This window comes from Leucopleurus acutus (genome assembly GCF_964270905.1).
Source record: "Leucopleurus acutus genome assembly, chromosome: 15".
In the NCBI taxonomy this organism is placed as follows: domain Eukaryota; kingdom Metazoa; phylum Chordata; class Mammalia; order Artiodactyla; family Delphinidae; genus Leucopleurus; species Leucopleurus acutus.
Genome location: NC_139157.1, coordinates 50,838,850 through 50,978,774, shown reverse-complemented (window position 1 = coordinate 50,978,774; position 139,925 = coordinate 50,838,850). Strand labels below are relative to the sequence as shown.

At 40.3% G+C, this 139,925-nt stretch overlaps 3 protein-coding genes across 3 annotated transcripts; 1 reads left to right on the top strand and 2 right to left on the bottom strand.

Moving 5' to 3' along the window:
- Window positions 1-31,264: 31,264 nt before the first annotated feature.
- On the bottom strand, window positions 31,265-33,029 carry LOC309971947 (nuclear transcription factor Y subunit alpha-like). The gene has a single exon (XM_082855384.1). It carries the CDS (start codon window positions 32,891-32,893, stop codon window positions 32,048-32,050), a length of 846 nt encoding a protein of 281 aa, XP_082711510.1. The 5' UTR covers window positions 32,894-33,029; the 3' UTR covers window positions 31,265-32,047.
- A 5,046-nt stretch (window positions 33,030-38,075) lies between these two features.
- OSTM1 (osteoclastogenesis associated transmembrane protein 1) lies at window positions 38,076-75,545 on the bottom strand. The gene is made up of 6 exons (XM_082855244.1): window positions 75,111-75,545; window positions 60,987-61,101; window positions 49,798-49,895; window positions 44,767-44,934; window positions 42,543-42,708; window positions 38,076-38,801 (listed from the first exon to the last, which is right to left on the bottom strand). Exons 1-6 carry the CDS (start codon window positions 75,513-75,515, stop codon window positions 38,746-38,748), a joined length of 1,008 nt encoding a protein of 335 aa, XP_082711370.1. The 5' UTR covers window positions 75,516-75,545; the 3' UTR covers window positions 38,076-38,745.
- Window positions 47,140-47,928, top strand: LOC309971883 (small ribosomal subunit protein eS25-like). The gene has a single exon (XM_082855298.1). It carries the CDS (start codon window positions 47,505-47,507, stop codon window positions 47,907-47,909), a length of 405 nt encoding a protein of 134 aa, XP_082711424.1. The 5' UTR covers window positions 47,140-47,504; the 3' UTR covers window positions 47,910-47,928.
- Window positions 75,546-139,925: the final 64,380 nt, after the last annotated feature.

Sequence of the window (139,925 nt, the reverse complement as noted above, 5' to 3'; positions counted from 1 at the left end):
CTATAAGCTTGGACTGGTAACAATCCCACAGCAATCTGTAAGGGTTACAATTTCCTCACATCTTCATGAACACTTGTTATAGTCTTTTTTTAAATTTTAGTCATCCCAGTGGGCATGAAATGATAACTAATTGCAGGTGGTTTTTTTGTTTTTGTTTTTTTTTTGCTGTGTTGGGTCTTCATTGCTGCACATGGGCTTTCTCTAGTTGTGGTGAGCAGGGGCTACTCTTCATTGTGGTGCACAGGCTTCCCACTGCAGTGGCTTCTCTTGCTGCAGAGCATGGGCTCTAGGTGCGTGGGCTTCAGTAGTTGCGGCACTGTGGGCTCAGTAGTCGTGGCTCATGGGCTCTAGAGCGCAGGCTCAGTAGTTGTGGCGCATGGGCTTAGTTGCTCCGCGGCATGTGGGATCTTCCCGGACCAGGGATCGAACACGTGTCCCCTGCATTGGCAGGCGGATTCTTAACCACTGCACCACCAGGGAAGCCCCCTACTAATTGCGGTTTTGATTTGCATGTTCCCGATGACTAATGATGTCGATCATCTTGTCATATGCTTATAGGCCATATGTATGCCCTCTTTAGAGACAAGTTGATCCAGATCTTTTGCCCTTTTTAAAATGGAGTTATTTGTCTTATTATTGTTAAGTTGTAAAATGTCTTTACTCTGGTACAAGTCCCATATTAGATATAGGATTTACAAATATTTTCTCCCTTTCTGTGGGTTGTCTTTTCACTTTTTTGATGGTGTCCTTTGAAACACAAAGGTTTATAGCTTTGATGAAGTCTGGTTTATCTATTTTGAATTCACTTTTGAAATTTCTTCTCTTTAAGACCAAAGATGATTGATCTTTGTCCTATTGCCCCAAGAGCTGGCATGTCATTCTTGTCAGGAGTTGCTGTGATATAGGCAGTATGACTATATATTCAGCCTATTTCTCGTGTTCTGTGCCATGACATGTGCTGCTTCCTTACTTGAAATTCCATCTCTGCCTCCATCTTCTCTGCCTAGCCAGGTCTTTATTGCCCTTGAAGACTTAGCTCAGACATTTTCTCCTCCTGTTTGGGGATCCCCGGTCCCCCCACTTCAGCAGAGGGAGCCACGTCCCATTCCTCACCGCAGATGGTGTGCAGCTCTGTCTTCCCTCATAGAAGTCATCAAAGGCAGGAATTTGGGTTTATTGTCTTTGTTATTTGGGAGTGGAGTCTAAACGGGTCTGCATTTGAATTTCAGCCCCATAATTAGCTGTATAAATCTGGGCAATGCAATATTTCTGATCCTTGGTCATTTTTATAAAATGAAAATAATTTCTAAAATAGGATAATTGTAAGATTATAGATATAGTAATAAAGTTAAACTAGTTTGCTGGATTCTTAATAAGTCCCAGCTACTGTTTTTAGCATTATTATTATTATTTCTTTTTAATGTGGGAGCTAACAGTATCAGGCACATGGTAAGTTCTCAAGAAATGTTAGTTTTCTTATTTTCTAATTCCAGCTCCAATAATGGATGTCTGGTGGCAAAGAGAACCACTATAGGCCTGTCATATCTCCTGTGTGGGCACCTCAGCTACACTCCTTTCAAAGTTTCCAGGGAGCTGTTTCCTGATGCATCTTGGAGCATGTGATGAAAACAATGAACCATACCCCCATAAAACGCACGTTACCCAATTGTTTGTGTATTATTTTGGTGGGATTTCTGAATGCCTGAAGCCCATCATGGGTCCAGGGACTAAAGGTTAAGTAGATTTTAACAGATTTTACAGCCAGTACTGCTCACTTAGTCCTCTTAAAAATGAGCAACCTTTACCATACCATCCAACAATGGCACTCCTTGGTATTTACACAAATAAGTTGAAAACTTATATCTACACAAAAACCTGAACACGAATGTTTAGAGCAGCTTTATTCATAATTGTCAAAACTTGGAAGCAACCAAGAATTACTAGATGAATGGATAAATAAACTGTGCTACATCCGCACAATGGAATATTATCCAATGTTAAAAAGAAATGAGCTATCAAGACATGAAAAGACAAAGAGGAAACTCAGATGCATACTACTAAGTGAAAGAAGCTAACCTGGAAAGGTTACATACTGTGTGATTCCAACTATATGACATTCTGGAAAAGGCAAAACTATGGAGACGGTAAAACAATCAGTGGTTGCCAGGGGTTAGGGAGGGATGAACAGATGGAGCACAGGGGATTTTTAGGGCAGTGAAACTATTCTGTATGATACTACAGTGGTGGATACATGTCATTATACATTTGCCAGAATCCATAGATCTTACAACACAAAGAGTGAACCCGAATGTAAACTATTTATCTCTTTGGGTGACAAAGATGCGTCAATATAAGTTCATTGATTGTAACAAACATACTACTCTGGTGCCAGATGTTGGCAGCGGGGGAAGCTGTGCGCGTGTGAGGGCAGGAAGCACATAGGAACTCTCTGTAAACTCCACTCGATCACTCAATTTTGCTGTGAACCTAAAATTACTCTAAACAATAAAGTCTTTTTTGTTTTTTAAACAAGCACCTGGCCCTGTAGAGTGATGCCCGGTAGCTGTGCAACCATCTTCCCAGGAAACAACAACACAACGTAGAAATATATTTTTTTGAGAGACACGTTCTCTGAAAATTCGGCATGACTCTCTGGTATCACCGTGGGCATGAAAAATACCGTTCTCTTTGGGGTTTCGAGAACTACTTAAACCAAGCAATAACCAGATTGTTGCAATCTTCCTGGGAATTTTTATTTTCTAGTACAGAGGATTACCAGCAGATGGCAATCAAAGAATATGAAACCTGAGTTTATCCTATTCAAGATATTTGACAAGTGGTTGAAGAATGATAATATGATAGATTGAAGGTGGGCAGACCACTGCATTCGACCGGTTTTTTTGTTTGTTTGTTTTTTTGCGGTACATGGGCCTCTCACTGTCGTGGCCTCTCCCGTCGCGGAGCACAGGCTCCGGACGCGCAGGCTCAGCGGCCATGGCTCACGGGCCCAGCCGCTCCGCAGCATGTGGGATCTTCCCGGACCGGGGCACGAACCCGTGTCCCCTGCATCGGCCGGCGGACTCTCAACCACTGCGCCACCAGGGCAGCCCTGCATTCGACCTCTTGAATACCAGTTCTCCATAGAGCCACAGTTTCTTATGCTCCAAACAAACAAGTCTTCTTCCACCAGGAATTGAAATAAATGTCTAGCCACAGAAGAGACACCAGGGACAAACTCCTAGATTTTTTTAGTTAATCAAATGGGGACTCTATGTGAAAATGAATTAGAAGAGCTTGTTGTTTTTATTTAGACATTGCATTTCCTTTAGATTTTCTGCTTACATTGTGAGCCAGGGTAAATGTTCTTTGGTATAAAACTGAACATTTGTGTAAATGAGTTCCTAATGATAGAAAATAGACAGCTGTAGTAGAATAGAGCTGCAAAATCACCAGAGGGAAGGAATTTGCTCAAAACCGTCCGGTGTGTGTGCGTGGGAATGGGAGTGAGAAGGGTTCGTGAGGGTGTTCTTACCAAACTTAGGATTTTACAACCGATTTTACAAAAATAGGAATTTCTTCTTTCCTCCTTTTGCTTCTGGAGATGTACTAGTAAGTAGATTCTCAATTAAATCAAGCATTCTCAATAATGTGTCTATTAAGCATGGAAGACTTTGTCCCTGTTGGGTAAATTCTGGTATTTATGCTTTCCATTTGCTAAACTCACCATGAGTCCACAGAGAGAGCTGCAGTATAGCAGAGCCTACAGAATATGAATATTGCTAATTTGTCTATTGAGACAAAGAAAATTTTGGTTTATAGTTTACAGTTCGGGCATATTTGATGGCATAAGAGAACCCCCATTATACATGGCATGTGGATCATCACAGAAAATGATTAATCTGTTTTGTTTTGTTTATTGACAATATCTTTATGAAAAAAGCCTCATAAAGCACTTGAAAAAAATAGACCTGGAGAGTTTGGGGAATATTCAATGTTTAAGAGAAGCAATGAACAGTAAATAATATTTTTTGGACTCCTACTATGTATTAGGCAATATTATCTCAAGACAGATAAATTATTTAGTCACATATTTACAGATACGAAACTAAGGTTCAAAGAGATTCATAATTTGCCAAAGTTACATAGCTAGTAAGTAGCTGAGCTGGCATTTGAACCCAGGCCTGTTTAGGTAAATGTAAGTACTTCTCTACATTGTAATTTTTTATCTTATTCAGACAGGTGATGTTAAGCATTTGAAACCTAGCTAATTCAGAAATTTAACCAAATCAGGTGGGTAACTGTGAAAGAATCAGAGTCCCAGGTCATTCCCACAGAGGTTCTAATTCAGAAGATTCAGATGGGGCCCAGGAATCTGAGTTTTTAACACGCTTCCCCTGCCCTCCCAGTGGTTCTGCAGCAGGTAATCTTCTGACCTCAAACAATTGAAGAAAACACAGGCCCAACTCAGTGGACCAACTTTTCATGATCTAAGAATCCTCTGAGGACCTGATGAAAGCCCTGGACGATTTTTTCAGAAAAATGCACATTTTACACCCAAAACTTTGCATACAACTTTAGGGAGTTCACAGATACTCTCAAGCCATGGACACTTGGTCTCCTACATGTCCCAATTAAAAGTGGCCTAATAAGAAGCCCCTTCCATCTCCCCACCGAAAGATGTCACTCTTCAGCCTCAAACAGCCTCAAAAAGCCGCCTCAAACAGTCTCAAAAAGCCACCCCAAAAGTTGCCAGTGTTTTTATTTTTTTCCTTTCTCCTCAACTACAAAGGGAAGAGTTTCCAGGAAAATGACTTTACTGTTTGTAAAGGAGCTTCCCCTGTAAATAGAGCAGACTCTGGTTCGGTGCTTCAAAAAATTAGGTTGAAACAAATGATAATATTTTCTACAATCACGATGAAAGCTGATCTGGAAATTAAGGTGTTGCAATTAAAACCAACAGTAGGGACCACAGATTAATATGGGCACAACCAGAATGAAGGATCATGAAGTTTACTTTCCCAAAAGCCCCTTCTCTAACTTCTTTTCAATCTCTAGGTTTTCTCTTAGGTCTCCACCTTAAAGCTAGCTTTTGCATCATTAAGTAACTAAAGGCTTATGCAGCATATCTTTTGAAACATGTACATAAAAGACAGAGTCCTCAAAAATTTTTACCATTAATAGGTTCTGGAGTCTGTAAAATAGGAAAAGCATAAAGAAAACATGTAGTTCTCTGTGTAGGACTGGCATCTTGATAAACCTATGGCTAGAAGTAAGAGGGGAAGTGTCTGCAAACACCCCGATTTGTACATAAATGTCATATGTTTACTATCTTTTCTGGGGAAAGAGTCCATGGTTCTCATCAAATTCTTAAAGGAATCTTGAACTAAAATTTAAAATGTAATCATTTGTAGGAGGAGTCTTGTCTCACAAGACCAAGACAAGCAAACAGGGTGACACAGCCACGTGGTATGGGCTTGGTGAGCATCTTCTTCAAACATAAAGCAATAGTCAACATTGTATATGAAGTATGGACACAGCATTGTCAGAGCACGTGTCCTGATTTTGGTGCCCTTCTTCACCACTCTACCGGAAGGTCCACTTTTCCAGAAACATGTTTTCCTTGGTATGAGAACAGAAGCATGTATTTTGGATCAGGAAGACTTTTATCAGTGACAACGCAGATTATACGTACCTCTCTGACACCGAATGTACTTGTAAATCAAGAATAATCATTCCTAATTCATCAGGTTACTGGGAGGCAGAAATGAAATAGCATATGTAAAGCTCCCGGCACAGTGTCTGCACAGAGGAGGCACTCAGAAATGTTTGTTTTTGTCCCTCTTGCCCACCACCACACTAAGATTTCCCCCATGACAGGAACGCTGAGCTCACACTATCTACTGCTCAGCTAGGGCTGCACCTAACAGCCTGAAGGAAATCAGGTTTCCTTAGGAATTCCCACTTTCCAGTCTCCCCTCTGTCACTATTGTAAAGGTAAGCGAGGACCTCAGGCACAGAACATGCCTGAGGCTAACAGGAAGTCACAAGGGATGAAAAGACATCATCCCTCTCCTTGGAGTTGCCAGACCCTAATAGGGCAGACAGTACCAAAAATTAGTTAGCAGAAGCCACAGGGCATGGAATGCTAACAACACATATATAAGCACCAATATTCTACACACATGAAAACAAGTTGTGATAGAAAGGACAAAGCCATGTGGAGTTGATTTAGGAAACTGTCACAAAGAAAATAATTATTGAGCAATATTTTTTAAAGTAGGGGAAGGGATATAATTTGAGACAAAGAAAGAGGAGGGGAAAAAGCTAAGAAAGGAGGCTAGAGTGCCATAGGGGCGGGCTTAGGAAGGAGGTGGGCATGGAGCAGATTTGTGGGGCAGCAGGAGAAGCCAGACTTGAGGGCCTGTGAAAAGCTGACAGCAGTTCTGTGTGGGGGAAGGCAGGCAGCTAATTGGTAGAGACCCTTGAAACCCATGATTAGGAGTTTTAATTTAATTCAAGAGGCAATTGGAGCTATTGTAGGCTTCTAAGAAGGGGAGTGATATGATCAAAACGATGCTTGAGGACAATGGTTCTTGCCGCTGTGAGCAGGGTGGATTAGATGAAGGAGACTCTCAGGCCGGGGGGGCTGATCTGAGGTTATTCCAGGAATGCAGGGTTACAGGCACATGGCCTAGAGCAGGGCTCTGGGCATGGGATGGAAGGAGCAGAACCGAAATATATTACGGAGGGTAAACATTCATTCTTTCTTTTTAGAACCAGACACTGGGTTAGGTGCTGTGATGATATGGGGAACAGGCACAGAGGCTGGGATGGGGAGAGACAATTAGGCAATTATAATATGGCGAGAAAAGTGCTGTGACCATTGAACCAGAGACATATAAGAGTGCATAGCAGGAGCAGCACTTAACAGTCACGGGGAGGGATACAGGTGGTCAGGGAAGCCTTCCCTGAGGAAGTAGAGTTTACCCTGGCAATTTAATGAAGGATCAGAAATTAACTGACTGAAAAATCACTGGGGGAAATGTTCTAGGCAGGAAGCCTCAAGATGAAAGGGTAGGAGTGGAGCCATGAAGGAAAGGAAAGAATGCTTTCTAGAAAGGCTCAAAGGAGCAAGAAGGGTGGGACCAGAGCAGGAAGGGCCTTGGGTCTGCAATATGAACTGTGGACTTTATCCTTAGGGCAGTGAAAGGCCAGGAGAGAGACGTGGTTCATTTTTCATCTTAGAAAAATCTCTCCGGCAATTGTGGGAGAAAAGGATTGGTGATGATTAGGATAGGAGACTTGCATAGTCTAGGCAGAGATGATTGGGAAATAGAGACGGAGACGGAGATATTTAGGATAGAGAATTTATGGGATGAGAAAGAGATTGAGAGGGAGAGAGTATTAGCAGGATGTCATTAGCCCAGTAAGGGAAGGTCATTCACTAGGGTCATACAGCCAACCTGTGGAAGCATCAATGTTAGAATCCAAGTCTCCCATTCTTTTTGGCTTTTTGTTTGTTTGTTTTTTGGCCGCACCGCAAGGCTTGTGGGATCTTAGTTCCCCCACCAGGGATCAAACCCTGGGCCCCCTGCAGTGGAAGCATGGATTCCTAACCACTGGACTGCCAGGGAATTCCCACCTGATTCTTTTTAAAATAAGTATCTTTCATACCTCTCCTCATCATGCTCATGTTTTCCTTTACATTGTCCAATATACCTGTATGATTTGTAATGGATGTTTTAAGCTCTTTGTCTGCTAATTCCATTACCTCTGTCATTTCTGGATCTGTCTCTACTGGTTGATTTTTCTCCTTGGTGTGGGTCATATTTTCCTGCTTCTTTGTATGGCTGGTAATTTTTATCAGATGCCAGACATTGTGCATTTTACATTGTTGGACACTAGATTTTGTTGTATTCTTAAAGAGTCTGGGACTTCGTTCTGACGTGCAGCTAAGTTATTTGAGTTTGATCCTGTCAATGCTTTCCTTTAAGCTTCTTTAGGGCAAATTTAGAGGAGACTTTAGGACTTCTGCTTTCAGCCATGATGGAGTAAACAGGGACTGGATCTACTCTCCCACCTGAAACAATAATAATGAACCAGGTTAAATGTATGAAACATTGGTCATCAGGCAATGAAGGACAGTGATCCCTGAGAGATAGGAAACGAATGAGGTGAGTCCTATGACTGCCCCAGCCTTCTGCCTTGAAACGTTCCCAGGCCATAGCACAGAAAAGTCGAACTCGTGTGGATCCTGCTGGACTCGTGAATCGAGGAGATGGAGCTGAGAGTCTGGGGAGATAAAGGCAGCTAAAGTTCACAGGACAGAGTGCCAGAGAAGAGAGAGCTGAACAAAGAAAGAACTCCAGAGATTTTCAGAAAATCACCTTAAAATATTCAAGAGTATTTATCAGCACAAGCATGTGGAAAAATGATCCAAGGCTGAAGAAAGAACGATCTAACAGGATCAGAGAGAATACTACCTGGCACTTGCTCAGGGCTAAGAATAATGTCTGTTCCCACCAGCCAGCATAGAAAACCTCATAATTCATGAAGCATTGGTAGAGTCCTCAGAAGGTCTTGCCTCAATAATGGGGAATGATTATTAGTCCTGGACTAAACACTGCTCTAGTTTACTCTAAAATATCATAAATGCGAGGGCCCAAAAGAGCAAATGATTTCTAAGTAACTTAACTGCATTTCAGAACAATGTTGAAGGATATTTATAAAAATTCAAAAATACCCATCATCAACAAGGTAAAATTTCTAATGCCGGTCATCCAATCAAAGATTACCAGGTATGTAAAGAAACAAGAAAATATGCTCTATTTTGACGAGAAAAAAATCAATTAATTGAAACCAATCCAGAACTAGAGGAAATGTTAGAATTAACAGAAAATATTAAAACTGTATTTTCCGTATGTTCAAAAAGTTACGTAGAGACATGGAAGGTATTTTAAAAGACCCAAATCTAGAGATTAAACCTGAGATAAATTATACACTGCATGAGATTAGTAGCAGATTAGACATCACAAATTAGTGAGATCGAAGAAAATATTCAAAATGAAATATAGAGAGGAAAAAGAAATTTAAAAAATGAACAGAGCATCAGTGATCTGTGGCACAACTTCAAGCAGACTATATGCACATAATTAAAGTCTCCAAAGAAAGGGAATGGGTACAGAAAAATATTTGGAGAAATAATTTCCAAACTTTGATGAAAACTACAAGCTCACAGATCCAAGGAGCTCTAAAAACAAAACAAAACAAAACAAAAAACCCAAGCATGAGAAACATAAAGAAAACTACTCCAAGGCATACCATAATCAAATTGCTGAAAATCAGTGATAAAGAGAAAATCATAGAAGCAGGAGAGGAGAAAAAATATACATTATATACAAAGGAACAATTAAAATGACAGCAGATTTTTCATTGGCAGTTAAACAATGGAACAACACTTTAAAGTACCGAGAAAAAAAAAAAACCCAACAAACTGTCAGCCTAGAATTCTACATGCAGCAAAAATATCTTTGAGCAAACCACAAAAAAAATGTTTTCAGACAGACAAAAGCTGGAAAAATTCATTACCAGCAGAACTGCGCTACATAGGACTCATTATTGTAGAGTTAATTTTGCCCCTCTACAAGAGCAAGCACGCTATCTAAGGTCTCTATTCTGACTGGGTCTCTATTCTACAGCTACTCCTAACCCTGTGTGGGCTTTGAGCATTGATCATCCTTACCGTTTTTCACAAGGCCGTTATTCCCAGGCCTTGCGGGGTTTCCTCTTAATACATGTTCAGATCAGTACTCAGCCAGACACTCAAAGGGGGCTCCCCTGGAGCTCTCTTTTTGTTTACCTCCCTCCACTCTGGTACTGTATGCCACAAATTCCCCAGACTCTGATCTCTGTCTTTCAACTTGGCAAGACTATCAGGTTGTTTAGATTCCTTCTTCTGGCATCCAGACAATGAGCTAGAGTGCTGATAAGGCATGCCTTGTTTCGTTCCCTTTTCTCAGGGATTACAGTTCATAACCCGTTGTCCAATGTCAGGAAACTGTTTCAAATATCTTGTCTGGTTTTCCAGTTGTTTATGGTAAAAGGAAATTCGTGTAGTATTTAATCCTTCATAGACTGCAACAAAAATCTTTCAGGTTAATTTTAACTCTTTCAATTGTCACTGTGCTCACTGTCTTTGGGATTCAAACTCTGCCAAGTAAAAGGCAGCTCCAGTCCAGATTATAGGGGAAATTTGGGGTGGGTGGGGGGAATGTTTACCTGGAGGGGGACCTGAATGAATGAGGGGCAGAAAGAAAGCAGAGAAAGAAGTCAGGATGATGTCCAGGTCTCTGACTTGGGTGTTGAGGGGGTGGTGGTGCTATTAAAATAGCATGAGTAGAATCTGGGCATGTTGACATTGAAGTTTTGATAGACGATAACTGAAATCTTGGGAAAAGAGATCTGGGCTGGGCTGGAAAAACAGATTCCAGTGTTATCATTGTACAGGTGACCATTCAAGCTTGGGAATAAATGTAATTAGGAAGAGAGATATAAAGGAAAAGAAAAGTAAGTCAAGGGCAGAATCTTGAGTAATGACATTTTGGAGGATAACAGATAAAGAGAGAGGTGTACAAAAAAGAGACTGAGAAAGAGCTTTGGGAGAATTGGAAGAAAACCTGGAAGAGAAAAGGATGATCAGCTCTATGAATGAAACAAAGATAGTACTGAAAATTGACCATTTGCCTTGGCAGTTATGAGTTCAGTGGGTTCAGGGGGTTACAATCAGGTGAGTCATGGGCACAAGAGAGGTTTGGTGCAAATGCTGGGAGAGTGGAAGAGGGAAATATTTGATTTTCATGAGTGGGGGAAGTTAGAGAAGATGTTGTGCAAGAGGAAGTCTTCAAGTTGGGTCTCAAAAAATGGGTAGAATTTTGAAGGCAAAGACTGGAAAGGGCAGTGAGATGATAGCTTTTCAATTTCACCATCTCTACCATCACTTACACAACTTTTGATGGAGTTGCTAATGAGTTGAGAAATAGTTCTTTCTATACCGAAAAATAAAATTTTTAAAAAGAGAGTGTGGGACACAGAAAAGCAGAAAGGAAGAGTCAGGATAATTCACTATCTGGATAATTTGGAGAACAAGTGAATCACGCCAATAAGATTTTAAGAAAACAGGGACAAAATCACGTCCTTGATCAGATGTGTCACAAAGGGAACAAAAACAAAAATCATCCAGGCGAGTAACTCTGCTGACTCCTGGACTTCGACCTGGGATTTCAAGATCCTGGATAAGCAGGATTCCTACATAAAGGCTGGCAGTCATGCTGGCTTGCAGAGCTTGCCTACATTTTAAATAAAACTGTCAGATTAAGCAATGCCTGGCTGAAGTATATTATTAATACAAATTCTTGACTGTCAATTAGCTAACTCGCTAGTAAAAAGAACCTGGTTTATAAGATTGCTGCTAATGAATATAATGCTTTGTTCTCAGGCAAAACATCTGCTTTGGATATGTAATTAGAGGAAAGGCCCCCTCCCACACTCCCCATAGGGAGAACATGTGCAGCTTTATTCAAAGGAGCTTATTATACCTGTGAGGGGTCAAAGTCTGTGGATTTGTGGCTTATGGTATTATGACAGATTACAAAATCACTCCATTATGCTAGTCAATCTGTTTCCAAGCACCTAGCGGGGAGCTAGCCGGCGGCACTGGATGCTCTGAAACAAGATTCCCATTGGTTTACTTCCTAAGGTCTTATGATAGGTCAGCTGTTGTTGACATCACCCGACAGCTCACATGTCAGAGTCTTTCTGTCTGACTTCTGCCTCTGTTACTGCCAAGCTCTCCTCTGAGAGCCGGCCTGTGCCTCAGGCCACAACCAGGCCCTAAGAAGAGCTTAAGTGGATTTGAAATCCACGGGTAGCCCCATCATTTGCGCTAATGACAAGGAAAAGGAAGCAGAACACTTAAACCCTATGTGTCCTTTGTTTCTGACTCTTCCTCTCTCCTACCCTTCCCCCATCCCCCCTCCTTTTATTTTCTATTATTTCCCTAGTTCCGCATCCCACTCCTCCCATAGGCATATGCCTTCTTATGAAACATATTTAGAGAGGAGAGCAGCTAGTTCCAAAAGCCTTTGTTTCGAAGTCAATCGTCACATGTACCTACAAAACCATTTCAAACTCAAGAGGCTGAAAGATATTTCATATTTGCCTGATACTCCAAAGAAGTGGTTTGAAGGAAAGTCAATGTTATTTCCTCAGCAGAGTAATAATTACTTTTAAAGGGTTTTCTCCCTCATAGTCTACTTTTCCAGCAGTGCCTTGCTATGGGCTGGATAGTGTGTGCAGGAAGAGAGGGGGTGACTGTCTTCATTCCTGCCAACTATGCCCTCCCTGTCTAATTTCTGCAATTGTCCAAAGAACCCAGAGTTTACGAAGGTGAAATTGACTGGGGGATGTGACATGCCAAATCATAATATTTATAAGACTTAATGAGCTGGAATAAAACCACAATTTTCAAGTAGTAACATCTGAAAGAAAAAAATAAAAACCATACCCACAGGGGCTAGGAGGAATGGAACTGCTTCCCTGAGATGGAGGAAGAGTTTGGCTCCAGTGGGAAACCAGCACTCACTGTTGCCAGTTGTTGGGGAAGTCACACCCCTTGGAAGACACAGCTGCTTTTCATCAATGAATACTATTTAGGTGACCATTAGGAATTGAAAATACCTATGCTAAGACAAGACATGAGAGAAACCTGAATGGACCTAGGGGATAAATGGTGTCACCCAGAAGGGCTCTGCAGTTACCAAAGTGGGAACAGAAGCTGAGCCGATTAGGGGTCTTGTATCAGTCACATCTGTAATTGATAGTTTAGTGTTATTTTTGCCCCGTGTCTTCTACGTATCCTTAGAGCTCCTGCAGCCTTATTCAATGGTTCCATTAGTACAGTGTGCCATTGGACTGCACCCTCTTTATAAGTAAGACTGCCTGGATCTACAGGGCTTTTACCTGGTGTGTATAAGATGTTCTCTAGCACGTATAGAGAAGGGACGTTAGGAAGAGATCCACTGTAGGTGAAAAATGGAGGAACTGGGTCCTGGAATATTTGAAACAAGAGCCTGTGGTATAGTGCAAGGAACATGGGCTCTGGCACTAGAAACACTGGGATCTGATTCATGGCTTTCACTTACTAGTTGTGTAACCTCGAACCAGCTACTGAATTTTCCTGAGTCTCGGTCTCATCGTATGTAAAAATGAGTTTAATATAATTGGAACTACCTTGGGAGAAAAACAATGTAAAAAATGCCCAGGGGGGGGCTTCCCTGGTGGCGCAGTGGTTGAGAGTCCGCCTGCCGATGCAGGGGACACGGGTTCGTGCCCCGGTCCGGGAAGATCCCACATGCTGCGGAGCGGCTGGGCCCGTGAGCCATGGCCGCTAAGCCTGCGCGTCCGGAGCCTGTGCTCCGCAACGGGAGAGGCCACAACAGTGAGAGGCCCGCGTACCGCAAAAAAAAAAAAAAAAAAAAAGCCCAGGGTAGGGTCTAGCACATAACAGGAGCTCAGTAATGGGCAGCATTTTTTTTTCAAAAAATCATTATTTGTTTTGAAACACTGGGCACTTTTGTGGAGTCCAAAGGATCCTAGGCTTTGAAAGGTGAAGGATTCAGGAACCATTTCAAAATCTCATATTGTAGAACAACACTCCTGAGACTGCTTCATGTACTAATGAAAATTCTGTGGTCTGGGCAATTTACAAAAGACAAAGCCCCTTATGTCTTTACTCCCTTAGAGTACAAGATCTCTCAGGAAAGGGATGGAGGCTTTCTCATCTCTGTGTCTCTAGAACCTCCCAATACTGCTTGGATATTCTCTTATTGAGGAATTCAGACTGATATGTCTTGGGAAACATTACAAGGGACTGTTAGAATGCAGCCTAGTTTTAGGAAAATTCCAATTAGAAGAAATTGCCTTGGGGGTGGGGGGCAGGATGAATTGGCAGACTGGGATTGACATAAACATACTACTATGTATAAATAGATAACTAATGAGAACCTGCTGTATAGCCCAGGGAACTCTACTCAGTGATCTGTGGTGACCTAAATGGGAAGGAAATCCAAAAAAGAGGAGATATATGTATACATATAGCTGATTCACTTTGCTGTACGGCAGAAACTAACACAACATTGTAAAGCAACTATACTCCAATAAAAATTAATAAAATAAATAAATGAAGTTGGATAGAAGAATGCCAAAAAAAAAGAAAAGAAAGAAATTGCCTTGGGCCAATGAGTCTGTGTTTTCCTGTCCACATCGATATTCTTGGAGACTTCATTCCTGGCAGGCAATTCTGAATCCAGTTGACATCATAATTGCACAGCTCATTGCTATTTGAACAATAATCTACTATCCTCCAGCTTGTTTTATTTGTTACTTCATATATTCAACAAATACTTATCAAGCATCTACACTGTGCCAGGTAGAGATGCTGGGGCTATGCACGGTGAACAAGACAAGAAAATTCTTACAGAACTTACCTTCTGGGGCGAGGGGAGAGGGCAGACAAACAGTAAAAAATTAACTCAATTTCAGATTACAGCAGGTCTATGAAGGAAACAAATAGGATCATGGCCTGGAGACTGAGTGGATAGAGGTGGTGCCTGCTTCAGGTAAAGTGCCTCAGAAAGGCTTCCCTTGGGATGAGCAGCCAGTCCTCGGAAGGAAAAGCGTTCTAGGTCAAGGTATCAGGTGAGGACAGGGGCAGGGCCTGGAAGTGTGGAACAGCAGCTGGAATTTGAGGAACACAATAGAAAACAGCTGGGCTGGAGCATGGTGAACAAGGGGAGAGCGGTCAGCAATGAGCCTGGGCGAAGCAGGTGGGGTCAGTTCACGAGGACAATGCAGGCTAAACAAAGTGAGGGGTTTGGGTTGACTGCGTGATTCTCATAGACTGTTTGGAGGATGCTCTCCATTTGTGTACACTGGCTCCTCTGCAGGCTACCAAGAGGGCAGTCTGGATCTCTATAAACCCCAGTATACTGTAAGCATTATTAAGTCAGTCTTTGTCTACCCCATGAGCCACAGATCCTAATGAATTGGGAGCAGCCCTCCCCAGGAATATTTTTATTAAGGATAATCTATTTGATATTTTATTTTTGTTTCAACTTTAATTTTTAATGGTGCACCTGAATAAAGAGACATTGAATAGGTACCTTTCAAACATTTGGGAAGTAGTCGACAAAATCCATGAAAAGAAAGTAAAGAAACAAGTAAGGCATGTGAGAGAGTTCTAAGCCTCTTGCATTAGTCTAGGGCTAAGCATCCCCGTGGCTCAACAGAGTATGATTAGAAGGACATTATCAGAGTTTTGAACTTAAGAACTACTGGGCAGCTAACTAGTGAACTGGAGAAACAAATCAGAGCTCTAATGATAATCTTCTACTCAAAGTATTTTTATTTTCTCATTTAATCAGGATTTCTCTTTTGTTTTGTGACCTGAGTTTAAATCTTTAACTCAGGAAATTAATATTTTGAAAGCACAAATTCATGTTATATTATTTTTTTTCAAATAAAAGAAAAATAAACTTTTTTTTTCCTGCCAGTACTGGAGACTTCTTTCTTCTTACTATTCTGTTAGAGAAAGAAGCAAGGCAGCAGTACATAGTGGGACAAATTAGCCGTCATCAATGAAAAACTGGTCTCCAACTTCTGTGGGCAAATCATTTCAAGTCTCTGAGCCTAGGTTTTCGCCTCAGGGGATGTTAAGCCAGATACTAGAGAGTCTATTGAGTCCGTTCCAGCTCTAAGAGCTGTGATTTTAGAAAGCAAGGAGATGTTTCTGAGGAAGGATGAAGAAAATATAATGAAAGATGAGGGAGGCAAGAAGAGACAGAATATGAGAAAAATAAAGTGAAGGTAGCTTTCCCTCCTTACCCGACAAATTGACCCTGAAGTCCAAAAGATTAAAAGGGATCTCTACTCTGCCTGGGCTTCTCCCAACAACCTTAATTCAAAAGTATCCTGGTTGCTTAAATTATCCAGAATCGCCTCTTAAGCCCTTTGCAGTGCACTTCATCAAGGATTTCGACATGACAAAAAAGCCCTGAAGATTCTTTGATAGGTGAAGCTTAGAAAAGTTTCTTGGTTCTAAATCAAGTCTTATATTTTACTGTCTAAACTGATTAGGATTCATTTCAGGTCAAGTTATCCTTCGAAATATATCTGTGGGGGTTTTTTCTGTTTGTTTTTAGTGTCCAGAGGCCAGCCCTAGGGAAAGAATATTCTCGTTGAGTACACTAAGTAGAATTCCCAACTTCCTGTCTCCAGCAGTGACTTAGAAAATAGTGTCACTCAGATTCACTCATCTATTCGATACACCAGGCCCTGAGCTTGTGTGAGAGGAGGGAGGTGAGTAAACAGCAATTACAGCTCATGGCCAGGGGATGGTACAGGTGCTGAGGGGCTCATAGGAGGGCACTGCCAATGAGCTATGAGGGAGGCTTGAGCTAGGATGGTGCAGGCGAAAGGGAGAGAAGTAGATAGACTTGAGATACGTTGCAGGAAAAACTGACAAGAAGTGGCGATGGACTGCATGAGGAATACAGGGAAAGGGTGTGATTTTAATTTAAGCAACCGTGTGGGCATTGGTACTTGTTTACCAAGATGGGAAATCATCTCAGTTTTTGACATGTTATCTGATAAACTATAACTCCTAAATTAAGCTATAACTCCTCCAAGGAGTATACGATTTTACAAAAGAAAGCTCTCAGGAATCAAAAAAGGTGGGGACTTCCCAGGTGGCACAGTGTTTAAGAATCCGCCTGCCAATGTGGGGGACATGGGTTCGAGCCCTGGTCCGGGAAAATCCCACATGCCGCGGAACAGCTAGTTGCACCACAACTACTCAGTCTGCACTCTAGAGCCAGTGGGCCACAACTACTGAAGCCTATGCACCTAGAGCCCGTGCCCCGAAACAAAGAGAAGCCATCACAATGAGAAGCCTGTGCACCGCAACGAAGAGTAGCCCCGGCTCTCTGTAACTAGAGAAAGCCTGCGTGCAGCAACAAAGACCCAATGCAGCCAAAATAAATAAATAAATTTATAAAAAACAAACAATCAAAAAGGGTGAATCTAGAGTGGTAGATGGGTGGGCAGTTGCATTGACTGTTGTTTGTTTGGGGGATGTTTTTGTTTTTTAATTTAGATATAATTGACATATTACATTAGTTTTTTAGGTGTATGACATAATATTCCAATATTTATATATATTACAAAATGATCCCCACAATAAGTCTAGTTAACATCACCATCACCATACATAGTTAAAATGTTTTTCCTTGTGATGAGCACTTTTTTTTTTTTTTTCGCGGTATGCGGGCCTCTCACTGTTGTGGCCTCTCTCGTTGCGGAGCACAGGCTCTGGACGTGCAGGTTCAGCGGCCATGGCTCACGGGCCTAACCGCTCCGCGGCATGTGGGATCTTCCCAGACCAGGGCACGAACCCGTGTCCCCTGCATCGGCAGGTGGACTCTCAACCACTGCACCACCAGGGAAGCCCTGATGAGTACTTTTGAGATCTACTTTCTTAGCAAGTGTCAAATATGCAATACAGTACTATTATCTATAGTCACTGTGCTGTACATTACATCCCAGGACTTATTCATGGGCTGTCATTTTTTAATCAAGGCCCTATGGGTAAGGGTACTTGGGGCATAATGACCATATTTTATGGAGGTGAGCACTTCCTCCTCTAAGTCCTCTAGTCTAGACACACACGCTCCTTTAAAAAAAAAAAAAAAAAAAAAGGGCTTCCCTGGTGGTGCAGTGGTTGAGAGTCCGCCTGCCGATGCAGGGGACACGGGTTTGTGCCCTGGTCTGGGAAGATCCCACATGCCGTGGAGCGGCTGGGCCCATGAGCCATGGCCACTGAGCCTGCGCATCCGGAGCCTGTGCTCTGCAACGGGAGAGGCCACAACAGCTAGAGGCCCGCGTACCGCAAAAAAAAAAAAAAAAAAGATTTTGTTCTGGTGCTAGGAACCTGAGGTTTGGTGGAGAATTTTCCCTGAGTTGCTCCTGACTATATCTTGACCTAAAAGCCTGTATAAAATCTGTCTCACACAAAATGGCTTGTGGAAATGACCACCATTCCCCCCTCAAAAGCAGCACCTCACCTCCAGCCCCTAAGCCCACCACCTTGAGGGAGGGAACAGCTGAAGCTTCCAAAAAGCTGCCAGTCTGTGTGTCTGGAAAAGGAGAAGTTGGGATAGATAGAATTTCATATTCACAGAGAGCAAGGAAGAGAAAGAGACCATTGTCTGCCTGAAGCCAGATTTTCTGATCCGATTCCCAGAAACCTCACTCTTCTCCAAATACCCAAGCCCAGCAGTTCCTTCCAAACCCATCCTAAGGAGCACCTTTAAAAAATTCACAATCATCAGTTCAAAAGAATTTGTACCTAAAAATGTTCTTCATAAAAAATTTTTGTCTTGGGCTTCCCTTGTGGCACAGTGGTTAAGAATCCGCCTGCCAATGCAAGGGACACGGGTTCGAGCCCTGGTCCGGGAAGATCCCACATGCCGCGGAGCAACTAAGCCCGTGCGTCACAACTACTGAGACTGCGCTCTAGAGCCCGCAAGCCACAACTACTGAGCCCGCATGCCACAACTACTGAAGCCCGCGCACCTAGAGCCCGTGCTCCACAACAAGAGAAGCACCACAATGAGAAGCCCACACACCACAACGAAGAGTAGCCCCTGCTCGCCGCAACTAGAGAAAGCCTGCGTGCAGCAACGAAGACCCAAGGCAGCCAAAAATAAATACATAAATAAAAAAGAAAGATTCTTAAAAAAAAAAAAAAAATTTTTGTCTCTACTTATGTGAACACCTACCATTCACTTAGCACTTAAAAGTTTTGAGTTATAACACCAGTCCTGAAGAAGATTTTAACTGGTCTCTACTTATTTTACTGAAATTAGAATATGCAGCCACCAAGTAAACTTGTTTACCCTTATATTATCCATAAGATCGGTTAATCTAGAGGGAAATCATCATGAGTTTATAGCCAACTTTGCTTTTCATATAAAATTAAAACACCCAAAGAAACAAAAACCACTTTATTGAAAAGGATATACAATTTTAAATTTTAAATAAAATATAATTGCCTATTATGACTAAATTACAGTCTCCCTGCTCTTTATTAGTTAGTAATCCCTGGTTTTCTTACCTAGGACCTGCCTGGTTCCTGACATTGGCATTCTCATTAGATCAAGAACTCTGTGAGCTCAGGCTCATGTCTGTCTGGGTCACTGCAGGAGCCCCAGGGCCTGGCACACTGCCTGCCTCACCTTAGGGGGCCAGAAATATCCCTTCAAAGACTGAGTGAGTGGACACAATCCAGCACCAGGGCTTTAGAATAAGCTGAATATGGTTGGATTATGTCTGGAGTGTCTGGAAGGAGACAGATAGAATTTAAGGGATAAATGTGAATCAGAGCAGAGGAAGGGAGCTAAGACCAAAGGATTATCAAATGTGTTTTGGTTTTTATCTCCCCAAGCCCTCCCTAGGGGATTTTTATGAGGCCAAAAATAAGAGATAAGGGGAAAGTTCAGGCAGAGGACGTCAGGAACTTCTCAGGAACTCAGGTGTGAATAGGGCAAAGAACAAAGCAAGGGTCTTGGATGTCATTCTTGCTGGTGCCTGGGGATGTGACATAAAGACCAGTACTCCTACTTAAAGATTCGATTTGGTTCATTGAAATCAGACTCTTCCTGGGATGGCTTAAAAATTTCAAAACAATTTGACAACAAAAATCTTTACAGTGAGTTATACTGTAGTTAGGGGAACTTCAAGGCCACATTCCTCAAAGTATATGTTTTGTTTTTTTTTAATAATTTCAATGGGGAATTATAGGGTTTTGTGGAAGGAAAAATAATGGTAAAACAAATGTTAAGCAGATTACTTTCTTGCAGTAATTCTCAGAGCCTTTAATATGTTAATGTACATTATGAGTCAGAGAGAGAGAGAGAGAGAGAGAGTAGCATCTCTTTGGGGGGGAAAATATTGACTTAGTAATTCCACCTTCCTCTTAAGCACTCTTCGCTAAAAGAAATTCCCCATCTATGTCAACACTTTTCAGAGGGCTTCATTTTCTTTTTTTGTGGCATGGCAAAAGCCCAAATGAAAATGTAAAGACCAGAAGTATATATTTTTTCAGTAAGAAAGAAATATTCTTTTCTCCTAAATTTTGCCTATTGAAGCCAGAACTGGTATTATTACTTTATATAAATATAATAGCTGTTCAGTGATCATGACAAACAGAAAAATATGACAAAACTGCTTTGTGAAAGAACATAAAGTTAGAAAAATGATTTACCAAAATATAACTTTAAAAAATACTTTAAAAATAAAACTTGGGCTTCCCTGGTGGTGCAGTGGTTGAGAGTCCGCCTTCCGATGCAGGGGACACGGGTTCGTGCCACGGTCTGGGAGGACCCTACATGCCGCGGAGCGGCTGGGCCCGTGAGCCACGGCCGCTGAGCCTGCGCGTCCGGAGCCTGTGCTCCGCAGCGGGAGAGGCCACAACAGTGAGAGGCCCGCGTACCGGAAAAAATAAATAAATAAATAAATAAATAAATAAATAAAACTTAACCATAAAAACAGAGATATAATGTGGTTTTATTACCAAGTATTTGAAAAGTAGAATGACTCATTATTTCTGTAATTCCTAAGGGTACCATTTTATAATTTGCCCAAGGATTTGATTTGATATTCTAGTGGCCCCAAAGGTGGCAACATCTGCTTATAAAAGACCTGATTTGGACTGTGTGGGCTGCTGAAGTCTTTTCAGGCTTTTTCTCATTAAAACAAGATTGTACGGTAGACTGGCAGTGTCACTTTCTCACTCATGCTTCCCAGAGGCTTAAGCGGTCAGAATTTACCTTTTCCTTTTCTTTGTAATACCAATTTTGTTTCATAGTTAATGGGTGTAAAATATCCTCTGGGGAGAAGCTACAGAGTTTAGAATTTTTCCTTTCTCAGAAGTCAAAAGACAATAGATTATCAATTTATTTATCCTTCATTTCCCACAAAATATTTTCTCACAGATTCCCTGCACCGCTCTTACCTCCTTTTAACAAAAAATTCATGAATAATATGAAGTAAACACAACTGATAGTGGAACGGGCCTTGGCCCATCATTGCTTACCATTTAAGAGGTGTCTACTGCAGTTGGAAACTAATTTTTGGTTCCTGCGGATATAATATCCATGGATATTATAAAAATAAATGACTAGACTGGGCCCAAGTAAAAAATACGTCTTAATCATTGAAGCAGCTTTTTGTCTGACCATCATCTACTCACTTCTTTACTCGGACAGCTGCCTCTCCTCCTGTGGCATGAAAGGATACAGCACTAAAGGCGGAGACTGTCCTAAAGGATGGCTGGAGAGGCTAAATGGAGGAAAAGAGAACCCTGGGATTGCAGGGCTGAACTGCCTATGCTGCCCTGAAGATTCCCTGCAGCAGGGTTATCCTTGCAAAGCAGAGTAAGAAAGGGAGTGGATCCTGAGCTCTGAGAGCTGCTCTCAGTCCTGTGGGATTTTTCCCTCAAAGAATTGCCCAAAGAGTCTGTTTTCTAGAAAAGTCTGAATGATGGCTGGATTACAGAGCTCTTGTAGCTCAGAGATGGACGGTGCTGGCTGTAATTCCTCTGCTTGCCTTCCTGACCCATTCTCCATCTTTCCCAGCCCTGCTCTGTGCCCAAGGAGACTGACCCCTTCTGATGAGAGGGCAAGAGGAGAGAGGGGTCAGGCTTTATTCTTTGCCCTCCCTCCTTAGTAGCTGCATCTCTGTTGATAGCTGTGATGTTCCACACCTATGGCTCCCCTCAGGGAGCTCCAGCTCTCGCCAGGCTCCAAGACCACTTTTTCTTCTCCTTCAGCCCTAGGGGAATTAATGGCTTCCTGCTGGTGCCAGACTCTGGGTGCCTCAAAATCCTTCATTCATTTCCTTAACCCTGCCCACACCTCTGGAGGCAGTTCCTTTATTACAGTCTCCCCATTGTACTAAAAGTCTTACCTGTTGGGATACATTCTGTTTCCTGTGGGGAACCTGGCTGTTACACCAACTGCCGCTCATTTTAATATGAAATTGTTAAAAGAGATCTCGATTTTGTAGAATATATTTCTTCACAACTTCAGTCAGAGTATTGCTTAGGAGTATGGGTGTTGGGGTCATGCAGATCTGTTATTAACTGTGTGATTCTAGGTATGCTTAATCTTTCTCTCCAAGTGTCAGTTAAGTATCTCTATGTATCTCATCCAGAAAATGGAGTTAAAAACAGTATTTAATTCATTTAGCACATAAATTGTTGTTAGGATTAAATGAGATAATGTTTATAAAGTACTTAGCCTAGCACAGCGCTTAAAAGACTGTCGATAAGTTGGAGTGCTTCTTTCTTATTACTATTTAAGTATATTTCAATTTTCAAACTGTGATACTGCAATTTCTCTCTATTAATTGTTCAGTGTTTTTTACTTGTGAAACTAAAAGCCAAACACATTATAAAACATTATTATTAGTTTACCAATATGGACATTGAATGCTCAAGGGATTTGCACTGGTTTAAGATTAAGGACCAATAGCAGAGAAAGAAGGGAGTTCAAAAGCCTTGGCCTTGGTTACTTTTAGGAAGTAGCATTGTTCCTACCAACCCCCCAAAACGACTGCCCAGTTTTTCACGCTTTTCACTCCAGGCTATCACACACCCAGCCCTTCCTGGGTGATATGACACTTTCCCTTGTCCTTTAGTACAAAATAGAATTCCTCTGCTCATCTGCTCCACCTGAAATATACTAAATCAATTGGTATTGGTTTAACTGTGAATGACCAAAATCTCAAGACAATAGTAGCTTAAGCAACATGGAAGTTTATTCCTCCTTCACATAAAATCTGAGTGGGCAGGCCTGAGTTGAGGGTGCTCCATGGTGTCAAGGACTCAGGCTTGTTACTCTGCTATGCATGGCCCTTGTCCTTTTCTTTCAAGAGGGAGCTCCAGCCATCACAGCCACTTTCCAAGTAGCAGGATGGAGAAAGGGGAGAAAGATAAAGGGCCTTGTGAAATAATAGAAAATATATATTGGTCTCTGCCTCCCAGGTCCAGGCACAGAGATCCTAAAACCCTTGCAATTTCCTAAGTGATAAGGGCACTAGGAGCATCTTTTGTTCTAATATTTGGCCTTTGACCCCAGTTCCTGACACAGAGCTCCTAAAGCCCTTGGAATTTTGGATGATAGGAATTTTGTTATTCTAATGAGGCAACTCTTGGTGGGCTCTTGAATAGCTTCAGGATGGGGGCTGGTAACCAGAAAGACCAATCCATGATTAGAAGCTTGGAACTTCAATCCCACCCCTATCCTCTGGGAAGGTCTGGAAAGGGGCTGATGATTGAGTTAATAATTGATCATACAAAGCCTTTATAAAAATCCCCAAAGTATTGGGGGTTTGGAGAATTTCCAGGTTGGTAAACACATCCACATGTGGGGAGGGTGACAGACCCCAGCTCCACAGAAACAGAAGCTCCTGTACTCAGGACCCGTCTGGACCTCTCCTCGTCATCTGGCTGTTCATCCGTATCCTCTACCACATCCTTAATTACATAATAAACTGGTAACTGTGTTTCCCTGAGTTCTTTGAGCCATTCACAAGGAGAGAGTCATGGGAACCCCAATTATAGCCAGTCAGTCAGAAGTATAGGTGAAAAGCTGAAACTTGTGATTGACATCTGAAGTGGGGGTGGGACCTGAGGCTAACTCCAGGTAGTGTCAGAGTGGAGTTAGATTGTAGGACACCCAGCCGGTGCCAGAGAGTTGGTCGATGTGTCAAACCCCACACACCTGGCATCAGAAGTGAAGTGTAGTAGTAGTGTGAGAGGAAAGGAGGAACGTGGGAACTCACCTACACCAGTTCTCTCTTAAAACAAGCGTCCTAGAAGTTGCCATTCAACACTCCTGCTGTGAGCCCGTGGGCCACTAACCTCAGTTGGATGCCGCTCCTCTCCCCCACATCAGGGAAGCTGGGAAATGTCTTTATCCTGAGAAGTCAGGCATCCAGTGCAAACTTCTATAGCTATGGAAAAAATGAAGAGCAACCACTGAGGGCAACAAGCAACCTCTGTTAAAGACGTCTTCCTCTCTACTGCTCTCCTTCCTCACCAATAGGAAAAGAAGGCAAGGAGATTTTTTTTAAAAAACCAGTGCCATCTTGACAGTAGAAGAGGGCATTTAATAGTGGTTTTCAGCTTCTCAGAAGAGGTACGGTGTGAAACTAAAAGAAAACCAGAGGGACTTCCCCAGTGGTCCAGTGGTTAAGACTCCATGCTTCGACTGCAGGGGCCACGGGTTTGCTCCCTGGTCGAGGGACTAAGATCCTGCATGCTGCTGTGGCGAGGCCAGAAAAAACAACAAAAACGAAACAGAACTGTCTCATTCTGCCCCACCTTGAACTCTGCTCAGAGCCTGGTTTCCAAACATGAGCAATCAGTAGACTTTGTCTTAGACTGTTGCCACTGCCCAAACATACCAAGCAGTCAGAGCACAAATCTGGGTAAAGATAGCATTGACTGTAACTGGAATTACAGAATACATTTCATATCTGAGAGGTGAAGACAGCCTGCCACGTGGCATGCAGGACCTTAGCTCCCCAACCAGGGATGGCCCAGCCAATCATAGCACCTCATTCTCCTGGGCACAGTGATTGGTCCAGGGAAGGGCATGTGCCCCAGTCTGGGCCAATTAGAGCCCTTTTCTGAGACCAGTTTGGGGCTGGAGGAGAAGGGGTCTTGCTTTTTGGAAGTATGTCAATGGGGACTGCCGGCAGCCATATTTTCTTCACTACATGAAGAACACCTGTCTGCAGTGGAAAGAATGAAGACAATATAGACAAATGGGTAGAGGGCACAGGTGGCAACCTCCCTGCAGTTCCTCAGTCCAGTCAAACCCGAAGCTAGATCAATTTCTGGACTTCCCAGTTAGGTAATCCAATAAATCTCCTTTAATGCTTAAGCTAGTCTGAGTTGGATTTCTGTCACTTGTACAAGTCTGAACTAAAAAAAAAAGTAAAAGTTAGACAACATGCTCTTTCTATTAGAAATACACTTAATAAACTTCTATGAGTCCACAGTAAATTCAACGAGACGAATGCTTAAGCAGGTTGGTATCTAAGAAATATTCGTTAGCATACTACGGACAAATCAAAGGTGTTTAGGAGAATGTTGAGGAAGTCAGTTTTGCTCATTTTTGCTGTCTTCCTTCTTACACTGGCAGTTTTTGCTTTTGAAATTGTAAGAAGAAAAACAATGAGTCAGTCAAGAGAGAAGGGATAGAGAGGTAGTAAAAGGAGGTATGGGAACAGAGTGATGGAGAAGGGAATAGTGAGAGATGGCACGGAGTATCAGAGCTTCCAGCCTGGGAGTCAGGGGACCTGGGTCACAGCCCTGGCTCTGCCACTACTGCTCCATCTGCCTGGGTGAACCACTTTGACTAGTTGTAATTTCTACACCTGAGAAATAAGGAGGCCTGGAATAGAGGTGATTAAGGTCCATCTTGGCTCTAATAGTCGATCCTTCTAGTATATCCTTATTTCTAGCAGGAAAATGAAGGACGCAAGGGAGTAGGATGCATCACTGTTGGATTCACTGCTGTCAAGAGCATGACCTCAGGTTTCCCAAGAGGTCTAGCTCAGAAGGCAGCTGTTCCAATACCCCCAAACCAGCCTCAGATCATCCCAGGCAACTGAGGCTCTGGCTTTTCCCTGGAAGGGTCAAAACTTGGTCAACAATTATTGGGCTGGGGGTAGAAGTATATCCAAGACAGAGCTCCTTGTTTATAATTCATTAAAGAATTCATCAGACGCCCTGGGCAGACAGGGCAGAACCCACCTAATTGCCTTCTTCTCTCCCCACCCTCTTCCTGCCCACTGAGGAATCCTGATCCATATTAGATCCTATCCAGAGGAGTATGCTGGAACTCATCCAACATAGCAAGTGCAGCCTGCCCAGCAGAGACCTGAGCAAACCAGTTTCACACAGGAAAATTCAATTGCCTGCTATTGTCACAGCCAGGGAGGCAGGGGAGGAGCACTCCTACCCATCACAGCAATTTTTTTTTTTTTTTTTGCGGTACGCGGGCCTCTCACTGTTGTGGCCTCTCCCATTGCGGAGCACAGGCTCCGGATGCCCAGGCTCAGCGGCCATGGCTCACGGGCCCAGCTGCTCCACGGCATGTGGGATCTCCCCGGACCGGGGCACGAACCCGTGTCCCCTGCATCGGCAGGCGGACTCTCAACCACTGCGCCACCAGGGAAGCCCCCCATCACAGCAATTTAAGTAGGAGGAGAGATGAGAATGGGAAGAAGTGATGAATAAACATGGGGAAAGAAAGCTCTACAGAAGTGTGCTCCTGCTCAAAAGTTGGGGTTGAAGGGTAGTGTCTGAGAAGAAAGGAGTTTTCTTCTAGCTCTTTTAAACCGTTTTCCCCATTTCAGCCAAAATAGCCAGCAAGAAGTTTCTCAGTTCTTACAGTGCTGACGAGTAAGACTTAGCTTAGCACACGGCAGGTGCTTAATAAATCTTTATTGAATGAATAAGTAAGTGAATGGACGGAAAATTCTGTTGGTCACCATACTGACTCTCTTTGACGAACCACAAAAATGGAATATGCTCCACGGAAGAGAAGACATGACAAGGATGGGGCTCCTTGCAGGCTTAGCTGAGGCTAATGGTCCCCTCTCCAGACTATCCAGGCAGGGTCTGATGGGTCACATCACACAGAGGTTATTTCCTTCAGTCAAGGAGCAATTACTGGGCCCTTCTTTTGGGTTCAGGACCATATAGACGTTAGTCCCTGACTTCTGAGACCTTGCAGTCTAACTGAAGAGATAGTCTTAGCCCATATAGAACAATGATATGAATCATATAAATCACTAAATAAGCGGTCTTAAGTAATGTAAGGAGAACTATAATTGCAATTAGAGTTCAAAGAAAAGAGAGATGAGTGGGGCTCGAACAGTCTAGAAAGATCCATTGAAGTGGGATTTGACCTTGACGCAGAGAACAGACAAATGTGCATTCACTTGGGGAAAACTTGGGTTAATTTTCTGGACTCTGATTCCACCTGAGTCACAATGCTATTTTCCAGATGCATAGTCAAGTCCCCTTCCAACTTCCCTTCCACAGTCTGCATGGCAGGCGAGGTTTTCATCACCGTTAGAGCAGAGGGGGGCTTCACAAAGAGCAGTGTAATCTGAGTGCTGATGAGGCCAACAGGTTTGATTCTGAAGATTGTTATTGCTGCCAGGCTATAACCTAGACATATAAATGTACTGCTTCAAATGTTCCATCAGGAGAATCGGCTGGGGAGCACTAATCCTAAGTGAAACCATCTTGATTACAAAGGAAGGAATGACAACACCATATTGCTTAACTGCTGAACCTTACAATGAAACACAAAGTGGCATTAACGTTCTCTGCCTGTAATGCTGCAGTTTAAGCAGTTAATCTTATTTTAGCTGAATGGCATGTTCATTACAGCAAATAAGTAGGTAATGTGTGGGATTACTGAACGGAAAGATAAATTAAACCAGTTATGGTTATAATGTTGATTTTATTTTAACTGTCTGATTTAACTTGGTATTTTTCAAGAGTCAGATCTAATATACACTCATTTAGCAGAGATTAAGCAGATGGGACTCTTGCCCAGAAAAGGTATTATATGCAACTTAAGATGCTACTTTTAAGGGCAGCAATCCAGGACACTCAATACTGGCTCTAGCCTGGAATCTTCAGTGCTTAAACTGGAGGGGTCCTGAATGGTAAGATAGCACTTCTCTCTTTCCATTAAATAGTTATGTTTTCACCATTTATGCTTTTCAAGGGCAGCTGAAGGACTTTTCTTCAAGGTCTCAAACATCCTTCTCTGTGGACCTGCTACAAAACAGTGTGTAGCTCAGGAATGTATTTTATCTTGTTTACATGTGCTTTCTTCAAACAAGTGTTACCCTGACTCCAAAAACCCTTCATCGAACTACAGGTACAAGAGGAAAAAGAGATATAGTCCCTGAACTGGAAAGGATTACAATCTAGTCAGGAGAGGAGGGATAATAATCTCAAACATAAGGAACCTAGGAAACAATGTGAGAGGGTGTCTAATCAAGTGCCGAATTGCACAGTGCAATTGAGCAGAGTATGGAGTACTAGATACTGGGCGCGGCACTGGAGGCTCTTCATATACCTAATCTCATTTAATTTGCACAATAATCTTGTGAGGCCAGTATTATTACCTCCTATTTGTCCAAGGAAGGGGAAGTAAATTGCCTGTCCAAGGAAGGGAAAAAGCAGGAGTTTAAACCCAGGTCTAATTCTAAAGGCCTCGTTTTTTCCTTTATGACAAGCTGCTTTCTTAAATATGAAGAGTCAAGAGCAGAAGAAAATCATAAAAGATGTCATGAAAGGAGTGGAATTGGATCTGAGTCAGAATACACCTTCAATCCAACTTAAAAACAAAAAAATTCTTTACCAGTACCCACTTGATAATCAATTTTACTTCCAGAAACAGCCTAAAGAAATAACCTTCTTTCTACATAATACAACGACCTTAAAACATTTTAACTCCAAGAATCCTCTTTTGATTTTTATGCCATTGTTATGTGTTTTCATTATATATATGTTAATCCCACAGGGCATTATTGTTGTATAGTCAATAATTATTCAGATTTATTTATCTATTTTATCCATTTTGTGCCTTTGGGTTTCCACCTAAGTTCATTTTATTTCTGCCTGAAGAATGATCTTTAGTATTCCCTTTAATGCAGGCCTTGCTTGTGATAATTCTCTCAGACTTTATGCCCAGATATGCCTTATTCCCCTTTCAATTTGAAAACACATTTTTGCTGGGCATAGAATTCTAGATTGTCAGTTACTTTCTTTCAGCCCTTTGAAAATACTCCGTTTACCTTCCCGCTTTCATTATTTCTCTTGAGAAGCTAACAATAAGTTTAATTATTGCTCTCATGAAGGTAATGTCTTTTTTCTCTAGCTGTATGTATGTATGATTCTCTCCTTGGTTTTCATTTACTATGAATGTGACTAGGTTTTTGGGTTTGTTTTAAATCCTTTTTGGGCTTCTTAATTTGTGACAATGTTTTTCACCAGTTTGGGAATATTCTCAGCTATTATCTTTTCAAAAATTGTTTCTGTTCCATTTTTCTCTCTCCTTTGCTTCAGGGACTCTAAACACACTTATATTAAATCTTCTCACGATATCCCCTATACCTCTTACACACCCCACCCCCATTTGTATTTACAAACTTTTTTCTCTGCAGGTTTCCTTCTGGAGATATTCTTCTAATTTATTCTTTTTTTTTTTTTTAAGCATTTTATTTTAAAAAATAACAATTGAAATGACATCAATGATCAATCACCTGTGCTCCCCCTACAGCTGAGGGAAAAAACCTTCTGTATAGTTGAGTCCCAAAGGAAAATCAAGACATTATTACCAGGCACCCATTAGCCAGAAAAATGCTGTTGGTCCAGTGGTATAGACACTGACATGTTCAATGTACCAGTGCAATTAAAATATATATTTACAATTATCCTGCGAAAAAAAGCACTCAAGAAGTGAACTATGCATTAAACCAGTTATTCACTCATCCATTCACTCTTTTTGCATCTATGAAGCCATCACTAGTCACAAGGACAAATGAATAAAAGAACTTCTAGTAACAAAAGAATCCAAACCTCACCCCCACTTTGTGGGTTATTATGTGCTAAAATGACCACAATAAAAGGGCCATGAGCTACCTGAAATGGCAATGACAAAATGACAACTGAAGCATTTCAAATAAAACCAAACTCAAACTCATGAAAACAAAAATCCGCAACAATGTGAGGTTGGTATTACTATGTACAAACTTACAGACACAAATAAATAGCATTTTAGAACTGTTGTTGGCTTAAGTACTAGAAATTAGGTCTGAGGAATTTCTTTCTGAACTCTGCATCTTGACAGTTCCTAAACAAACCAAAGGATATAAACTCTTCATTGTTTTTAGTAATCTATCATCTGAAGAACTTGGGGCTTACTGAATAAAGTTAACACCTGAAACTCACATAAAGAGCCAGAAGTTTCTAGTGAGCCCACAGGTCAACCCTGCCTAACATCTGCAAGCCAGGACAGATGACTAGATTCAAGGGACTAGGGAGATACTTCACTTCCTGCTTTCTTTGCATAGCTCTGTACCTCTATTTTGTACCACTACAGTGATTTCCCTTTGTGATGTTTTCTTTAGAGGGTTTAATTTCTTTTCCTTCTTAATACAGCTAGAGTGAAATCAAAGAAAGAGCCAATCTCTACTCTTGGTATTTAAATCAAACCCAAATGTTCTTCAAAAGGATTGTTTTCCTTCTTTGTTTCCAAGAAAACAGCAACTCTTCTGAAATATCATCTTAGTTCTCCCAGGGTTCCACGTTTAGAAAAGAAACAGATTACTGAGGCACAATCCACTCTGGGAGTTGTGGTCCTGTTCCTGACCCTGCAGGAATCTCTATTTCCAGTCCGCAGTTTATCCCCAGAACATGGATGCAATGTGAAAACCTTTCCGCACAATGCCTACGGAGAAAAGGGGAAACAAACGGAAACTGGCACCAAAGAATCAGCTGCCATGGGAAGAATGAGAATGCTCGCTCTCCAGGGCCAGCACAAAGCGCAGGAGTGAAGCCAACATACATCTCGAGCTCTAGTAGGCAAACCTGGACTATGTCCAGGATAGCTTGATTGAACAGTGCTTTCCAGAAATTGTCAAGGACCAAATCTCAGACTTTTCCCTTTCCGTGCTTGTTAAAAGGTTATAGTATAAATGTAAATTATTCTCTTCATCTTAATGATCCATCCTAGGTATCCATCCACTGGTGAATCGTGCTATGACAACATCAGAGTATATATACTACCCTTTGTCCTTCTAGACGGAAACAAACATGAACCTTTCTATTCCCCAAATGCTGTCACAAAGCCTGTGATTGAAAATCTCTAGTTCTGCTCTGTTAAGGAGTTACTACAAATGTCCTCAGCACTTCGGCACAGAAGTTCTATAATTTTGTTCTCTACTTAGGAAAGGCAGTGTCAAGACCCAGCACACTCTAAGTTGTCTTAAAAGTAACCACAGCAAGAACTACAGTCCATATGACAGACAAGCAGACCACAACTTGTCAAAGCTAAGAGATTCAGCTATATTTTTAGTGCTTGAGTCTTTTATCAGTCTATCCCCAGAGTTAGTTTCTTCTTGGCTGGAGTCCAAAAATACCAACCTATCATCTGGGTAGAAGGGATTCTTATTATTACCACAGATTAGATGCATGTATCTCAGAGAATTTATTGTTTCCATATCATGAGATGAAGCTTCCTTGCCTGGAAACCATCTCTGAATACAAAGTGTCCATTAGTCAGCCTGAGATCCCCCATCAGAGGGATGGGTGCTGTTTGGAATCCATGGGAAGAAGTGGGCTGCAGCTTCCCTGACTGCAGTTTAGGTTGAGAAGGTCGTTCTCCTCTGCTGAGATGGCTGGCTGGCATTACCAGTCAACATTAAGTGCTAGGTGTGGTACTGCTGGGCTGGCATGGGTCCCCGGCATCATCCCAATCCATGAAATGTCAATGTCACCAACAGTCTGAAATAAGTCCTGACTGAAAGGGTGAGTCAAAGGCTTGCAACTTCAATTTGCCAGACATCCTTGCAATTATAATACTAAGCCACTTATTAAAAACTAAGTGGTTTCTGTCCTGTAGAAAAGGGCAGAATGTAATCGTCAGTGTCCCATTGGAAGAGGTGATCAGTTTCCTTGGAACAGTGGGAAACAGTGCGAGGAACATGACCTTAATCAGTTCCGTCACATGGCCTGGGGTTAGGACACTCGGATGATCTGTGTCATAGCCTCTTCATCTGCTTGATTTGGATCCTGCATATGGGGACTATCTTTTTCCTTTGGAGAGAAAAATCATCCACCTTCACCACGCTTCCGTGCCATGGCATGACGGTGCCGAGACTCATGCAGGTATTTCCTTCTTTCCTTTGGAATTTTCCCTTCTGCCTCTAATTTAGCCCGGGCTTGCCTCCTCTTAAGTATACGGTGGTACTGTTTGGCATTCACATAGAGAGGCTCTTCTTCAAGCATCTCTGCCCCAGGGAGAGGGATTCTCTGGATAGCAGGCACAGAGCCAGCACCAGGTACCATCATGACCATCCCTCCTGAGTTGACCACATTGCCTGCCACTGGTAGTGTCACAGTGACAGTCCCTTGCCCACTGCTGGTTGTGTTGGTATTGGCTCCGGTCTGAACAATCTGTGCTCCTGCCAAACTGGCTGCAGGGATGGTGATCATGCCTTGCTGGAGAATGGTGCCATCTGCGTTAACTGGCTGATAGACGATGGTCTGCCCCTCGGCAGTCTGTGCCACTTGCTGCCCCTGGACAGCAATCTGCTGTTGCGTCTGCGTCTGGCCAGCAGTGACGGCTGTCTGGGGCTGCTGGATGATGATCTGCTGGGTCTGGCCCTGCTGGCCCTGTACCTGCACAGCCTGCCCACCCTGGATCTGGATCTGTCCAGGTGGGACCAACTGTATCTGCTGCAAGCCCTGTGTCCCAGATACAGGTACTTGCATGATGGTTTGACCTTGTCCACCAGGAACAGCCTGGACCATGATGGGTTGGCCAGTTGATGTGATTAACTGGCCTCCACTGACTTGTACCATTAATGGCTGCCCCTGGACCTGCTGCTGAATCTGTCCAGCCTGTACAACAATCTGCTCTGTTGAACTATTGCTGTTTGCTGTATACTGTTCCATCGTCCCTCCAAGTTAGAGTCTTGACCACAGTGATTTTCACTCTGGAGATCCTAGAAGACTTCAGGATGCACTCCTTGGAAACATGGGGGAGGTACAGCTGTATATAAGCAAAATGTAGATAAATCTTTCCCCAAACTTTTCTCCAGGCCTTCATGAATTCTTCATAACATAAGATGAACTGTGATAGTTTCTATTCTATTGTAAAAAATTACCAGCATTGGCCCACTAAATTGACTTCACAACTCAACAAACAGGTTCTGATCTGTGTTTGATAAAAGACTAGAGAACAAAGGGCTGTCCAGCTTCCCCATCATCCAAAAGGTTCTGGATTGCAGTTCCTAACTTGCTTCTTAATCTCCACTAATGATGTACCACCTGTCAGACACCGTCCGTGCCTCGCTCCCCCGGTTCGCTGCCCGCGCTGATTCTAATTTATTCTTAATCATCTCTTCAACCATGTCTTATTGGTTATAAAACCCTTCCACTGAGTTTATTTCAGCTACTATATTTTTTGGTTTGGGATTTAGTTCCTATTTATGTTTTCCATCCTTATCAACCTTGCTTTTTTTGTTTCATCTCTTTACCCGTTAAACAAATTGCACAGCAATTTGCTGTCAAGAAAAAACTTGACAACAGAGAAGCAACCAATGAGCTCCAGTCCCACTTAGGATATAGAAAAACAAGAAGGTCTGCTCCAACAAACTATGTTTCTTTGGGCAGAGTACAGAAGGAAGAGTAGCAGCCAAAACAGTAAGAGGAAAAACCCGAAATTTTAACAAATGCTTAAAGACAAAGTATGGGCCAGTGTGACAGCTTAGAATCTCCAGGAGGCACAGATACAAGAAGAGTCTGCCCTCACTTGCCAGCTCTTTTCTATAGGCCTCCACTGGGTGTTCATAAGAAAAATGGGGGATAGATCAGGAAAACTGAAAGAGCCACCCTTTGGTGACACAGGCATGCAGATAACAACCATCTGGCACTGGGGTAAAGGCATGAAACCCATGTTCTTTTATACAAAGAAAGAGCCATTTGCCACTAGCGGAGTGGTACAAAACCTTCCTGTTCCCTGGTTCCAGGAAAAGGCTGTGGTAGAGAAGTTGAAGGAAAAAGCATCAGATGCTAGAGGAGGGTAGGAAACCCACCTGTGACCAGGATCCTGCCCTAATGCAAAGCATTAGGTCTGCTGCCAGTGAGAGAGGGACAGGAAACTTACTCTCATTTAAGAACCGTCCCCCCCCCCCCATTACAATGCAGAGTCTGACTGCCATGGTGAGAAGGAGGTGCACCTATAAAGCTCAAGAGCCCGGGGCCTGCATGAGACTGAGGCTAGCGGGGAAAACACTGCCTGCCCCAACCACAAAACTTGCTCAAAGAAACAAGCAACAGATCCCTAGAGCTAAGGGAGGGGCAGGACTTGTAGAGATTCCACTTGTAGTACAGTTGTGCAGTCTGCTGAAAGCAAGAGGGTGAAGCAGGGACACTGAGAAAAACTCCCTGGCATTCTAGGCCACTCACTAAACACAAAGTAGCAGCAGTTCACCACTGGATGAATTTTAAAGCTGTGGTATATTGAAGGTTACAATATCAACAATAAAACCCAAGCCCAGATCAACTACTACTGAGAGTTACTTGGTACCCCCACACTAATGGCCCAAGAGAAGGAGAGGTGTGCCCACTGTACGTATAAATACTATTTACCTCAGTTTCTACTGTTCTTTTACATGCAATGTCTGACATTCAATCAAAAATTATAAGGGCTTCCCTGGTGGCACAGTGGTTGAGAGTCCGCCTGCCGATGCAGGGGACACGGGTTCATGCCCCAGTCCGGGAGGATCCCACGTGCCGTGGAGCGGCTGGGCCTGAGAGCCATGGCCATTGAACCTGCGCGTCCAGAGCCTGTGCTCCACAGTGGGAGAGGCCACAGCGGTGAGAGGCCCGTGTACTGCAAAAAAAAAAAAAAATTATAAGACATTAAAAAGCAAGGGAAAAAAATGACAATGATCCACTGTCAAGAGATAAGGTAGTTAACAGAACTAAATCCAGAGATGACCTAGATATTGACACTATCCAACAGGAATTTAAAATAACTGTGATTAAAATGCTAAGGGATCTAGTGGAATGAGTGGACAGCATACAAAAACAGAGAATTTCAGCAGAGAGATAGAAACTATAAAAAAGAGTTAAATGGAAACCCTGGGAATAAAAATATAGTATCAAGAGATGAAGAATCATTTTGACAGGCTTATTAGTAGACTGGACACAGCACAAGAAAGAATCAGTGAACCTAAAGTAGGTCAATAGAAATGATGCACGTTGAAACATAAAAGTAAAAGAGAGTGAATAAAACAGAAGAGTGCATCCAACAGAGCTGTGGGACAATATCAAATGGTCTAACATAAATCTAATTGGAGTCCCAGAAGGAGAAGAGAGAGAGAGTACAGGACAGAAGAATATTTGATGGTATAATGGATGAGAATTTTCCAAAATTAATGATATACAACCAAAAAATCCAAGAGGCTCAGAGAATCCCAAGCAGAATAAATACAAAGATAAACATACCAAGACACATCATAGTAAAACTGTTGAAAATTGAAAGTTAAGAGGAAATCTTGAAGGCAGTCAGAAAATAAAAATGTTACATAGAGAAGAACAAATATAAGAATCACAGCAGACCTGTCATCAGAAAATTTGCAAGCCAGAAGGCAATAGTGATTTCTTTAAGGTACAGTTGACCCTTGAACAACATGTCTTTGAAATGTGCAGGTCTACTCATACACAGATTCTTTTTCAACATATATACAAAAATATATGTGTAAAACATCATGTGCAAGACTTGTATTGAAGTGGATAGCCTATCCCTACATAGGCACAGGGTGAGTGATATTTAACATAACATTAATGATATTAGTTTTCTTACTGTTTTATAACTTTGCTTTCAAAGAATTACATAACTGTACAGTATGCCTCTCTTTCATAATTGGAGAAACTGTGTATCAGCCTATCATCACAGGGAAGTGTTTTTTAAAAATATATAATTATGTTTCCAATACTGTATCATGAATATGACTGCAATAATGCATGCCATAAAAATTTTATGCATGCCATAAAAATTTTATAACAATTCATTCATTAGTGAGCAGGCTAGGCTACCATGAAGCAATTGTATTGATTATCCTAGGCTACCATAAAGCAATCATATAGCTGCTTCTTCATTATCAATGCATGAATTGTTATACCTGTAAATAAACTGAATTTCTTTTTCACGTTATCTCTTCATTTCTGATGTCTAGTGTTAGTAATACGTATAACATCTACAGTATTTTGCATCATATAAGACAATATTGATGTAGGTACTGACAGACAATTCATCTTGCAAACAGATGACATAAACTTATAGTATCGATAAATACAGTACAGTACTGTAAACATATTTTTCTTCCTTATGATTTTCTTAATAACATTTTTTCTGTAGCTTACTTTATTGTAAGAATACAGCATATGGACTTCCCTGGTGGCGCAGTGGTTAAGAATCCACCTGCCAATGCAGGGGACACGGGTTCGAGCCCTGGTCCAGGAAGATCCCACATGCCGCAGAGCAACTAAGCCCATGTGCCACAGCTACTGAGCCTGCACTCTAGAGCCCACGTGCCACAACAACTGAAGCCCACGCACCTAGAGCCCATGCTCTGAAACAAAGAGAAGCCACCGCAATGAGAAGCCCGCGCACCTCAACGAAGAGTAGCCTCCACTCGCCACGACTAGAGAAAGCCTGCGTGCAGCAACAAAGACCCAATGCAGCCAATAAATAAATAAATAATAAAAATAAAATATAGCACTTTAATTTCCGTAAGCTACTTTGTTTATTTCAAAGTGCCAAAAAACTAAAGGTGTTGTGGTGCACACACATATGCTGTGAATCTAAGAATTCAGAACTATGCAAAGAACTTTTCAATACGACTTTACAAGTGAAATATTTACACACTTTACTGGTAGTGCTTAATGCTTATTTTTGAAATCTATTGCTGATACTCCTCTAAAGAGCAATGACTCAACCAGAAAAATATTAAAGGCTGCCTTTTCTTTTGTAAAGTGCTTATTAGCAACCATATCCAAAAGCAATGGTTTTCAGAAATACATGATATTAAAAGGTGCTCAAAGAGTCACCTCTTACAGAATCAAATATGCCATTTTGTAACTTTGTACATGTAAACTGATTTTATCTGCATTAATGAAAGATTGCTTTCAATGGCCCTCAACCATATGCTTCAAATCAAGACAGTGCTATTAGCATCAGCAGCATGAACAGTAACAGCAGAATAAACCCCAGCACATTTTAAATGGATCACAGCAGACTAGAAAAACTGTAACAGCTTTTGGATATGCTGCATATCCAAGGATGAGGCTTCTCTTTCACTCTGCATATATGGTAAACATTTTAAAAAATAATAAAAACACTTTCTTGTCTCTCTATAAGAGCATTTTACAGTGTATAAAAGGATTCAGATTTTTGTACCAATTAAGCAAACTGTTTTTCTATATAAAGTAGGCTTTATATTAAAGAAAGAAAGAAGAAAAGAAAGAGAAAAGAAAGCCTATTTCCACCAAGACAGCTAGAAGGAATTATCAAGTGAAACACCTAATGCTAAAAACCTGAGGGAAAAAAATGTGAACAATTCTGAAATGAAGCTTTTTGAAAGGTTGATATAAACATTCCAAAAAGGAATTTGTTTTCGAGTGTGAAGTATCTGACTTCATTTCAATCATATATCACTTTTATCTGATTTAAATAATTTAGAAAAAAAAAAGCATCATCTTAACTGAACTACTTTCTGTATCAGATTCTCTTTCTGACTCATGCCCCCCAGTACGAACCATTCAATACTCTTATAGTGAGCATCCCCTCAGGTCCCTGTCTATTTTCTGAATCTTAAAAGCTTTTTTACTCCTCCTTTTTTTTCCCCTCCAAAACTCCCCATATATCCCAAGAGAAAATTCCTATTAAAAAATCATAATTTAAATATATTGTGACAATGTTACATTTGATTTAAAGTGGTAATAAATTATAAATTGCCAAATAATATAATTCACAATGCAAATCCCTGGTATAAAAAGAATCCATCTTGCCCTGAATATAATAAAGCAGCCCAGTGATTTCAAATTACTTATGAAATAAAGGCAAAAATAAGGTGTAAAACACTATTTATAAAAGTTAAGTAAGAAACCAGTTACCATAAATCTTTTTATAAAGATAAATGTAATGGGCCTTTCCATTTCTAAAAATTTGGGGGGAGGTTTATAACTAGTGGTTTCAAAAATGACTTTAAGGAAACCAGAGATTGAATTACGTATTATTTGTAATATATGACATATTAAATATATGTGACAATAATACTGCAATGGTGAGAAACTTAAATTAATCTTTGGACTTGCTACTTTTCGGCAAGTAAATTTTTTTCAAAGTCTTTGCTATAACTGATTAATTTTTAAATGTTAGTTCTCAAAAACTTTGCTACTAGAGATACTATGTTAACTAAGGAGATACTGGAAGTCTCAAATAGTAACAATATGCCTACAAAATAAAACAAGATTGTTCTTGCATCTTTTGTTAGTATAACAAATACACTTTAAAATAGACAACATTGCTATGCCTGTAAATTAAAAATACCCAAACCTTTAAAAAGGGGGTGGAACAGGAAAGAAAAATTGAAAATTCTTATTTAAAAATAAATCTGAAGTCCTTGCATTTCTTAAGAACTTGACTTGTCAAATCACGGTTTATCTTCTTTTGGACCAAGCTGTGTCTTCCACCATTCATCCATGGGATATGATGTCAATTCTCCATTCTGTAGGTTTCAGTGTGAATTTTCTTGAATGTTTGCAAAGCTGGTACTGGACTTGAGACGTTTGGCTAAATAAATCAAAAGTATTATATTTTAACTTAAATTTAATTCTCTAAACATAATTATTCATTATTTTATGTAAACTATAGTATTCATCTATTAGTTCCATGTTTGAATCTGAATAGATTCAATCTTATAAGAATTAAACTTAAATCTATTTTTTTCTACCAACCTCAAAAGATATAACTTTGCTAGAAGCTGCACATGATTTTGTTAGAAGCAGTGCCAAATAAAACAGATGTAATTTATATCATCCTGAACAATACAGTCTTAAATATGTAATAAAAATGAAAGTACTCTACTTTAAAAATGGAAGTGCTGTAAAGTATAATAATAAAATTATATATTTGAAAGTCTAATCTAGAAATCCAAATCTAAATTTCTCTTAAAAGAATTCAGTAAAAGAACTCTGTAATGTTTAAAAAAACAAACAAACATTCAAATGGCTTACAAAGAAAAGTGAGTTGGATATTACACACATGTGCACAAACATATATGGCAGCTAATAAAATATGTACAATCAGTTTTGATCATGATGCTAAAGGGACTGAGTCATTAGAGTTAATAAACAAAATCATGGCTATTTGGCTTGGTAATATGTTTTGTTCTTTAGTTAAACATGAATGTTTCTCATGTTCCAGAAATTAAAAACAACCATGCCATAGTGAAAGTATCTTACATTGGATAACTAGGAATCTCTCTACTTCAGAGGTTCTCAACACTAGAATAGAGGTTATGATTTAGAAGGTCTGCAATGGGATTCAGACATTTAATTTTTGTTTTTGTGTTTTGAAAGCTCTGCAGACAATTCTGATATGTGGCCAAGGATGAGAACCACTGTTCTAGTTTCTATCAGGGTCTCCCCTGACAACTGTAAGTAGAAGATGACAACATGGCTTCCTGGACCAGTGCATTGTTTCAGCCTAAACTTAAAAAGCAACTTAAACTAAAAAACAGCCTAAACTGAAAGTCTACTTCTTAAGCCTTCAGTGGATCTGGGAAGCAAACTAAATCAAAAGGGTTTTTTGTTTTAAACGTTGTTTAAAACTATTAAAAGTAATCTAGTTTCTAATTACCAAATTCATTAAACTAACCAGGTAGCGATACAACTTCCTTGCTTCCTTATTCTCTATCTGATAAATCCCTACATCCTCCAAAATTCTACTCCTACTCTTCTAATGGTGAATTCCAACACCCCAAATGCAGAGTTTGTCTTCTATGCCTCTGTGGTCCAACCACACTGTATGCACTTCTACTACATTTGTTGTAATGATTGGATTATGGTCGGTATGTTCTTTGAGGGCATCTATTGTGCTTTGTTCCTTTTTAAATCCCTAATTCCTACATAGGACTTGATGAATGGTAGCATAAAGAAAATGGTAGCATAAAGAAAAGTAAATTAAAATTTCCATGAGGTATCAGCACAAGAACTATTTGCTTACACTAGCACTTCCTTAAGTTCATCATTTAATTCGTAAACAATGCTTCTATTACACATTAATAGGTATTATGCAAAGGTCCTATTGTCAAGTTTGGGGGTTGTAATCTCAGAGGCCTTAATTTATATTCAGGTACATTACAAAGCTCATGAAAAGGAATTTCACAGGACTAGTATTTTAAGGAACTCACTCTAGGAGTTGCTAACATTAAGTACAATGTTCTTTTATTCAACAAATATTTTGGAGTATCTACTATGGGCCAGGTACTTTCTAGATGCTGGTGATATAGTGGTGAGCAACATAAACAAAATCCTTTTTCTGATGGAACTTACAGTTGAGTCAGGGTAGACAAACAAATGAGGTAGAAAATAAGTGGAAAAGTTAATTGGAATAGACTAAATAGTGATTAAATGCTATTAAAGAAAGATGACACAGAAGAATTTTAAAAAGGGTGTATTCTTAGGTTGGGGGGGGGTCATAAAAGTTCTCTTTGTGTCAGTAACCTTTGACCTAAGACCTGGATGACAAGGAGCCAGTCAAGGAAAGCAGGGAGGGAAAAATACAAGAACCTCGGAAAGAGGGCAGTGTGAATGAGCTTGGTGTTTGAGAGGAGCAGAAAGAAGGCCGGACTGCCTACATACAGCATCATGAGAAAGGAGAGGGGTAGACACAGGAGTTTAGGAAGGCAGATGGGGACCAGGTCACATGCAGCTTGGAGAGCAGACCTTGGAATAAGTCTGTATTTTATTCTAGGTGCGACGGGTACACGGGAAGGGTTTCAAATGGGAGAGGAGCACGTGGTAAAATTTGTGTTTAAAAATTTACTCTAGCCACTATACGGACAATGGATTGTAGTGGGTCAAGAAGTAGAAGTAGGGATACCAGTTAAGGGACCTCTGCCTTAGTGCTGGTAAGAGACGGTGATGGCCTGGGCTAAGGTATTACCAGTGGGGACAGAGAAAAGATAATTTAAGATATATTTTTGGAAATAGAGCTGGCAGTACTTGCTGATGAATTGAAAAGGGGTAGGGGAGGGAATAAGGGAATGGGGAAAGAAAAGAAAAGAAAAAGTTAAGAAATTGAAAGATATTAAAAGAAATTAAACGACAAAAGGATTTGTGGCTTATACAAGCAGATGGATGGTAATGACTTTTATTGTGAAAACAAACGAACAAAAACACTGATCAGAAGTACTATATATCTTCTGTAGAGTTAGATAGATTTGCAAAGCAAATAAGATGCTAAACTTTAAAAGTACACCAAGCCCTGAAAAATAAAGTTTCTCAACAGTGAGGTCCCTGCAATATTTTGTTATTACCCTAAAGAAGCACTTTTAGGCCCGAGTTATTACATATTTACAGAATGCTGGCAATCTTCAAAATACTTTACTAAATACACCCATGATAAAGACTCTCTCCTCTAGTAGCTAGCCTTTTGAGGTGACAAGACATTACAAATTCAATGTAAACTGATCTACAAGCAATCTGTTTTTTTTTTTAAGTTAGATATATTAGACGTGAAGTTAGATAAATCATGAAAAAAATGCCAGAAAGAAATTTATAAGGGAAAGAATTTTTATATCATAGGTTCCTAAACTAGGAATAATATTTAAGAGAAAAAAAGCCTGACTTTTTTTTTCTCCTGAAAACATTCTTTTTTAAAAAAACTAAAATTACTAAGGGATAAGCCCATACTTTCATTCTGATAATAAACAAGAAACCTATGAGATTTGGAGGTCACTTTTCTTTGGCCAGTTGGGACCTTCTAGCTAGCGTTTTTTTCTGCTCTGCCCTATTTGATGGGGAGAAAGGAAAGGAATGAACACATACTGAGCACATGCTATATGTCAAGTAACTTTCTTGGAACTACAATTCCAATTTGTTCATAAACAAATTGTCTGTGTGTAAGCTACAGTTTCTCCCTGCCTGCTACTTGTTTGGTGGTTCTGTCATGGGTGGTTCTGCCAATGGGCCTAAGAGCTCTCTACTATTTATCTCCCTATTATGGCCATTTCAGGTCTGCAAAGCCTTTGTTACTATTCCTTTGTTGTTGTCAACCTTATTCCAGGATACCTAGCTTTCTCAATTAAAGCTTCTGAAAGATACTGTATGTTAAAGTTTGATTATAAAGTCACTTAACTTACACATCTCTTCTGGTAGTGAGCACAGTTGTAAAATTTGAAGAAGAGAGCTGTTTTAGGCTAATATACTTTGAGTTCTCAGAGTATATATTATTTCTAAAACAGGCTTAGATTTTTTTGAATACAGGTTTTTAATCTAAGTAAATAAACAACCATAAAAAGAAACTTACGTAGAATGAGTTTGCGTTTCTTTTGCTCTGAGTGAAGAAAACTACTAAGGTAGAAGACAACAGGTAGAAAGAGAATGAACACAGAAACAGCAATTACAGGCACTGTGTCACTGCAAGGGACTGAACAGTTGAAAGTTCGACTCCAAAGTTTTCGAGTAATATTCATCTGAAACAATAACAAATAATGTTACTCTATTTTATATTTAATTTGTCTTCAATTTCATAAAATTATTTTGTCAGTAACAAGAACCCCAAATTTAGACTAAATACACATCCCTAAAAAATCTATTAATAGTTGAGGACAATTTCTTCTGTCAGGGAAATAAGCTGGTTCACGATTAGTCATTGTATAAATTTATATCCATACAGAAATTTCATATTGTAAATTCATAATACTGTCCAAAGAATGTCAGCTTTTCACAGACTTCAAACACAGAACTTGTATCAATAGAAATATACTGTGCTTCATTCATTAAAAAAGATTTAAAAGGGTAACTATGTGAGGTGATGAATGTCAATAATTAGACTGTGGGAATCCTTTTGCAATATGTATGTATATCAAATCATCACACTGTACACTTTAAATATATTATAATTTTATTTGTCAAGTACACCTCAATAAAACTGGGGGGGAGGGGAAGTCTCACAAAACAAACAAAATATTTTCTTTCATATGTTACCTACGTAATCTCACTGAGCCTGTTGTAATATTTTTAGAATGGAGATAAAAATATCAGCTTTATAGGGCTTCTCTTCAAGAGATGATACCTATGAAATGCTTAATAGCTTATCTAAGATATTATGAAAGATTCATACTCACAGCAAATAATTTTTTAAGTATATAACATCTAATGAGTCATGGAAACTTTATTAGACAATACTAATATCTTATTTAGCCCCTAGATACACTTAGGGGCTGCAGTACCTCACTTTCATTGAGCTCATGATTTCTGTCAAACAGGCTAAACGATGTAAGGAAACTATCAAATTTAGCTTTTAAAACTGTTCTTGCCTGGATTTTGTTTAATTGAGATATGGTTTACAAATGGCGCACTGTACGTCTGTCATAATTTTTGCTTATTGCAAGATGGATGTTCTAAAATAGGTTGGTCATGTTGATTTCCTGTGTAATCCAACTTGTGTCATAGAACCAATATTCATTTTTCTTCTTTATTTTAAAAAAAAGAAAGAGACTATTATTCTTTAAAAAGATGTTATTATTTATTGGGAACCTACTAGAAGCCAGGTACTACTCTAAACATTAGTAACAGAGTAGTAACAAACAAAAATCCCCATGGTGTATCCATTTTAAGTGCTTTTTACCATTCTGAATATTATAGATCCACTATGTTCACTCTGAGCTGCTATAATTCACACTCATCATTCTCAAACATTAAGTTTACCAATTTTGACCACAAGTTCTCTGCTTTTTGACAATAAATTTTCAGTTTCCTCTAATGCCTCAATAGTCAGGCATCGTATTCCCATAAAAAGGCATGATTGCCATCTAGTGGTGCCCCATGTAAAGGCAGGCTATTCAACGGAGGAAAAGAGTTTTTGTTGACTATTCATTCAATCAATACATGTTACTAAGGGCCCACTATTTGCTAGGCGCTGTTCTAGATACTGAACAGTGAACAAAAAAGGACAATGATGTCCTTGTCTTCATATGGCTTATATTTTATTAAGGGGAGAAAGACTACAAATAAGTAAACAAAACTTTTCAGATGGTAATAGATATAAAGAAATAAAGCAACAGAATAGGAAGTAACTGAGGAATGGCTTCAGAAACATATTGTAGCAAAATCTAGAGACTTCTTGAATTAGCAACAAGTGCACAAGAAACTGAAATGAAAACATTTAACAATATACCCACACCTCTGAAAATGACACACATTATCAAACTTAAAAAAACAAAATGTATAAATGGAGTATAATCTATAAAAATATTAAATCACTATGTTGTATATCTGAAACTAATATAATATTGTAAATCAACTATACTTTAATAAAAAGAAGTCAAATATACCAAATTATCAACTTACTTAAGAAGTATCTGATTAATTTCCATTTTAGTTTGACATATCAGGATATTCTAAAACTTTACTACTTAGCAACTAGTTATTTCTGGTTGAAGACACCATATGCAAATTCCAATAATAATACTGAAGGCACATTCAACAACACTGCAAAACACGTGTTGTATCAGGAGCAAAGTACTTACTGCATCTTCCACATCAATGCATAAGTGCGTTCCAGATTCAGCCTTATTTTCAAGTTCATTCATTTTTTGCATTTCACTGTACAGACTACTCAGAGTTTTGTATGCGTCATGACAGTTTTTGCATACTTCTGAATAATTTCTTAACTGAAGAAGACTGTGTGCGCTCCCCTAAAAGTCAAAGGCACATAAAATACAGGCAATAAACATTACATTTTTTAAACTTATTTGCCCTCCTGGAGGAAATAATAGAGTATGTTAAAGTGCTGAGCTGTGGTGTGGGGCAGGTTGCTAAACCACTCTGAGCCTTGGTTTTATCTATAAAATAGGGATACCCTTACCTGTATTACAGGTCCCAAGGAATAGAGACTGGTATGTAGCACACAGCAAAATATTTGGTACTTTCTAGTCGCCCCTGAATTTTGAAAACCACTGCACTAGCCACTGTTAACTGAGAGCAACACTAGCTCATATACCAAATTATTGATACCTAAATACCAAAAATTTACTAAGTTATCTTGTCATTTATACATCTGCCCTTATCTATCCTACACTCACCAAATAAATAAAGTATACCCTTGCCTGTGCTGACTTGAACCCTGAAGTCTGCCTTATTGAGACAGAGAAGACTTTATAATGAGTTAGGAAAAGGCACCCAAACTACATCCCTCCCCCAGCCCTCTTACCCCAATGCTTTTAATCCAGGCCTTTCAAGTCAACAAAAAGGGACTAATACCAATGAATTGTATAACCTAAAATATAGCCTCAGGTACTGGATATAAGACATTATGTTAGTGAATCTCAATCTTTTCCACTTCTGGGACTGACGCTTGTATTTCAAGAACAAGTTTGCTAAACAGTCAATTCACACTTTTGTTTTCTATTCCCTTTATTCTTTACCTTATAGCCTGGAGAAATAATATTAACTGACTATCAGAATGAAAGAGAAAAGGAAAAATTAAAGGAATTAAGCTGATGTAGCCCCTACAACATTACCCTTACTATCTACTTGACAGAGAAACTCAAGACTCTCTTTAGTTCTGCCACAAGAAATAGCCCATTGCCTGTTTTTCACAGAACAATTGTACGTTCAGCTAAATGTGTTCGATCAAAAATGGAGCACAGTACCTTGATGGGGGAGTATAATTTAGTCATTTATATTAAAACTTAAAATGTACATATCATTTGACATTGCAATTTCACTTCTAGGAATCTACCAGACAAATAAAGATACAAATACCTGCAAAAGACTGTCCATATTTGTGATAGTAAAATACTGAACCAAACAAAATTCTCCATTGATACAGGGACTGACTGACTAAATGGTGGCATAGTCAAACAACAAAAAGCCCTGCAACGTTTAAAGCAAATGAGAAAGTAGGATTCTGGGAAAATGATGACATCAGCACGTGCCATTCCTGATTTCTTTCCTGAAGAAACTCAAGAACAGAAGAGTAAACCCAGGCCCTTGATAGCACTGTTAATTATAGAGGCATGACATGCACATTTCATCACAGGAAGGTTGTATGACAGCTGTCATACCACTGCCAGAGAAACTAGCCGGAACCACAGTCTCTTGTGACCCTCTATCCCCTGCAACCACCTACTGTCCTCTGGAGATGCGAGGGGCTGGAATAATAGCCCCACCCTACCTGCGGGACCACCCACAAAAAGCAGTCTCCACAGTCACCCAGACAGTCCAGGTTCCCAGAGAAGCCACCTGCAAACACATACTACATAAGGTGGAGCTGGTCTGGAACCTAAACCCACATCTCTGCCTCATCACTGAGCCAGAAGGCACTGCCACAGCCAATACCATTAATTTCACTGCTACCACCTATCTCTTTAGCTGGTTCTCCTCCCTTTTCAAACACACACACACACACACACACACACACACACACACACACACACACACAAAACCTATAAAACATTGGCATTGCCCAGAACTCAGTCCTTGGGGCCTCTTCATCATCTCTATCTCCACTCACTCACATCCAAGTCTCCAGGCTTGATACCATCTGTACCTGATGACTCTCAAATCTACAGCTCCAGCTCATACCTCTCCCCTGATAATAAATAAACAAACTAACTAATTAGCTAATTAATTTTTAAAAACCATTCAATTTAAGGAAATAGAAAAATGACAAAACCAAAAGAATATAGGAGGAATTAATAAATGCAAAAGCATAACTTAACACATTAAGAAAAATAAAACAGAAACTGATAAATAAAGCCAAAGGTGGGTTTTCAAAAAGGTCAATAAATATAAATGTATCTTCAACAAGCCTAAAGAAAATTCAAGGGAAAAAAGGACTCACAAGTATAGCATTCGGAAATAGAAAGGAAATGTAGCTATATATATGATAGAAATTTTAAGGAGTAACCAATTACTAAATGCAATGCATTATCCTGGAATGAATCCTGAAACAGAAAAGGACATTAGTAGAAAAACTGGTGAAATCAGAATGAAGTCTGGCATTTAGTTAATAGTTATATACCAATGTTCATTTCTTATTTTTGACTAATGTACCTTGGTAACATAAGGTGAACATTAGGGGAAACTAGGTCAGGGATATACAGGAATTCTCTGTATTAGCTTTGCAACTTTTCTGTAAGTCTAAAATTATTCCAAAAAAAAAAAAACCATTTAAAAATAGGCAGTTAAAATCTGTAGTGGGGCCTTTTTGTCCGACATCTTAGGGAGGTGAGGTGATAGCAGTTGCTCTCCCGGCTTCGCTATGCCGCCCAAGGATGACAAGAAGAAGAAAGATGCCGGAAAGTCGGCCAAGAAAGACAAAGACCCAGTGAACAAATCTGGGGGCAAGGCCAAAAAGAAGAAGTGGTCCAAAGGCAAAGTTCGGGACAAGCTCAATAACCTAGTCTTGTTTGACAAAGCAACGTATGACAAACTCTGTAAAGAAGTTCCCAACTATAAGCTTATAACTCCAGCTATCGTCTCTGAGAGACTGAAGATTCGTGGCTCCCTGGCCAGGGCAGCCCTGCAGGAGCTGCTTAGTAAAGGACTTATTAAACTGGTTTCAAAGAACAGAGCTCAAGTAATTTACACCAGAAATACCAAGGGTGGAGATGCTCCAGCTGCTGGTGAAGATGCATTAACAGGTCCCACCAGCTGTATATTTTGAAAAATAAAGCTTTATTAAATCAAAAAAAAAAATCTGTAGTGGGGGAAGAAAAGATATTGTTCATAAGGGCACCAAACACTATGTAATACCTTGAAATAGACTTAAGAAATGTATAAACCTATAGGAAATTTAAATAAATAAGTAAAACTGTGCTACAGAACATTAAAAAATAAAGAATAATGGTGGTTACCAGGGGCTAGAGAAAGAGGAAATGGGGAGTTATTACTTAATGTGTACAGAGTTTCAGTTTGAGAAGATGAAACATTCTGGAGATGGATGGTGGTAGAGTTGTACAACAATGTGAGTGTACTTAATGCCACTGAACTGTACACTTAAAAGTTGTAATGTGGTAAATTTTATATTCTATTTTACTGAAATAAAAAATAGTGAATATATACTGTACTCCTAGATAGGAAAGCTTAATATCATAACAGGTCAATTTTTCCCAAATGATGACTCTAAAAAAATGTAATGCAATTCTAATAAAATATCAAAATGATTGATTATTTTGAACTTGGTTCTAAAATTCATTTCATGGATTTATTTAGTAAATCATGTTTTGAAAGTCAAGAAGCCAACAGGAAAAAAAGGTTGGCGCTAAACCTTACGTCTTACACCAAAATAAATTTCAAACAGATAAAATGATGCTTAAATGTACAAAACAAAACCATGAAAGTCCTAAAACAATCACAGGAGAAATTTTTTAAATAATCTCAAAGTGAGAAAAGGCCTTCTAGTGTGACACAAAATCCACAAGCCATTAAATTAATTTTGGTAAATCTAACAACATAAAAATTAAAATTTTCTTCATATCAAAAAGAGAAGCATGATAAAGAGACAACAAATGAGGAAAAAATATTTGCAACTAACATTCCAGGAAAAATGCTAATTTCCCTAAAGTACATTCATCAGAACTAGTGTCTTTGGTCTCTAAAACCAGAGTTCCTAGTCAAATAGTCTTGGTAAATGCTGTATACAAAGTTACCATTTGAAGTTCTATATAATGTACATTAGTCCACTAAAGTTCTGCAGTCCTGTATTAAAGCATTTCTTACCCTTATTAAGAACATTACATCTTTTTTATGGGCTATCTATTAAAATCTTGCAGAACATATTTTGGGAAATGTTCATCTAATAGTTTTTATTATACTCAGGGAAATTCATATACTATGTTATCACATTTATTAAAGAGAAAGTTATACATACCTATATCCTAAATATATTTCTATCTATTTGTGGGGATTACCTACTTGTTAAAAAGCAAGTTTCAAAACTAGGATTTTACCAGAATTCCAATTTCACCCCTCACCACTACCAGGAACATTCCAGTACTAACATTCAAGGGTCAGAGGTGGAGAAAACAAAACCCAATAAAGTAGGTTTCTTAAAGGTTACCTTTTATATTATAATTCAAAACTCAAAGTTACCTTATTAAACAGCACCTTTTAAAGTAGGTAAAATATATTTAAGCAAATATTGAGACAAAGAATAAGCTTTTTATAGACAGAATCATACTGAATTGCAAAATACATTATTGCATAAACAAAGTCAAGAAAAATTATTGTCTGATAGAACAACACTGTGTTTTAATTAAACAATCACATGCCTCAGTTAATATGTTCACACTCATTAACTCATTGGATCCTGACTACAAAATACTGGAAGGTAGGCATGGTAGATCTTACTATTCCCATCCTACAAATTAAAAAACTGAAGTTTTGATGATTTGCCTAAGGGCTAGTAATAGAAGAATTTAGCAGAAATCCAGGTCTACCTCTACACTGTGTATGTAGATAAATATCAACAATTAATGCTATAAAAATTGGAATTATTTATTATTCACTTGGACAAGACAGCATTTTAATTTCAAGTGTCATATATAAAATACCTGAAGGTTATTCTCAAAGCAGGTCAAGGTGTGATTAAACAGATTCAGGAAGTATACTGTGCTATTTGATAATTCTTCACTTTTGTTCGTTAAACAATCTGTCAAGAAACCAAAAAGTAGATTAATATATCTCAAGCAACAATTATATACAGTCATTTATCTCTCAAGCTGTTATCTTCTGTTTCACACTATCGTAATCCTTTATTCAGACAAGCATGAAGTGTTCCACATTAAGAGAATTTTCCAAATACATGAAGCTTACCCCTTTTAGTTTCCAAAAGGTTTTTTTTACATCATAACCATTTAAATGAAAATATTAAAATAGTCACATACTTTTCTCTCTTTGTAAAAACCATATACCAAGTAAAATTGAAATTGATTTTTGATGGTACAAAGTCTTAATCATGAATATCAGTTATCAAATGCCACCTTAATAGGAGTACTCTTAGTGCTGTTTAGGCATAAGACTATTCATCCTGCATTAATTTTAGCTAAATTCATATGCTGTTTGATTGTTTTCTGTGTTACATTTAGTAGTTCTGGGTCTCTTCCATCTTCCTAGTGGGTCAGTTATTGCATCTAAGAGGTTAATCTTTTAAAATCTGCTCTTTCTAATCTATTGTGAGTTGGGAGACCAGAGAAACAAGCTGGTGAGAATCTTGCATAAAATACTGATAAAGGGACTTCAAGTAAAATCTGGAAATAAATATACTTGTTTTATGTTTTTCTAAAAATCTTACATAAATGATATTCCTCTGCAACTTGCTACTCTCACTTAGCAAGTTCATTCCTTTGAATTGTTTTCTATTTCTATGTATGAACATAGCACAATTTTTTAATCTATTCTCCCTTCTTGGATGAACTTATTCTTTATCCTCAGTTTGCTTTTACCTCTCCCTGTGCTCTCAGCTTACCCTCTGGGATCTAGGTTCAAGTGCCTGGCACCATATCCTGGAACTCACAGTCAACCATTTCAATCTCACTTTCCTAGAATCCTTGCCCTTTTTACATTCCACATACTCACAAATATTTAAAACCTTCATTAACTTTCTCTACTCCCAATTGTGGTTGTAGAACACTATTATAGAAAATTCTAAAGTTATAATGAGGGGACTCAATTCAAACTAGTTTCAGGGCCACAAAACAATCCTTGTAGATGCCCTACCAATTACTCCACAAGGGATGTTCAAATACTTTCTATTCTCTAGTACTCAACCATACTCTTGTTCTTCTTAAATTTAACTGAGAGCTGTATATTATACACACTCAGGGCCATCTATTATGATCTTTCAACTGGGAGGGGAGAGACAGGATAGAAGGCTGTTGCAGTTATCCAGGAGAAAGGTGGCAATGCAAACAGAAAGAAATCAATGGATAAGAGATACACAGAATAGGTAGTGAAGAGTACCAGAATATGCCAACTCAAAATATGCCTCTTTGGCATATGGATTATTCTGAGCTAAAGGCCTTTAAGGACTTCCCTGGTGGCGCAGTGGTTAAGAATCTGCGTGCCAATGCAGGGGACGTGGGTTCAAGCCCTGGTTGGGAAAGTTCCCACATGCTGCACAGCAACTAAGCCCGTGTGCCACAGCTACTGAGTCTGCGCTCTAGAGCCCATTAGCCACAACTACTGAGCCCGCGTGCCACAACTACTGAAGCCTGCGTGCCTAGAGCCCATTCTCCACTACAAGAGGAGCCACTGCAGGGAGAAGCCCGCGCACCGCAAAGAAGAGTAGCCCCCGCGCACCGCAACTAGAGAAAGCCCGCGCACAGCAAGACGAAGACCCAACGCAGCCAAAAATAAATAAATTTTTAAAAAGTAAAGGCCTTTAAGAACCAACAGATTCAGGAAAAACTCTAAAAACAGGGCACAAGTTTTTATTTTGTAGATAAAATTTACACTTGTAAAGGAAATTTCCATTTGTAAAGATGTCTCTCTCTCTCAAGAAAAAGAAAAGGGAGGACTCTTAACAACTAACTCTTACCAATGTAGATGGTTCTAACTTAAATCTATGTAACAAACCTTACTAAACAATCCCGTTTACCATACTTTTCCTGGTCACTTTCCCATAACTTGCCTCCTTCATCCAGAAGACCAAAACCCTTTCTCCTCTGATTATCCTAAGATGGTATATAAACCCAAATTCTAACCATCCATTTGGGTTACTCATCACTGGGTGCTCCCGTGTGTACATGTGCAATGCACTTGTTAATAAACTTCTGTTTGTTTTCTCTTGTTACTCCGTCTTTGGCCAGTCTAATTAGAGAGCTCCAGCCAGAGAACCTAAAATGGATAGAGGAAAAAGATTTTTTCCCTCCCTTAGAGTAGACATTAGGATATGACACACTATATGATGCATGCACTATTATAAACAACAATCACTACCTTGAAAGCTAATGTTAACTGAGTAGTTGCCATGTTCCAAGTGCCATGCTTGTACTTTAAACACATTTATTCAATTCTTACAACAATCCTATGAGGCAAGAACTATCATCTCCATTTTCTAAATAAGGAACAAAGGCAGAGAGGAATTAAGAAGTTACCCAAGGTCATAAAACTGGTAAGTAAAAACCTGGAATTTCTACTCAGTCTGATTCCTGAGCCTGCACTTGCAAACACTACAAATATAAAATATCTACACTCTAGACAATTAAAGTTCAATACTGGGAATCAATAAATACATGCCACTGCTCCTCCCTCCACCACCCATAGATTTCTTACACCATGCAGGGATTCAGGCAGTCGCTACCAACTGATCAGTGCTGGCAACTGAGATGAAGCCTAAAACTGGTAAACAGGGCAGCAACTAGCACATAAAGACTCCTTTGTGCAAACTGGAAAAAGACATTCCGTCCAGGTAGATTATTTACAAAAAAGTGCTCCTACCTCCAGAAGCTGAGCTGGAATCCAGCCCCACTCATCCCCTTACATGGCCCCTAGTGTAGGACTTGGCCTGCACCTGGCATACCTGGGGCTCTGCTTAAGAACCTATTCCAAGAGTCTTTCCCTCTCTGAACTCACACACTCTACATTCTCTGCAGCTTTATCTTCTCCAGCATGTAAGTCCTGTTCTGACTGTTCACCTTATCATTTAAAAATCTGAGGGATCACTTCACAAATTAGGAAACAGCTAGAGAAATAAAGTGATATACTGAGGATCATACATCAAATTAGTAAGGCATTGAAATACAAAATATACTTTCCAGGCTCTTGATTAAGTATTATCCTAATTATACCATTTTTCCTTTACTATTTAAAAATGTTACTCTCTCTGTTGGCTTTCAAAAAGTTCACACACTAAATTCTTAAAAAAAAAAAATAACATAAGTCTCTCTTAATCCTGGTTTAACATCATCACAAAGTAGCCTTGAATCTTTTTACACGAGGTAGAGTATATATAAATAAAAACAAAGTTACAAATATGCATAATATTATTATATTGTGCTAACGAGATTGAAGAAGTTTTCAGTTTTTGTAGTTGACATTTTGGAGGGAAGTACAGGGAATACAATTTCATCCACAACAACTGTATATCTGTGTATAATGAGCCACATCATGGCAAATGACATGCACAATATGGGGGTGTGTGTGTCCCTGGATTGTCTTCCAAAAGCAGTATAAAGCATGAATGTGAGTGATTCATACTTCTATACAAAGTATGTAACTGAAATAATTTCTTTATAAAAAAGTAATTTATATGGGGCTTCCCTGGTGGCGCAGTGGTTGAGAGTCCGCCTGCCGATGCAGGGGACGCGGGTTCGTGCCCCGGTCCGGGAAGATCCCACATGCCGCGGAGCGGCAGGGCCCGTGAGCCATGGCCGCTGAGCCTGCGCGTCCGGAGCCTGTGCTCCGCAACGGGAGAGGCCACAGCAGTGAGAGGCCCGCGTACCGCAAAAAAAAAAAAAGAAACATTAGTAGTAATAAAGCTTCCTATAAGCACTCAGTGAAGTGGTCATTATGAATTTTCCTCATCTCAGATAATCAATGCAGCCTCATCAAGGACAGATTAGCATAGCTTCTTTCTCAGTGAGGGCTCAAGCATCAGCTCAAGAGGCATTCTTAAAGGTGATAAGGATTCAAGTTAAGACCTTACATAGAAACCCACTAAATATCATAACAGGAATTATGTATGCATCTTTAGATAAAGTATTTGGCATCTATTAGGAGCTTGTATAAGGATCTCTGCTGTTTTTCAAAACTAATTCTATAGAGAACAACAGAGACAATTATCAATTTCTGAAAAACAGGGCAAGCTTCAGAAAACATAGTATTAAACTATGGGAACTTTGTACTTAAACAACATAATTAAGTTTAATAAGTATGAAAACTAGGATATTTTAAGTTATAAGATATAAATGAGTCCAATGCTTAGTATGTTACCATTTAGATAAAATATGGGAAAGATGGGTTCTGATTAATTGATCTTCTGGTTAACTATCAAGTTTTATTATTGATTTTTAAAGAATCAAGTCATAAAAAGTGAAGAGTGGAAGAATATTTGCCATATGGATTATTCTGAGCTGACGGCACTTGGAAAATAGCCAAGGCAGAGAGAAGCTTTCTGTGAATTCCCCTTATCTGCTTGAAGACAGAGCTTCCAAAAGAAAATCAGTTGTCATAAATCCCTTCTCCAGGAGTTTCATCAACTAGGGAAGATTTTCTCCTATCAGAGGAAAGGAGACCAATCAAACAGAATGGAGAGTCCAGAAATAAATTCCTGCATACACAGTCAACTATGAGCTGAACTCCTAGAAACAGAGAGCAGAATGGTGATTGCCAAAGGCTGGGGGGTGGGAGAAATGGGGACATATTTGTCAAAGGGCACAAACCTCCAGCTGTAAGATAAGTTCTGGGGATCAAATGTACAGTATGGTGATTTTAGTTAGCAATACTTTATTCTATACTTGAAAGTTGCTAAGAGAATAAATCTTAAATGATCTCACCACACACACACACACACATACAAAAAGGTAATTATGTGACATGATGGAGGTGTTACCTAACACTATGGTGGTAATCATTCTGCAATTTATAAGTGTATCAAATCAACACACTGTACACCTTAAACAATGTTATATGTCAATTATATCTCAATAAAGTTGAAAAAAGAACAAAAACAAAGTACCAAAACACTTTACCATAAAGCAATTCATAGTCTCATCAAATCTGGTCACTCTACTAATTATTCACCTGTCATATGCATAAGATAACCAAGAAGCATCTCAATAACCAGGCTATCCCTATGTCAACAATTCACTTCTTTTTTAAAAAAAAAACTTTTTTTTTCCAAACACATAGACATTTTTTAATTTATTTTTTTACACAGCAGGTCCTTATTAGTTATCCATTTTATACATATTAGTGTATATATGTCAATCCCAATCTCCCAATTCATCACACCACCACCCCCCGCCCCGCCACTTTACCCCCCGTGGTGTCCATACATTTGTTCTCTGCACCTGTGTCTCTATTTCTGCCCTGCAAACCCATTCATCTGTACCATTTTTCTAGGTTCCACATATATGCGTTAACAATACACTTCTGATAACAGCTTTAAAATTGTGAAGAGGAGAAATCCTTGATATATTTTCTTTACTTCTTAACAGTTACTCTCCACAAGAATTAATTTCCATGTTATTTGTAATATGAATTGGAAGAGTTGTGTACACTCCTTTTGAGTTTCAGTTTCCAAAAACTCATTTCTGATGAAGACTAATATCATTCAAAGACACAGAAATTCTAAAGATAAAATAGATGGTAGTGGTAACGGATGGCACTCTTTTTTTTTTATATTGGAGTATACTTGATTAACAATGTTGTATCAGGATGGCACTCTCTTTCATTGAGTGCCTAGCCTTCCTTTCATCAAGTAATAATGGCAAAGACTACGTGCCAACCCACAGCTAGATCAAGTAGAAAGGTGATTTTTTTTGGCAATGTATTACTTTTAAAAGTATTCTTTTAAACAATATTTTAGCTTCTATAGCTTTACATGTTTATATTTTTAATAATATTATTTAAAAAAATTTTAATAGCCCCTTAAATTAACTTTAAAAGATATTTATAGGGTTTCCCTGGTGGCACAGTGGTTGACAGTCCGCCTACCGATGCAGGGGACACGGGTTCGTGCCCCAGTCCAGGAAGATCTCACATGCTGCAGAGCGGCTGGGCCCGTGAGCCATGGCCGCTGAGCCTGCGCGTCTGGAGCCTGTGCTCCACAACGGGAGAGGCCACAAGAGTGAGAGGACCATGTACCGCAAAAAAAAAAAAAAAAAAAAAAAAAAAGATATTTATATAATTATAGTTTTGCATTTTCTAGCACAGAGGATGAAAAAGGAATAGTCATTTTATATCAAAATATATATTCTTACAAAATGGATCACATATTGGTTTAAGTCTCAATTAAAGACAAATTTTAAAAACACCTCAGTAGTTTTTGTTCTTCCTTCGTAATGTTTTTCCTTCCCATTTTATCTTTTAGGTGTCAGACTGAATAGACTCCAGATTATTTACCATTAAAGAGTTCTATTGCTGGCATCACTTATCAGCTCTGTATTTGCAAATTTAATAACTAGATCACCACAAAAAGTTAACTGAGACAAAAGGGTTCATAGCTTGTATTTAACAGTTTTACATAAGTTCTGAGAAAACTGACCAGTCTTTTTTTTTTATGTCTATTTTTTTAATTTTTTATTTTTTTAACATCTTTCTTGGAGTATAATTGCTAAAAATATGGAACACTTCACGAATTTGTGTGTCATCCTTGCGCGGGGGCCGTGCTAATCTTCTCTGTATCGGTCCAATTTTAGTATATGTGCTGCCGAAGCAAGCACGACCAGTCTTTTTATGTTTAAATAAAAAAGCAAATAATCTAGATTTTCGGGGGAATATTTATACTGTGTTTTCATGTATATACAGTAGGGGAGGAAACATAATTTTCCCTCTACCTTGTAAGTTCTCAGTTGCATCCCCTGTAACAAAAGACAGATCAATAGGAGAAAAACAAACAGAAGTTTGTTAACTTGTACATCTTCCTCATATACACAGAAGATACAAAGGGAAATTGAGTAACTCAAAGGGGTGGCTTAGAAGTCAGACTTGAATATCATCTTCAGGTAAAAGCAAAGATGGGTGTGGGGGAGGTCAGTTATGGGGAAATGACCAGGAAAAGTGAGGTAAACAAGCATAAGGTTATGCAGATTATGTTCCTGCCTTCTCCATTTACAAGATTCTCTAGTGATTTAAAGTCATCCTTTTCTTCCTGGTACAGAGAGGGAGACACCCTTACCAGTGGAGATTTCCTTAATAAATATAAATTTCTCATACAAAATGGTTATTTCTACTCTGTTTTCAGAGCTTCTCCTGTGTCTGCGGTTTCTCAAAATAATCAGCTCAAAATAATCCTTATGCCAAAGAGGCATATTTTGGGATGGCACATTTTGGTCTCCTACAATACAAAATGACAACATCCTAGGCAAACTTCTTATCAGGCACAAATTCATTTAAAATTATAGTGTGATATGATTGCTTTCTTCCATTTTATTAAAAGAGTAAATATCCTTTGTATTCATTCTTTTACCTATTTCTAAAGGCCAAAGATTTTTAAAAAACAATGACTGGATAGGTAACAAATGGATTATCCTTTAAGTAAAAGGAAAAGAGAAGCCTTTAGCATTATTTATTAAGAAAATAAAAGAGTGAGGATTCCATGAAATCAGTGGTTTAATAGATCTGGTTGCTAGAGATGCGATTGTCTCAGAACCTGATGCCTGATTCCTGATCATGGCTGACCATTAACATTAGAAAATGTGCAACCCTATTAAAAACATTTTTTTCACATTATCTAGTTTTAATTTTATGTAGTACTGATAGGTCTTTAGAAAAAAAAGAGTATTTTACATTTATATCTTTAGTAAAAGACTAGGTTTTCCATGATATCAAACATGTATATAGCACAGATATTAAACTTTGTAGGGCTAAAGTGCAGGGCTAATATTTCTTAAAATGGAGACTGTGCAATGAATTTGTCAAATAGCACTTTAAAAACAAAATTAAGCCTTAACTCATGAACACTGTCTATTCAGATGAACAATCTTAAGGCCCTCCGATTTTAGTTCTAGGCTCTTGATCTGCAGTTCATTTACACTTTCTGAGCCCCCATTCTACCTCACAGGGCTTGGCTTGTTGTGAAGTTCAAATGAACCAAGGGCCATGACATTGAGAAATATTATTTAATTTAATTGCTGACTTGCTATTCACCTTCTTTAGCTCATTTTCTCCTTCCTTCAAATTTCTTTTCTCACTGCTTTGTAACAGAAGACTATGTTGCTCAAGTAAGAATGCTTTATTAAATTTTGGTAAAAATTGCAAAGTTTTTTGAACAATTCTTTAAATTTTTCAGAAAATGTTCATGTTATCTTTATTACAGAGATTTGTAGAAAACATAATTAGAAGTGTTTCCAGGTAATTTGGTAAAGATTATTCATTTCTAGGTAAGGTGATTATTTTATTTTATTATTTTATTTAAAGATTTTTTTTGATGTGGACCATTTTTTTTAAAGTCTTTATTGAATTTGTTACAATATTGTTTCTGTTTTATGTTTTAGTTTTTTGGTTTCGAGGCATGTGGAATCTTACCTCCCCAACCAGGGATCGAATCCACATCCCCTGCATTGGAAGGCAAAGTCTTAACCACTGTACCACCAGGGAAGTCCTAGATGATTACTTTAGAATGAATACCCAAGGGAAAACATCTGAGGAGCACAAATTTATAAAACTATTTTATTTACATATAAAATACAGAATATAAATTATGATAAATTTTAAAATGTGAATGAAACAATGAATGGAAGACAACTTTTTTAAAATGCATAATCTGGAAAAAGGAAATAGCCAATCTCTCTGATTACATCTAACATATGAATAATCATGGCAGATTTGGACAGTCCATCAAGTTTTAAAAATCTTTATGTATTTTTGAATAGGTATTAAATGCTATGGTATACAATCCAAAGGGTACAAATGTAAGCAGAATGAAAACTAAGTCTTCCTGTCTTTCCTGCCCACTCAGCTATCTAATTCTCCAAAAGATGTCATATTTCTCTGCACCTTGCTTGGTCATATATTTTGGCCAAATTAATTTTAATTAGGAAGTAAACATTTCATTTTTTCTTCAGAAGAAGTTCAATCAAGGAATATTTTCAAGATAGGATGCCTCACAGAAAAACAAAAGTACCCTAAGAATTTATTCTAAAGAGTTTTAAATCTACCATACTGAGTAAATATGCAGCAAAATGTTTTCTTTCCTTTCTCTTTTTTTTTTAAATAGCCAGAGAAGAAAGCTATTTTAAATTAGTAAATTCATTACAAAATACCTTTTAAAGAAAAGATGCTTTACCTCTCAAGTATGTAAATTAAGTAACATCAGTCGAAAGAAGTGAATCCCAACACATACCCCACTTATTCTAATTAACTGATTTTAAATTATTTGCAATTAACATATTTTTTCCTATATCAATGGATTTTTCGGAAGGGCTTAAGAATAATTAAAAACAGCTCTTCCGTATAAGTTAAGCAAACTCTGTTCAATCATATTTACACTAAAAAGTTTTACTCCAAAAAAGTAAAGATTTGCTTTAAAAAAAAGTTAGCTGTCAGTCAAGCCTCTGTTCAAATTACCAGAAATTTTGAATTAATAGAGACAAAATTAAAAGAGTTAATATTCAATATCCATGGTATACTACAAAGGAAAAGAAACTTAGCAGGGAGTCTTTTTCCCATTTACAGTTTTTCTTCATATGAACTAAACAAAAAGACAAAGTCCTTAAAAAGTTAAGCTCCTTAATGACTTACAGATACACAGATTTTTAATTCACTCTATCCTTTCTATTTCCACAGCCCATGCCCTACTTAATGTTTTCTTTGCTTCTTGCCTAAACCATTGTAAGAATTTCCTCACTGGTCTCTCTCCTCCAATGGGGTTCCACAAAAAAAAAAAAGAAAAAGAAAGGGTCTTTGTAGTTTAAAAAAAAAAAAAGCTCAGAAAGTGCTAGGTTAAATGATGTTTAAAAGTTTTTTTTTAACCTATACTCCTTCTCACTGCTTTTAATATTCTATGTGTATTATAAATTCCCAAGATACTATAGTATATAACCATTTCTTAATACTATGCTGGTGTTCTAGGCAGTATGAAAAATGTTGGCATAAGTGATAAACTACTATATAGGTCAAGGTCTTACCTTCCCTTTCCACGTTTACCTCCCATTGTGCTTCCAGCATCCTGTAACGTCTACTACTCTTTTATACCTCTGTGCCTCTGTTCACGATGCCTCCCTATCTGCAATGTCCTTCCTCTCATCTCTACTTATTGAAATCATGTCCAGTCACAAAAGTGTAGGATCAAAAGGTACCTCCTCCAGGAAGTATTTCAAATTCTCTCCAATCTGATTTATTTTCAGCTTCCCCAAGACTCTATAACTTTATTATAGCAGTTATTTGTCTGCTTTAGGTTATATTGTAACTATAACTTCCTTCCTCAAACATCATAAGGAATAGAAAATAAGAATTTCCTAGTACATAGTTGGTATTCAAAACACTTATGAATTGAAATAGTGATTTTAATTTTCCTAAAGAATGCTTGAAAATAGATCTCATTTCATTATACAAATACATACAAGCCTGCAAAACTGGTAGAACAGACGTTATCACCTCCCCCTATCACAGATTATTATAAACATCATAATTACTATTATATTAAGCAGCTAACATTCCTTGAACATTAACTATATGCCAGATACTAAGCTAAGTGCTTTACACAGTTTATTTCATTTACTCCTCAAAACAATCATATAAAGTAGGTTCCATTATTACCACCAATTTACGGATGAGGAAACTGAAGCTCCAAGAGGTAAAATCACATGCCCAAGGTCTGACAGTAGCAGGTTAGGGCTAATAAATGGCAGAGCTTAGAATAAATTCCAGATCTGTCTGACTGCAAAGCTCACTGTTAACTGCTACACTTTTCTGCCTTTCAGTATTTGCCCAAGCATTTCTCGCTAATAAACCGTGATGCTAATCACAGTTCATTTAAACTTAGTAACAAAAAATATTCAAAATTTTCAGATTCAAATAAAATGACATCTATACTGTTGAACCATGACAGCAACATGAAAATGAAAGAATTACTTACTTGCACAATTTGCCTTCTGCCATGTGGAATTGAAAAACTCAGACAGAATCACAACTATTTGCATTCTATCTGCCATTAAGAGACTTCTGGCACAACTATGACTCTCTGAGGAATTCTATAACGACAAAAGAAAAAGAAAGAAAAATACACTCTGAATATTTTTAGACTTCCCAAACAACTACTTGAGGCAAAAAACCTTATAAAAATAATTCAAATATTTATTATAAGCATTTAATTTTTTTGCTATAATCAAATAATGATGTCATTAGTAATAACAACTGTAATAAAACAATAGCAGCTAACATTTACTGGTACCAGGTTCACTTTCAAGGGAAGAAAATCTTTGCTTCTTAAATAAATAAGTACTTGCTTCTATGGTACAATCTCAACTGCTTAGGCCCACATGTAATATTTCTTACTCCTTATGCACAGGAAAAAATTCTGGAAAGCTATTCACCAAAATGTAGCAGTAGTTATCTCTGAATAATGGAAATAGAGTGATTTTCAATTTCTTTTTTGCCTCTTTTACACTAAATTTTTCTACAATGAACATATATTATTTACACATTTTTAAAAACCTGGTGGATAAATGATCACAAAACATTGTTTCAGGGCTTCCCTGGTGGCGCAGTGGTTGAGAGTCCGCCTGCCGATGCAGGGGACACAGGTTCGTGCCCCGGTCCGGGAAGATCCCACATGCCGCGGAGCAGCTAGGCCCGTGAACCATGGCCGCTGAGCCTGCGTGTCCGGAGCCTGTGCTCCACAACAGGAGAGGCCACAACAGTGAGAAGCCCGCATACCACAAAAAACAAAAAACAACAAAAAAAATTGTTTCATCTTCTGGACATTTTTTGGCTCAAAATCTTAAAACCCACAAGAAAATGTGATACATCTAGTTTGTACCGAAATAGTTTGTACCTAGATAGAAGAACATGCTTTCCACAGATCGTTTTAATAATGAAACTCACACTATGCAAATAATAAATTCAAGTTCCTAAATTATTGGATCCTTATCTATTTCCTTTCCTTTTTGCCCCAAGCAAGGAACTAAGTCCTGCTGACTCTTCATTCTTTCAAAGTTATTTAACTCCTACTATTTACCCGGCACTACAAGAATCTTGGAGTTCTGAGTATACAAAGAGTATAAAGGAATGCCATCAACACTGGGTCTTCAAAACCTCCCCAGAGACATACAGATAAGGAATTAAATAGTGTCATTAGTAATAAAAGAGAGAATATGTTAACTCTAGAAAAGAACTGATCAGCCATGTGGGATAAGAAAAGAGGGAAGGAGGGCTTAACAGCAGAATTCTTGTTTTAAAATATTTCTGAAGATCATTTTGGGATGATTACCCTTTCTGTGGCTTAGTTTTGTTTTCTCATTAAAACATGCAGCCAAATGAATGCTTGCCTTTAAAATAGTAAATTGAATAAAACATTTTACTTTTTTTTTTTTTTTCTGTGGTACGCGGGCCCCTCACTGTTGTGGCCTCTCCCGTTGCGGAGCACAGGCTCCGGACGCGCAGGCTCAGCGGCCATGGCTCCCGGGCCTAGCCGCTCCGCGGCACGTGGGATCTTCCCGGACCGGGGCACGAACCTGTGTCCCCCGCATCGGCAGGTGGACTCTCAACCACTGCACCACCAGGGAAGCCCTGAATAAAACATTTTAAAAAGCCCTTTTCTTGGAATTGCTTTCAGAGCAATATCAGCTATAGAAGAAGATTTCATAAAAGATCAAACAATGGTTTGTGATAATTTACCCACCAGATTAAAGTAGAGCATGGCCTAAAGAGTCAGACAAACCTGGATTACTAGCTGGTAATCTTGGACAGCTGAGGTAAACTCTCTGAGGCTCAGTTTCATGATCATGAGTCCTACAGGTACAGCATTAAATGAAATACCATATGTTAATCACTTAGCACAATGTCTGGCACCTAGTAAGTAACTGATACATGCTATTTCACCTAGCTACCTGTTGCCAACAAGAAGTGCTCTAAGTGGGTGTAGCTGGCTAAGTATAACCAGTTACTTAAGTAGAGTCTTATAAGTGGATGATTGGATATTTTAAAAATCAATACAGATAGAAACTAGGGGCCTGAACCAAGATGGTGGAGTAGAAGGACGTGCTCTCACTCCCTCTTGTGAGAACACCAGAATCACAACTAGCTGCTGGACAATCATTGACAGGAAGGCACTGGAACTCACCAAAAAAGACACACCACATCCAAAGACAAAGGAGAAGCCACAATGAGACGGCAGGGGCACAATCACAGCAAAATCAAATCCCATAACTGCTGGGTGGGTGACTCACAGACTGGAGAACAATTATACCACAGAAGTCCACCCACTGGAGTGAAGGTTCTGAGCCCCACGTCAGGCTTCCCAACCTGGGGGTCTGGCAACGGGAGGAGGAATTCCTAGAGAATCAGACTTTGGAGACTAGTGGGATCTGATTGCAGGACTTCGACAGGACTGGAGGAAACAGAGACTCCACTCTTGGAGGGCACACACAAAGTAGTATGCGCATCGGGACCCAGGGGAAGGAGCAGTGAACCCAGGGGAGACTGAACCAGGCCTACCTGCTAGTGTTGGAGGGTCTCTCCTGCAGAGGTGGGGGGTGGCTGTGGCTCACCATGGGGACAAGGACACTGGCAGCAGAAGTTCTGGGAAGTACTCCTTGGCGTGAGCCCTCCCAGAGTCTGCCATTAGCCCCACCAAAGAGCCCAGGCAGGCTCCAGTGTTGGGTTGCCTCAGGTCAAACAACCAAAAGGGAGGGAACCAAGCCCCACCCATCAGCAGTCAAGTGGATTAAAGTTTTACTGAGCTCTGCCCACCAGAGCAACACCCAGCTCTACGCACCACCAGTCCCTCCCATCAGGAAACCTGCACAAGCCTCTTAGATAGCCTCACCCACCAGAGGGCAGACGGCAGAAGCAAGAACTACAATACTGTGGGAAAAAACCCACAGCCTGTGGAACAAAAACCACATTCACAGAAAGATAGACAAGATGAAAAGGCAGAGGGCTATGTACCAGATGAAGGAACAAGATAAAACCCCGGAAAAACAACTAAATGAAGTGGAGATAGACAACCTTCCAGAAAAAGAATTCAGAATAATAATATGAAGATGATCCAGGACCTCGGAAAAACAAAAGAGGAAAAGATCGAGAAGATGCAAGAAATGTTTAACAAAGACCTAGAAGAATTAAAGAACAAACAAACAGAGATGAACAATACAATAACTGAAATGAAAACTACACTAGAAGGAATCAACAGCAGAATAACTGAGGCAGAAGAACGGATAAGTGACCTGGAAGACAGAATGGTGGAATTCACTGCTGTGGAACAGAATAAAGAAAAAAGAATGAAAAGAAATGAAGACAGCCGAAGAGACCTCTGGGACAACATTAAATGCAACAACATTCACATTATAGGGGTCCCAGAAGGAGAAGAGAGAGAGAAAGGACCTGAGAAGATATTTGAAGAGATTATAGTCGAAAACTTCCCTAATATGGGAAATGAAATAACCATCCAAGTCCAGGAAGCGCAGCGAGTCCCATACAGGATAAACCCAAGGAGAAAAACGCCAAGACACATACTAACCAAATTGGCAAAAATTAAAGACAAAGAAAAATTACTGAAAGCAGCAAGGGAAAAATGACAAATAACATACAAGGGAACTCCCATAAGGTTAACAGCTGATTGCTCAGCAGACACTCTATAAGCCAGAAGAGAGTGGCATGATATACTTAAAGTAATGAAAGGGAAGAACCTACAGCCAAGATTATTCTACCTGGCAAGGATCTCATTCAGATTCGATGAAGAAATCAAAAGCTTTACAGACAAGCAAAAGCTAAGAGAATTCAGCACCACCAAACCAGCTCTACAACAAATGCTAAAGGAACACCTCTAAGTGGGAAACACAAGAGAAGAAAAGGACCTACAAAAACAAACCCAAAACAATTAAGAAAAAGGTCAGAGTAACATACATATCAATAATTACCTCAAACGTGAATGGATTAAATGCTCCAAGCAAAAGACACAGGCTTGCTGAATGGATAGAAAAACAAGACCCATATATATGCTGTCTACAAGAGACCCTCTTCAGACCTAGGGAAACATACATACTAAAAGTGAGGGGATGGAAAAAGATATTCCATGCAAATGGAAATCAAAAGAAAACTGGAGTAGCAATACTCATATCAGATAAAATAGACTTTAAAATAAACAATGTTACAAGAGACAAGGAAGGACACTACATAATGATCAAGGGATCAATCCAAGAAGATATAACAATTATAAATATATATGCACCCAACATAGAAGCACCTCAATACATAAGGCAACTGCTAACAGATGTAAAAGAGGAAATCGACAGTAACAGTGGGGGACTTTAATACCTCACTTACACCAATGGACAGATCATCCAAAATGAAAATAAATAAGGAAACAGAAGCTTTAAATGACACAATAGACCAGATAGATTTAATTGATATTTATAGGACATTCCATCCAAAAACAGCAGATTACACTGTCTTCTCAAGTGTGCACAGAACATTCTCCAGGACAGATCACATCTTGGGTCACAAATTAAGCCTCAGTAAATTTAAGAAAACTGAAATCATATCAAGCATCTTTTTAGACCACAACGCTATGAGATTAGAAATGAATTATAGGGGGAAAAACGTAAAAAACAAAAACACATGGAGGCTAAACACTACGTTACTAAAACCAAGAGATCACTGAAGAAATCAAAGAGGAAATCAAAAATACCTAGAGACAAATGACAATAAAAACACGACAATCCAAAACCTATGGGATGCAACAAAAGCAGTTCTAAGAGAGAAGTTTATAGCTATACAAGCCTACCTCAAGAAACAAGAAAAATCTCAAATAAATAATCTAACCTTACACCTAAAGGAACTAGAGAAGGAAGAACAAACAAAACCCAGTTAGCAGAAGGAAAGAAATCATAAAGATCAGAGCAGAAATAAATGAAATAGAAACAAAGAAAACAATAGCAAAGATCAATAAAACTAAAAGCTGGTTCTTTGAGAAGATAAACAAAATTGATAAACCATTAGCCAGACTCATCAACAAAAAGGAAGAGGACTCAAATCAATAAAATTAGAAATGAAAAGGGAGAAGTTACAACAGACACCACAGAAATACAAAGCATTCTAAGAGACTACTACAAGCAACTCTATGCCAATAAAATGGACAACCTGGAAGAAATGGACAAATTCTTAGAAAGGTATAACCTTCCAGGACTGAACCAGGAAGAAATAGAAAATATGAACAGACCAATCACAAGTAATGAAATTGAAACTGTGATTAAAAATCTTCCAACAAACAAAAGTTCAGGACCAGATGGCTTCACAGGTGAATTCTATCAAACACTTAGAGAAGAGCTAACATCCATCCTTCTCAAACTCTTCCAAAAAAATTGCAGAAGAAGGAACACTTCCAAACTCATTCTATGAGGCCACCATCACCCTGATACCAAAACCAGACAAAGATACTACGAAAATAGAAAATTACAGACCAATATCACTGATAAATATAGATGCAAAATTCCTCAACAAAATACTAGCAAACAGAATCCAACAACATATTAAAAGGATCATACACCATGATCAAGTGGGATTTATCCCAGGGATGCAAGGATTCTTCAATATACACAAATCAATCACTGTGATACACCATATTAACAAATTGAAGAATAAAAACCATATGATCATCTTAATAGATGCAGAAAAAGCTTTTGACAATATTAAACACCCATTTATGATGAAAACTCTCCAGAAAGTGGGCATAGAGGGAACCTACCTCAACATAATAAAGGCCATATATGACAAACCCACAGCAAATATTCTCAATGGTGAAAAACTGAAAGCATTTCCTCTAAGATCAGGAACAAGACAAGGATGTCCACAATCACCGCTATTATTCAACATAGTTTTGGAAGTCCCAGCCTCAGCAATCAGAGAAGAAAAACAAATAAAAGGAATACAAATTGGAAAAGAAGAAGTAAGGCTGTCACTGTTTGCAGATGACATGATACTATACATAGAGAATCCTAAAGACGCCACCAGAAAACTACTAGAGCTGACCAATGAATTTGGTAAAGTTGCAGGATATAAAATTAATGCACAGAAATCTCTTGCATTCCTATACACTAAGGATGAAAAATCAGAAAGACAAATTAAGGAAACACTCCCATTTACCACTGCAATAAAAAGAATAAAATACCTAGGCATAAACCTACCTAGGGAGACAAAATACCTGAATGCAGAAAACTATAAGAAACTGATGAAAGAAATTAAAGATGATACCAACAGATGGAGAGATATACCATGTTCTTGGATTGGAAGAATCAATATTGTGAAAATGACTATACTACCCAAAGCAATCTACAGATTCAATGCAATCCCTATCATGTTACCAATGCCATTTTTTATGGAACTAGGACAAAAAATCTTCAAATTTGTATGGAGACACAAAAGACCCCGAATAGGGCTTCCCTGGTGGTACAGTGGTTGAGAGTCTGCCTGCAGATGCAGGGGACACGGGTTCGTGCCCCAGTCTGGGAGAATCCCACATGCCGTGGAGCGGCTGGGCCTGTGAGCCATGGCCATTGAGCCTGCTCATCCGGAGCCTGTGCTCCGCAGCGGGAGAGGCCACAACAGTGAGAGGCCCGCGTACCGCAAAAAAAAAAAAAAAAAAAAAGACCCCGAATAGCCAAAGCAGTCTTTAGGGAAAAAAACGGAGCTGGAGGAATCAGACTCTCTGATTTCAGACTATACTACAAACCTACAGTAATCAAGACAATATGGTACTGGCACAAAAACAGAAACATAGATTAATGGAACAAGATAGAAAGCCCAGAGGTAAACCCACACATCTATGGTCAACTAATCTATGACAAAGGAGGCAAGGATATACAATGGAAATAATTGTATTTTCAATAAGTGGTGCTGGGAAAACTGGACAGCTACATGTAAAAGAATGAAATTAGAATACTCCCGAACACTATACACAAAAATAAACTCAAAATGGATTTGAGACCTAAATGTAAGACTGGACACTATAAAACTCTTAGAGGAAAACATAGGAAGAACACTCTTTGACATAAATCACAGCAAAATCTTTTTTGATCCACCTCCTAGAGTAATGGAAATAAAACCAAAAATAAACAAATGGGACCTAATGAAACTTAAAAGCTTTTGCAAAGCAAAGGAAACCATAAACAAGACGAAAAGACAACTCTCAGAATGGGAGAAAATATTTGCAAATGAATCAACGGACAAAGGATTAATCTGCAAAATATATAAACAGCTCATGCAGCTCAATATTAAAAAAACAAACAACCCAATCCAAAAATGGGCAGAAGACCTAAATAGACATTTCTCCAAAGAAGACATACAGATGGCCAAGAAGCACATGAAAAGCTGCTCAACATCACTAATTATTAGAGAAATGCAAATCAAAACTACAATGAGGTATCACCTCACACCAGTTAGAATGGGCATCATCAGAAAATCTACAAACAACAAATGCTGGAGAGGGTGTGGAGAAAAGGGAACCCTCTTGCACTGTTGATGGGAATGTAAACTGATACAGCCACTATGGAGAACAGTATGGAGGTTCCTTAAAAAACTAAGAATAGAATTACCATATGATCCCGCAATCTGACTACTGGGCATATACCCAGAGAAAACCACAATTCAAAAAGACACATGCACCCCAATGTTCACTGCAGCACTATTTACAATAGCCAGGTCATGGAAGCAACCTAACTGCCCATCAGCAGATGAATGGATAAAGAAGATGTGGCACATAGATACAATGGAATATTACTCAGCCATAAAAAGGAATGAAACTGGGTCATTTGTTGAGACGTGGATGGATCTAGAGAGTGTCATACAGAGTGAAGTAAGTCAGAAAGAGAAAAACAAATATCGTATATTAACGCATATATGTGGAACCTAGAAAAATGATACAGATGAACCGGTTTGCAGGGCAGAAATTGAGACACAGATATAGAGAACAAATGTATGGACACCAAGGGGGAAAAGCTGCGGGGGGGTGGGTGTGGTGGGATGAATTGGGTGATAGGGATTGACATGTATACACTGATGTGTATAAAATTGATGACTAATAAGAACCTGCTGTACAAAGAAAAAATGAAAAGTAAAAATAAATAAATAAGTCAAAATCAAAATCAATACAGAATAACCTGTATGAGTGGTCAATGTGCGGAACAGTTCAGTTGAGGAAGACATCAGAGTAGTTGGGAGAAATAAGGAGGGTTCATGGAGGAAGCAGGATTTGAACAAAGCCCTATACTAAGAAAGGGAAGAAGGTTTTAAAATGGGGTAAATAAAATGATCGAGGGGTGAAAGTGGGAATGGTTATGCAGTATTCAGGGAGTATTCAGGAGGCCAGGGGAAGGTACCTCTATGAAAGTAGAGGCAGTAGAGGGAGAAGTCAGGGCAAGGTAATGAAAGGTCTTGAGGGTTATGAGAGTCACACAGTGGGAAACTTTTTAAGATTTTTGAGGAAGATGGCATGAAAAGCAGAGTTTGGAGAGCATAGGTCTATGTCACAATATGTAGGGTGAAGCAGGAGACTAAATAGACTATTTCCATAGTTCATGTATAATGAGAAGATAGTAGCAACAGTGAGAATGGAAGGTTAGTGATGAATAATCCCAACAACGATGATGTACTTTTGAATACCTAATGGTTCTAAAAGCTCTAAATGTATAACTCACTTAATCCTTGTAACAACTCTATGAAATAGGCAGTAGTATCCTTTTGGATTCAAACCCAGCCTCTTTCACTGCATGGTCTTGGGTAAGTTACTTAAACACTCCGAGGCTCAGTTTCTTAAAGCATGATGTCCACCTATATATGTCTAGGTTCCTTATTTGGACAAAAGTTCCTTTAGGATGGAAACTTTGTCTTATATCTTTGTATTCCCAACACCTAGCATAGGACAAAAAACATTGGCCTTTGGTTTATATTTAGAACTTTTAATACTCAAATCTGTCACAACCACTTAGCAGAAACCTAACCACAATGAATCCAACAATCCACTTTCATCATGCCTATTTGGCTAAAGGCAAACAACCAGACAGATTATTTCCACAATAAATCCATAATCCCAAACTGTACTCCTCACTTGCCTGTCTGCTCATTCTCCCCTGATTAATACCACTATTGCACTACTCCACTCTCCCTTGAAACTCTGATATCCCTCTCACCCTTTACTCTCAAGTGAAGATCTAGCCTCCTGGTTGACAGTGAAAACAGAGACCATCAGGCTGAAACTCTGATCTGCCTACCCCTCTACACCCAACCTCTTCTTCTACCCTCCTGTTAGAGTGCAGAACGTGCCTGCCCCTGTCAAAGGCTCATATCTCTCTCTCTCTCTGTGGATGCCTTAGATCTCAACTACTCTGCCTTCTCAGGAAAACTGACCTTGTTTACTTTCCCACTGTTTCCTATATCTTCACTCTCTCTATAGGATTCTTCCTATCAGCATTTGAACATGTTCAGGTCTCTCCCATCTTAAGAAAGGAAGAAGGGAAGTAGAGACAGAGGGATGGAGGGACAAAGGAACAGAAAGAAATTAAAAGAAAATCCCCGAGTCTCAATTCCTCTTTAGTGACCTTTCTTATCTCTTCCTTATGGCCAAACTTTTAGTTGTGTAACATCACTATTCCCACTTCCTCATCTTCCATTCACTATTTAATCTACTTTAATCTTACTCCCACCCCCAAGTGCTCCCTCAAAATGGCTCTTATGGCACCAAGAATGCCAACGTTGATAGATTCACTTCTGGTCCTCTCAGCTGGATTTGACACAAATAACCACCCCTTCCCTTTTCCCTGATTTATAGGACAGCACATTCTCCTGATTTTTCTTAATCTCTCCGACTCTTCTTTCTTGGTCTCTTTCAATATTTTATCTTCTAACCAAATCTTCAACCCAGCAGTTCTTATGTATTCTCACTTCTTACTCAAACTCATCATGCCATGGTTTCAAACACTACTTTTAAGCTGACTACTCCCAAACCTATTATCCCCAATCCACATCTCTAGACATACATATCCAACCACATATGCAATATCTCCACCTAGATGTCTCATAAACACCTCAGAATCAACAAGTTCAATATCAAGTTCATGATCTTCCCCCACCAAACAGGTTCCTCCCTCCATCTTAGTAAATAGCAACCCTATTCACTAAGCCGCTCTTATTAAAACCCTGGAAATCATCGTTCCTTTCCTTCATATCCCATATTCAATTAACTACCAAGTTTTGTCAGTTCTACCTCCTAAATATCTCTGAAATCTATCCATTTCTCCCCGTCACAATGGCCCCCATGTAGCCTAGCCACCACCATTTCTCACATCACTGTAAGAGTCTCTTAATTCATTTCCCCACACATACTATTCCCCTACCCTCCCCAGTCCCTGTCCCCTCCATTTTCTCTCATGTAGCCATAATGACCTTTTAAAGTACAAATCAGATCATATCATTCACAGAATTAAACCCTTCAGTAATATCACACTGCTTTAAAATCAAAGACTAAAACCCTTAGTAATACCCTACAGGTAATATGACCTGGCACCTGCCTACTTCCTCAGGCTCAGATCACTAGTCTCCTCCTGGCTCACAGTGCTTTGAGTTCTTTCTAGTCCTTAAACATACCAGACTCCCATTCAGAGTCTTCACACCTGCTACTTCGTAACATGTATCCATTCTCTCTCCTCCCCAACCTTCTCAAATTTTAGGTGTCAGCTTTAATCACTGACCACTTCTATCTACTCTCCGCTGATCTTGAATGCTCAAGATCTGCATTCTTGTTATATGCTTTGGCGGCATCTGGGATTTTTTTCTTTGCAACACTTATCACACCTGAATTAAATAATTACTTTTATAACAATATGTTTAATGTCTGTTTCCCCTACCAGACTACAAGCTCTGCTCATTCACAGCTATATGCCTAGTTACTACCACTACCCTGCACATAATAGGTACTCAATAATTTTTTTTTTTAGTGAATAAGAAGCACTACATTTTCTGATCTCCAATGAAAGAGACTAAAACTATACTAAAACTATGTTGAACACTTCCAGATACATACCTCCAATCATAGGTAATATATATATATACATACCTATATGTCTATCTGCTTATATAAATTTTAAACAAACCAAGTATAACAAGATGAAGATTAGCAATTCAGAATTTGGGGGGCCAAAGCAACCTGGCAACCACTCTGGTGATGCTGAACAGCTCAATGAAACTACATCTCTTTTCAGTTTAAATTAAAGAAACTATGACTCTAAGTAAGAGGGAATCCATCAATTCTACTATTCAGGTTTCACAAATCACTGTATTCTTTACCTTGAGATAATAAAACTATATTATTTGTTTTATATTAGTTTTATATTATTAGTCCTTGACCCAGTAATTCCAAGAGGAAGTGACTAGAAAATAGAATTCTCATCAGATAACTCTATTACAGTTAAATGAATCAGCTTGCTGTACCACAGAAATAGCTTACTAATTTCTACCTTTGATTCTTTTTCTCCTTGTTATACTCCCCTCCTCTCTCAATCAATCCATGGACATTGATTCACCCTAAAGAGATGAGAAAGAATGTCTTGTTCATAATTCCACTTGTAGGTATTCTCTGATTAACCCCACCTTGCTCTGTTCCCTCCTTTAATTCAGCATCTCCTTCACTCTTTTGTTCTAAAATCCTATTGTACAATTTATAACACTCACATTGATAATTTTTTCCCTTTTTCTTTTTCTCAGTATAGATTTATTTTTATTTCCCCAACTACACTGATAGTTTAAGGCCTGGACTTTACCCTCCTTTTCCTTCAAATACCCTTTAACCAGCCCAATATTTAAGAATAGCATGTGCTTGCTAATTAAGCTTATTTAAATGAAAGACTGAGTCTATGTGAGTCAAAGAAAATACATTACTCTCCAGAAACAATTCCCTGCCACACACACACAAAGGACAACTGATTCCTTTAAGTTCACTCCTAAGAAACTCAGACATAATTTTCCATAGGTTCATCATTACACATAATGGTTCAATTCCCAGACCAATCTGAAAAGGCCTATAAAATCCACGAAGTACCTCACAACTGCAGAAATCATGCTTTTGAGCTACCACATCCAGCTCTACTGAGGAAAGGGGGTGGGGGGTAGGCAAGATCTAGGATGAGTTGGAGAGGAAATACGGATTGGGGAAAGGGGTTTCTGCCTCTTTTTATCTCTTTACCCCATTCCTTCACACAACAGTGAGGCGAGCTGGGTGTGCAGGTCACTGGTAGAATCAGACACAAAGCAGAGGAAGCAAGTTTCTGCCGTCTCCATACTGGGAAGCCTCCTGTAGGCAGTAGGGAATTCATGTGGAAATTCATATACAAATATGCCCATAATTGGCCCACAGATGCCCATCACTGTGCCACCAGAGTTTGGGGTAATTTTTTAACCTCTTAATTCCACAGAAACTACACAAATGAGGAATGTGTTTGCTGCCTCAAAAGATCCAAGTTTTGCTTCAGGACTCACGGTCATTCTGGCCACAGAACAATGCACCTAACTGCTTAAAACAGAATATGATGCCATATCATATCCTGCTGTAGTTGACAGGGACAAGTCTTTGGTGTTTTACTTTAAAATCATGGTGAGATATACTATATATATATATATGTATACACACACACACACACACACACACACACACATATCCCTTGCTATACCCAGTAGAAGTATGCCTGAAAAATACTACATGTAGGTCTACATTTACTTAAAGTACCTTGAAAAGTAGCTCTTTACAGAGACTGGCCACAGAATTTATTTAATGCAAATAAATTCCCTATTTTTGTAAAAAATACATATTTATGTCAAGTAATATCAAGCTGACAAAGTAGGATGCAACTATATATGTTTATATTTTGTCAAATCAACTATGATTTATGAAATAATTCCAACCACATTTTCCTGAGACTTTTTCTCCCAGTACAAGAGGAACTTTCCACTCCATAATCGCAAAGTCATTTCTCCTGTTTTTCCTTTACAAGGCATATCCAGCCCATACCTCATGACTCCCACCAGCCCTGACACTCTAATCCTTTCCTACTCTAGCCCCTTTAAGGTACTTAGGAACAAGGACATGTCTGTGCCTGCCTGTCTTCCTTCCTCCCTCCCTGCCTTCCTTTCTTTCTCTCTCTTTCTTTTAATTAAGACCCTCACAGCACCAACCACATGACCAGAAGAGCTCGAAGAGTACCAAGAGTGGAGGGCAGATTTACCCTTTTGTAAAATTTTAGTTCCCATTTACTGAGAACTGTTACTATGTGTAGTAATAGTTTTCTAAGAGTTCCTCTCATCCCCATCTTACAGATGAGACAACAGTTACAGAGAATATAACTTGCCCAGAGTACACCTCTAATAAGCAGAGAACTGGTCTCCTGGCAGACTGGCTCCAGACTGTATTAATGACTAAAATGAACTCTCATGCATTATCTCTTTTTATTTTTTTAACAGTCACATCTGGCAGCGGTTTTTCTCCATTCTACAGAGGAGGAAACTCCAAGATAGACTCCAAGATAATTAATCCAAGGTCCAACTACTAGAAAGTGGTGGATCTGAAAATGCCTGGCTACAGAGCTCAAGCTCCTTACCACCAGCACACTATAGTTTCCCCACTCCACCTGAGGTTTCAGGAAAGAGTCCTTCCTGGGAACTCCAGGTGGAGATGGGAAGAAGCTGTGGCAGGCTGGGGGGAAAGAGGTGATGAAAGGTAGAGTTGGGGTGCAGAAGCCCCAAGAAAACTAGTCATACCTATCTGCAAATATGTACCCAAAGATGCCCAACAGCAGCCATGGAAGCAAAAATCCAAACCCCACGCCCCATAATGCCACCCACTTTTCTGATGCCCCTAACTCCACAGTCCCAATCCAACCTCTTTTTCTCACAAAAGGGGAAACTGAACACCCTCCCCCCACCCCGAGTTAACCATCATTCCATCCTCCTCCCTTTCCAACAATCCACGCCAGAGGTCCCGGGTGTGCCTTCTACCCACCCCCACGGCTCGGCTGATGTTGTCCATCTTGCTGGCGACCTGTTGGAAGAGAGGATAGCAGGTCTGACAGAGGCGCACCGGCCGGGCGCCGCGCACTAGACACCCGGTCAGCTCTGCGCTGCTGTTGGCGAAGTCCAGCAGCAGCTCCCGGCACTCGGGATCCAGATCCGGCAAGTCTGGGGGTAGTGACAGTGGCCCCATGCTTCCGCCCTGCAGTAGAGCCAGGGACAAGTCCTCCACCTTCAGCAACTGCTCCTCCGACAAGAGGTCGTGGAGGACCCGGTGGGGACTGCTGCCCAAGGAGAAGGTGCCCAGAGCCAGCCCCGACCACAGCAGCGCCACCAGCAGCAGCCGCAGCAGCAGCAACGATGACCTCCGCCGCGCGACTGTCCGGTCCGGGTCCATCGCGGGGTTCACGAACCCCAAGGTACAGACCTCCACCTCTCCGCCCCAATCGGTGCTGCGGACAGCTGCCGCTTCCGGTTTCCTTGGGCGCAGGCCGCGAGCAGGGTCACGAGGCGCGCGCGTCACGGCCCCGCCTCCGGCGCGCGGCGCCCCGCCCCATTGGCTGCAGAGAGCCTCTCGCGCCGCGGGCCGGCGCGCGTGCGGGAGCGCGCACACAGGGGCGGTTTCGCGCTCCCAGCCTGTGGCAAGCGCCTGACCGAGGGGCGCGCGAGACCCGGTTGGCGTCAGCTGTGGAGGCCGGAGCTGAGGCTCGCCTGCCCTATGAATACAGGCGTCGGCCGCTTTGAGCAGTTAAATCTCGGGGGTCTTGCCCTCGGTTGCCCACCTCTTTAGGAGTTCGTTGAGTTCTAGAAGTCTGAGGAGTTATGTGCCACAGAAAGACGGACGGCCTCCGCCGTGGGAATTACGAGTGAGTTCTCTGAGAAAGCCTGCTGGCACGTGCCTTGCAGGTTTTTTTACTTGGTATTTCTTGGCATAATTTTCCCCCTCAAAATATTTGGAAAGAGTAATGACGTGTGTTGATTATTTTTGATAGTGGAGCCTAGCGGCTTAAAGCTTTTTTAAAAAAAAAAAAACTCATCTGTGTCAGCGCTGTCCGATAGACTTCCTGAGGTGATGGAAAGATTCTGTATCTGCGCTCATACAGTAGCCACTAGCCACTTGCGGCTGTGGAACACTCGTAATGTGGCTACTGCCACCGGGGAACTGAATTTTTAACTGTATTTAATGTGAATGTAAATAGCCCTATCTGGCGAGCGGTGCTGTGTCGGACAGCGCAGGTCTAAGTTCTCTCACTGTGTAGCCTGGTCCTTGGGTGGCTAATGTCCAGCTTTCCTTGCGACTGAAGGGGTTCCTGGGGTGCAGCCCAAGCCTGTATCCCAGTGCAAAAACCTGGAAAATCCTTGCCAAAGCGCTCAATTTCAAACTCCTATCCAGTTTCTGACAAGCCCAGGGCAATCTTTGGGGACGCTCGGAAAAGCTTCCTGATACCACTACTGGGCTGTAAAAAGAATTTAGCTAATGACCTGGAAAACGGTTTTCTGACAAGCGTATGCTAACAAATTTGGTAGAAAAATTATTTCCTGGCTGTTTTGTGTCATCCCGCTTTCGTTTTTGCCTTGTAAATTGCAGAGCTGCTGTACTAATTCCTATTCATCTTATGGTGCTAATTTATGTTTCTGAGAGTTGGTAGAGTTACTTTTTTAAGTCTGTTTGATTATTGTTTTGCGTTCCTAATGGGAAGGGAGAAAAGGCCCATAATTTCTTTAACATGCCTCTTTATTCTTTTACTATTACAAACAATATTGCAGGTAATAATCATATCTATACAAGGTTGGTATATGTTTAAGATAAATTCCTAGCAGTAGACTTGCTGGGTCAGAGAGTATGTGTATTTGTGATGTTGTTGATTGTGCTATATTACTTTCCACGGAGGTTTAATAATTTACTCATAATGGTTCCTAAAGAACTCTTAAAGAATGGTAATTCTAACATGTAGAAAGACCTAAAAGTTATAGGATGACATTTGAGAAAATTAAGACAACTTATTTTACTGGGGTGGCTAATGTCCAGGTTTCCTTAGGACTGAAGGAGTTCCTAGAGTGCAGCACAAACCTGCATCCAATGCAAAAACCTGGAAAATCCTGGACAAACCGCTCAATTTCAAACTTCCCTTCCTGGAGCAATTCCATCCTAAAGCTGTTAGATCAAGTAGCGTAAGGTTGGCCTCCATGCTTGGTGGGGTGGGGGTGTCAGAGGCCCAGAAAGGGCTGTCAGAGCACAGGCAAGACGAGGAAGACATGACCAGGGTGGGGGTGGGGGTATCCTGATGCAGGGTATTGGATCCTGAGTTGGGTAAGAAGGGTTTCCCTGTAAGGGAGGGTACAGCAGTGACTGGGAGTTTGCTTACCTTCAGAAGGATTGATCAAATAGGTAAATATATTAAGGATAATGGGAGTCTGGTTTCTCATTGTCCAAGAAGGGAGTTACAGATATGAAAAGTAGAATGAACTCTGTAGTGTTGGATTAGAATTAGCAATGTATGTATTATTAGTGGCTGCAAATACATATAGAAATAGATTGTGGCTTCTAAATGTCATTCCCCACTAAAAGGAATCAAGAATCCTTGGAGGAATAGCCAATTCTACCACTGGGGTAGGAAAAGCAGAAGTTTAGCCTGGATCATCATTTTGTACCAGAAAGTAAGGAAGTGCTGAGAGAATGATGGGGATGTGTCAAGAACACACAGAAGCCAGCTTAACTAGGCTCCCACTGGCCAAATCTGGAACAATATGAGCATCAAAATAAATAATGATGGTTAATGGGTCGTAAACCATTGAATAAAACAGGAAACCATGAACCTATAGTGATATATTTAAATAAATGAATAAGCTGAATGTTTCATGGGGATTAAAATATTTACATATAGTCAAAGTCATCTGCTAAAAAATGTATTAATTATAAATGGAAAAAATGAGTAAATTTACAGTGGAGAAGTCTGTCAGATCCCACATTAATCAAATGATCAACATGAACGTCATCATAATGGGACAAATAGAAATTGTATGCCACCTGATAGAATGCAGTTAGAAGAACATAGCACCAATTCTATTATATTCCTGCCAAAGATGCATAACCTGATTCTAATCATGAGAAAACATCAGATAAATCAAGTTGTTTCATTCTGCAAAATATCTAGCCTATAATCTATAGTGTTATGTCTACAAGAGTCAAGAAAAGATTGAGGAATTGCACCTGACATAAAGGACATTATTCAGACAACTAGCGAAATTTGAATGGGATCTGAGAATTAGAAGGTAGTAATATATAATGTTAATTTCCTGATTTTTATAATTGTATTGTGGTTATGCAAGAGAATGTTTTTATTTGTAAATATAAAATACACAGGAAAGCATTCAGGGGTGATAGGACATCAGGTCAGCAACTTACTTTTTTTTTGAGGTATAATTGATTTACAATATTGTGTCAGTTTCAGGTGTACAGCAAAGTGATTCAGTCATATATTTTTTTTCAGATTATTTTCCATTATAGGTTATTACAAGATATTGAATATTTTTCCCTATTATACAGTAAATCCTTGTTGCTTATCTATTTTACATACAGTAGTGTGTATCTATTAATCCCATACTCCTAATTTATCCCTCTCCCCCTCCCTTTCCCCTTTGGTAACCATAAGTTTGTTTTCTGTCTGTGAGTCTGTTTATGCTTTGTATATACATTCATTTGTATTATTTTTTAGATTCCACATGTAAGTGATATCATATAATATTTGTCTTTGTCTGACTTACTTCACTTAGTATGATGTTCTCTAGGTACATCCATGTTGCTGCAAATGGCAATATTTCATTCTTTTTATGGCTGAGTAGTATTCCATTGTATATATGTACCACATCTTCTTTAGCCATTCATCTGTCAGTGGATGCTTAGGTTGCTTCCATGTCTTGGCTATTGTAAATAGTGCTGCTGTGAACATTGGGGTGCATGTACCTTTTCAAATTAGAGTTTTTCATCTTTTCTGGATATATGCCCAGGAGTGGGATGGCTGGATCATATGGTAGCTCTATTTTTCGTTTTTTAAGGAACCTCCATACTTTTTTCCGTAGTGGCTGCACCAATTTACATTCCCACCAATAGTGTAAGAGGGTTCTCTTTTCTCCACACCCTCTCCAGCATTTATCATTTTTAGATTTTTTAATGGTAGCCATTCTGACCAGTGTGAGGTGATATCTCATTGTCGTTTTGATTCAGCAACTTACTTTCAGTTGGTTCTGGAAAGAAATGATTTGTACTGTGCTTCCAACTTTTTTGTAAGCTTGAAATTGTTTCAAAATTTAAAATACATTGTAAAAAAATTAGGGTACAGCAATGCAGTAGAATTCTGTGCATTTGACGTCTTATGTACCCAATGTGGAACAATTGCCAACATAAATTAAATAGAAAAAAAGAAAGTGTCAAGAAAAAGAATTTTTAATCCTCATGCATACATATGCATAGACTGTCTCCAGAAGGATACACTAAGTGTGGTCACTTTGATAGAAGAGGAATTGAATTGAGTAGTATGGGAACAGGGCTAGAAGAGAGACTGTTCATTGTAAACTTTATTTTAAATTTTTGTTCCATGTGAATATTATTCTTACTCAAAAAATTAATAAAAATGAAAAGATAGTTTCTTAACTTGTCAGCTATCAGTGAGTTCAGGGCATTTGTGAATCCTATGAAACTTTTTCATGGAATTTTGTATGTATGTATATCTTTCTGAGAAGAATGACATAACTTTCATCATAGTTTTTTGTTTTTGTTTTTGTTTTTGTTTGCGGTACACGGGCCTCTCACTGTTGTGGCCTCTCCCGTTGTGGAGCACAGGCTCCAGATGCGCAGGCTCAGCGGCCATGGCTCACGGGTCCAGCCGCTCCGCGGCATGTGGGATCTTCCTGGACTGGGGCACGAACCCACGTCCCCTGCATCGGCAGGCAGACTCTCAACCACTGCGCCACCAGGGAAGCCCAAGAGTCTAGACTTTGAGCTTTATACAATGACAACATGGGACTTTGGAGCTGTTTCCCATGGAGGGGAATGAGTGTATATTGCCTGCAAGGAGGAAAGTGAACCAGTTATTTAGGTGAGCTGTGGTAGTCATTAATATTTTTCACTAAATATTTCCAGTGTTTCTCCTGTGCACGTAATAGGATTGCATTTTGCTGTGCCCTTGAAGTTTGTCCTGACTTGAAGTTAGTTTAGCCATTTGACTTAATTTGGCCAGTAAAATGTGAGCAAGAATGACAGGTGGAAGCTTTAGAGATGAGTGTATGATTCACCAGGGGTCCCACCCACCTGCCATCACAATGACTAACACTTTTCTAAATGATGGAAATTCTGTTGGCCTAAGTGAGAAAGCATGGAACAGAACTCCCAGCTGACTGACTTGTGATGGACGTGCAACTTGAATGAGAAATAAACCTTTGTTTTTATAAGTTACTAAGATTTAGGGATTGCTTTTTACCCCAGGAAAACCTAATCATCTTAATATATATTTATTTGCTGATTTTCTCCCCACTATTTTCTCTGGTTCTCTCTCTTTGGATCTCTTTTTATTTGGATGTTAGACTTTATTGAGGAAATTGCTCAACTTCCTTCAATATCCATCCTCTTCTTCCTTTTAATAACTCTCTCCTGAGTTTTGACGGCATAGGCAGGACTACATCCCCCAGCCTCCCTTGCAGCTAGATGTAAACAGAAGTGATACATGTACCTTATGAGTCATATCTTTAAGTTTTGACTTTTATTGACCTCCTTCCTGCTAGTTAGGGAATGTTAACAACTGAAACAGCAGCCCTGGCTACAGGGATGGATATGGATGTAACATGTTTGGCATGACAGAGCCAGCTGGTCATAAAGCAGAGCCATTTACCTACCCTAGGCTACAGAGAAATAAACTTCTTTGCTATTTAAGCCACTATATATTGGAGTCTCTTTGTTATAACAACTTAAGCTGCTTCCTAATATAGTCCCCCTAGGCTGTTACTTTAATTTTCTCATCTTCTATGTCCTCTCCTATTTTTCCATTTCTGTGTCTTTTAACCCTACTTTCTGGAGATTTCATTACCTTTGTTTTCCAGTGCTTCTTCTAAGTTTTCATTTCTGCTGCTACATTTTTAATTTCCAGTAGTTCTTTTTTTGTAGATGCTATATGCTCTCTTTAAAGTTTTCTTCTTCCTCATAGCCTGGTTCCTCCAAGCTGCTTTTTTCTTCATTTTTCCTTGGATTTCTGGTGAACTTTGGCTCTTTCTGCTTATATTTAAGAGAGAGGCACTACAAAGCTGAATGGAAGTTCATGGAAAGGGCTTTTTGACTGTAGGGATCACTATAGGCCAGTAGTTATCAACTGGGGACAATTTATCCTCCTCCACTGGGGACATTGGCAGTGTGTAGAGACATTTTTGGTTGTTACAACAGGGGGAGGAGTGTTGCTGGTATCTAGTGTGTAGAGACCAGGACTACTAAACATCTTACAATGCACAGAATGGTCACCCAAAACAAAGAACTGAAAACATAAATATTTTAGATCTTTTCTCTTGTGCAGATCACGCTCTTCAGAGAAGACTTGCCAATATGCTATCTGGCTGCCAGCATTCTGAGATCCTAGCAATGGAAAAAGACTCAGTCTTTGCACTCTGTTAGTAAACCTTTATTTAATTACCCTATTTTTAGTAAAACACTCCTGCCCTCAAATATGCTTGTGCCTCTTGGTCCAGACTCCCTCTGTTTCACTTTCTCCAGAGATCAGAACTTCAGGGGTATTCTGATGGAATCAGAGTGAGACAGAGTTGCAGGGAGGGTATTGTAAACAAACTTTCAAACATCATCTTCTTTTTAGCTCCTCCACCTACATTTTCAGAGATACCTGAGGTCCCCCACTTCCTGGGTTATTTGAGAGTTCTATAATGTAATTCACTTGCTTTTTTTTTCCCTCCCACTGCAGGCTTAGGATTTAATTTTCCTGGTTCTGCTAAGTCAGTTATCATTAGTCCATCTGCTTTCCAGCTTCCAGTATTCTTATTTTGTTTTCTTCCCTCCTGTTGTCTATGTCCTTGTGTGTCTTTTAAAAAAAATCCTTTTACTGTCATTTTGGTGAGATTTCAGGAAGAAGCAGATCTAATCATGCATTCAACTTGCTATCTTAAATGGCAGTTTCCCCTGTTTTACCTCACTCTTCGTTAAAGTAATTAGAATGTGTCTCTTATTCACCACCCCCCACTCCCATGAGATGATAACCTCATGGAGAATGTGAACTGTGTCCTATTTATATTTGTATACTCAGAAGTACCTGGCCTTAATAGGTACTCAGTACATTCACTACACTGAACTTATGTAATGCAAATTCACATCTGCTTTAAATGCTTTTTCCATTAATATATCAGTGGAAACTTATACTTCTATTTTCCTAATTCTTTAATATGCAAAAATGCAATAAGTTAACTCCTAATGTCCGTAAACTTTGCATGCATGACTAAAATGACCTGAACACGTGGAACACATAAATCATGTTGTTCATTCATGACACTTCGCAGAGAGTCTCATGTACTCACTCTGGTGGCCAATCTCATTTCCAAATCTCCTACTCCTAAATAGAGTATTTTATAGCCTCTGCGTTAGAAGATATTTTTAAAACAGTGAAGTTTAATTACATTTACCTGACAGACTATCTGATTGTAAATGTATATTTCTAACAGATGAATCTTATTAGGACTTCATGTTTGTATCAATATATTTTAAATAAATACCTGCTCAATAAAGAAATGAATAGAGATACACATTAATATGTGTGTTCAGTATTTGTACATTATCAGTGACCAAATTCTGATCGCCGAATCCATGTCCTAATATAACAGGAAAATCTGGTTGTTAATTAGATACCTAATACATGATGCTGTTTCTCCCATTGCTAGGATTCACAGGTCCAGGACTCAAGGGGTAGAAATGGGAGTGTCACCACTAACTATCACCCCTAGTGACTTAGCAGCAAAATTTTTGCTTCCTGTCCATGTGGCCTTATGTTTTGCTAGCTTAGAGGTCTTAGTTCCAAAAGGTGGAATGCTTCCACCAGGAGACATAATGATTCCATTGAACTGGAAGTTAAAACTGCTGCCTGACCACACTGGGCTCCTCATGCATTTTAATCAGTAAGCAAAGAAGGAAATTTCTGTGTTGGCTGGGGTGACTGATCCTGACTACCAAGGGGGACTTGAACTACTGCTTCACGATGGAGGTAAGGAAGAGTATGTCTGGAATATAGGAGATCCCTTAGTATCACCATGCCCTGTGATTAAGGCCAATGGAAAAATACAACAGCCCAATCCAGGCAGGACTACTGATGTCCCAGACCCTTCAGGAATGAAGATTTGGGTCACTCCACCAGGTAAAGAACCATGATCAGCTGAAGTGCTGAAGACAAAAGGAATACAAAATTGGTAGTGGAAGAAGGTAGTTATAAATACCAGCTGTGACCACATAACTAGTTATAGAAATGAGGACGTAATTGTCATGAGTACTCTTCCTTATTTTGTTATGAGTATGTGTGTGTGTATCTCAAATATCATTGTTTTCTTCCCTCTCTTATTCCTTTATCATATAAAATAAGATATATTGGCTTTATGTCATAGTATTTAAGTATTGTTAATTTTACATCGTAGAATTTAAGTTATGGGATATCAAGGAAAAGAGTAAACACCATTCCAGGACATTACCTCCTCTTCTGTGGAAGTGGTTAGTGTGTTTCTGGCCATATGCAGTATAGTTGTATCATGGTGGGTAGAATTATGACCTTGTTATTGTCTTTATTTAGAGTTTAAGCTTGTTTTAAGGAGTTGCACATGGGTGCCAAGTTTACAAGGGGTGGATTTGTGATGGTTAATTTTATGTGTCAACTTGACTGGGCCATGGGGTGTCCAGCATTTAGTCAAACATTATTCAGGTTGTGTCTGTGATGGTGTTTTTGGGTAAGCCAACACTTGAATGAGCACAGTGAGTAAAGCAGATTGCTCTCCCTAATGTGGGTAGCCTTATCCAATCAAGCAGAGACCTAAAGAGAACAAAAGGGTTGAGTATGAGGAAACTCCTCCTGCCTCACTGCTTTGAGCTAGGACGCTGACTTTTTTCCCTGCCTTTGGACTTTAACTGCAACATTAGCTCTTCTTGGGTCTTGAGCCTGCCAGCTTTCAGATTGGAAGTTACACCATCGGCTCTCCTGCTTCTCAGGCCTTCAGACACAGACTGTAACTATACATCAGTAACTATACCCACTACAGATCTTAGGACTTCTCAGCCTCCATAATCATGTGAGGCAATTTCTCATAATAAATATCCCTCCCTCCTCCCCATGTATATCTGTATATCTATATCTATATTATATCTCCTTTTGGTTCCATTTCTCTGGAGAACCCTAATACAGATACCTAATTATAAATAGAAAGGTGATTGCACTATTTTAAAAATCTTGTTAATTATTCAATTCTTATTAATAACCATATACTATAGATTTTATGTATCTCTTGGCAGTTTCAAAGTATGTTTTATTATTTATTGTTTGTTATCCATTATTAGATTTCCTGGGATACATAGATAGCTAGAGAAATAAATAAGGTGCTATTTCTATACAGTATGCCTTTTTAAATATCATAATTTAAGTATTCTTTGAAAGTTAAGTCATACTCACTGTGTACATGGCAACAGAAGCAGGAGGAAGCAAATGTTACAAACAAGGTAAAATGTATGAATGTCCATGTCTCAGAGAAATGGATGTTCTTCAGTTTACCTATGACAACATTTGGAGCAAGTACCACTTGTCATCCCTTACTTGAAGATCCAGCCCATGTTAAATTGTTTGCTTTCCCTCTTTTGTAAACTATTTTATTTTCCTTCCAATTCTAATTCTGCCCAATTGCTCTATTCAAGTAAAGTCACTTAATCTCCCCTGTTCTGATTGATATTTTAATTATTCAGTTATTTCCAGCTGCGTCCACCTCAGCTTTGTATGAAGAATGGAAAACTATGCTTTCTATATTTGAATAATAAAACTATGGACTGGGTCATTTTTTTTTCTCTCCAAAATTAGAGAAATAAATTACCCACACAAAAACAACTGTTCTGCTTTTCTGAGTACCATGGAGGAGAGAGTTGCCTATCTGTGTTCCCTTTGTTAGTCTGCTAACATTTCAAAGGGTATGGCAACTATTTAAAATAATTACTTGGTTTTACAGCAAATCAATCAGTCAATCTTGGACTTGTCAGATGTGAACTAAGATATCATTTTGACTCTCCTGGGTACCTGGCTTGTATTCCTAGATCTTCAGAGACAGAGATTCTCTGTGCATTTGAGAATAACTACTGGCTGATCTGATAGAGGCAATAATGTGACTGTGGGACTTGACAATAGGCTTCCATCAAGACAGTCTGTCTGTTGGGTCTCTTTTGATTTCAAGAAACAAAACCCAACTCAAGTTAACTTAAGCAAAAAGTGGAAAATATATAAGGATCAAACCAAGGCCATGTCTCAGGATGGGACTGAAACTATGCACCAGACACTCTCTCTGTCTTTGCCCACTTTATGTATCTCTTTACCCAGTCTTCATGGTAGAAAATATGGCTGAACAAACTCCAGTTTTTATATCTCATGCATTAAAGATTTAAACCTAGGCAAAGACCAGATCTTTTACTCCCAATTTGAAGTTTTCCAAGGATGAATCTCTGTTCAGCCCAAACTGTAGCCAGGACAAAAATTAGGGTTCATAATTTATACCCATGGCTGCTTGGAGGCTATCCTGTGACCATGAAGATGAAAGGGAAAGGGAGAAGTTTGCAGAGAAGGGAGGCTGGATGGCACACTTAATAGGTATCTACTGTAAGGCCCTCCTCATGGAAAATTGATCTTAAACAGTAGCCTACTGGAGTCCATGCTGTGGAAAAGGAAGTGGATGGTATTAAGGTATGTTGGGTAAAAGGAGGAATTTTGAGGCAATTGGGCTTTTGGGGGGTCACTTCAATATATACCATAAGTATGTTTTTTAAAAATATAGCTCATTATTTGAACGATTCTTACACAAAGAGATTTAATTGACTGTAGCAAATTTATTCCTGGATTTTGAGCCATCTTCAAATTCAAATGTATGTTAATTATCCAGGTCAGCTTTGCAGAGATTCAACTCAGTTATCATAGTGCCTGAAATGACCATAATGGACAAGCAGTGACTCAGTTGTTTTTGTCCTGTAAACCAGTGGGTTCCAGCCTGAGATCCCTAGACATCTAGGAGTCCGTAAGGGAAGAATTGAAGATCCATAAGCTATTTGCACTATTTCATAAAGTCGAAAGGAAATCATATACTTACCTGACACAAAGCTACCTAAAACATCAAGTTTCTCTGTTTTAGAATGGAATTATATCAAGTCAGGGCAGCAAGTCTGTTTTTCCATGCTGATCTTAAGCTCTGGTTTAATACATAGATACAGATATCAATATTGATATATACATATACAGTGATTGGTTAAATAAATTCTGGGTAAATGAATTCCGTCCTGGGAGAAATGTGATTTTAATAAATGTATATATGGCTGCTATTATTCTGTTTATAATATAAAGACTGTAGAAAGAGAAATTTAAAGCTCAAGATTACTAAAGTCATCTTTCCTGGAGATCTATAAACATGAGATAATTAGCCAGCTCTCTGAAATAATGATCTCTGGAAAATCCTTCTACTTTCCTCTTAAAAGATATTAAAATATCATCTACCCCATTATTAGAAGGTATATTGATTAGGACACTACCATGCCTTAATGACAGAGACCTGTGGGTAATAAGTTGTTTTCAGAAATGCTCTCCCTTTAGAACATGAATTCTAGATCATCCTGTGAATATCAAGACCTTGGATGTTTAGGATTTCCTGCAAGTCCTCATCTCCATAATGATCATAAGCACTTGGTTATTTCTCTGCTTCATCCCATGATTAGGTCCTGGACCCAGATGTAACAATAAAATGGATAGGAAAAATTTCTAAGACCCTAATTCTCTACTTGTAGCCCTTAAAGCCCTAGGCAGTTATACATATAGTTGCCTGAAATCCACTTTGGAACAAAGCCATTCCTCTTCCTATAGCCACAACATGTCAGTAGGGTATTTTCAGCAGCCTTGAACTCATCTCTCTCACCTCACCAAGACTCAAACCTCTACACTAAGTGGCTATTCCATTCTACCTTTCAGAAAATTAATTAATCCCAATTAAAATGAGAAAACCCATAATTGCAACATCATCTTTAAATGTACCCTCTACTTCAGTCTTAGAAATGATACATCTAAGTTTGAAAAGAAGTTAATGGGATTTAAAGCAGTATTGAAGACACAAATTCTAACAGGAAATATTAGTTTTCTAAAGCATTGTTTTAAATATAAAGCTACAAAAAATAAATAAATATAAAGCTACATATTTATTCAAAATTGATTCATATATGATGGACAAATCACTTCCCAAATGTGCTCCTTTGTAAAGCTATGAAAAGCAGGGAAGAGAAGTAGGTAGGACATGCATTAATGAGTGTAAGGTCTCCTCACCCTTAAATACTTGTACAGGATGTTCGTTTTAAAACAAATGTAGTGAAAATTCCCCTTTTCTTCCTTGAAGCATCTGTGAGTCTTTCTTTAGATAAAATGAGCTTTTTTGGTGAGCACATGACAAGAAAGAGGTTCAGTGTAACAAGCAATCATGTTATTTTAAAAAGCTCCATCTCAAATTAAGTTTACATATGGCAGCTTTTTAGAGAGGCTGGGTTGCAACATGTGAAAAATTTTAAAGTGTGACGTTTCATTTACAGATTCAGAGTAGCTTTCAATTCCTGTACTAGTGTGCTTCTAATTAAATCTTAATTGTACCATTCATTATGAATTGAAAGAAACACTGATACACTGGATTTTCTACAAGAGGAACACAAGATGGCCCTCATAAAATGGCTGGCTAGGGCTTCCCTGGTGGCGCAGTGGTTGAGAGTCCGCCTGCCGATGCAGGGGACACGGGTTCGTGCCCCGGTCCGGGAAGATCCCACATGCCGCGGAGCAGCTGGGCCTGTGAGCTATGGCCACTGAGCCTGCGCGTCCGGAGCCTGTGCTCCACAACGGGAGAGGCCACAACAGTGAGAGGCCCGCGTACCGCCAAAAAAAAAAAAAAAATGGCTGGCTAATCCAAAGAAAAGGAATAAAATGTGGAAATGATCCTTAAAAGTAAGGCCTAACATTTGAAGTTGCATGATTATTAAATTATCACAAATAATATCTTTTTTATAGGCCCATATGATTTAAATATATATGATTAGTTATAGAAAATCACCAGAACGCATGAGGAGCAGTAAGTAGGTAGCAAATGTAATGAAAATGACACATCCATTAATTTAGTTGCTACTTTATCATATACCAACTTAATATATCCTTGTGAAATAAACATTTTTAAAGTTGGTTTATCTTATGGTCAGAAGAAGAAAGGACCAAAAATGTAAGTAGCCCAATGCTGCTTTCTCACAGAACAGGAGTTTTGTCTGAATTGTAGGATAATTACATTTGTCTCATTACACCTCTTTGGCATGTGCTTGGGTAATTTGAATTTTCAATGTAGCATGAAATAATTTTCAAAAATAAATCAATGCCCCTTCCAGTTTTAATTCCTCCTGTCTATAGAGCCATCATTCCTGAAATCTGGTGATTTCGAATTTAGAATTTAAATGAGCTCACTCTCTTTTCCATTATCTCCTACAAACAGCGCTATAGAGAATAAATGAAGCAATAACTTAAAAAATACACCAAGAAAGGCTCCAACAACTTTGTGGAGCTGAAGTTGAAATCAAAAGGTGTATTTCTGATATCCAGAGAGCTGGAAGATAGCATCTCAGCCCTAGGTTTTTTGATAGTCTGGGATTGGCCATTTATTCTTTTTTGAGATATAAAGAAAATACAGAAAAACACAATGATGTACCAAACACCCATGTATCTGCTACCCAGATTTTAACAAATAACATTTTGTAGTGTTTGTTTAAAGTCATTTTTATAAAAGTAATTTTTAAAATTCTCCTTTGTTTTTCCTCTAATCCCATTCCCTCCTACTCCTTCCTCCCCAGTCCAGGCTGTAACCCTCATAATTTGGTGTGAGTATTAGTATCTATTACTGCATAACAAATTACCCCAAAAGTTGGTGACTTAAAACAACACCATTTATTATCTCACAGTTTCTGTGTGTCATGAATCCGTGCGGTTTAGCTGGATCCTCAGGCTCAGGATCTTTCACAAGGCCTCAGTCAAAGTGTCACCTGGAGCTGCAGTCATCTCCAGGTTCAACTGGGGCAGAATCCACTTCCAAGTTCACTCAGTGGTTGTTGGCAGGATTCAGTTCCCTGAGGACTGTTGTACTGAGGGCTTCAGTTCCTTCCTAGTTCTTGGCTAGTGGCTGTCCTCAGTTCTTTGCTACAAGAGCAGCTCACAATATGAAACTTGCTTCATCAAAGCTAGAAGAACCAGAGCCAACAAAGGAGAAGTCACAGTTTTTTATACCTCATCTTGGAAGTGACCTTCTATCACTCTTTTCATTACAAGCAAGTCACTAAGCCCAGGCCAAACTCAAGGGGAGGAAATTATAACAGAGCATGAAATCTAGGAGGCAGGATTCATTGGGGGCCATCTTAGGGGCTAGCTAGTGTGTATCTTTCCATCTAATTTTTATATATTTTTGTATAAATATCTATCAATGAATATTTTATATATATAAATATGTACAATGTTACATATGTTTTCAATTTACAAAAATGGTTTCATAATGTGTGAATTATTATGCATCTTGCTTTTTTCATCTCAATATTATTATTTTTTTATTTTTATTTTTTTTGCGGTATGCGGGCCTCTCACTGTTGTGGCCTCTCCCGTTGTGGAGCACAGGCTCCAGACGCACAGGCTCAGCGGCCATGGCTCACGGGCCTAGCCGCTCCGCAGCATGTGGGATCTTCCCGGACCGGGCCACGAACCCGTGTCCCCTGCACCAGCAGGCGGACTCTCAACCACTGCGCCACCAGGGAAGCCCCATCAATATTGTATTTTTGACATCTATTCATATTGATCTATTTAGTTCCTTTTAACCACTATTCAATATTCAATCTATGGATTACCACATTTTACTGAAAATTCTACTCATTCATTTTCCTATTAATGGACATTTGTTTCTTTTTTTTTTTTTTGGTGTTACTAATGAAGTGACAATGAGTCACAAGGTAATGAGTATCTTTGCATGTGTCTCTTTGAGTACATAAGCAAGAGTTTATAAAAACCTAGGAGTTATTTAAATATTATTGCCTACTTCCAAATTGTTCTCCTAAAGTGATTATACTTGTTTATACTTATGCTAGTAGTTTAAGAGATTTACCTTTACTCAACTTGCATGCCAATCCTTAGTTGGTAATGATACATGAAATCTCATTGTTATTTTACTTGTTTTTTCCTAATAACCGATAAGGTTGAGCATCTTTTCACATGTTGATAAACCATTTGGATTGCCTAGTCTCTTCATTCTCTGTTCATACACTATGGCCATTTTCCTATTGAGTTACTTGTGCTTCTTATTACACTTTGATTATATGTCTTCTGTCATACAAAAAAAAATGTTAATGTAGCCAAATTTTAGTTCCTTGCCTTTATGATTTATTGTTTTTTTTCTAGTTTAAGACACCTTCTGTGACCCAAGATTCTAAAGATATTGCCTATATTTTCTTCAAGCAGTTTAAAAGTTTTGGTTTTTTACACTTGGAGCTTTCTTTAATCTATTTGAAATTTGCTTTTGTGTTTTGTGTGAAGTAGGGATCTTAATTTTCTGTATGGAAAGTGAGTTGTTCCAATCTTATTTATTAACTCATCCATCCTTTCACCCCTGATTTAAATATCACTTCTGTTATAGATAAATATCTTTTAAAGGCACGAGTCTATTTCTGGAGTTTCTGTTTCACTCAGCTGATCTCTTTGAACACTCTTGAACCAGTACCAAACTATTTTAATTGCTAAAACTTTATAATTACTAAGTATTTTAAAGAGTAAGTCCCAGGCTTCCCTGGTGACACAGTGGTTAAGAATCCACCTGCCCGTGCAGGGGACGCAGGTTCAAGCCCTGGTCTGGGAAGATCCCACATGCTGCAGAGCAGCTAAGCCCGTGCGCCACAGCTGCTGAGCCTGCGCTCTAGAGCCCGTGAGCCAGAACTACTGAGCCCGCGTGCCTAGTGCCCATGATCCAAAACAAGGAGAAGCCACGACAATGAGACACCCACACACTGCAACAAAGAGTAGCCCCCGCTCGCCGCAACTAGAGAAAGCCCGTGCGCAGCAACGAAGGCCCAACGCAGCCAAAAAATAAATGAATTAAAAAAAAAAAAATAAGGCCCACCTCCTTGTTCGTTTTTTTCAGAATTTTTGGGGATATTTTTAGATATTTACTCTTCCATTTGCATTTTAATCAATTTCTCAAGTTGCGTAAAAATCCAGGTGGGATTTTTATTGGAATTATGTTAAATTTAGACATCAAATTTTTGGAAATCGACATATCCTGAAATTGAGTCTTCCCAAACAAGAACATAGTATGTGTCTCCATTTTTAACAAGGTTTCCTTATATCCTTCATAATATGCTATAGTTTTCTTCTTAAAAAATGTATACATCTTTTGTTAGATTTAGACCCAGGTACCTTATAGTATGTTTACTATAGTGAATAGTATCCGTTTTTCCTATTAGGTTTTTAATTTTTTATTGCTGATTTATAGCAATGCCATTGATTTTTATGTTATAAACTTTGTGAATTTTACAAGATTGCCTATAAAATACCTTAGATTTTTCATGTAGATTATTGTAGCATCTTCAAATAACAGCAGTTTTTACTTTTTCTTTCTGGGTGGACATTTGTCATTTGTTTTAGCCATCCAGCATCTGAACTCCTTTCTGTGTTTAAGGAAATTTCCTGCTTTATGAGTCTGGTTGTAAGACAAAGACTTCTTCCTCTGTAGGAGCTTAAAATATTCCAAACTTCCCTCCCAGCCTTCCTTGCAGCTGAGGAGCAGGCATTTAATGATACTGTAGTGGTGACAGCAGTGAAGTAACAGTAGTGATAGAGCAGAGCTGGCATCAGTGTTAGCAGGGGTAGCAGTTGCAGTCAAGTTGCAGGAGCAGAAGTGACAGTGATCTAACAGTAACAGGGCTCAATGGTGGCAGCAAAGGATTCCTTGTCAGACTATTTCTACAGCGTGTTATGGGTACTTCTGGAAATTCAGCCTTAAGCCTGGTTTTTCAACTCTCCCAATGATTCTGTGAGCTGCCAAATATTCTTGTAACAAACTCTTTCTGCTTAATCAGCCAGAGTCAGCAGCATCTGTTGCTCGTAACTAAGAACGGTAAAGTATATATTTTTGGATCTTAAAGCTCTTATTCTTTTTTAAAAAAATCTCAGTGGATTTGCAAGGATCTCCAGTACAATGTTGAATAATAGGAGTGATAGTATTGAGTATTATCATGTTCCTAACTTTATTTTTCAAATATTTATTTATTTATTTATTTGGTTATGTGGGGTCTTAGTTGTGGCAGTCCGGTGCCTTAGTTGTGGCTCACGGGCTCCTTAGTTGCAGCAGGCAGGCTCCTTAGTTGTGGCTCCAGGGCTCCTTAGTTGTGGCTTGCCAGCTCCTTAGTTGCAGCACATGGGCTTCTTAGTTGTGGTATGTGAACTCTTAGTTGCGGCATACATGTGGGATCTAGTTCCCCGACCAGGAATCGAACCCGGGCCCCCTGCATTAGGAGTGCGGAGTCCTATCCACTGCACCACCAGGGAAGTCCCTCATGTTCCTAACTTTAAAAGGCAATGTTTCTGAAGTTTAACCACTCAGCATACTGTTTGTGTATGTTTTTAGTAGATACCAAATAATCAGGTTAGGGAAATCCTCTTCTATTAATATTTTACTGAGAAGTTGTTTTTTGTTTTTTGGGGGGTTTTTTTGCGGTACGCGGGCCTCTCACTGTTGTGGCCTCTCCCGTTGCGGAGCACAGGCTCCGGACGCGCAGGCTCAGCAGCCATGGCTCACGGGCCCAGCCGCTCCGTGGCATGTGGGATCTTCCCAGACCGGGGCACGAACACATGTCCCCTGCGTCGGCAGGCGGACTGTCAACCACTGCGCCACCAGGGAAGCCCTACTGAGAAGTTTTTTAAAATCATGAATGGGGACTGCATTTTATCAAATGCTTTTAAATGTATCTTTTGAGATAATCATACAATATTCTTAATATGTGAATTAAATTAATAGTTTCCTAAAGTTATCATTTTTGCATTCTTATTATAAATCTTATCTTATCTTTTTAATACAATGCTATATTCAATTTTCTAATGATTTATTTAATATTTTGCGTTTGTGTTCGTGAGATTAAAGTTTTATTTTCTTCTACTCTGCTTTGTGTGTCAAGGTTATTCCAGCTTCATAAAGTGAGTTTGGTAGCTTTCCCTCTTTCCTATTCTCTAGGACAGTTTGCAAAGATAGAATTTTTCTTTCTTCAAGGATTGGTAAAACTCACCTATGCCTGTATATTAATCATGTTTTTTATTTTTGGTATTCTATGATGCCTTGACATCTTGGGGCCTTATGTACTTGAGGAGAGACTGCTCCTTCCTGGACTAGCTATTCCTAGAGATAACATAATTTGCCTTTGAACATATCTTTGTTGTGCAAACCAACCAATCCTGAGTCTATAACTTCCTCCTTTTATCAGAGTGCTGCAGTCTGGGACTTTTATCCCCCTGTGGTAAATCACCCTAGGGCCAGGTGCTAGACAACTAGGGACTACCCCTTTATAGCACAGAGCCTGCCAAAATTATTCAAACTATCCAATTCTAAATGTGCTCAGTTTGCCTGCCATGCCTCACCCATTGCTTCCCACCAAAAACCACAATAAAGGATCTGGGCATGCTTTCCCCCTTGCTTCTTCTGCCTCTTGATCATCCCTGGTGCTTTCCTGTGTGGCCTCCCTGCTTGGTGTGCTGTGCCTTCTATTTTTAGGGATCTGAAAGTATAAAAACTTCTTCTTTCATGACAGTAATTTTTGTGTCTTAATGTCTTACTACCTGATTAAGACAAATCCTGGGTACATTTTAAAACAGCCTTGTACCTTTTAGAGGAGTAAGAGTTTTTTTATGCCAGTAAAATTTTCTTAACAGTTATTGCTCTATTAAGTTTTTCTGTTTCTTCTTCAGTGAGTGTTGGTGATTTTTATTTTTCTAGAAAATTGACTATTATATCTGTTTTCAGACATACTGGCAAAATTAATAAAATGTTCCTGATTTTTAAAATATTTACAACTTCCATAGTTATGTTGCCTTTTAAAATTTCTAATATTGTTCACTTAATGCCATTCTCTTGTTTTCTTGATTACTTGATATAAAAGGTATGCCTATTTTATTGGTCTTTTCAAACAAACTGCTTTTGGTTTTATTAATCATCTCTTATTTTTCTGTTTTCATTTTAATTTCTGATTTTATCTTTATTTTTTCTTTTATTCTACTTTCTGTAGATTTTTTTGTAGCTTCTGGAGTTGAATGCTTACTCCATTTAATTTTACTTTTTCTTATTTTCAAATATGTTCTCCACTCCCCAAATTTTTTCCATGTTAAAAGAGCCCAATTAGTGTAATACTCCTGGCTTCTCTCCATCCCTTTACTTACTTCACTGCAGAGCAAGTAAAGAGACTTATTTGATTGGTAAATTTTAGAAGAATTCTAAATTCTTCTAAGAACTAAGGACATTTGACCTAACTCTTCTTCCCTTCTTCTTGAAAGTTAATGATGAGGAAAGAGCTTGAGTTCTCCTCTGCTATTCCATGATGTAAGTCTCACCTAGGCAGGATCCAGTGTAGGCAAACCCGCCCATATCCAGTGTTCTTGTATATAAACTCTCAGTTCTGGACCTATGTTGCCATCTTCCTGAGTCCTGGTTTGTTACTGTTTCTCCATGAAAGCTACCTATGCCCTTAAGATTACTGTCTTCCTTACTTTCCTGTGTGTCTTACTGAATGAAAGCATACTCCTTAGAGTTAGTAAATTGTAGAGGCCATGTCAATGAAGTATATTTAATATTGTTTCAAGTTATAATTACTATGAAATCATATAAAGGTATTAAATGAATATTGGAAAGGGGGAAAAAGTGGCTAGTAATTATTCAACATCATAGAGCAGCCATTCTCACTGTTCTTTGTATATTCTTTTGTCATGATATATATACATTTTTCATGCTTGTAATCATGTAACATATCTAGCATATATATTTCTTCATGTGTCTAGATTGTCTTCATACTTATAATTTTCAATGACAGCATATTTCATTGAGTAGACATTTCATAAGATAACCACACCATATTACTTTCAATTTTTATTTGTGAAATTAATAACTGTAATAAACATTTTTACATATTTAATATTTTCCTATTTTTTAATTTTTCCTTGGGATTAATATTCATAATTGTTGAGTCAAAGAAAGTGATCATTTTTATGAATCTTAATGTGGGTTCCAGTTATATCCCAAATAACTGTGTTAGTTTATACTGCTTCCTATAATGCATGAGTAGCCCAGTTACACCAAAACCTTGCCAAAATTGAATAATTTTTAAAAAATTTTAATATAAGTGTTTTTTTTGTTATTAACTACTACATTTGAACGTGTTTTGCTTTCTATAAAACCAGATTTCCTTCTCTTTTTTTTTCAGGAATATCTGTTCATAATTTTTCCCAATTATTTTTTGAAGTTTTAATGTTTCCTTTCCAATATGTATGAGTTATTTATATGAAATATTAGTACTTTGGGGACTTCCCTGGTGGTCCAATGGTAGAGAATCCATCTTCCAATGCGGGGGACACAGGTTCCATCCCTGGTTGGGAGACTAAGATCCCATATGCCACAGGGCAACTAAGCCCACACGCCACAACTGCTAAGCCCGTGCACCTCAATGAGAGAGCCCACGTGCTCTGGAGCCCATGCACCACAACTAGAGAGAGGAAACCCGCACACCACAACTAGAGAGAAGCCCGAGCACCACAACTAGAGAAAAGCCTGTGTGCCACGAGTAGAGAGAAGCCTGAGTGCCACAATGAAGAGACTATGCGCTGCAATGAAAGACACCACATGCCTCAACGACCTGACACAGCCAAAAAATAATATATATATACATATATTGATACTTTTGTAATAATTGTTATAAATAATTTTCCCTGGTACTTAAGAATATTTGGGATAACACAAAAATATATATACACAAGCCTAAGATTAATATAAGTTTTTTAAAAGCTGGAAAAGAAAAAAAGACAGAAGCAAGTATGGTAATCATAGGAGCTAGCAAATGACCTATTGTGAAATTTGGCCCAAAACATAGTCTATCAACCTCAGTCTATCAACCTGAGGTTACCTATTTAACCTCATGAAGCCACAGTCTTCCCATCTGGTAGAAACCGTACAGTTATCATAAGGAGTAAAAAATATATATGTAGAATTCCTGGCACCTAAGTAGCTTTATTATTGGTAGTTATAAAATTCTCATTATCAGAAAAGGAAAAACATAATTATCCTTTATAGAAGATGAAGCTTTCCTGGTACTAAATTCTTAAAACTACCACCCACCACAAATATAGTTCCCCTCCTTTCTTCTCAAGGCATGGGTGGGCTTAGTAAACGTGTGGTTGGATAGAGCCATGTGACTAGTTCTGGCTAATGAATTTTGAGCAGATCTCTTCTGGGCTAGAGCCCAGATTGTTAATACAAGACCTTTCAAAGCCCTCTTTCTATTGGCTGTGGCAACTGGCAGTATTGGAGAAGAACGCATTAGCCTGAGTCCCAGAGTGGGAAAGCAAGGAGCAGAAGCCTCCAGCCTCACTGCAATGGGCAATAAATAAACCTTCCCTTAGTGTTCTTATAAGCCACTAAGATTTGAGGTTGTTACTAAAACATAGCTTAAACTCTCCTAACTGAAACAAGAAAATAACAGTTTCTTTGGTCCTACATGTTACTGTAGGGACTGCTATAGATGCATCAGGAAGTTACAGAATTGACTTGTGCTGCACCCCTACTTATTGATGGACCTACCTAGTCTACAGTAGCAACATACTGGTCAGGTCCTGTCTACTTGAGTACCACACTGTCCACAAAACAGTAGCTCCTTCTGGGAAAGGGATCAATACTACTACTCACTACCCTCCATTTACCTTTTATTTTGGTGAATGAAGGAATCCTTTTATGAAACAGCTTACAGACAGTGAGAGAACTGTTAAGTAGGCCAAGTATATAAAAGGAAATCCTAAACAGTTTGCTGTTTTCAAATTGTCAACTAGTTATCTGTATAACATTTATTGAGTAAACCTTCCCTCTTAATTTTTTGGTGATACCTCCTTATTCTACATTATTTTATATAATTATCTTTATCCAACCTATTCCAAATTTGTATAGGTTTTTATACCACTATATCAGTGTTTCAACCAATGTTATTAGTATTATTCATAATTGCCAAAATATTTGAAGCAACCAAAAGTGAATGGATAAACAAATTGTGGTATATCTATATGGTGGCATAGTATTCAGGGATTTTTTTAAAAGATGAAGAGAAGATGGCAGAGTAGAAAGACCCTGAGCTCACCTCCTCTCACAGGCACACCAAAAATCACAACTATCCACAGAACAACCATGAGTGAAAAACACTGAAACCTACCAAAAAAGATCTTCTACAACTAAAGACGTAAAGAAGGAACCACAACAAGATAGGTAGGAGGGCTGGACTCGCAGTATAGTCAAGTCCAATACTCCTGGGTGGGTGACCGACAAACTGAAGAATAATTACATTGCAAATTCTCCTAAAGGAGTGAGAGTTCTGAACCCCACATTGGGCTCCCAAGCCTGGGGGTCTTGCACCAGGAAGACAAGCCCCTAGAGCCTTTGGCTTTGAAAGCCAGTGGGGCTTACTTTCGGGAGTCCCAGAGGGCTGAGGGAAATAGAGACTTCACTCTTAAAGGGCAAGCACAAAATCTCACACACTCTGCAACCCAGAGCAGAAACAATAATTTGAGAAGAACCTGGGTCAGACCCACCTGCTGATCTTGGAGAGTCTTCTGGAGAGTCAGGAAGCAACTGCAGCTCACCCTGGGAATGTAGACACTGGCAGCAGACATTTTGGGGCACTCCATCTACCATGTGAACACTGATGCTGGCCAGTGCCATTGTGGAATCCTCCTTCTAGTTCATTAGAGCCGAGACCTGGCCCCACCCAATAGCCTATAGGCACTAGTGCTGGGACACCTCAAGCCAATCAACTAACTGGGTGGGGACACAGCTCCACTGATCAGCAGACAGGCTAGCTTAGATGCCTCCTGAATCCTCAACTACTTTTGGTCACCGCCCTGCCCACCAGAGGGCCCAGGACACAGGTCCACCCAACAGTCCCAGAATCTCTTGGGCCCTGGCTCTCCCCTCCAGGGAGCCTGCTCTAGACTTTAGACCAGCCTCATCCACCAGGGGGCAGACACCAGTCTCAAGAAAACCACAATCCCACAGCCTGCCCATCAGCAGGCCACACCTTGCCCTGGGACCAGCTGGTCCCTGGCCCTGCCCACTAACAGGCCAACACAAGCTTTGGGTCACCCCAGACCCTGTACTGAGCCGTGTCAGGGGCCACACACCCCTCCCCCCCACCCCTCCAATCAGCAATCTGATGCCAGCTCTGGGACTCCTGGGTCCTGCAGCCAGACTCCAGGACCCAGCTTTGCCTGCCAATAGGCCAGCACTAACCCCAGGACCTGGCTTCACCCACCAAGGGTGGGTGGTCCAGAGTTTTCTGGACCCTGACTCTGCCCACCATTGAGCCAGCATAAGCCCTGGAGCCCCTGGGGTTCAGCAGTCAGCTGCTTTGTGACCCAGCCCCACCTACCAATGGCTGGAAGCCTCTGTAAAAAGACAGGGTCTGGCAACAACCAGACCAGGGGCCAACCAAGCCTACCAGATGACCAACATAGTCAGCCTGCCACAACAGAAGGCCCATGCAGCCCTCATAGGGTGAACTTAGAGTATATAGCTTGGGTGATGAGAGGGGAGTGTGCTGCTGGAACACATAGGATGCCTCCTTCAAAAGGCACTTCTCCAAGATCAGGAAACATAACTAACTAGATACATAAAAACAGCAACCTAGGCAAAATGAGGTCACAGAGGAATGTGTTCCAGACAAAGGAACAAAATAAAACCCCAGAAGAAGAACTAAGTGAGTAGAGATGGGCAGTCTACCTGAGAAGGAGTTCAGGGTAGTGATCGTAAAGATGACCAAAGAACTCGGGAGAAGAATGGATACACAGAGCCAGAAGTTAGATGTTTTAAACAAGAGTTAGAACATATAAAGAAAAACCAAACAGAAGAAGAATACAATAACTGAATGAAAAATGCACTAGAAGGAATCAACAGTTTACTAAATGATAGAGAGGAATGGATCAGCAAGCTGGAAGACAGACTAGTGGAAATCACTGATCCTGAACAGAAAAAAAAAAAAAAAAGAATGAAAAGAAATGACGGTTTAAGAGACCTCTGTGACAACATCAAGCACACTAATATTCACATTACAGGAGTCCCAGAAGGAGAAGAGAGAAATGGGCTGAGTACATACTCAAAGACATAATAACTGAAAACTTCCCTAACATGGGAAAGAAAACAGACATCCAAGTCCAGGAGGCACAGAGAGTCCCATACAGGATTAACCCAAAGAGGAACACACCAAGACACATTGTAGTTAAAATGACAAAAATTAAAGATAAAGAGAGAATATTAAAAGCAGCAAGGGAAAAGCAACAGATAATGTACAAGGGAACTCCCATAATGCTGTCAGCTGACTTTTCAGCAGAAATTCTACAAGCCAGAAAGGAGTGGCACAATATATTTAAAGTGATGAAAGGGAAAACCTACAACCAAGAATACTCTACCCAGCAAGGCTCTTGTTCAGACTTGATGGAGAGATCAAAAGTTTTACAGACAGGCAAAAGCTAAGAGTTCAGGAACACCAAAGCAGCTTTACAAGAAATGTTAAAGGAAGTTCTCTAAGTGAAAAAGAAAAGGCCACAACTAGCAACATGAAAATTACAAAGTGAAAAATTTCATTGGTAAAGGCAAACATATAGTAAAGGTCAGAATTCATCCACACGCAAAGCTAGTACGAAGGTTAAAAGACAAAGGTAGTGGGCTTCATTGGTGGTGCAGTGGTTAAGAATCCGCCTGCCAGTGCAGGGGACACGGGTTCGAGCCCTGGTCTGGGAAGATCCCACATGCTGCGGAGCAACAACGCCCGTGTGCCACAACTACTGAGCCTGCACTCTAGAGCCCGTGAGCCACAACTACTGAAGCCCGCGCGCCTAGAGCCTGTGCTCTGCAGCAAGAGAAGCCACCACAATGAGAAGCCTGTGCACCGCAACAAAGAGTAGCCCCCACTTGCTGCAACTAGAGAAAGCCCGTGTGCAGCAACGAAGACCCAATGCAGCCAAAAATAAATTTAAAAATAAATAAATATATATATATTAAAAATAAAAAGACAAAGGTAGTAAAGTCATCTGTATCCTCAATAAGCAGTAAGGGATACACAAAACAATTAGATGTAAAATATAATATCAAAGACATTAATCATGAGGGGAGGAGAGCACAAATGAAGGGCTGCTAAAATGCATTTGAAAGTAAGCGATCAGCAACTTAAAACAATCATATATATATAAACTTCATGGTCACCACAAACCACAAACCAAATAATAGATACACACATGAAAAAGGTATCTGAACATAGCACTAAAGACAGTCATCAAATCACAAAAGAGAACAAAAGAAGAAGAAAGGAACAAAAAATACCTACAAAACAATTAACAAAATGGCAATTAGAGCATACATATCAATAATTACTGTAAATGTAAACTGACTAAATGCTCCAATCAAAAGGCTGAATGGATACAAAAACAAGACCCATATATACTCTGTTTACAAGAGACTCACTTTAGATCTAAAGACACACAGACTGAAAGTGAGGGGGTGGAAAGAGGTATTCCGTGCAAATGGAAATCAAAGGAAAATTGGGGTAGCAATACTTATATCAGACAAAATAGATTTTAAAGACTGTTACAAGAGACAAAGGAGAACATTATATAATGATCAAGGGATGATCAATCCAAGAAGATAAACAATTGTAAATATACATGCACCCAACATAGGAGCACCTAATACATAAAGCACATATTAACAGACATAAAGAGAGAAACTGACAGTAACACAATAATAGTGGGGGACTTTAACACCCCGCTTATATCAATGGACAGATCATTCAGACAGAAAAATCAGTAAGGAAACAGTGGCCTTAAATGACACACAAGACCAGATGGACTTAATAGATATATGCAGAACATTCCATCTGAAAGTAACAGAATACACATTCTTTTCAAGTGCACGTAGAACATTTTCCAGGATAGATCACACGCTGGGTCACAAAACAAGCCTTGGTAAATTTAAGAAAAATTGAAATCATATCAAGCATCTTTTGCAACCACAACGCTGTGAGACTAGAAATCAACTACAAAAAATAAATAAATAAATAAACCTGCGAAAGGCACAAACATGTAGAGGCTAAACAATATGCTACTAAACAATCAATGGATCACTGAATCCAGTTTAATTTGGAACATGTACCATATATAATGTTCAAAATTATTCTGATCTATAAAGCAAGTTGTATCAGTCAGGGTTCTCTAGAGAAACAGAACCAGTAAGATACATATTGTAAATATGAAGTGATTCATTTATGGAATAAATAAAGGAATGGCTCAAGCAGTTGTGGGGGCTGAGGAGTCTGAAATCTGTAGGTAAGGTAGGCAGGCTGGCTGGAAACTCAGGCAGCAGTTTGAGGCAGAATTCCTTGACTAAAAATCTGTTTTTGCTCATAAGGCCTTCATTGACTGGATAAGGCCCACCTACATTATTGAGGGTAATCTCCTTTACTTAAAGTCAATATAGTATACTATAAAGTCAAAGCAATTTCAAAATATAATGTTCTGTTGGTTCTATAATTTTTAAATGCAGTGATATTTTTTAAATAAATCACTGCTGTTACACACAGCTTTTTCTTTGGGGGGGGGAATTGTTTTTTGTTGCTGTTTCCACTCTGCTCAAGAATTCAACTTCCATGGAGAGATCATCAAATCGTGAAAATTTGGTCTCATCCCTGACCTTGGTCTGGGGGAGAGCAAGATCCTTGAGTTATAGTTCACTGGATTGCATCCCGTGGAAAAGAAACAATCCCTCCAAGACAAAAGTGGTGGTCTTTTTTTTTTTTAATTCAAGTATAGTTGATTTACAATATTGAGTTAGTTTCAGGTGTACAGCAAAGTGATTCAGTTATACATATATATGTATGTATCTGTATTCTATTTTTTCCATTATAGGTTATCATAAGGTATTGAATATAGTTTCCTGTGCTGTACAGTAAGTCCTTGTTTTTGCCTATTTTGTATATGGTAGTATGCATCTGTTAAGCCCATACTCCCAATTTATCCCTTCCCCCTACTTACACACAGTGTTGATGATTATTTTCATACTATTTCACCTTTTCTTTTTTCTTTTCTTGTTTTTATATGTATTTTTACTTGTATGGCACTACATTTTTCATGCTTTGTTTTATCTAGAGACCTACCTGGTAGCAGAAAAATAGAAAAGTAGTAAGGCAGACAAAACATATATAACAGAGGTCCCAACATAAGCCTAACAGAGGTGGACTCTGGGATTCACACATCTGAGCATGTTGGAGGTGGAGGAGGGGAGGCAGCCTGCCAAAGTCTGGATCTTGAGAAACCCAAGGGCTTGCTGAGAAATAATGGATTCCCAGGGTCAGGGACTTGACATTTGGTTCAAGGATAAAGGGAGGGGTAGAGGAGAGAAGTGATTTTGAACGTAGTAAGAAGTCTGGCATGGACTCGCTTCCCAAGTCCAGCCCCTTAGAATCCTCTTCTGAGCAAAGGGGCTGAAAGAACTAAACCAACAAAAACTAAAAGGTGTAGTTTTGTTTTTAAAATTATGCTGTCTGTGAAAAGTTGAGATCATGAGTCTCCAGAGACATCAATATTAGTGACTCCCCAGAAGGGATCTGGGACTTCTCTGTGGCAGGAGAAGAGCCAGGAGTGTGCCCTAATGGTGGCATCCGGGGACTTGCACAGCCAGGCTGGTGCAGTGGTGAGTGGTGCCCTGTATTGGGACTTTGGCGGGATGCAATAGGACACATTGCCAGAGTGCATCAGAGGAAAAGGGGCAGTGTCCCAGGATGGCCACAGGACTAGTTCTAGGGACAACATGTAAGACTCCCAGGGGGTCTCAGAAGCAAAGGGCCTGGAGTTCCCACAAAGAAATACTGATGCACTTCTTACTACCTGTTTGGAAAACATGAGTTATATTTTTTGACCCTATAGCTACCCTTCTGCTCATTTCCACGTTTTGTAGTTTCCCCTCACTTCTCCTTCAAGCAGTCCTTCTCCAGTCAGAGGAGCTAATATTGGCCCTTGTATGGACAGTACCTTTCCACTGAGCCCCCCCACCCCCACCAGCCATGATTCTCTGTTCCTCAGTTGTGTATAATTGTTGGAGCTGTGGGGCTGATGTCTTCTATTCTGATGTGAAGGATATTCTGCTGGGGCTTGCAAGGGTCAGGATCAGATCTCAATCTTATGAATACACCTCTCACCTGAAGAGGGAGGTCATTTTGGAGGGTCAGTCATGTGAGTGAGTTTGGAAAGTTCAGACAGGAAACTAGAAGTCTGGTCAGAATACAGGGAGGGAGACAGCCTCTCTCAATTTAGATTCCTAAACTAAGTGCATGCTTGGCTGATGGAGGTCAAAATGCCATCTACCAGGTGGAGGGAGGATAACCAAAGGATTTTTTTCCCTGGGTTTTCTGATTAATGGTATGAATCCTTAATCATGGATGCAATCTGTGTCTCAAAAACTGTGTTCATTTCCCTTTTATCATCCCTTTTGCTGTTTAGCCTTGAGTGAAATCTTTGTTTAATGTTCTAAGCAGATCTCTGCTGTGCTACTGGGAAACAAAAGGACCGATTGCCCACTTTTGGTCCCTAGGGTGAAGAATCTGAACTTTATTTAAATTAAATAAGAATGACATTATTTTACTTGAGGCTCTTTATATTTTTTAAAAATGTAAGTTAATGTTACTTTTCCAGAACTTTTTGAATTTTAACATTATTATAGATTTTTCCCACTGTTAAAGGAATTTTCAAGCATTCAGAAATCATATGCAGCAGACATTTTTGGACAGAGGTAACTAGAAATCCTTCTACAGTGGAAACCTCCTGGTGTCAAGACTGCTTTCTGACTCATTGTACCCTGGCTTATTTTTTTTAATTGAAGTATAGTTGATTTACAATATTATGTTAGTTTCAGGTGTACAGCATAGTGATTCAGTATTTTTGCAGGTTATACTCCATTATAGGATATTACCTGGTAATGGATATAATTCCTTATGCTATACCCATAGTATATGGGTATATCCTTGTTCCTTATCTATTTTATATATAGTACTTTGTATCTGTTAATCCCATACCCCTAATTTGTCCCTCCTCTCATCCCTCTCCCCTTTGGTAACTACTAGTTTGTTTTCCATATCCGTGAGTCTGATTCTGTTTTGCATATACATTCATTTTTATTATTTTTTTTGATTCCACATATAAGTGATATCATACAGTATTTGTCTTTATTTGTCTGACTTATTCCACTAAGCATAATATCCTCTAGGTCCATCCACATTGCTGCAAATGGCAGTATTTCTTTTTTGTTTGTTTGTTTCTCAAGGGGAATTTTATTTTAATATGCTAAGGATTAGTTAAAACAGGCAAAAATTCTATCCTAAAGTAGACATTTCCAACACAATTCAGGATATGCTTGTTTCTGTCCAATAGATAATATGGCTTATTATTATCAGTTATGCCCTTCGTGGCCAATGGGTTTAGATTAAAATTGTTTCAAATTTAAGAGCAAAAAACAATTTCCATTTCCTTTAGAAAAGTATCTGAACCAGAACTCCTCATCTTTCTTTTTTTTTTAGCCTTTATATTTTTTTAAATTTTTAAATTTAATTTTATTTATTTTTTTATACAGCAGGTTCTTATTAGTCATCAGTTTTATACACATCAGTGTATACATGTCAATCCCAATCACCCAATTCATCACCCCCCCACCCCCACCCCCCCATGGCTTTCTCCCCTTGGTGTCCTTATGTTTGTTCTCTACATATGTGTCTCAATTTCTGCCCTGAAAACCGGTTCATCTGTACCATTTTTCTAGGTTCCACATATATGCGTTAATATACGATATTTGTTTTACTCTTTCTGCCTTACTTCACTCTGTATGACACTCTCTAGATCCATCCACGTCTCAACAAATGACCCAATTTCATTCCTTTTTATGGCTGAGTAATATTCCATTGTATATATGTACCACATCTTCTTTATCCATTCATCTGTCGATGGGCATTTAGATTGCTTCCATGACCTGGCTATTGTAAATAGTGCTTCAGTGAACATTGGGGTGCATGTGTCTTTTTTTTTTTTTTTTTGGCAGCGTCAGGTCTTCAGTGCTGTGCATGGGCTTTCTCTAGCTGTGGCAAGCGGGGGCTACTCTTCGTTGCAGTGCGTAGGCTTCTCACTGCAGTGGCCTCTCTTGTTGCGGAGCACGGGCTCTAGGCATGCAGGCTTCAGTAGTTGTGGCATGCAGGCTCAGTAGTTATGGCTCGCGGGCTCTAGAGCTCAGGCTCAGCAGTTGTGGCGCATGGGCTTAGTTGCTCTGCGGCATGTGGGATTTTCCCAGACCAGGGCTCAAACCCGTGTCCCCTGCCTTGGCAGGTGGATTCGTAACCACTGCACCACCAGGGAAACCCGGGATCTTTATCTTTGATGTCACCTTTTCTTTCTTCTAACTGGCCCTGGACATTGCAGAGGCTTTGGTACAGTGATTCTCCCTTCACTGGTTTGCTCTAGTGCCTGAAATACCACCATCCCTTGGGCACAAATCTTGTGCCCTAGATGTTCCTCATTAAAATTCAGCAATAAAGAAATACCAGAGAGGAATGGGGCTTGCATTCTAAGCTATTATCCCCCTTGGATAGGTTGGATTTTTGCCTTAGTTACTATCACGTAGCTAAGACTGAGAGGTTAGGATAGTGGGAGGCAGAACTTTGTTTAGAGTAAAGAGAAGGAAGATTCTGGGACCTGAATACTCTCTGAGACAGGCAGGCAGTGGCTGCCAGTGTCCAACAGAGACCTCCATCTGTCCTCTATAACCATAGAACTTCCAGACCTCCACTGGAGAGAGAGAAGAAAACAGAGGTCCTTGCCTGATGGGTGAGACTAGTCAGGCCACAAGCATTGAGGATGCATACTTGACCCAAGGGCCCAAAAGGATTTGCTCTCTGTCTCATTCTTCCCAGTTCTCTCCACCTGAATTCCACCTGCTGCCATGTGATCTCTCCTGTTTTCTGCCTCTTCCAATTTTCTTTTTCCTTATTTATCCTTTCCCACTCTCTCTTCCTTCCTTTCCTCCCTCCCTCTCCCATGTACAGATGTTTGGGCAAGAGGCTCTCCCAAGCCTTCCTTATATTCTTAACTTTTATTTTCTTCCACCAGGGGTCGGCTTTGTTTCTTTTTTCTGAGGCTGACGCAGCTCCCACAGGGCAGGAGATATTAGTCCAGAAACAGCCCTTTTTTTGGAGATGTTGGAGACTCGGTGGTCAGGCCACAGGCAAGGTGTGCCCCTGTGCTGGAGTTATCCGAATAAGGAGGGAGCCTGCCAAGGGGGGAGGCTCCCTCCAATCTGCCACCAAAATGCCGGTTCTCTGCCCCCTTTGAGGCATTTGAGTTAGATAAAGTCTTCTGGGTTGAGATTACCAGGAAGCGTTGGGGACCAGTGGCGTTAAGACACCAAGACTGCAATGCAGATACCTGGGCTGTCCCATATCCTAACCGAAAAGGCCCGCAGGTTCTGCCCACTTTCCTTTTGGCCTGAGGAGCAGAGGGATTTAACCGCATGGGTCTGAGCCCAGGAGGTGGAGTAGGGTGGGGGAGCCGAGGCTGAACACCTCAGCCCTGACAGCCAGGGCCAGGGCCAGGCAGCCGGCGGAAACTAGGCGAGGCCAAAGGCAGGCGCGCTGCTTCCAAGCTCTGTGCCTTCAAAGCTTCCCTCAGCTGGCCTGGGTAGCAAGCATGAGCGGCCAAAGCCCATTTCTCTTCGAACCCGCTATGGGACGTTCATCTCCAAAAGCGCTTCTTGTTCTTCCCCCTGTTTCTTCCTTCTCGTTTGTATCCCTCTGGCTGCAAACCAAGAGCAGCGCCCAAATGTACAAGTCAAATCGAATTTTGAAAGCGTATGGCTTGTGCGCTCCAAGTCCCCCTCCCCCTCTTTAAATTGTGTTTCAAAACAACATGGTGACTTTTGGACAAGATTTTTCTGTTTCACGAATACCACAATAGAGATACAATGAGTGCGGCTGGTGAAATGTTTGGTTGTGTCAAATTCAGTCCCGCAGGCTGGCTTGGGCCAGCATTGGGGCTCCGCTTTGTGTTATGTTCACGGAGAAGATATTAATTAAAAGAAATACATGATTAAAAAGTAATGAGTTGAATAAAAATTATCTCAGCTCATTTTCTGATTATGTTAATTGTTAAAAACCCTTCAATCACGCCGTTGCAGTCAATGGGCTTTAATGTGAAATTAGTGGGCTCTTGATAACTTACAGTCCAGAATAATCCTGGCGGTTTAGTCATCATCCCTAATAACAAGGATGTTGCTAAGAACAGAAATTTTACATGATTTTGATACATTCAGCCCTTCCCTCCCCCACGTGTCATTAAAAGAAAAAAAAAAAAAAGGCTTAGCCTGCCGGCGGATTTCCAGCTTCTTGCACAGATCGACCGTGGCCTTGGAGGACCTGAGTTTGTGTTCCAGCCCCTTTCGCTTCCCGCGCGCCGCCCCTCGCGGGAGCGTCCGCCGTTGCCGGTTGCTGGTTACCAGCTCAATGGCCGGATGCGCCTTTGCGAGACTGAGCGCGCAGTTTCCCCTGCTGGCCGGGCCAGGGCGCGGTGCAGCGCAGCGCCTGGGGCTGTGCGGAGAATGGGAGTAGGGGGAGAGGACAGAATTCGCAGCTACGGGGGCTGGAGGGGCCGCGCAGCTACTTGGGGACCGGTCTCCCTGCGGCGGGCGAGTAGGGCTGTGCGTAAACGCGTCGGGACAGCGGTGCTGCGCCCTGCGGGGTTGCTGGGCAGGGGCAGGCCGAGTTTGTGGCGCGTGTGTGTTAGTGTGTGTGCCTACTGCTCGAGCGTTTTCGGAGCTTTGGATGACACCGATCTTGAGAACCCAACCAAAGCACGGAGGGGGAGGAGGGTCACGAGAGCTAGGCGAAGGTTCCCTGTGCCTCAGAACCTGAATCCCACTCCTGACAAAGTAACTGGTGCAGAATAGGCTCTTCATGGGTTTGGGGGGATGTAAAGGAAAGCTAGTAAATTTGTACATGATCTAATGAGTGATGATGGCTGGTGTTCTTAGCAGCCCCTTGTCCTCCTAGGACATCCCACCCAGGACCAAACTTAGAGCGGAGGTTTGGGAGTGAGGGGGTTAATACGCGGGTCGAGGGTGAAGAGGGATGTTTCTCACATATAAACATGTTTTTTCACTCTCCATGAGTAGAAGAGTGCTGCGCAAATTGGGCCTGTGACGGAGGTGCAACCGGGAGAGTCGTGGGGTCCTGGACCTTAGAGGGGTGTGGGCGATGGGCTGCTTGAGGCGGGAGAGATGTTTCAGCCCACCTGATGCTGGACATCTAGGAACCCAAAAACTTCCTATTCAAGGTGCTTTTGACACCTTGGCCAACCACCACCCGCCATCTAGCTGGAATTAAAGGTTTCGTCTGCAGACAGGAAGAGATGCAAGCCCCATTTTTCTCCCAAGAGAACTAAGTGGGGGAAATTGCATTTCCTGAGTTCTGTCTGAAGTCATACATACTTACATATACAAAAGTTTATAGATATTGCTATGCAAAAGTATGTGGGCGGGGTCAGTAGGTAGGGAGTGGGGGGAGGGAGAGAGAAAGATAACATTTGATTCATTCCCAGAGCATGAGGCTCTGTGTCTCAAAGTACCTTTTTCAAAGCTTCTAATTTAAAACTATCTGGATGAAGTGGCAAATCTGATATTTCTTAATTTGTTTTTTGTTTGTTTCTTTTGTGCCTCCAAAAGAGCAATTTTCTTTTAGAGTTTTTTTTTTTTTTAATATGTTTCCATTTTCTCAAGCGCAAACAGAGATGACTCTTCCCTGGGAAGTAGGGGGGTGAAGGTGTCAGAAACGACTGGGACTCCTCCCAAGGCTAATTCTTGTTCGCCTCTCTATTTGCATCCACTGTTAGGCTGAGGATCATTTTAATAAATAACAATGAACGGGAATGGCATCTAGAGGGTTTGTCGGCAACATTTAAAAGCCAATAGAGTTTATAATTCTACTCTATCATTTCTTATTGATTAGAGTAATCAAGATAAAAAGCTAGCCGGCTCTGAGAACTTCAGCGGCATATCATTAAAGATAAGAGTCAGTTAATTCTGGAGCTGGGGTAATGTGGCTGGAATGAAGAGTTCATTTGCATGAGATGCTGAGCCCAGTAACAAGGGGACAAAAATCACTAATTAGGATTGTAGAATGTCGCCCTCTCCGCAAGCACCCTTTCCAGATCTCCACCGAAGCAGGGATCCACGTTTATGTAAATCTGGGGCTGGGCAGAAGGCTCTCTCGCTCTCGCTGGCCTTACAGATGGAGATTATCACTACCTGCCCCCACCTCCTATGCCATCCTCCCCGGGGGGCGTGGGGATGCCTGACCTGGGTGGGTGCGGGTCAGTCATGTCTGATCCCCTCCTTCCCTGTCCATCTCACTACCCAGCCCCATAGCGGCCAGGCCACCGGAGGCCAGCTCGGCCACTCCCTTAAGGAGGCTCATGAGTGTATGTCTTGTGCTGGAGTGAGTCCCGCTGTCCAGTGTTCGCCGCGGGCTCTGGCCTGATCGGTGTGGCTGCCTGGAGAGGCCCCAGCTCCGGTGCAGTGCCTGTGAGGTGAAGGGTGTGAGCGCCTCACAGTCCCTGCGAGAAGCTGGGGGCACCTGCCTGGGTGAGGATCCCCAAAGGAGGCCCGGGTCTCAGGGCCAAAGTCCATGACTCCTCCCCGGATTGTTCCCTCTAGTCCCCGCTGTCTGATCTGGCATTTCTGAAGGAGCCAGTACGTGGGTGCCCAAGGGCACGTGCTTTTGCACTTCAGGAGTGGTGCACGTTTGATGTGTGCCTGGGTATGCAGGAATGTGTGCATGTCTGTGTGATTATGTGTATGCGGGTGAGTCCAGGTCTTGTGTGAATGTGATTATGTTTCGTAAGCGTTTTGCTGCCTGAACGTTTTTTTCCCTGCATTTGTGTACATATGTGATAACATAGGCGTAAACGGTATGCAGTGTGTCATGTGTACACATGTAGTGTGTGATGTGTATGTGGTGCGGAGCAGTGAGTGACAGCCTGGAGAAGTTCCCCAGAGGCATAAGCGCAACAGGCTTCACAGGTTGGGAGCCCAGGCGCGGGGTGGGGGTGGGGGTGGGGGTTGCCAGGAACAGGAGCCGCGCGCGGGCCGTGCCTCTAAGGCCTGAGGGAGAAGGTGGCGAGAAAACACCTACATCCCACACTTGGTCCTTCCTCACTGTCCGCGAGCAACCAGGAGAAGCAGCTTAACCTCTCGGTCACGGGAGGTCCCCTCGACCCACCCGGGGAAAATGAAAGTAGCCAAAAGGCACCTTAGACCGGCTTTGTAACATAAGTGGACGCGGAAAGGCCGCTGGACTGTGCGTTCACACCCCGGCCCGGCTCTCTCTCTGCCCGAGGTATTTGGGATTCAGGTCCTCCAAACCCGGAGCTGGCCGTTGACCCCCGCGTCCGTGAGCAAGGGAGCAGTCCCAGCCCTGGAAGTTCCTTCCCGAAAGGAACAGAGAAAGAGGCGCGCAGCTGCTGGGCTACCCCTCTCGGAGACGCTGCAGCAGCGCCAGGAAATCCCACCCCGCGTCCCGCTTTTCTTTGGCCTCTTTAGAACTAACTTTGCCCCTCACTTGGCTGCGGCATAAAGGAATCAAGGCCTATGTCAGATAATTGTAGGTGTCAGCGTGGAAAGTGGCTGTGTTTGCACACTCTCACAGGTCTCTCTGTGTCTGCTCCCGCGGCTCCCAGGCCTCTCACACCCCACCCCCAGCCCACAGCGCTATGGGCCACAGCTTCCCCTCGGGAGACTGGAGGCTGCTGGAGCCGGTGGCCCACGGACCCCGTGCACGCACGCATCTGCTCTAGGATCCAGCCTCCGAGGCTGCGCGCCCGCGGGGCTTCAGGGACCGTGGTCAGAGGGTTGAGGGGGCGCCCCAGGAGGCGGCTGGACCCGGGCAGGAGAGGCCCAGCGGCCCGAACAGGAGGTACCCGACAGGGCGCGTTTCTTTAGCATTGACCCTCTGCACCCCCATCCCTCTCTCCAGCGACCTTTTTGTATCCATGCACAGCTGGGGGCTCCCTCGCCACCCAACCCTGGGCCTCCCCATACAGAATAAAGTCAGTCTGTATTTAATGGTTATGGCGGATATGAGAGGGATTTGGCAGAGGCAGAAGAGAGGGCTTTCGCTCTCAAATATCGCTCCTTACGTCGTGTGAGTCTTCCAACCCACCACGACCCCATATTCTTGTGTGGGTGTCTGACTCGAATGACAAGCGAGCTGATTTTTTCAGTACATAGCTGGGAAATGTAGTGAGTGATAATAGAGATTTCTCTTTCATTTTTTACGCTTGACTTGGTTATTGTTGCTTTTCTTTTCCCGTGATTCCTTCTGAGGATTAGCTCTGACTTCCCCACTATTGGCGGTCAAAGTGGCCCCGACTCGGGATGACAATTGACGGGGATCAAGGGATTGCCCATTCTGTGCCTGTAAGAACGGATTCGTGCCAGAGAAACTCATCAAGTGGAGGCGGAGAATAAAGACCGTTCGGGGGTAAATGTATTCATTGAGAAGGGTTCTCCCAAATTGCTTCTAAGTTTTTTTAATGAAAAGTAACGATTGCAGCAATCAGCGGCTTTTTGGCGGATTACAAATCTGGAGGGAGCTGTGGCGCTGCAGTGAAAAGCGCCCCCGCCTTCGCATGGGGCAGTCGGTTCACAGGAGCAGTGCGAGGGGCCGGGGTCCAGTCGCCAGACAAAGGCGGGAAGAGGCGAGCGGAGGAGGGTGCCTCTGCGCACCCAGGAACTGGATGAAGGGTCGTCCACTCCGGCACTTGTGCGGCGGGGAGCTCCCGAGGAAAGCGAGGGGTAGGGTGCAGGGGAGGGTGCCGAGAGAGATCCACCCCACCACCGCCACCGGGTAAATTCCGGGCATCTGGATCGAGGAAGGTGTGCTAGAGGGACGGAGCAGGTGACCATGGAGGGCAGAGGAGCAGAAGGTGCGACTTCGTCCCCCACCTCCACCCTGGACCTGTGCACGCTAGTTCTTCTTTTAGGGACGTATTATTTTGCAAACTGGATCCTAAGCATGGAAACCCGCTCGGCCTGGGTAGGATCTTACCCAGATGTTACAGGCAGGAGGAGGGAAAGATGGGTCCCCTCCCTACCCTGGGGGAGGGCAGGACGCCCGACATCAGTACCCGGCTGAGCTGGACTCGCACCAGTGCGGATCTCTGCTCCCCATTACATTGATATGGCTCACACCAGTCCCTTCTGCCACCGAGGAACCCGAATGCATGCCGTCACCCTCACAGAATCCTGGTGCGCAGTCTCCAGGCCTGCACGCACCCAGGCCCAGGCCGCAGCATTCCCTGCCCCAGGATGCAGAGAGTGGCCTTAGAAAATCGGGGGAGGGGGAAACAAGAGGGCAGAGGCAAAACACTATTCCCACAGAGGTTGAGATCAGCTGCAGCAGCTTAAAGCTGCTGCATTCATCCTGACTTTTTATACATTTATTTTTTTAATAGCATACCTTAGCAGGGGGGTAGGAGGTATGTTTTTTCACACCGACTTCTTTAGGGTTCTCTTAAGTAAATAAGGGGAGCAGAGAGACAAGTGTAGGGAAGAGAAGGAAAAGAAAGACTCTCCCCTCTCCTGACCCACCCCCCCACCTTCTCAAGTTTAAAAAGAATAAATCCAGCAGGCAAGTCCATAGCCCTGAAGGTTTAACTTTTTTTCTTTGCAGCTTGTCAATGCGACCATTGCTTTGATGGGAGGCTCCTCAAGGTGACACATTTCTGAACTTCACCCCCTTTTCAAACTAACTCCCTACCTCCTTGTTAGTGGCCAGCTCTGAACTTCTGCAGAGTGTTTTTGTGTGAGTCAAGGCTCATTCACGGGCGCTTTTGTGGGCCTCTCCTCCTTTCAGGCCTCAGCGTGTTACACCAATTAAAGGGCGACGTGCTGTAAATGTAATGGGCCGCGCAGCGATTGTTTCTGACAAGCAACAAAACACATAGATCCACCCCTTAGATTAGGCCGTTGAAGGGGAGGGTGAGGCCGGTCAGTTTACTGAATAGTTTGTGAACTGTAATTCTGAGGACTCCTGTGAAAAAAAGTCTCTTCCCACCTCCCTGGCCTTGCTCCCCCTCTGCAAAAGTACCAAAAAAGAAAAGAGAGAGAGAGAAACAAGTGACATCTATGGCATAGAATGGGGGTCACTAGAGAAAAAAACCTGGGTGGGGAGCTTGTCCTTTCATTTGGACTGTCTGAAAAACCCCTTTAGGTCTTTCCCCTCCATCCTACTCTTTGAACCTGAACCTGGCCCTCAGTTTTACTGGCCACAGCAGCCTTCTCCTCTGATGGCGAGCTTGGTACCCCCCCCACCCCACTGGACATCAGATCAGGGTAAGAGTAAGGAACAGTCAGGTTGCCTTAGAAAATTCCATTGATTTCATTGATCTGGTTCTCTTGGGACATCAATGAGTCACAGACTGCAGCTTCCCCTAGCAGGTCACTCAGCCCTGGCTTCTGCTCCAGCCTCTAGTCCTTCTCCACAGCCCTGCATGCTGTAAAGGTCTCTGATGCCAGCACTCTGCCTGAGCTTTCTCTATCCTTCTGAGATTTCCTTTGATTTTCCAGTGTCTTGGATCTTTCCTGGCTTCTGCAACTCTCTCTCACCACCCTAACGTTAAAGAGCACATTTCACCTGGAAAGAAGATGTTTAGAGATTACCTACTCACTCCATCTTCCTCACAAGTTCTGTGGCCAAGAAAAGAGAAGTGACTTGTCCAAGCTCACAAAGCAAGTAGCTGAGCTGTGACTGGAGTTCAGATCTCCCATCGCATCCCACCAAGCACCTACACTCCCACACCTCACCGCCCCACCTCCCCAACCTGCCTCTTAGATGGTTCCTCTGCCCCACATCGTGCTCAGGTAATCCCGGCTCTAAGGCTTTGCTTATTTGGTCCTGCTCTCACTCTCCTACTCTCCCATCCTGCCACACTCTGCCCATCCCTAGCCTTCTCAACCCAACTCTGTTCAACAGATAGTTATTGAATATCAGTTACATACAAAGAACATTTGCCTTTTCTATGAAACTTTCCCCAGCTACTCTTATTCACTAAGTCCCCTCCCCACTCAAATTCCTCTAACTGGAATCCCCCCCACTGCCCCCATCACTTTCTGCCTGGAAATCTCCTATCTATTCTTCAGGACCCTGCTCAAAACATACTTCTGGGAAGCCATCCCAGGGTGCAAAGACTCCCAAGGGAAGGAGGGAGGTTTAGCCTGACTGAGGAACTTGATGAAGCCCAGTGTAGCTGGAGCAGAGTGAGGCTGGAGAGAGGAGCAAAGGTCAGATCTCCTAACAGCCTTGTGGGCCACGTCAAGGATTAGGATTTTACCCTGGAAGCAATGGGAAGCCATTGAACAGCTCTGAGCAGTGAAAGTCCCTTGCCTAGACTGAACTTCTTGAGAATAGAGACTGGGTCCTTTTCATCTTTGTGTCCCTCTACTACTGTCCCAGTGTCTGGTACATAATGCTCAAAAACCATTTGGTTAGTGTGTAAATGAACCAGTAACTCATTAAATGCATACCATCCAGACCTTCCTTATCTCTTAATTCTGGCTAACCAGGTTGTAAGTGCCAGGATGGCAGGAACCAAATCACGATGTCTTTGAATTCTTAACCTAATTGACACTAGTTCCGTGCTAGGGATACAGTACACACTTGTCTATTGACTAAAGGTGTGTAAGGGAAAGAACTTAGAATCAGGACAAAGATGGAGACTTCTTGTCTTTGCCAGTACTAACAGCCTTACCTTGGGGAACACATGACTTAAACCGCTCTGAAGCCTTGGTTTCTTCATTAATAAGATGGGGCCAGTGCCACTTAATTCATGGATTATGAGGACTAAGCACCATTTGTATGAGAATGACTTGATTGCAAAGTAATATGTTAATGAATGAAAATTAGCACACTCCCCCGGGGCCAAGGTAAGACCAGTGGTGAACGCACCACTTTAAAATGACAAAAGATGGTCCAGGAGCAATCAGGATCCTGGAAGAACTCCTCTGATTCACAGCAGCCTTCCCTTCTCTTGCTGTTGGCTCAGAGCCCAGCTGGTCCCACATCTTCCCCCAGGGCGTGTCACCGCTGCTGACACCCTTCACACTTGGCTCCCTCTGCTCTTGCTCTAAGAAGCCTGTTTCAAAGAAGCCCACATTCCCTTGTTGCACGTAGAAGGCTGCACTTGGAGACAGGATAACTAGATGCTGGGACATCATGCAGAAATCACACAGACTCTGATTCCTGCTAAACCAGGCTAAAGAACCACTCATGGCAGGAACAGACGGGGCCCACCAGCCCCCTGGCTGCTCACCAAACTCTACTGCCCAGTGACTGTGGTTCTTTTCCTGGAGGCCTGCACGTCCTTGGGGATGAAATGTGAGTAAGAGAGCAGAGACTGCGGTGGCTGGAATGAGCATGCTTGCATGTGTGTGTGTGTGTGTGTGTGTGTGTGTGTGTGTGCACGTGTGCGCGCGCGCGCACGTATTCATGTTCCAAAAGCACCTTAGCCTCTGACAGACATGGAAAAGAATCCTCAAAGAGGAAAGGGAGTTTTTTGTTTAAGTTTCTATATCCAAATCAAATTTCTTTTTAAAAACTACTTCTTAACTTCCTTTCAAGAGCAGAGAGGAGAGAGACATGGGCTTCTTACCTTTCCCTGTTGTGCCTTCATTTGAACATTTTTTTAATCTCAAGGAGCAGGAGTAGAAGCTGATATTTGTAAAACTCTGAAGCAAAGTCAGCCAGCCAACCTGCCAGGGAGAACTCCAGGAGCATGAGGGGGCATCTAGGCGGGTGATGGGAATCGTTTGACTAGTCACGTCCTCCCCCTCCCCGTGGAGATGGCTTTCGAGTCTGGGGGCTAAGTAGATGCCAAACCAGAGGCCTGCTGTGGGAACGAGTATGTCTTTAGAGACTTTTCACTCCAACCTGATGTGTGTGCTGCTAAATCCTCTCCCATGGGCCCCAAACAACAACAAAAGCTATCTTTCCTCCTTCTAATGATGCATGCATCCCTCAGCCACAAGGAATGCATGTTGCTTCAGCTTAGAGTCGGCTCTCGCAACCGTAAGTGATTTCAGTCAAAGATTCTAGACCTTTATTTGTATTTTCCTGCACCAGATTCCTCTCAGAGGATATTTTTCAGATGATCTTCTCCCCAGCTGATGGAGTTGTTCATTTTCATAGGATAACTTTTGGGGCTGGGGAGTGCAAGGCCGTGGAGAGGGCAGGTTACTGAGCATCACCGGGGAGGGGAGTGTATAGAGGAATTTCCCTGGGGTAGGAGAAGATAGGAGCTGTGGGAGAAAGGACTAAGAGCCTCCGATACCTGGAGAAGAGACGTCCAAACGTGGTTTATGACTGCGCCTGTGCCGCATGAGAGCAGAGTAGCGCTGCCCTTACCCCTGGATAGAAGGTGGGGAGGCAGAAACCGAAACAAGTGAATTCAATTATATCTGAAAAAAGAATAGGCTAAATGAGGATTCAATCCTTGGGCCTGTTCCAGGAAATATTTGTGAGAAGTTGTTTGAAAGAATACCACTATCCAAATCCTAATTTCTCTATTATATAAAAGCCCCAATTTCTTTGCAGTTTCTGATTAGAAAATGTTTCCCTGGTTTTGTCTTTGCTACTGGTATGTGACCTCTTAATTTTATTTTGGTCTTTGCTTATACAAACCAATTGCCGTGGAAACTTTTTCCTGTGGTGCAGCAAAGACAGGGGGAAAGTAGAACATTAGTAATTATATATTGTGCTCCTAATTCATTTAATTAGTAGTTATCAAGCATCCTTAATGGTTCATAGCCACAAACTAGGTTTATGTCTGAGGGCATCAGCCTGCTTCAGAAATCTCTCATGTGTGTTTCTGTGATACAGAAAGAGGGAGAGTGTTTTTAGTGGACTGAAGTTAGAATCCAGCAGCCCCATGCCCCATCGCTTTTCTGCTGCCTTCTGGCTCTGCATTGCCCCTAGCTGGGCCACTGACGTTGCTGCCCAATCAGTGATGCCACTGCCCAATTTACCCAAATAGCCAGTCAGTGAGAATGAAGATCCAAAACCTGATATCTTAAAAAATTAATTTTTGACTTTTTAGTCACTTGCCTGAGCTACTAAAGAAAATGCTCTGGGTTTCTCCAATTCCTCCTCTCAAGGAGTGCTGTTAACTCTTTGAAAGAACTCTCATGTCTATGGGAAATGTTATGCATTGGGGGAAAAAGACTAAATTAGTAAGTACAGATTTAGAATACGTGGTACATTTTTTTTGTCATGTGCCATTCCATGGTGGATGGAATTCAGAGATGTTGCATTTGATTGTATAGGTTGCACACTGCACAATGATAGAGGGAAATGTTCCATCAAACTATGAATGGAATTGGGTCTTCTGCTTATGGGGGTGGGGGGTGAGAACAGAAGGGTCCCTCCTGTGCTAGTGATCTTTATTTCAGCAACTAAGAAAACTGTGACAGGCACTGAAAATAATGCATTTCTTTTGGATGAAATGACAAATTTTAAGCTCTGGACCGAGGCAACTTGGGTCTAAACTCTGCTTGTGCCATATACCAGCTGAGTCACCTTGGACAAATTGCTTAATCTCTCTGTGTCTCAGTTCCTCATCTATAAAATAATAGATAAATAATGTTAAATAAAAAGAGTAACCGCTTCATAGGTTTATGAGGATTAAATGAATTCATACATATAACTAGATTAGAATAGTATCTGGCACATAGTAATTGTTCAATTAATATTAGCTGTTGTTATCACTATCATTTATTATATTGAAAGACGTGTATTTTCACCCCATTGTGGCAAGGGATAGAAACACAGGGTTCCCACTGTTCTGTTTAGAAAATAGTGAAGACCCTGCATGGTTTGGCAGGAAGAGGGTATGTACTCAAGTAGGATAGAACAGGTTTAATTCTGTTGTAACCATCTATTGTGACCTTGGCTGTGTCCTCTACAGCTGCAGTCTCCTCATAAGCAAACTGAGGATGAGGAAAGTATGTATCTTGCAAGGTTGGTGTGAAGATTAAAGACAAAACATGGAAAGTGTCCAGCACAGTGCCTGACCCTGGATAGACTCTCAAAAAGTGTTAGCTATTGTCAGACTGGAATAAAGCCAAGACATGGCATTTGGGTACTGTTACATATACAGTCATTGAGCGTGTTCGCCTTGGTGAAAAAAAATCTTCTCCCCCACCTCAGCCAAGGACAGTGATCTAAAAACTGTTATGTGGGATTTATGTTCAGACCCCAGCTCTCTTCTGAACTGCTGGACCTTGGTGTTTGTTCTGCTTCCCTCAACTCATTCTAGGCCCTGGTCAAAAGGGACTTTTGCAGGAACTGAGAAAACAGGTCAGGGGAGGTGGAGTGTATCGTTAGTGCCTTTTTGATGGGTGAGGGTGTTTCAAGTACCAGACTGTCAGCTCCATGAGGACAAGGATCATGTCTGTTTCTGTTCAACGACATGTCCCAGTGTCCTTGGTAAGTATTTGTTGAATAAGCTAAAAAAAAATGAATACACTATTAATGACTTTCTTGTACAGTAGCAACTCAGTTAAACCTGTATTCAATGAATGGACCCTCAATTTACATGTTTGTTTTCCTTCATCTCACTTTGTAAAAAAAGAAGCTAACATAACTAGCTCCTATGAGGAATTTGGTATCCAAAAAAAACCACTAACCTCAATTTTTCAGAATATGATCTAGAATTTGCCCAGATTCAGCCCAATTTCCTATCCTTGTATATGGAGACCTTTTGTACCATAGAAGTCATTCAACAAACATTTATAGAGCAAGTCCTATATACCAGAGAGTGAGCTAATAACTTAAGCTTTCAATTTTTAAATTAATTTCACATATAAATTTAAAGTGATTACCACCAAGATAAAAAGAAAAAACAGGTATTACACCTTCATTTCCTCTTTCTCATATGAGGAAAGCAGGGCTTAGAGAGGCTCAGTGACATGCTTGAGGTTCCTCTTATCATACAGCTGAGATAAAGGAGGTGTTCCAACTCCCTGAACCCAGTACTGTTTCCACTTCTCCCTGGGATCTCTTCCATGGGAAATGCTATTAAAACTTATGATTCACATGTCACCAAGAGAGAGCAATACTGTCACTGTCTTAAAAAGGGAGTAAAGTAAACATTTTAGAAACAGTTAACAGTGGAGTTGTTTTTAATAAAAGCATTTTGGGATTAACACAAAGGTTTTATCAGAAAATGAGTCAGAATACTTCACTCTTCAGTATGCCCATTAGTCCAAATTTAAATCTAATTATTTAGGATTTAAAATAGAAAAAATAAGGTATTTTTGGACATTTCTAACAATCTGAACAGAAATTTTCAGCATGAATTTCCTCAATAGATGCTTGATGACTTACAACCCCTGCCAGGCCCATCCCACCTTGAGTTGGCTGAGAGAGCTATTGTACAGAGAGGTTGGGTAGACCTGCCCAAGTGAACTAACAAAAGAAGCCACAGGGCCTGGTGGGAGGGAGCGGGGGTGGGGGAGGGAGGAGGAAATAGCTGTAGTTTCCCAAGCAGTCCAGCTATACTCCCCACTGTATCCATCCACCCTCCCCTAATACATAAGTAAGTTTGAATGGGTCTTTAATCCTTACAATTAAATTTGCTTTGATTAGGACAATTATGACAAAGGCCACCTTCAAGATTAATTGGAGGGGAAGGGTGAAGAATCTGTATGATCAGAAGTCCCAGGGAAAACTGCAGTGCAAAGCACGTTTCTCTTGTGTCCTTCAATCTCCCCACCCTCACCTACTTCTTAGCCACTTCCCCCATAGGTGTCCCACACTCCCATTCTGACCTTTGCTTCTGAAAGATCCTAACTGCTACCCTTTTAAGCCTGTCCTTTTTGGAAAGTGCCTCAAGTTTCAAAATTACTGTTACAACAAGCTTTTCAGGTAGGTATTAAGGTATTAAGTTAACTCACCCTAACATGTTATCCCTAGAGAAATAACAATTCAAAAGAAGATCTTATGAACTTAAATGAAACTCTAATCTGTGGGGTTTATGCCTGAAATGTTTCAGGGGCCCATCTCCTGGGTCAGGTGCTCACCCTGGCCAATAAGCTGAGGACACAGGAGCATGTACCCCAGGGGCCAGGTCAGGGTAGATTATTTTAGAAAGGGATATGGGTGGGGTCAGTGATTGGTATCTCCTTTATATGGTTCTTATATTAGTCTACTCAGGCTGCCATAACAAAATACTATAGATTGTGTAGCTTGAACAACAGAAATTTATTTTCTCATAGTTCTGGAAGCTGGGAAGCCCAAGATCAAGGTGCTGGTCAATCTGGTTTCTGGTGACAACTCTCTTCCTAGCTTACAGATGGCTACCTTCTCTCTGTGTCCTCACATGAGGAAGAGAGGGCTCCGGTGTCTCTTCCTCTTCTTATAAGGGTGCCAGCCCTATTGATTAGGGCCCCACCCTTATGGCCTCATTAAACCCTTATCACCCCCCAATAAGCCCTATCTCCAAATATAGTCGCAGTGGGGGGTTCGGACTTCAACATATAAATTGGAGGGCACATTCAGTCCATAACATTCCACCCCGAGCGCCCCAAAATTCATGTCCTTTTCACATGCAAATACATGTACTCCATCCCAACAACCCCCAAAGTTTTAACTTATTCCAGCATCAACTCTAAAGTATAAAGTCCAGAGTCTCATCTAAATAGCATCTAAATCAGATATGGGTGAAATGCATCCTAAGGCAAAATTCCTCTCCAGATGTAAACCTGTGAAACCAGACAAGTTATATGATTTCAAAGTGAGGCAGGCATAGAACAGACATTCTTGTTCCAAAAGGAAGAGACAGGAAAGAAGGAAAGTATGACGGGTCCCAAGCAAGTCTAAAACCTAGCAAGGCAAATTCCATTAGATCTTAAAGGCTTGGGAATAATCCTCTTTGGTTTGATGCACTGCCCTCCAGAGCCACTGCTAAGGGCCCCCACCATGGCTTTCTTCAAGAGCCCCACCCTCTGAAACCAGGGAGGAAACAGCCTTGTCCCCTGAGCCTGTGTTAGGCAGCCCTCTGAATCACCTTCAGGTCATTCTCTTTCCTTGAAGGATAACCCATGTTAGCATCCTTCCTTCATTCCGTCCCATTTTCTCGAAGCTGGCAGTGTTACTGGTGGTATAATCTCTATTTCTGGCTTCTGTTGAGATGGCTGATTAGATCCATGGTTCACACTTAATCTCCTTATTAAAGGGTTGTTCAGCCACCCACACCCTTAGTGTTCTCCTCAGAACATCCTCCTCAGTTTTTGCAGTATGGATAGCTGAGAATTTTCCAGTCTTTAAGTTCCAGTTCCTTTTTGTTTCCTTCTTCAACTCATCTCTCTCCTCTTGTATTTTATTAAAAGCAGTAAGGAAGACTAAAGCCACACCTTCAGTACTTTGCTTAGAAGTCTCCTTTGCTAAATACCCAATTTCATTGCTGGCAAGTTTGTTCTATCACAAAACACAGTTCAGCCAAGTTCTTAGCCACTATATAATAAAGATCACCTTTCTTCCAGTTTCCAATAACCTATTCCTCATTTTTACTTGAGATCTCACCAGAATAGTCTTTAACATTCACAGTTCTACAAACATTCTGCTAGTGATCATTTAAGTGTTCTCTAAGAAGATGGAGGCTTTCTCTCCAGCTCTCCTTTTTTCTTTCTGAGGTCTCACCAGAATCCATATTTAACATCCATATTCCTACCACCAGTCCCTTAATGGCAATACAGACTTTTTCTAGCATGCACCTCAAAATTCCTCCAGCCTCCACCTATTTTCCAGTTCCAAAGCTGCTTCCACATTTTTAGGTATTCGTTACAGCAGCACCCCACTTCATGGTACCAAAATCTGTATTTGTCAGGGTTCTCTGGAGAATCAGAACCAATAGGATGTATATCTATATAGAAATAGATTTGTTATAAGGAATTGGCTCACACAATTATGGAGGTTGACAAGTCCCAAGATCTGCAGTCAGCAAGCTAGACCCAGGAGAGTTAATGGTGTAGTTGCAGTCCAAGTTCAAAGGCCTGAGAACTAGGAGAGCCAGTGATGTACAGTTGACCCTTGAACAACATCAGTTTGAACTTTACAGGTCCACTTATATGCAGATTTTTTTCACTAAATACTACAGTACTACACATCCGAGTTTGGTTGAATCTGCAGATGCAGAACTGCAGATAGAGGGCTGACTGTAAAGTTATGCTTGGGTTTTTTACTGCATTGAGGGTCAGTTCCCCAACCCTGGCATTGTTCAAGAGTCAACTGTAGTTCTAGTCCAAAGACTGGTGGGCTCAAGATCCAAGGAGAGGGCTTCCCTGGTGGCGCAGTGGTTAAGAATCCGCCTGCCAATGCAGGGGACATGAGTTTCAGCCCTGGTCCGGGAAGATCCCACATGCTGCAGAGCAACTAAGCCTGTGAGCCACAACTACTGAGCTTGCACTCAAGAGCCCCTGAGCCACAACTACTGAGCCTGCGAGCCACAACTACTGAAGCCCGTGCGCCTAGAGCCCGTGCTCTGCAACAAGAAGCCACCGCAATAAGAAGCCTACGCACTGCAAGAAGAGCAGCCCCCGCTCGCTGCAACTAGAGAAAGCCCGCGGGCAGCAACAAGACCCAACGCAGCCAAAAGAAAATAAATAAATAAGTAAATAAATAAATCTATTTTTTTAAAAAAGAAAGATCCAAGGAGAACCAGTGTTTGATTTCAAGTGCAAAGGCAGGAAAAAAAAAAGGCAGGAAAAAACTGATATCCCGGCTCAAAGGCAGTCAAGCAGGAGGAGTTCCCTCTTACTCAGCCTTTTTGTTCTATTCAGGTCTTCAACTGATGGATGAGCCCCACCCACATTAGGGAGGCCAACCTGCTTTACTCAGTCTACTGATTCAAATGTTCACTTCATTCCAAAACACCCTCGCAGACACATCCAGAATAATGTTTGACAAAATATCTGGGCATCCCTTGGCCCATTCAAGTTGATACATAAAATTAACCATCACAGTTCTCAACCCCATAAATCACCTTAGGTATATAAGTACACATTGGAATCCCGTGGGGAGCTTTAAAAACACACCATTCTGTAGTCCCACCCTCAGAAATCCTTAAGTAATTGGTCTGAGGTGCATCTTAGAAATTTTCAAAACTCCTCTGGTGACTCTAATATGCAGTCAAGCTGGCCAGATGAAGTACCTCAGCAAGGAAACTTGGTGGAGCAGAGAAGCCACATGGGAGCACTTTATGTGTGTGGCTCAGTGCAGAGCCACCACCAACTAATCACTAAGAGTCTCTTAATTCAATTAGTTGAGGGTCCTTTATACACTGCTAGCTATAACAGCAAAGAAATATGAAGCAATAACAACATAGATGCTAAGTACACGTAACGATAAAACTGAAATCAAAGGTACAAAGCTTTGCGGGGAGATAGGGATCCTTTGGATGGGAATGGTGGGGTCTTATTTTAAACTTTTGTGTTGGTGACATATAGAGCTATGGCTTGTGTCTCATAATTTATGTATTTTTGATTCCATGCATTTTTAATCATTTAGCTGATTTTTTGATAGTTACTACTTTTTCTTCTGGAAAGCTGGGGGCACTCACCCTCCCTCTTTTTCCCCAAGGCTGTGCCCTCAGCCAGGAAAGGAAGGATGACTAAAGGGGCTGCTGGCAGGACCTGGTTCGAAGCTGCGGGTTCTAGGCCCTGGTCTGAGCCATGGAGTTTGGCCTCCTGTGGGGTGGGGAGGAGGGAGGAGCTAGGAGGATGACAGAGGAAAGGAACTCCTCTCCACCTTGCTGAGGAAGAGACAAGGGCCTGGGTAACTTTGTATGTATAGAATAGTAGTTCTTGTTCTTTCCACGGTGATGCTAAGAACTGAGAGTGACACTTCCCTCTTCTCTGAGCAACTCTTACCCGCTCTTCCATGGGGTAATAAGGCAAACCAAAATGGCAATGTACTTTCTGGGTAAGGTTTAGTACAGTATTTGCTCAATATCAATCCAGCGAGAGGCAAAGGTACATAGAAATTTTTTGCATGGTGAACAAGGGCCACATTGTATTGTTCCTGCTTTTGCCATTGAAGGAGAACTATGCAAAAATTACTAACACCTTAAAAGATACTAATTCCTTAAGAGTTTACTGATAGCTTGGAAAACCATGGGACCAACCCTGCAATGTAGTTTCAAAAATAAGTCTCACAGTGTAGACAGTTTCGGTTTGGGAAGATGGATAGTGGTGATAGTTGCAGAACAATGTGAATGTACTTAATGCCACTGAACTGTACACATAAAAATGGTTTAAGTGGTGTAAAAAAAAAGTTCCACATTAAAAAATAAAGGCATTTCTTATTCAGAATTAACACCATTTTAAATACATAATACCAGAACGGAAACCCTGAAGGCTCTACTATCTAAGTTACAAATTCTAGGTTCAAATAAGTATGAGAGGAGACAAGAAACGGGATGGCAGAGAGGTCACAACTATGCAACCACCAGGCTTTCTATTCCCTTTGTGGTTCTCAAGATGGCAAAGATCTACTCAGACAAGTTTTTCTTTAGTTGAGCTGGTGTTTTGGTTGCAGAGAACAGGAGGGGAGAGAGACAGGGAGAAATCTTCCTCCTCAACCAAAAAAGGGCGGGCACCCACCAGGACCGAACAGCCGCGACCAGCCCGAGCTGCCCTCGTCCTCTAGGCGGCTGGAGCCGCAGTGCCGAAGCAGAGCTGGCGCTGCGGGCAGAGCGTCTGGCTGCGCGGCCCACCGCGGTGGAGAGCTCCTAACTCCCAGAGCCTCCTGTGGCTGCAAGGCGGGAGCAGCGGCTTCTCCCGCCTCCCTCGCGCTCCCTCGGCTTCCAGGTTCAATAAGGATTACATCATGGAGCAAGTATGCGGGGCAGCCTGAGAATCAAAGCCGTCACAATCAGCGGCTGGTTAACTGTACTGTTGCTGAAACACATCCTTCCCACCCCCTCCTCTCCCCTCTCCCACCCCAACCCTCTGCTTTTCGTGCTATTAAGGATAGCATTATTGGGGAGAGGAAAATCTGATCAAAACTGTCGACCGCCAACAGCAGATTTTCTATGGATTCTATAAAGGCCACCTTAACGATTTCCCTAATTAATGGATGACATCTTTGGCTGAAGGAGAGGCGATGGATTCGACTCTGTCTTCGCCTTTGTTAACCTTCTAATTAACTTTCGTAGGTCACCCAGGTCTCCCAAACCTAAAAAGTGAAGAGGCCCATTGTGCGAGGAGCAGTAAACTTACTTTTTCTGCTGGGATACTTAAAGGGAGAACAATTATAGGCTGAGAAAAATAACTCCATTTAAAAGCTTTGTGGCTGCAGAGAATGCATAGGTCCCTCCCTTAGAAAATAATTGAAACACCTTTTATACCAATATTTCTATGCATAATAAAAACAAATTAGCAAAATGCATCTAAATTCAGCAGCACTTTCAAATTACCTTTTTTTGGAATGTAAGCCTCTACAAGTCAACAAAAGGAGCGGGAGTTTAGAGAGAACATTGCAACTGCAACAGCTATCAGCCTTTAGGCAGAGTGAGTGCAGCACTGGGCCGAGCTCAGATATCTGAGTCAGCTCCTGGAGGAAATGCTTCGAATTTAGTGCCCTTGCCCATGTTGGGTATGAGATGCCAAGGGGACCCAAAGACTATTAGCAAGTGAGCAGGTCTTTGTCTGGATGGAGTGGCCTTTGGGGGTTCAGAAATATTTTAATGGTCTTAGTGAAAAACAGAAACCACCATGGTGGAAAAGCCAGAAAGTTAGTGAAACCCCACTGCGATCAGTGAAATTGATAAGACAGAATAATTTTTTAAAATGTAAGACATATTCCTGTTGGAATTTTCATTTTGGTAGATTTGACAGACTATGCAGATGTGTTATAGTTTCTGCCCTAGCTCCTTGGCATCTGTGGCTAAACAGAGGAGACACTGAGGGAAGAGTAGATGCTCAGCCTAAAATGGAACTGAGATGAAGCCTCCTTTAAAGGAGGGCTTTGCTGAAAGGGAATGAGATTCCTAACCCAAGGACAACAGTACTGTGACTTTAGTATTGTTTTCTGATTACAAACAGACCCAGAGCTAATTGTAGAAAAGTATAAAGACTTTAAATACTGTCAATATTTTAATCATGTCTTTCCATTCTTTCTCCTATGTATCCCCAAATTTTTATACCATTCATATTTGTATTCTTCGCTTTGTTCCTTTAACAAAAGAACATTTGGCATTATTTATAAAAATTACAAAAACATAAACATTCTTTGATGCAGCAATTCCTCTTTAGGAAGTTTCCCTAGAGGTATACTTGCACAAAATGACATATGTATAAAGTTATTCTTTGCAGCACTGTTCATAATAGATAGAAAGCTATCTAAATGTCCATTAATAGGGGACTGGTTAAAGAAATACAGTACATCCATTGAGTGGAATATTACACAGCCATAAAAAATAGATGAGGATGCTCATTATATGCCATTTTGGAATGGTCTTCAAAATAACCCGTTAGATAAAAAACAAACAGCAACAACAAAATGGAGCAGAACAGTGGTGTAAAGTATGCTACCATTTGTAGAGAAAGACATGGTTTGAATATTCATAAACATTTTCTTCTGGTGGCAGTTATCTTGGGAGAAGAGACCTGAGTGGCTGAGGAACAGCTGTGGGAGGGAGACTTCTCTATAACTTTTATATCTTTTGTATTTGTACTGTGTGAATATATTATCTATTCAAAAAATAAATACATAATTTAAAAAGAGAAGGGCTGCTATTTTCCAGTCTTCTCTGTGCATAGCTCTGCACAATTCAAGGGTAGCCTAGTCATAAAAGTGTCCTATTCATTTCCATATACTAAATAGCTTATTTTAGACTTCTCAAAGTCTGCCTAGATTAAAAGAACCCTAAAATGGAAGGTACACAGTCACTTTCTCTTTGAAATATTTAAATGTTTCTTAATGAAAACAGAATAATGGGGACTTCCCTGGTGGCGCAGTGGTTAAGAATCTGCCTGCCAATGCAGGGGACATGGGTTCGAGCCCTGGTCCGGGAAGATCCCACATGCCGCGGAGCAGTTAAGCCGTGTGCCACAACTACTGAGCCTGCGCTCTAGAACCCATGCTCGGCAACAAGAGAAGCCACTGCAATGAGAAGCTCGAGCACCGCAATGAAGAGTAGCCCCAACTTGCCGCAAGTAGAGAAAGCCTGCACAGCAGTGAAGACCCAACACAGCCAAAAATAATTAATTAATTTAAAAAAAACAGAATAATGCATTCTGTGATTTAATTGTTTAAAATTAAATTTCAACAAACTGTTATGTCTGTGTAAATAAAACATTCACAGGCTTCATCAGCACATGCATTGGGACATATGCTTTGGGCCTCAGAATTGTAGAAATATTTCCTAACATTTGAGATGTGCCAAGAAACAGATAAAGAAGTCAAATAAAATCTTTTTTTGTTGACTTTTTCTGTTTGTTTTGGCCGTGCGGTGCCGCTTGTGGGATCTTAGTTCCCGGACCAGGGATTGAACCTGGGCCCACAGCACTGAAAGTGCTGAATCCTAACCACTGGACCGCCAGGGAATTCCCAAATAAAATATTGTATTACACAAATTCTTCCTGCTCACAAGAGTCTGATTTACTTGTATCAATCAATTTAAGTGATTCATAGTTTATGAGCTACTATTTTAAGTGACTGGACTAAAACCTGGAGCCAGTATTATTCTCTCCTCAGTCCTCAACCCAATCTGTCAAAATGGCATTGGAAATTATTAGGCTGAACCATATGCAATTAGTGTGTGTCAAGTACAATAGCAGCAATTTCAAGATTCAGCCTAATATTTTTCATCATCATAATGTAGCCTGTAGCTACCTAACAGAGACATTGTTATTGTTGCCAGTCCACCATCCATTTCTCCCTTCTTCCCTGTTAGCAGAACTCCCATTTAATTCCCATTTAGGAAGGTAGTAAATCTCAATTCAACTAAACTGTATACATGGAATTCCCATTTCTTTTGTCTGTGATTGGTTTAGATTTGGGCATGTGATACAGTTCTAGGCCAATGAGATATAAGAAAAGACAGCTAAAAGTTTCTGAGAAAGATTTCTCTTCCACTGGACATTTTCAGGTTCAGATGGATTGCCCAGAATTCTGGCAGTCATCTTGCTACTACAAAGAGTGCAGACATAATGGGCATCCTAGGGTGACACAATAGGAAATAGGAAGGAAGTTGGATCTCCATGATAGTATTGAGTGGTTGTATTAAACAACTCTGTAATCCTCTGACCTTATACTTCTTGTTATACGAAATGATAATTTTCCACATAGTTTAAGCCATTTTGAATTGGTTTTCTATTGTATTCCAAATATTAATAGACCATCCTGGTAAATATTTTCACCACTTTAAGTGGCAGGAAGCCCAGGTAGTATCCTGTAAAAGCTCCTCAAGTAGTTCTGTTGTACTCTTCTAGTCAAAATTGTTTTAAATCATAAAAATAAATGCCTCCTTGGGCTTCCCTGGTGGCACAGTAGTTAAGAATCTGCCTGCCAATGCAGGGGACATGGGTTCGATCCCTGGTCTGGGAAGACCCCACATGCTGTGGAGCAACTAAGCCCGTGAGCCACAACTACTGAGCCTGCGCTCTAGAGCCCACGAGCCACAACTCTGAGCCCACGTGCTCTAGGGCCTGAGTGCCACAACTACTGAGCCTGTGTGCTGCAACTGCTGAACCCTGCATGCCCTAGAGCCAGTGCTCTGCAACAAGAGAAGCCACTGCAATAAGAAGCCTGCGCACCGCAACGAAGAGTAGCCCCCACTCACCGCAACTAGAGAAAGCCTGCACGCAGCAACGAAGACCCAACACAGCCAAAAATAAATAAAATTTTAAAAATAAAAGAAAAAAAATAAATAAAAGAAATGCCTCCTCAACATCTTTCGTCATAAGGGAAATGCAAATTAACACCACAATGAGATACCGCTTCACACCCACTAGAATGGCTATAATCAAAAAGATGGGCAATAACAAGTGTTAGTGATGATGTGCATTGCTGATGAAAATATAAAATAATGCAGCCACTTTGGAAAACAGTTTGTCAGTTTCCCCCAAAAGTTAAACATAGAGTTACCATATAACCCAGCAATTCTACTCCTAGATATATGTTCAAGAGAACTGAAAACATAACATCCTCACAAAAAGTATACAGGAATGTTCATAGCAGCATTATTCATAATAGCCAAACGGGAGAAACTATACAAATGTCTATCAACTAATGAATGGTTAATAAAATGTGGCATGTTCATACATAGAATATTATTTGGTAATAAAAAGAAATAAAGTACTGATGCATGCTACAACAAGATGAATCTTGAAAACATTATGCTAAGTGAAAGAAGCTAGACACAAAAGGCCACGTAGTGTATGATTTCACTTATATGACATGTCCAGAATTGGCAAATCCATAGAAACAGAAAGTTTCAAAAATACGTATGACCAATTTGTTAAAAAGAAAGACTATTTTTTATCTAATTAGAGCTTCATTTTTGTGGTCATTTAAGCAAAAATGAGTGAAGATTCTGTCCCCCAGAAGACTGTAAACTTCATGAAAGCAGTGTCCCTGCCTGTGTCTTGGTGCCAGCACATCCAGCTGGACTACACACTTTACAGACTATGTGAGTGAATGGATCTTGGTGCGTTTTCTTATGAACAATTCTCGGCTTAGTTCCTAAAATAGGCCTCTGTTTACTCATCTGCAAAATGGGGCTAGAGCAGTAACAACCTTCTAGGATGAATGTGAGGATTAAATGAGTTAAGGGAGCTCATTTAAACTTTGCAAAGTTCCTGGGACGTAATAAGAGTCAACAAGAGGTAGTCATTGCTGTATTGTTTTAAGTATTATTACTATTATTGTATTTGGGGACCTTATGCCCACTCATCACAAGGCGTAGAAATTTCTTGCCACCTGGCATGAGCAATTCTTGAGTGATTTTTTTTTGAGTGATTATTGTTTAAATATATATTTGGTCTTATAAAATTGAAGACGGGATTAGCAATTTTCAGATTCTGAAACAAAAATAATTGGAAATTCAGATTCAGCAATCATAGGATTTTATAACAGTCTACAAGTACATGAAAAAATCTACAAAAATATAATAGATTTGAATTTCTATAAATGATCTAGTCTGAAACATTTTTCTAAACTTCTACTATTTTTTGTTTGTTTGTTTTGTTGGGTTGTTTTTTTTTTGCGGTACGCGGGCCTCTCACTGTTGTGGCCTCTTCCGTTGCGGAGCACAGGCTCCGGATGCGCAGGCTCAGCGGCCATGGCTCATGGGCCCAACCGCTCCGCGGCATGTGGGATCTTCCCGGACCGGGGCACGAACCTGTGTCCCCTGACTTGGTAGGCGGACTCTCAACCACTGCGCCACCAGGGAAGCCCTCTACTATTTTTTCATATACTCCATTAAGCTTAAAATAACCAAACTCCTTAAGTTAACTTTAGGTCAGCTTTCAGCCTCTAAGTTTTTAAATTGTCTCCCTCATCCCCCACCCTCCCCACTAATCAACTTATAACATGCACCTTATTTGAGTGAAATATTTTTCACTTTACTTGAAGTTTAACATATACTCATAGGATACAGATTGAGTCAACCATTGTTTTAGGGTAGGTAGGGGTGTGCTGGAGGCGAAACTTTGGTCCTCCCATCTCACACAGGGAAAAGCTTAGGTAAGTGATTTATCTTGCATCACATAACTTGTTAATGGGATTTTGAAAGGAAAGTCCAGGACAAGGTGCTCTTTTTCCTGCTGCTACAACATGCCAGCCCCCTCCATCATACAACACATGGACAAACAATGGACAAGCAGCAAAACATTTCCCTAGCTGGGACATCAAATATTATGAGAAAGGACAAGCATAGGGAAAATGGAAAGTGCATGATTTTTAAGTGCATTCTTCCAGGTTTCAATCCAGATTTTGATCATTTATATGTTCACAAGTTTCCATTAGATCAATATGCTTCATTAATCTTGTTTGCTCTTGTGAGAAAAATACAACGGCCAGGGAAAAGTGGGGAAGAGATGAACAAGTAAGTGATTCGCTGGAGAGATTAGAAAATCTCTGTCAGAATTCTGTGTGTTCACACCAACCCTTAACTACCCCTCACCTTACCCCACAAAAAAAGAGAGAGAACAGATAGTAGCAAAGAATAAGAAAGTCTTCTGATGCCAGGCAGTAACAGAGTTAGCTGTCACCAAACTGGGCCAGAAATAATGGATGACAACCTCACCCTTGCACACCATTCCTAGTATCAGTTCCTTTTCCTTTATTCTCATTACCAGCAAGACCCACCCACAAGGGGGAAGATTTCCTCCCAGTGTGAAGAAACTTCCTATCAAGTAAGTTGGATGTTTTCTCTGCTGAAAGGTTACATCTTGTTTATGGACGGGGTTCTCTGTTTTAAAAGTCCATGGGCAGAGGGGCCCTGTGGAGATGGATTATTCCTCATTCCCCCCAATTTAATCCCCTCATTCAATTCACCCTTTCTGACTCCTCTCTTCCTTTCTCTTCTCTCTTCCTATTTTGTGCCTTCATTTTATTTCTCTCCACTCTCCTTCCCTTCTCTTTGATCACATCAATCTTTAGTAGTATATTAATGTTACTCACCAAAGTAACAAAGCCTTGATTCTGAAATTCTAAAGTCTTGATTCTGAATTTGCTTCTCTAAACAAAAGATAGGTTTAACATTAAGAACTACAGGTGGTCCAGCATCACTTTTTATATCCATCCCCAAACAAGGAGGCCATATATTTATCTAGAGATATTTTGTATAACTTAATTCAGTATACATGCAATCTATGTATACATATACATTAAAGAATCTTTTGGATCTGTGTAAGGGCCTTTGAAGTCTCTTCTGCATGTTAATTTCTCTCCTAATCCAGATGCCACTGCTCTTTGTGACATTTCAGAGAGGTCACTGAGCACCATCCTTATAACCTTCCAGAGAAGAACAATGGAATGCAGAACTTTTTTTTATTACCTAACCTTTTAATATTCTTTTTTCCTTTTCAAGAAAATCCAGTTAAGTACTAGGAGGTCTTACCACTAATAGTAATTTCTCTCTAGCTCAGTCAGTACTTACCCTCTGCAGAGAAAATTATGAATGTATCTGTGTTCACAGATTTACACATTTCCTGTTTTATATGATTACTCCCCAGAAGGAACTACCTTGAGCCTCTGCCTAAATGGATCTTTCTGGCCTCCCCATGATTATGCAGTTCAAAGAATCACAGCTTTTACAAATGAACTTCCCTTCTGATTTGGAATTCTAAGAGCTCTAACTATTATTAAACTGTATATAAACTATAGGGATTTGAAAGGTAACAAATGTTAGAGACTGCAGCTTTTCAAGCTGTATATTTCACAAACAAAATGCCAGCTTAAATTAGAAGCTGGAAAAATATTTTAGTTTTAGCAAAGCAGATTTTTTAAATCTGCTAATAAAAAATTCATAAATTCTGGAAGAATTAATCTAAAATATTGATACTTACCACACAAATGTATCAAATGATCTTAATGTGTTACCATTTGGGGAGTTTTAATTCTGCTAGCATGAAAACAAATTTTTTGACACTGTAATATCTTATTTGAATACAGTTTTATACAGTGGAAAAGCTTAGTCTTATATACTTGTATAAGGAAAACCCATTTGTGTTTAAAATAAAAATTCCTCAAGATATTTTAGGTTCTTGCTCTGTACAATGAATTTAAAGATAAATTATGTTCTGAGTAAAACGTTGTTTGTGTTTACGCAGAAGAATATAAAGAAGAAAATAATCGATAATTCCACCATCCAGACAACAACTATTTATATTTTCTTCCAGTCTTTTGACTAGGCATATATTTTGAAATTCCTTGTTTAGACTTTCACTGTTCTGTTTTAAGCAGTAATACTTCATGCTGAGGCATGGCTTGATTTTTAGTCACAGGGAGAAAGAAAAAAGAGGAAAGATCAAGAAAGAGGAACATGGAGGGCACAGGATTCTCTTGCCTCCTTTCCTACTGACTGCTGACACTAGTCCCCCATACCTACTGCTAGAGGCATTCCCCAAAATCCTCAAATAGAACAACAACAATTGTTAATAAAAAAAAACTTTTCCAAACCTGAAAAGCATTGTAAGTGAGCCTACTGATATTCACTGTGAAGAAAATGTCAACATTCTCTTTGTGGATAGCTAGGTAATTTGTGGATTTTTGCATTTCTATGGTCATCTCTTTCTAGGCTTCTAAGAAATCATGAATATCTTTTTTAAAAAAGAAAAAGTAGGGCTTCCCTGGTGGCGCAGTGGTTGAGAGTCTGCCTGTCGATGCAGGGGACACGTGTTCGTGCCCCGGTCCGGGAAGATCCCACATGCCGCAGAGCGGCTGGGCCCATGAGCCATGGCCGCTGAGCCTGCACGTCCGGAGCCTGTGCTCCGCAACGGGAGAGGCCACAAAAGTGAGAGGCCCGTGTACTGCCAAAAAAAAAAAAAAAATATATATATATATATATATATATATATGTTTTTAATCACCTGAAAACACCCTTTAGAGTCTAAAATGGGTATGACCATTATTCTGATCCCTCTGCAATGTAACAGTTACTCTCCTCAGTCTAGCTTGCTTTATATTTTTAGTATAAAATACATATTGAATTTTGGCAAGTTTGAGTAAATATCAATAATATAGCTTTCCAGGATAGCTTGCATCATTATGGCCTAGAACTTAAGGCAATTAAGTGTCTTCCTTTTCCTGTAATTTTATATGAAGAACACATTTCCCACAACATACAGTTCTTATAGTAAGCACTATAGGCCTGTAGTAAGCACTAGACTGTGAAAACAGAATAGTCCATCAGCCTCCTAAGAGGATGCTCAGTGTCTACTTAGACCTATTTTCATTGAAGCCTCCAAGAATGACTTTACTGTATTGTGCTCCATGATTGTGGCTATCATTTCATCACCAGAAATTATAGCACTGGCTTCTGTTTCCAGCACTTTGGTGGGTTAGATGCTGCAAAGGTTAGTTTTACGTGTCAACTTGGCTAGGCTATGGTGCCCAGTGTTTGGTCAAACACTAGTCTAGGTATTGCTATGGAAGTATTTCATAGCAGTGTGGTTAAAGTAGATTTTTAAGTAAAGCAGTTTACTCTCCGTGATGTAGGTGAGCCTCATCCACTCAGTTGAAGGCCTTAAGAGAAAAGACAGTTGCCCTGAAGATGAAGGAATTCTGCATCCAAACCTGCCTTTGGACTCAAAACTGTAACATCAACTCTTGCTGGAAAATCCAGCCTATCAGTCAGCCCTGTGGATTTTGGATTTGCCAGCCCCCACAATCTCATGGGCCAATACTTAGAGTCTCTCTATAGATAAAGATACATAATTTATATTGTAATATAATATAATCTCTTTCTTTGGAGCACCCTGATACAGATACCCTGAATGACAATCTCAGCTAAGATAGCTAAAACTTTTGATAAAATATTTTTTAAATGTCTTTTAAAATATATCACTGAGCTTGCACAAAAGGGAGGGATTTTTCAGATCCCCAAAAGTAAGTGAAAGCAGAAACCCTGGTAATTAAGCAAGTTCCAAAGCCAGCTTTCACCCTGAAAGTTTCTGTCAGACTCTGGAGACCCTGAATCTCAACTCTGAGATGGAGCTCAGGGATTGCCCAAGGTGGGGAACCTGCTAGGAGAATCCTTACATAAAGCTGAAAACACAAAGGGCTACATCCTCAGTGTAAAGACAAATTAAAAAAAATAAACCCTGTCCCAAAGAGGGGTGTTATTTCAAGGACATTTGCCTATCTTAATGTTGATGCCGGGAGGACAGAAAGAAAGAAAAAAACTTCCCTAAGAATTTGGAAGCACAACTAGGTCCATCACAGGAGAGCTTTCTACCTGAATTCATACCACATATGTGGCTCCCCCAAATTTTAAACCATAAAATAGAGTATTTCAATATAAAAGGATCCCAGGTTGGTAGTACAACCAAGTAACTCAACCAGAAAGAGCAAGTGCAGATCTTCCCTGCACAAATTCATTTCCAACTTTGGCCTTAAAGAATCCCCAGAGATAAAGTGCCAAGACAAATGAGAAGATCACAGAAGAAAAATGTCATAAAACCTAGGAAGAAACATGGTACCATGAAGTGAAGACCAGAAGAAGCAAGCAGCAGACATCAAAAGTGGTCTTGCAAAGACATCAAATATTGACATTAGTGACCAAATACCAATTTTATATGATTAATAAAATAAAAGGGGAGCTTGAAAATATTAGCAAGGAACAGGAGACTGTAAGGGATATCCAAGCAGATCTGATAGGGAACCAAACAGTACTTCAGAAAATGAAACAAAATAATTTTTTAAATGGAGGAGAGGAGCTTAAACAGCTGTTTAGACCCAATGAAAAAGAGAATCAGTGAACTAGAAAATATATTTAAACATTTTCCAAAATACAATCCAGAAGACAAAGAGACAAAAAACATAAAAGAGATGTTAAGAGTTTTATAACTCCTAATCAGAGTTCATGAAGGAACTAATAGAATAGGGCGAAAGCGCTTTCCAAAGAGATAAAGTGATAATAATAGAGGAGGATTTTCCAGTATTGTTAAAAACCACGGTGCTCAGATTCAGGAAGCCAAGTGAATCCCAAGCATGATAAATAAAAGAAATCTACATATAGAACTATGATTGTAAAAATGTAGAACTCCAAAAGGGAGGGAAAACTGTAAAGGTAGACAGGAAAGAGAGAGCATCTGTAAATGTGCAGCCTTAGACCTAATACTGACTTTTCAACAAAAAACAACAGGAGCTGGGACTTCCCTGGTGGTCCAGTGGTAAAGAATCCGCCTTCCAATGCAGGGGACATGGGTTCGATTGCTGGTCAGGGAACTAAGACACCACATGCCGTGGGGCAACTAACACCGTGTGCCACAACTACTGAGTTTGCGCGCCTCCACTAGACAGCCTGAATGCCGCAAACTACAGAGCCACACGCTCTGGAACCCGCGTGCCACAACTACAGAGCCCACATGTCCTGGAGCCTGCATGCCACAACTAGAGAAGAGAAAAACCTGCAGGCCATAACTAGAGAGAAGCCTGTGCGCCGCAACAAAAGATCCTGCGTGCCTCAACGAAGGTCTCGTGCCGCAACAAGACCCGATGCAGCCAAAAATAAATAAATCTTTTTTTTAAAAAAAGCAACAACAGGGCTTTCCTGGTGGCGCAGTGGTTGAGAGTTCACCTGATGATGCAGGGGACACGGGTTTGTGCCCCGGTCCGGGAAGATCCCACATGCCGCGGAGCTTGAGCGTAGGGAGCTGGGCCCGTGAGCCATGGCCGCTGAGCCTGAGCGTAGGGAGCCTGTGCTCCACAGCGGGAGAGGCCACAACAGTGAGAGGCCCGCGTACTGCAAAAAAAAAAAAAAAAAAAAAAACAACAGGAGTGCGCACACACAAAGACAGTAGAATCATATCATCAATGTGCTGAGAGAAAATAACTATGAATCAAGCATTATATCCCCATGAAATATCTTCCGAGGATGAGTGTAAAATATACTTTCAGTCAACCAAAAATTGAGAGACTTTAATACTTGGGAGACCCTCACCAAAGAAAAGTACAAAGGATGTACTTCAGAAAGAAGGAAATAATCAGAAAAGATATAGGTAAATATGTGGATAGATCTAAATAAATTTGATTGTATTAACAATAATATCTAATCTGTTGGGGGGGGGGGGGAAGGATTAAGCTAGAACTGGATTCCAGACTAGAAAAGGATATGTTGAAAAAATTTCTAAGGTCCTCATATTGTTTCGGAGGAGGAAAGATGTTGATTAACCTTTTTAAGTGAAAACATTAAAACAGCGAGGCAACCCCTAAAAGAATAAACACACAAAGAATATAACTTCCAAACAAAAAATTCTCAGTGCAAAATAAGCAAAAAAGGAGCAAAAAATAGAAATATAAAGCACCAAAAAGATGGCAGTAATAAATCCAAGTACATATATCAATATTTATAATAATGTAAATGTACGAATATAAATGTCCAGTTAAATGTTGAGGATTATCAAAATGAATTTTTTTAAAAAAACAATTATAAACCGGTTTACAAGAGATTCTTAAAACATAAAGTTATAGAAAGGTTGAAAGTCAAAGGATGGAAAACCAAATATTAACAGAAGAAAGGTAGTGTGGCAAAATTAATATCAGAGAAAATAGACTATGGCCAAAGCATTACTAGAAATGAAAACAGTTCCTACCTAATTCACCAAGATATGTCAAGGGACTTCCCTGGTGGTCCAGTGGTTAAGACTCCATTTCCTGATTGGAGAACTAAGATCTCACTTGCTGTGTGGTAAGGCCAAAAAAAAAAAAGAAGAAGAAAATATGTCAAGTCTACACTCATATGAACCCACAATCATATACTTCATTTTAGCATCAGAGAAAATGCAAAGTTACTGCCATTACCACTGCTATTCAATATTGTATTCAAAGTCCTAACCTGTATAAGTATGACAAAAGTGGAAAATACGTTAAAGCTTTAGGGATTAAAAAAGAAAGATAAAAAAACTGTCATATTTACACATAATATTATTGGCCACATAGAAAACTCAAAGAAAACTATAGGTTAAAATTATTAGAATTAATAAGAGATGTTTTGAATCAGTATACGCTTTCATACAGCAAAACTATAAGAAAATATAATTGTAAAAGAATGCCATTATATAGCAAAAATAAATATAGGTATAAATCTAACAAAAGTCATGTACCTCATTTACATAGAAAAATTATATCTTATTGAAAAAAACATTAAAGAAGACTTAAATAAATAAATACCAAGTTGTTAGTAGGAAGCTTCAACACATGAAGATGTCAATTCTCCCCATATTGATTAAATCCAATTCTGATGAAAATCCTGGAAATATTTTTTTGTGGAACTTGACAAACTAATTCTGAAATTAAAATGGAAGAACAAAGGGCCAAATATAGCCAAGTATTCCTAAGAAAAAGTACAAGGTAAGAAGAATTGCCCTCCTAGTTATCAAGACTTAGCATATAAGTTATAGTAAGTAAGACAATGGGATGCTGGCAAAGGGCTAGACAAAGGGGCCAAAGGAATATGATAGGGAACCTGGAAATAAATCAAGGCATATGTAGAGACTTGCTTTTATAATATAGTAGGCACTAGAGATAAACAGAGAAAAGGTTCAATCAATGGTACCAAGAAAATTTATTAAACAACTGTGAAAAAAAGAAAAACTAAATTGGATCCCTACCTTACCCCATACACAAAAACTCATTCCAGTTGGATTAAAGACTTAGATGTGGAAAGGCGAAACTATAAAAGTCTTGGAAAACGATTTAGGAGAACACCATTACAACCTTGCAATAGGGAAATTCTAGCATATGTGTACAGGAGGCATGCACAAGAGATAGTCTGAGAGACAGAGAGAGAGAAAGGGAAGGGAAGAACCCAAATGTCCACTCCTAGTAGTGAGGAGCAATCACCTGTAGCATGCTCACACAGTGGATTACTATACAACAATGAGAATGAAGAAACCACATTGTGTGAGTGTACCACAATTAATTTAATACCAACATTAAACACAGTGGTGGGAGAAAAATCACTGACAACTATGTTATATATTATTATATAATATATACGCTATATTATTTAGGGATACATACATAAGTAGTAAAATTATGAAGCAAGCAAATGAGTAGAACACAATTCAGGGTGGTGATTATTTCTGGTGTGTTGGTAGGGAGGAGAGATACAATCCAAGAGGGTACAAAGGAGTCTCCTTGCGGACACTACTGAGATTCTATTTTTTTTACTGTAGCTGCTGGGATAGAGCAGTCATTTTATTTTATTCTTTAAATCATACAGATGTATTCATATAGTATTTTATATGTATGATACAATCACACTCAAATGTTAGATACGTTATTTCTAAGATCTTGGCTTCATTCTCTTATTGATTTAAATCTAGTCCATCCCTGGATCAAGTGCTCCTTCTTTTTGGCTTATGAATACCATATTCTAGATCTGGAGCTGTACTTGCACCTGCTCTACCA

Coding starts and splice junctions, on each gene's coding strand:
- LOC309971947 (XM_082855384.1), bottom strand. CDS start 32,893: ATGGAACAGTATACAGCAAACAGCAATAGTTCAACAGAGCAGATTGTT.
- OSTM1 (XM_082855244.1), bottom strand. CDS start 75,515: ATGGACCCGGACCGGACAGTCGCGCGGCGGAGGTCATCGTTGCTGCTG. Junction 61,102..75,110: donor ACATCAGCCGAGCCGTGGGG/GTGGGTAGAAGG, acceptor TTGTCGTTATAG/AATTCCTCAGAGAGTCATAG. Junction 44,935..49,797: donor GCTTTGAGAATAACCTTCAG/GTATTTTATATA, acceptor TTTGACTTTTAG/GGGAGCGCACACAGTCTTCT.
- LOC309971883 (XM_082855298.1), top strand. CDS start 47,505: ATGCCGCCCAAGGATGACAAGAAGAAGAAAGATGCCGGAAAGTCGGCC.